Below are 121896 nucleotides of genomic sequence, written 5' to 3'. Positions count from 1 at the left end.
CAAAGTTTGATTTGCCTCATATGTGGGATATTTATACCCCTTCTCTAAGACCCTTCTCCTAAACTTTCCCTTTTTAATTTTCCTAATCCCATCCCCAATAAAACTTTACTAAAATAACTTTCCTAAATTAAACCCAACTTAATTAAAATAATTAATTAAATAAACTTTCCTTTTATAAAATATTTTCAACATATTAAAATAAATAACTAAAATACTTTAAATAAGACATTTTAATTCAATTAAATACTTCTCAAAATAATTATTTTAAATAAAAATACGTATAAAAATACGAGGTATTACAAAAATGATCATATAAGATATTTTTATTCTACAATTTATATATATATATATATATATATATATATATATATATATATATATATATATATATATAAACATAGGTATAAACATCTTTTTATAGTTTAGTAAGTAAAATGTTAATTATGAATAGTTATAAAATATATATATATATATATATATATATATATATATATTTATATATATATATATATATAAAATCTTCTTGATCATTTTAGGAAGAATCTAAATTTTTTTTATGAATTAGAAAATGAATACGATAAAACAATCTATATATATATATATATATATATATATATATATAATATTCAACTTTATTTTCCAATTTAGTATAGAGTAAAAGACTAGGTCAAGATGTTAACTAATTATATCTTAGAATGGTTATTTAGTTGATGTCTACACTATGATTCAGGCTGATAGTGTAACACCCCGTAATTTTGAGCTAAGATTTTATGCGCACATTTCACTAATGCTTTGATTTCTGTTCAAATTTCGAATTTCTAATTAGTTATTATAAATATTTTGATATTGTTGTTAATAATATTATTATTAATAAGGTTATTATATATATATACATTATTAACTGCTTCATATTTCGTCTTTTCTTCCTGATTTCTATTATATTATAAAATTTATATGTTATTTTGCATCATGATTAAATTATTATTATTGATTATTATTGTTCTTATTATAATTATTTTTGTTATTGTTGATGATAATATCAATTATTATTATTATTATTATTATTATTATTATTATTATTATTATTATTATTAATAGTGTTATTATATGTGTATATTATTTACTTCTTATTTCATTTCTTCTCCTCGATTTTCAAGCCAACTAGGGTTAGCTCGGGATAGAATTTGGACTAGTATTTAACCGTCTAATTAAGCTTGTCTAACCTTGTTTATTTGCTCTCCTTAAGCCCATGATAGTTCTTAGTTAATCCTCCTAAACCAGTCCAATTAACATCCTTAATTTTAGTTGTTGTTACCTACACCCCCCTTTTGGCATCATTGCCTACAACCCCCTCCCCCTCCCCTCCCCCTAAATTACCATACTAGCTTCAAGGCTACAACCCCTTCTCCTTTAGTTTCCTACATTTTCTCTCTCCTCTTATAAATCCCTTTTCTTCATAATTTTACTAACAATTAAAATTTTCCCCTCCTCATAATTTTACCACTTTCTCTCTCCTCATAATTTTACCACTTTCTCTCTTCTAAATTACCAAAATCTTCTAAATATTTCTTGAAAAAAATCAAAACGCTCTTCGATATCTACTTGTAAAAGAAAAAATCAAGAAATCGAAGAAAATTTCTACAAAAGAATGACCATCAATCAAATTGTAAGTTGATGATTTTGTTTATTTTTCGAAAAAAATTCAAACCCTAACTTTTTATTTGTCTTATTCTTCAATAATATGAAATTTCAATAGTAGTATTTCATGATTTCTTATAATTTTACTTGATAATAATGATTTCTTAAGATTATAGTAGAATGATGTTTTATATACTCTATTTTAAGTTGATTTAACTTATTGTGTGTGTTATTAGCTTATACAATTACTGGACAAAAAATTAAAATATAGTTCAATTGCCCTAATATATATAACGAATAATTTGATTTATTTCGTAGAATTACAGAGATGCAAATTTACTTCGTAATGGATTTTTTTATTTTATTTATAAATGTTCATTTTTATTTTGATGTTCATTTATATACTAGTATATGGTCATTTACTTATTAATAAATAATCATTAGAATTCTTCACATATTTAATAAGAATTTCAATTAGAGTTTGTAGTTTTTAATGGAAGTGATTCTTATTACAATAATTGAATTGTGTTATAAGAATTTTCCATAATTATATTATAATTAAATTAAAATTGTTATTTGGTGAATTTTGGCTAGTACATTTATTCTATCGTAAATGTTCATTTTAGATGGACTTTATGTTCATTTGTATAAGGATTATTTTCAAATTATAATTGCAAAAAAAAAATAAAAAAAAAATAAAAAAATCATATTATAAATTTATAATAACTAAAATTAAAGACAAATTATCAATTTGATTTATGAAATTGAAGCATCAATTATTATTTAACATTACTTATTATGTCACTAAAAAGTGTTATTTGACGAATTTTGGCTAGTATCTTCATAAATGTTCCTTTTAGATGGAAAAAAAAAAATCATTTTAAACAAAATCCATATTCATTGAGAATCATTTTCATTTTAATACATGTTCATTTAAATTTGATACATGTTCATTCTCTTTGCATTACATGTTCGTTCTCGTATGAAAAGAAATTCAGTTGCATAATACAATATTTATTTTTATATCTAAGCATATTCATTAGTTTTATACTTTTTCATTCTCATATTAAAAGATATTTGTTTCAATTTTTAATACTTGTTTGTTATTATATATTAAAAAATGCTTACTTAAATTTTTTGTTTGTTCATTCTCGTATTGAAGATTCTCATTTGACTTTTGATGTATATTCATTTATATGCTGAAAGATGTTCATTTAGATATTAATATATGTTCATTTTCTAGCAATGTGTTGAAATTTGTTTTTGTGAATGATTTAATTGTCATATTTTGTTTAATGGAAGTGATTTAAATGTTCATTTAGAATACAATACATGTTCATTTAGATTTTATACATTTTTTCATTCTCATATATTGAAAGATTTTTACATCTTTATAGTGTGTTCATTTATGAATTCTAATTGTTATTCATGCGTAAATGTTCAATTTTGAATCCTTAGATTTCACATACTTTTGTTTGAAATGGTTATTATTATTATTATTATTATTATTATTATTATTATTATTTTTTGAAAAACTTGATCGATCTCTCATTGTATAGGATAACCAAGTATGGAAGTTGAAGGCAACATATATATTGTGCTGAGATTATATATTTCATTGAAAACACACAAGTATATGATTAGAGTTGCAACAAGGAGGATTATATACACACTTTATTATATCAAATACAACAAATAATGTTCATTTAGCAAGACACATATGTACATTATTTGGTTCAATTTCGTGTTTATGGAACAATTACATGTAATAGTATAGCTGTATAGAAATGCGTTATCATTGTAATTAAATTAAATTTATTTTATATTGGAAATTATTTGTTAACAACGTTTTATTTAAATGAATAGAATTCTAAGACGTATGTATTTGCATAATATCTTACTATGAAACTTACACATAACTCTTGAAATGAACATTTAATGATACAAAAATGAACATCTATTGAAACACGAATAAACAAAAATTAACATTGGATGATGCAATACTTTTTAAAATAAAAATGATTTGAACGTAGTAATCCTTATAAATAAATTTTCTCTCTTTTTATTTATAGAAAATTCTTAAAATTCAATTCAAAATATATACTAATTTGAACAAAAAAACTCCTTGTTATAAAAATGAACATCTTATGATATACAAATGAACATTTACCAATACATAAGTGAATATTTTATAAAAATTTACAGTAAATTCGTAACTGAAAAGGGGCGAGGGTAGAACACGCGCGGAGGGTTGGGGGGTGCAGGCAGTGTTCCCTGCCGTGGGGTGTAGGTAAAAATTTGTACCTTAATTTAGGGCTTTGCTTTGTAATCACAAGTGTTGCTTAAGGCCCATCTTCTCCTCTTTCTCACTGTTATACAAGGGCTTGTTGCTGCTTAGTTTTCCACCCTAGTAACCCCCCAATTACACCCTCAATTAATCTCATTCAATTACCAATTAATTGCTGTCCAAAACACTTGATATTCCCTAGCTAACTTTTATTTACCCAAAGCAAGGCTTATTGAACGTATTTTTGCTGCACTTTCACAACACTTTTCCCTCTTAGATTCCCTCAAAATTTCATGTATCATCAAGGGTTTTCGTGGTATATTGCTGCTGTTTTTCCCTCAAGTTCGACCACCCAATTGTCCTTAAGAACACCGAGAAAAAAAACAGGGTAAATAGAGCTTCGTTTGAGCGTTTTGGTGGGCAATCGTTGCTGCACTTTAAATCTGACTTTATGGCCTTCATTCAAGAGGTAACTTGCACTATTCCAAGCTTTAGAAATCATGGCTAGGATAGGTTAAGGCTAGGTGCAAATTAGAGTTGGTTAGATTAGAAGTTCATTGTAATTCAAGGTGCTAGAATTTCATGTTTGTTTGCTGTTCTGTGCGTGAGAAATGAGGGCTTCTTATTTATTTTTATTGCTGGTTTTTATGCTTAGATTATCATGCCTAGAAGTAGTATATATATTAAGGTTTGGTTCCATAAATTATTGTGTGTTTTAATGGTTTTGAAGCATGTTATACACCCTAATGCTCATCGAAATTGCTGCTGTAATTGTTGTCGTGCTGCTGTGGGTTTACATCTCTATTTTTCCTATTTTTAGGTTGCTTTTGTACCTAAGTTGGTGTAGCATCATGTTAGGTATGTTCCTAAATGGTTTACTCATGTTTTAATGGAAGATATGTCTTGAATTTAAGCACTAGAATCCTCAAATTGCTGCTGCTATAATCAATGAGGTTGCCATGTACTTCTACAGCCCTTAAGCATGTTATTTGCTGGTTTTATAGGCCTTTATTGTTGATTTATAATTGGGCATCATGTTAGGAATATCCCCAAGTTAAGTTATCATGTTTTGGGTATGTTTTGATGTGATTATATGCCTAAAACTAAGTAAGGTGCTGCTGCCAGGTTAGTTTGTGAGGTGCGTGAATTGAGTGGTTTTAAGTGATGTATCGCATAATATTTATGCCTAATCTTGTGTCTATTTTGATCTATGATGTTTTTAGAGTGTGTATGATAATGGGCTAAGGTTAATTGTGAGTTTAAGGTTGGTTTTGGGTGAATTTGTTTTGCAATGTGCTTCTGTAATTCTAATTAGGGGCTGCTACTTTGTCATGTTTTTACCTTGTTAAAGTCATGAATTTAAGCCTATATTGTATGTATATATTGCCTAATATGTGGATTAATATTTCATGGTTTTATTTTATCATTTTGGTATGTTTTGGGTGTGTTTATGAAGCGTTTAATATGTCGTGTAGAGTCTACCATTTTTGGGTGTTAAGTGAATTGTCGACGTTGTTGTGCTTTAAAGTAGAATAACACTGTTTTTAGCACCGCTTCACTAAGGGTTGTGTACGGAGTGTATTGTGATATTTTGTTATAATTAGCTTCGTACCTAAATCCAGACAATAAGAGTGACACCTTGTTATGATATATATATGATTTTGTATACTTTAAAGAATTTTAAGTTAAACTCTTTTGAAGGAATTTTGATGAATTTTGGTCTTAGAAGTAAAGGCCTGCAGTATTCTAAATTGGGGTTGATGATCCCTAAATGTGTTTGGATAATTTTGAAGAACTATTTTTAATGTTTTATACGATTCGTGAGTGTAAGACAACCATTGGGCTGCGGAATTCAATGGTTGGAACATTTGGGCTGCGGAATTCGAGATGTAATTTCCTAGATTAATTGTTGTCGTCCAGAACTACTCGGGCTGCGGAATTCAAGTCGGAAAACTGGGAGTTTGGCCATTCTCAGACGCAGACGACTGCAGAATTGTTTGTAGGTTTGCCCTGACAAACTTTTGGTGGTGGGCTGCGGGATTCACCGACGTTCATATCTTATATGCTTGCCTCACTATGGATCAGTTTTCGATAAGTTAAATTTCCCTATTTGTAAAATTAGTATTACTTTGAGAAGGTCTTCTTAAGTCTAGACATGAATTTTTCTTAATCTTTTAAAGAATCTTTTAAAAGGGTTAATTATTGTTTATTTGAGTTTATCGTTTTGTTTTAGATGCTATTATTGTTCTTACGCTAAAATTATCTGGTAATATATTTACATTATTCAATATACTTTGTATTATAATCATGTTGCATGTTTTGAACTGTATTCCTATCCATGTATCTCATCATGTTTATCTTGTCTACATTATTAAGTTGTTGCTTGACATGTATATATGTGGTATTATTAAATTGTCTGCTTTACTCTATGCTTAGCTTTGTGTTTCTAAAAGTTTTGGGAGAACTACTAGTTACTCCCCATTGATTGTGGAACATAAATGTTATTTGCAGGTGAAGAATAGTTCCTATTGAGTCGGGGCTGAGAGCAGAGTGTTAGTTTGTTCTTGGAAGTTTTATAGTCTTTCTTTTATTATCTTTTAAACTTCTCCTTTCTTGGGATAGTCGGTTTGAGGTTGTTTTGCCTCGTTCAAAGTTTTCTTTGATCAATTTATTTTATTTATTTCTGTTATTTATTTATTCCTTTAGTTTTTATTAACCTTTAGAGTGACATTTCCGTCTCGATGTTATTTCCGCTAACGTCTCGCCTTCTGTTTTAGACGGGGTGTTACAGAACTATATTCGAACACATCAAAAATAATTGAGGTTAGAATTGTATAAGAATATTGTTGATGTAGTTTTGAGAGGATACATATATAGTCCATCATTTACGGGATTACAAATTGTTTTACCTTCGTTATTAACTGGTAGAGCTAGATATATGATGCAAAATTTTCATTTTTTCAAGATGTCTGGCTATATGCAGGTGGTATGGATATCCAGATTTGTTTAACACATTTACATGCAATCCAAAGTGGTAAGAGATCACTAGATGTTCAAAATAGAGGACTCATTAGAGAATAAGCTACACATCCTATGTAGGGTTTTTGTAAATGAAACTTGACCGCTTAAAAAGTAATCTTAAGAATCAAAAGATATTTCCCTTCACAATCAAAATTGATAGTTTAGGAAGTTAACTTTATATCTTATACTTCGTATAAAAGTGAAAGTCATAATTTAAATACAAACCTTATTATTTATATAACAATGATTTTTTTTTTTTAAGAAAGTTATTTTAGAGGCAAAATGCTTAATAATACAGTGCCAAGTGTCCTCTTAGTTTTGCTTTTAGGAGTATGTAATAAATAGATATATATATATATATATATATATATATATATATATATATATATATATATATATATATATATATATATATATATATATTAAACGCTGATTATCACTCAGATACACTAATAAAAACATGGTCAAATTAAGAATTTATGGGGAAAACAAACCTAATCATCATTTTTCTAAGGTCATATAAGTAAGGGTTTGTTCTCTTCAGCTTAATTTCAGTTCAGTTCAATTCAACTCTAAATATCCAATCAGTTCAGTTTAGTCCAATTCCTAACTTCCTTGAGTCATAAACAATTCATTTCAGCTTAGTTCAGTTCAGTTAAGTTTAGTTCAGTTTAGTTTAATTCAGTAAATCAAAACATGCCCTAAAGAGCTTACATTCTTAGAATAAAAAAAAAAAAAAAAATTATGTGAGGCCACTATGTTCATTTCACTTTATTTTTGTGGTACAAAATTTGGTTACTAAATTAAAATTATTTTAACTGAATATTGTTTATTTTTGGACGGGTAAGGTAAATATTTTAGATGTGTATGGTGCAATAGATGTGGTGATGAGGTGGGTATCACGTAATAAAAAGTAGGGGTGTTCAAATCCGGGTACCCGGGATTTCGGGTACCCGAAAATGCGGGTACCCGGTTTCTCGGGTAGTTAAAAAGTCGGCCCATGTCCCGACCCGAATAACTCGGGTACCCGGTTGTCGGGTACCCGTTTTCTCGGGTCGGGTCTTAGGGTACCCGAATTTAAAACCTGAAAAAAAATAAATCAAAAAACTTCACTGAGTTATTTTTTTTATATTAACCTATTTCCCAAACATCGATTGAAGCTATACCAAGTCCAAATACATAGAGTAATTTTCCACAACATAAACAATTTAAATACAGAAGCAATTATAATTTCCATTAGTATAAAATACTTGAGCAATAGAAGTTTAGAACAAAAGATGCTTGAAAGCATTTGACAAGTATAATATAAATGGTATACAAAAGAAAGATGATGACTTAGAGTTTGCAAATCAGCTTAGCAGCAACCTTGGGAGCTCCGTCTACGAGTAATAATGATTGTAAATCGATGGATATGGCCTGCTTGGATGAGTCTTTTTGCTTATCAAGAAGGTTACTCCATTTATTTTGTTTCAAATTTTGTCTCATAGTCATAGAATAAGCATGAGACAAGGAGGAAAGAGAAAATTATTAGGATGAAGATGGATTTAAGATATTTCAAAACAAGAAAAAAGAAAATAAAAAGTGTCTGAAGTGAGAGTGGCTGCGGCAAGCATGAAGGAGTATTTAAATGAAGAGCTAAAATTGAAACCCTAACATTTAGGGCCTAAACTATGGAATAGTTGTACAGAAGCCCATAATATTTCAGAATTTTTTTAAAGTTTCAGGTACTAGCGGGTAGTCGGGTACCCGTTTGAGTTAACAAGCGGCCCATGTCCCGACCCGTGACCCGAGAATTTTAGCGGGTCGGGTACCCGGCCCAGAAAATTGGATAAAAAAACTCTAATTACCCGTCGGGTATTTTGCGGGTCGTCGGGTCATCGGGACGGGACAAGCGGGTCGGGTTTTTTTGAACACCCCTAATAAAAAGTAATGAGTAATGGGGCAGGATATCGAAATTTATATCCTACAGTCGTACACAGGTAAATGAAAACACATGAGCAATATATAACATAAAATAGTTTGAGATAAACCTATTATATATTCTATACGGGGAAATTAAAAATAATCATTTTCAAAAGCAAAATGTTAAGTTTCAAGTGTTTTTGATGGTCGTAGAGGGAAAAAGGTTGTGTTGTATTATTTTTTTTTTAAAATAAAATATTTACAAGAAGAAGAAATACATTGTTTTCAAGTACGTAAAATATCATTTTGAGTGGTTAATTTAATATTATAAGTATATGATTAGTCTTGTATATTCAATTTTAAATTTTTATGAAATGAATACAACTTTTAAGATTTATAAACCGTGCATTGCACGAGTGCTACACTAGTTGAATATATTAAATATGGGTAAAATAGGGGGGAAAATTAAGTTAAGAATGGAATATATACCATATAGGTAGATTTTTTTTTAAACGCCTAAAATATGATATTGGACTAACAAATGAAAACAGAGGGAGTATCAATTATATGTAAGATTTCTTTGGGAATTTTTTATGAAAAAGGCATTGTGAAGACTCAAACAACTGCATTTTCATCGTCCAAGCAAACCTCAATTCGACTTGTTTTTCTTTTATGATCTATTACAATGTATAATAGATGTTTTTAAAATCTTAGGGATTGTTTGGTTGCCAAAGAAAAACATGCGAAGTTGGAAATCCTAAAAATTGAAATTCTTTGAAGTTGTTTGGTTAACAAATTCATGGGAAGTAGAAATTCCCATGAATTTTCATTTCCTATAAAATGGGGGAAGTTAATTACCTAGGGGGACCTAGGTAAGTGGAACTTCCCATGGGAATTTCCATTTCTCTTAGTTAACCAAACACTTTTTACAATTTCCTAGGAAGTTCAATTTCATGGGAAATCAATTTTCCAAGGAATTTGTAATTTCTACATTCAATCAAACGAGTCCTTAGATTTTTTTTAGATGATATAGAAAATTGATGACCCTTGATCTAGGGGTATTAAACCATATTTCTATTTGAAGGTATTTGGACATGACTTAAAACTACCGGACTTGGTGGCCCAATTGAGAATAAAGACCCAAAATAGAAAGCTATTTTGGACGATTATACCCTTAAAAATGTTTATTTATGTATTTACCTCTTTTAAAAGTATGGTCATACTTTTATGAATAATGTTAGACAATTATGTCCTTAAAATGTTTATTTATATATTTGCCCTCATTAATGTCAAATTTTTTTTTTTGGAAACTCTTAAAGTAATAGTGTGTGGACATTTATACCCCTAAAAATATTTGTTTACATATTTTCCCTTATTAAGGCTACTGACAAGTAAAATTTAACATAACGCCAATGCAAACTAAAAAAAACTTCCCAGATATGACTAGTTATGACAAGTGCATCTCAATTATTCGAGAAAATGCTAATACAGATAATGCATCTTTTCAAGACGGGAAAGTAGTTTGGAGACTCCCTGTACCCCAGAGGATTCAGTTGTTCCTATGGTTAGCAATACAAGAGACTTATGTCGAATAAGAACATATTCATCAGAAATTTGAATGACGATCCTCAATGCTTGGCCTGTGGAGCTATAGAAGAGACGGTTGCACATATCCTACGATTCCCTGCTTCGTTTTGTGCTTGGCAAAAATTGGGAGTGCATTATGACCCCAATTTCTTGAATTCTTCCTTGCAAGACTAGTTTTGGAGTACCATTACAGGTGGTGATGCAATAAGAGAGGAAGGAGGAAATACTAGTTGATCAGCCAGATTTACATCCAACGCACATCAGGGGGTATTTTGGTAACTACCCTTAATAAGTGAAGGGTAAGTATGTAACATCACTGAAACCTTTGGGTTAACTTATAATATTTGACTAACGCCTTCCTCATTCAACGAAGTAACATGCCGTTACCTCCGTTTTTTTCACTTTCCCAATTTCAATTACCCTTGTTTGTTTTTTCAATTGGAGAAAATCCTTTCCGACGAAAAGTTCGATTGTTGTAGTACATTCTGATGTCGTATATTGCAATTGGGATATTCTCCGCTTCAAATTAGTCAATAATTCCTGGCGATTTCAATTGAAGACGATTTCAATTGAAGACACACCTTTCACATGTTCGAACAATTCATACTTTGTCGAATTTTGAATTGAAATGATACCAGCTGTCGCTCGTAGTTCATTGGCTTAGTGGAGTCTCTGTAAGTAAATTTCATGTATTATTAATGCGTTTATGTATAATTATAAATTCAAATTCATCAATTGATAATGATACTGTCGCCCTCAAGGTGCCAGAACTGGATTGAAAATAAGGAAGCCCAAACATGATTACATGAGTACTAAGTAAAATTCACAATCATTTAATTTTGGTTTGAACAAATCTGATCAAACAAGATGCCCAACGACATCTCTAACCAGTACTAATCTGTACATTAAAACCGAAATGTAAATAAAGAATTGAAATATCTGGAATTATGCGTAAGCAGGTAATAGGAGTTGCTCGATACACCTTCACCTATGTCATCTTCAGAGCCCTCAAGGATGGGAAAACAGATCTGAATGAAGATGTCAATGGAGTTCCAAAATGCACGGTCGAATTTTTTAAGTTATTCTCAATTTCAATTGGGTTTGTTCTTAACGACGTTAATGGTGCCGTTATATGGCCCACAGTAACGGTAGCAATCCGTCCTTAACGACGAAAAGTACAAAAGATTATAAAAATAATATGCAGTACGCTGTGGGGCCCACATAAGCTCAGGCTGATTGCCTGGGTTTTCCTCGAGAGGAAGGGTCATGAAATGTTGGTGGCTATGGAGATGGCGCAACAAAAGTGTTTTTCATATGGAGCCTAATGTTCCGGTGGACCAAATTAGTTTTATTTTTGGGAGAGTTGAGTTGATCAAACAAGCTATATGGAGAGAGATGTGTAACACCCTCAAATTAATCAAGAATAACAACAATAATAATAATAGTGTGTAGTAGTAGTATAGGAGTAGTACGTATAGTAGTGGTATGTAGATGAAGTGAAAACATCAACAATAATAATAATAATTGTTTATGCTAAATTTCGTCAAATAGGATTTGATGCGGAATACGGGCTACGGATCAACTAAATTAAAATAAGGACGTTGGATATAACTATGTAAGAAGTAAATGATAGAAAAATAAAGAGAGAGGGGAGACACGATATGATGACGCGGAAAACCCTAATGAAGGTGAGTAAAAACCGCGGGTGGCAATGAGTCCACCAGTCCACTATAGTATGGACATAAAGCCTATGTTTACAAGTACAATGTGTATCTGATGCTTGATAATAGCAATACACAAGTATAAAGAATACAATAGGATCGGAAAGGAATGAGATCGGAACATATACGATGCTTTTGACGAAGATCGGAGGAACAAATGGCGGCTTTATTGTTTTGGTATTATCTATATTGCATATCAGAGGAGTCTTTGTGTACACAAGCATGTGTATAACTTTGGATAAATTATAGTAGGTTGGTTAGTGGATTATACAAGTGGAAACTGGAATCATAAGAACAAGATGGTATTGTTCAGGGTATTTATAAGGCTGAGTGGTGGATGATTTAACTTATATTTTCGTGGTGGAATGTCTATATGGATCAAGGAGTAGTATATACTTAGGGAGAGGTTATGTACGTAGAAATGAAGTGTCCTTTGTGGGAGAAGGCTCCTCTATTTATAAGGCACTTGGTTAGTGGTTTGGAGAATGATAAGGGCGGTTGTTGCATGATTTCCTCAACCGTCTTCTTGGATAGTGGGAGTAATGGTTATCCCATTTACTTGTTCCTTCGACGTACTTGAACTTTATTAGGGTGTACATATGTTGAAACAATCTTGGAGACTTATTCTTGTTGATCCATAACCTTTCCTTGAATTTAGTGAGCACTAACAACTTTGACTTATCACAGTTGGTCTTGTGACATCGGTCGTTGACTATTCTTATCTGTCAACTATTGTACAAAATTACCCCAAAACAATAATAATAATAACTTAACAGTAGTAGATTAGTTGTACTATATGCATAGTATAGTAGTGTATAGTACTAGTATTATTATAACTCAAAAATTAAAGAAGAACTACATTAGTAGTATCAAAATGTAAGAAGGTATGATAATTAAGCAAAGGACAAAGGGTGGTGGCGCTACTTATATATATGGGTGACAACGGCGGCAACAGTAGGAGGGCAACAACAAGGTGATTGGAGTGGTGGTGGTCGTGGTGGTGCGCGATGCTTGCGGCTAAAGAGAAAGGAAGGGGAAATGAGGAGAAGGGGGAAGGAAGATGAAGAAAGTAGCTTGGGGAGGATGATTTTGAGCAATGTGACTGATTTTCATGGCTACTTATAGCCTCAATTGGATAGTATTTCAACTTTATCAATCAATTCAAGAGCAAGTGGGAGGTTCTACTGTTCTAGTCCCATTTTTGCGGACATGGTGGACTTCAAGGAGCAAGAAAATGGTGTTCTGTCCGGCAACCATAACTTTTAAATCTGTGGCATCAAACGACAATTACATCGTTGAAATTGAAGCTCTTGAAACTATCAAAAGTTAAGCCAAATCGAATCACGGATGGACCTTGATCGGAAGTAATTTCCGAGACTGTTCAAGTTTGAGTCGATTTTAGACTTGAATGGTGTATAAGGGAGCTACGTGGAGCATTATTTATGAAATAAATAGTTAATTTAAGGTTAACATAGTCCCTCTCATCCGCCAAAAAAAAAAAAAAATTAATCCAACACGAATGTCTCCTAGTAGTAATTTCCTTATCTTTTCAAAAAAAAAAAAAATTGAAAAATTAACATCCCTATAAGGTACTTAATCGTCTAATTGCAAATGTTGTAAACCTAAAAGCCAAAATGTGTGCGATTTGAAGTAAACGAGGAGTAATATAACGGTTTATTCCGAAAAGTCCGTAGTCCGTAATATGTTTGGCTATAAACTCGTATTACGGGTAGCAGCATAAATCCTCTCCTTCCTTTGTTTTATCCTTGTACTACTCCATAGATACAGTTTCTCTGTCATATCAGTAACACAAAAAGGCTTTAATGGAGGATTAAGATTAGGGTTTTCAAACTGAATCAGTCAACCAATTTAACTACCACCATGTCTTCTTCACTCATACTAAAGCCTACCTCACTCTACACTCATTCTTCTCGCTCTTCGCTATTTGCTTTATCAATCAACTCAACAGTTTCCATTTCTTCAGTCAGTTTTCCGAGGAATTTCACCACTCGACGCCGATTATCTCTCAGAATTCGTGCTTTGGACAATTCATCTTCTGATAGTAATACCAACGACACTGACATTGGCAATTCCCAGGTCTCTTTCTTTTTCGCTATCATTTTCTCTATTTTTTGTTTGATTTTGTGTTAAATTATGTTATTTTTATGCTCCAATTGATCATTATATTCCTTGTTATCGATTGTTTTTGCTTTTTGAATGATTTTAGAATTGCTTGTTGATAGAATTCTTACTTGCTTAATTGCAATTTCAGTTTTCAATGGAGAGGTTTTATGTCGAATTGCTTGTTTTCGAGATTGAACTTTAATGCCCTGGAATCTGAAATGTGCAGTTGTGAATTGTTATCTCAACTCTTCTGGGTGATGATGATAAAACTTTAGTAAAATTATCGACATGGTCTAGCTTGTAGTCGCTTTGAGAGCTGCACATGAGCATAATGTTAGGCCCGGAATCCAGTTATTACTATCGCGACACGAAATTAGGTCTAGGTATAGTGTCAGTGCCATAAAGTTGTAGATTAAATAATACAAAGAATGGAGGAAGTAGGTTGCCTTGCCTTTTCCATTTATAGACTTACAGGAATCCAAGTTTGAAGTTGCTCATTCTAGTTTTATTAGCATTGAGCTTTCGATTTGATCAAGAATGTTTACGAGAGAAAAGGGAAAACATTGCTACTAATTTGGGTAATACATACTGCAATTTATAAGAATTCCTTAAAAATGAGAAAAATGATTTCTGGGTTTACAGGTCTAGTATTAGTTCTGCACAGGAAATTATTAGTTCTGTTTTCATGAGTAATCTAGTATTAGAAACTTTACAGGTCTTTTTTTGTTATCTTTCTTCTGACTGACACAACTCAGATGCGTGCTTTAGCAGAAGGAGATACTGTACAATTTGTTTCTTCTTTTTTTTTATTTCTTGCAAGCGGTTTTCTGTGATAAAAGACCAATTTGTTTTGTGGTGGGTTGAAGAATGAGCATTTGGATGTTCAATGATTAAACTTGATTAATCTATTGAATAAGATTGTGAAATTTAATAATTGACTGTTCTAGTAAGCTACATTTAGATTTTGTGGTGCAAAGATATCTAGATTCTAGATATCCTTTTCAAATCTGTCCAAACTATACATTGAGCATTACTAGAAGGGTTTCTTTATTTTGATTATTTATGATATTATTTATTTAGTTTGTGTTGGGGTTGGGAGGATGATTACAGGTTTCACATTAAAGAGTAAATTAGAATTCTTACCTAGTCACCTCAACCATGTATTTAGAAGAAATTATCGACTTCTGATGACACTTTGCATGCTTTATTTCTTGGTTTCTAGCTTTTATTGCTTGTTATAGTCATAGTTATACTTAGAAATCCTCATCAATCTCTTTTTTGTAGAAAACAATTATCTTCACAATGTCTGATTCCTACTTACAAAGAGATTACTGTAGGTCTAGTGGAGTAGTTATACTTGTGCCTTCTCACAATGATATCTTACTTTTTCAAATTACCAGCCAAAAAACAGGAAGGATATTCTGCTGGAATATGTGAAAAATGTGCAACCAGAAATTATGGAATTGTTTGTTAAAAGGGCGTCTCCACAGGTTTGTGTTTTCAACATCATAATCTTCTTTTTATTGTGAATTCATCGTTCATTTTATAACAATTCTTTCCCCCCCTGAAATTTATGTATGAAATCCAAATGTAAATGTACTCCTTGTCACTCCTTAGGTGGTGGAGGCAATGCGTCAAACTGTTACTAACATGATTGGCAGTTTACCTCCACAATTTTTTTCCGTAACTGTAACTACTGTAAGTCCTGTTCCCTAACCATGTTGTATCTATGCCTTGATGTCCATGTGTCTTAGCATTTCACATTTGCATATGAATAAAAGTTGTAGCATTTTGTTGATCAGGATTTCTACCACTTGTTTCAGGTGGCTGAAAATCTTGCTCAACTTATGTATAGTGTAATGATGACTGGCTATATGTTTAGGAATGCACAGTTCCGAATGGAACTCCAACAAAGTTTAGAGCAGGTTGCTCTTCCTGAACCTCAAGAAAATAAGGTAACACCTTTCTGTGTAATGTTTTAATTCTTCTGACTTAAATTGTTTCTTTTGGGTTTCTTCTGGTCCTATGCCAGACTTTGTAACTCAAAATCAGGCCAATATTGCAGGATGCTCCAGATTATGCTCCAGGTACGCAGAAAAAAGTGTCGGGTGAAGTTATTCGGTGGAATAATGTCTCGGGACCTGAGAGAATAGATGCTGAGAAGTACATTGAGCTGCTTGAAGCTGAACTAGAAGAATTGAATCGTCAAGTTGCCAGAAAATCTACAAATGGTCAAAATGAGTTGTTAGAATATATGAAGTCTCTTGAACCCCAGAATTTGAAGGTGAGGAAGACCAAAATCTTGTTTTTAATCAGAATGGTTATGTAATAATTGAAAGCACACACAAAATGTAGTCAGAATCTTCTCCTGCTGCTCGTGTTTGTATGACATAATTGTGCCACTGAATTTTATCGCTTTTAAAAATAATGCCACGAAATTATTTTATTACGTAGTATATTTAATTGTTACAACTATCTAAAATATAGTCACCTTGTAAGCTTTGTTTATCGCTTTAACATGTTTTTTTTACCATTTTTTAATTTTTACTTTATTATCGCTTTTAACATATGCCTATGGATGTATGCACACCAGGATTAGGTGAAATTTTTTTATTGTGTTAGAAGGCTAAGCCAATTTTTATTTATAATTCATACTTTTATTGAATTGAGGGTATATGGGGGTTCAAACCTTTTATAGTGTAAAATGCAAGAGTTTCCGAACTGAGGCACGCTCACGCATTGTACTCTTTTTTTGGGAAATTGGTTCTACATTTGTTTGTTTGTTTGTTTTGGTGGCCAAAATGCATTCACTTTTTGTGAGAGATTATTTTTATAATTTAAGCAGCAGCACCAAAAAAAAAAACGTGAGAGAAGTAGAGAATAAAGTGGGGGAAAATGGGGGAATGCAAGGCAATCGTGCAAGCTTGAGGCAATGGTGCTGGCACCATTTCGCATCTTAAACTTGGGAGGCATTTTATAGGACCCATCTGAGCTTTTAAAGTTTCAAGAACTGCTAGCCATCATCCATACTAAAAAATGACATCCATATCCAAGTCTAAGCATCATAATTGTTAATAACAAGGACTACTTTAATAAATGACACAACTTGCATAATTCTTGTATGCATTTGGCCTAATTCTTATTCTCCAGTATACTGAGGTTTTACTTGATTATTCCAGTAGGGATCTAACTCATTTGGATAATTGTTCTTTGTGTAGGAGCTAACAAGTACTGCCGGAGAAGATGTCATTTTGGCAATGAACACATTCATAAAGCGCCTGTTGGCTGTTTCAGATCCTGCTCAAATGAAGGTGTAGAGCTGTTCAGATTTTTTTTTTTTTTTTTTAAAACGTTATTTGTACTTCCATTATCACCCAGCACCACATTAACTGCATAGCATATGTACCTTTTTAGTAGAGAGAGGTTTGGTATTCTCATGGTAGTTGACTGTCTAAGGAAGGGAATTGGTTTGCATTGAAACTCCCTTTTAGTAGTAATTTGATACTTTATTAAACATGTCCAGTATTCAGTGGGGATCTGATATGGCTTTATTTGGGGACAGTAAACATGCATTTGAGTTTTCCACTTTGGCTGTCTTTTATGAAGCTGCTGGGCTCTGAGAATGCTTTCTGTTTTTGTCCAACTAAAACGGCCTTAAATGACCTCTTCTCTGAGTCAGCTACTAACTAAACAGCAAACAATTGGAGAACCACTCACTCATACCAGCCAAAAAGTAAAAAAGAGTTTAGTTTTTTTTTTTTTTCCCCGCCCATTGAAATACCATAAATGTGGACGTAGGAATTCTCAATTTTTGTTTAATGATTTTAAAGGACGACTTTGACTGCCTGGTTGCTAATATAGTGGAGTTTGCTGATTTCCTTGCTATTTACTGCAGACTACTGTTTCAGAGACTAGTGCAACTGAACTTGGCAAGCTATTATATTGGCTAATGGTGGTGGGCTATGGTATCCGCAATATTGAAGTCCGTTTTGATATGGAAAAAGCACTCGGAAGTCCACCTAAGCTTGCTGAGCTACCTCCAGGGGAAATCATTTAGGCTCTGCGGAGGAATTGTCTATTTATGTTCTCCATTATTATGAATTCATCATTTTATAGCTGCTTGTGACGTGATTTATTTATGTCCAGCTCTAGCTTAATAGTGGTTTATATTCCATAGAGAATAGGTTATAAGATGAGATTTTCAATGAGAAATGGATGTTCAGCACACCCTCTTTTCTTTTCAATACAAGTTCATAAGCCTATCATGTTTATACAAGGACATAACAGAAGTTTTGCTGGGGCAACATTTTCAGAATCACACCTTAAAGTGTTTGCCCCATTTTACAATTTGGGGAATTATCGCACTATAACATGAATATTGAATATCATCATGGTTATTTGGAGTTGAGTGTAGGCATGGCTGTGGCCTCTGGGCTACATGCCTGCGGCAGTTGTGCTGTACTTGCCATGCCAAAGGATATAGGCCCCAACAACTTCAGGTCCGTCCAGGTTTTATTCTGCACTGCCAAGACACAGGCCCCCAAGAGTCACGGTAAAGTTTTTTCCAATTCTTTTGACAAGCCTGATTGTGTAGGCTGGTGGGTGACCCCTCCCGTTTGTGTTGTACTGTCACTGAAAAAACCGCAGCCTAGGCAGTAGGCGTGGCACTGTGTCCCTAAGGGGCTCGTGTTTGCATATGCGTTGGACTATGCCAACGCGGCCCACTTTTAAAGGGTGTGGTTATGAGTCTATAACATGAGTAACAGTATTCTTACAATTGTGTTTTGGTGCCCCTAAAAGTCACAAATATACTGTCAATGCATTTTTCATTGGGGAGGAGATGGCGTTTAACATAAGGAATTTCTGATATTGCTGCAGCTGGCAAAGGAAGTTGCTTGAGTTTGTCGGAAGTATTATTAACGGTTCTCAATTATGCTCAGAATAATGATAGCATTGCTCTGCTTAATTATGAATCACGAGCAATGGAATATGTAGTATCATTATTTCGAATGAGACAAGTGGATTTTTTCATCTTTAAAGTGAAAAAATTGAAGTTTTTATCTTTTCATTTAAATAAGGAGGGTAATAATGAATGGAAGCAGGCAAGCAGCAATCCCAACAAAATTGATAATTAGATTGGTTTCGGTTCAGATTATATTTCAAGCAACGACTCTGATGTCTCGTTTAGTATAACATTGATTTACCATGGTATGATGGGATGGTTTGAGCCTATTGTTGTCACAATGATTTCCGTTTTGTATGTGTTGAATTGGGTAATACATTTTAATTTTTTTCATCTAGACGAGATACTCTATAAATTTGGTACACATTATTCAATTTGGGTATAGCTCGGATTTAGATCGGATAATCAAGGATGAATGTGTTTTGCAGAATGAATTATGTACTTGTATAATTCTTCACTTCACATACCGAAAAAGAAGGATATCCACCATTTATGCATCCTTTTCTGACACCTCTTCCTCACGTCCGTGCACAAAGAAGATTTGTTTTGGTACAAAGCACTAAAAGTATGGCCACTTTTACTCCTAGTATAGTACTCGTAGTATAATATTGTAGTGATTGAATGCTTATCATCTAAGTTATTGTTTTCTAGATGTTTTTATGTATGATTTTTAGATTGCAAATGACTTCAAAATAGAAGAATAACTCTGTTTTACAAGTCCATCAATTACATTAACAATATACATTTAGAGCCTTGCTGGACCTAATCTTCTATTTTTCTTATTTTGACTACATAGACTGCACTTGACTTCTGTTTATCTTTCATATTAACAATATGCACCTTGTTGATGTAATTTGATCAATAGTTGATGCCAACATGATTTAAACTTATATAGGGGGTACCAGATCAAAATGTCCAAGTACATTTACCTATTTTCCATTGTAAAGATTAAAAACCGAAATTTATGTTTTCGACCCGTCAACCAATTCTCTTTGGTTATACTTATAAAGCATTTGCTTTTATTGTGCTAGAATATATGAGTATGCCATCTATCAAGCATTCAAAGTCAACAAATATGCCAAGCATTTGAAGGGAGGAGGGAGATTAAAGCAGATTTATAAATCTTATAATCCTCATAATTTTACTTTTATTATACTATCGTATTCAATTTGGATATAATTCGGAATTAGATCGATCGGATAATGAGGAATTCTTAGTCTCTAATAATTAGAGTCATGAATAACTCTAATAACACACGTTGATATTTCACATGATACCAACAACAAACTATATCAATACCAACAAAATATTTTTGCAATTGGTTGGTATCACTGAATAAGATTGTTGGTATCATGATGATACCATTTAAAGTATTATAAAATACCAACGCGTATTATGACATTTTTTTTCCAAGTGCGATAAAAATGAATGGACGGTCATTTACTTGGATAATCAAGAATGAATGTGTTTTGCAGAATGAATTATGTACTCGAATAATTCTTCACTTCACTAATTCACTTACCGAGAAAAAAGGGTATCTACTACTCCCTCCGTCCCCTTTTGATAGTCCCTTATGGGCATTTTTCACGGGAATTAATAAACACAAATAAGAATAGTTAAAGTACATTGAAAAAGTAAGTTGACATTGGATATGCAAAAATGTAGATAGAGAAAATAATAATAGTACATGGAAAAATAAAATTTACATGGGAAAGTTAAATTTGCACAAATATTGTTGCAAATTGGAGGGAATTTTGGTAAAAAAATTAATATTAATAGTTGTTGGGAAAAACAAATGGGGTGAACATTTTGGAACTAAAATTTGCCCACAAAAAACTATTATTTGGGGACGGATGGAGTATTTAAGCATCCTATTCTGACACCTCTTCCTCACGTCCGTGCACAAAGACGATTTGTTTTGGTACAAGCAAAGCACTAAAAGTATGGCCACTTTTACTCCTAGTATAGTACTTGTAGTTAGGCCTGTACAAAACTATCCGAGAATCTGAAAATCCGATCCGCAACCGATCCGAATTTTAGGATATCCGATCCGAGTTTTCATTTCGGATCGGATATCCGATCCGAAAAATCGGATATCGGATACTGGTTTTCAAATTTTCGGATATCCGATATCCGAAAATTTTCGGGTATCGGATATTGGATATCGGATATCCGAACTAATATCCGAAATTAAAACTTAGGTGGTCTTTTGATAATTTAATTTGCAAAAAAAGACTACAATGCTCATATATATTGTACAGGAACGTCAGGAAGGCTTAATGTTACAAAATTGATATAATTAATGAGATTTATTAGATAAACATAATCAACTTTTTAATATTATCGGATAATGGATATCCGAAATATCCGATCCGAATAATTTCGGATATCGGATATCCGAAATTTTCGGATCGGATTCGGATATCAATTTTAGATATCCGAAGCTTCGGATATCCGATCCGTGAACAGGCCTACTTGTAGTATAATATTATGTACTGCCTATTGTAGTAATTGAATGCTTATAATCTAAGTTATTGTTTCCCAAATGTTTATAGTATAATATTTAGACTGAAAATGACTTCAAAATAGAAGAATAACTCTTATACAAGTCCATCAATTGCATTAACAAAATGCAGTTAGGGCCTTGTTGCACCTATTTAGAGCCTTGTTTATCTTTAAAATAATCAAGTACTCCCTCCGTTTTTAAATATTAGTTTCATTTCTTTATGTGCGGACTTTTAGGAAAAATTGGAGAAAGTAATAAAATATGGAGGTAGTCGGGTAGGGGAATGAATAAAAAATTATAAAAAGCAATAGTAGTTGAGAGAATTGGACGAGAGAGAATATAAAATTAATAAAACATAATTTATGTTGGGTCCACTAGGTGAGAGAAATGAATTAAATATTGTAAAAGATTTCCAAATAAAGAAATGGAGCAAGTATTTAAAAATGGCGAAAGAAAAGTGGAGCAAGTATTTAAAAATGGAGGGAGTATTTTTCTTATGTTGACTCCATAGACTACACTTGACTTTTGCTTATCTTTCATATTAACAATATGCACCTTGTTGATGTAATTTGCATCAATCATGGTTTGAAAATGCGGTTTCGGTTGCGATCGCCGAAACGGTTGCGGTAATTCGGTAACGGAATTGATGTGTTGATCGCGGAACGCGTCGCGGTTGTCACTTTAATTTATTTTATGTTAGTTTTTATAAGTTTTATAATAAAGTTTCTCATAATTTTTGAAAAATATCCCCTTTTTATATTTTGTACAATACTACAATAGTGCGGTATACAAGTATACAATATACGTAGTAAAATACTTCATATAAGTGTAATAAAAAAAAAGGTATAAAAGAGTACAGTAGTACGGAGTAATTAGAAAAGGAAGTCACGTGGGGGAGAAGGAAGAATAAAAGAGGGAAGAGGAAGAGTGACGGCTGGTGGAGTCACGTCAGAAGTCAAAAAAATAAAAAGAGGTAACATACAGCTGTCACTATTTCAGTCCGCTACCCAATCAATATACCTATACTAAAGGCGAAACCAGAAATGACACTTGTCATAACCTGTTTAAAAAATTTTCCTCCAAAAGGGATTTTATTTTATTTTATTTTATTTTTTCCAAAGCTTCTTAGAGAAGTATTTAATTTAATACTTACTTTACAATAATATTTCTTTTCAATTTGGCAAATATATTCATTTTTACACATTCAAAAAAGATTTATATATTTATTTATTTTATGACGGGAACAAAGTCATATTATACAATAATGTAATATTATCTATAACTTTGTAATGTAATCCATGGTTATTTTTATTAGTCGTGCATGCATTTCTTCCTCTGTTTTCTTTAAAGATTCAAAAAAATTAAATTACAGAACTTTCATCCTATTTTGCAATTTGATATAATTTTTTATAGTAAAATAATTGTATTAAACTAATGATAAATATTGAAATTACCGTGCATGGCACGGGATCTAACCTAGTTTTTATTTAAAAGACAAAAAAGATGTGATATTTTTCATCGACTTTCATGGAGAAACGGAACCCTCGCCGGATAACTTATACTTTGGGTTCTTTTTCCTTGGATTCTCCGTCGGGAATGCTTGATGCGGTCGATTTCAATTCATAACGGCCGTAACGGCTGAAATTGTAGAGCTTTGAAATGCAGTGTGCTAAACTGGAAAAATTCGGTTCGGTAAAATTCAAATCCGTTACAAAACGGCCGATACGTAACGATGCGGCCGCATTTTAAAACCCTGGCTCAATAGTTGATGCCAACATGATTTAAACTTATATAGGGGGTACCGGATCAAAATATCCAAGTATAATTACCTAATTTTCAATCTAAAGATAGGAAATCGAAATTTATGTTTTCGACCTGTCAATCGGTTTTCTTTGGTCATACTTATACATCATTTTCTTCTATTGTGCTATAATATATGAGTATGCCATTTATCAGGCATTCAAGGTCAACAAATATGCCAAGCATTTAAAGGTAGCAGGGAGATTTAAACAGAGTTATAATCCTTAAAATTTTACTTTTATTATACTAACTTTATTTCTAAAAGTTCTTAATACATTCACTTTATTTTATTTTTGGCAAAATTATATTTCTACCTTATCTCTTTTGTGTTACTTTATCAACTATTATTTTACTTTATCCACCTTTTTTTATACTCATCACATTAACACTCTGTATTTTTTTTTTTTTTTTTTTTTTTTTTTTTTTTTTTTTTTTTGTGCAAACGAGGGGCTAGGCCCCGAGAAAACAAACATAAAAATAAAAACTAGGGTGGAACAAAGTGGGATATAGCTACTCCGACCACATCATTATGTAAAAGACGACCTAATGCCAAAGGCGGGACTTGAACAAACTCAAATTTGTTGTTCTGTGTGTCTCCTTGATTAGCTAGCCAATTTGCAGCGTTATTAGCTTCACGATATACATGTTTTACTTCCACTTCCCATTCCGTCCTTGCAAGTAAATTCTTACAGTGGAGAATATCATGGACACCCTCTCCATTGTAGTCAGATGAGTTGTTGAAAATTTGGGTAAGTGCCTAGTTATCTAGTTGGACTTGTAGCTTTGTTACTCCCATTTTCTTGGCTAATTCGAGTCCATATTCCACTGCTAGGACTCTCGCTTTGAATGCTACACAGTTACCAAGTTTCAATTAATAAGCATAGGCTAGCTTCCCTGTATGATCACGGAGCAGACCCCCACTCCCTGCTGGTCCTGGAGAGCCCTTTACAACCCCATCAGAATTTAGAGCAACCCATCTAGTAGGTGGTGCATTCCATTTAATATAGGCCTCTCTTCTTGTTAAAGTTAGGGTTGGGTTGCTTATTCCATCATCCCCCAAGACCCTCCAAACTTCTTCAAATCTGTCAAGCAAGAACTTCTTAACATCAATCGGAATCTCGTGAGCTTTTCCAAACACAACAACGTTTCTCCACCTCCATGTCCACCATATGACTATAGCAAAATAGGTCGGCCATATTTCGGGGGACATATAATTATGATTCCGTATCTTGATATTTCGGATGACCCATTGCTGAAGGTTTCCTGTACGAAAATTTGGAGAATTTGCAGGCCCCCTCACCTGGCGCCATATCTCTCTTGCTGCCTTGCAGTCCCTAAGTATGTGCAAGGTATTTTCTTCGATATTAGGACAGAGTTTGCAGCAGGGGTCCTCTGTTAAGGATCTCTTATATCTATTAGCATTGCTCATCACTCTATCATGTAAGATGAGCCAAAGCAGCACCTTGATCCTTTGTTGAACTCGTAATCTCCAGACCAAATTCCAAGACCCATCCTCATACTCATCATAATCATGCCTAATTATTTGTAAGGTTGACTTTATGGTGAACTTCCCTTTTGAACCCCCATTTCAGTAGATTAAATCGCCTTTGACGGGGTTTTTAATCAAAGCATGAGCTTTGATTTCACCCAGGGTATTTTGAGGCAAGAGGTCTGCAAATAGGGACCACTTCCATCCTTCCTCTTCATCCCACATCTCAGCCACAGTTGCACCTTCTATGTCCATAGGAATGCTTGTGATGGCTAACTCCCGGAGAGTCTTTGCACATACCCATTGATGATCTCAAAAGAGGGTTGAAGAGCCATCACTGACTGCCGTTCTAGCTCCTTTTGCAATGATACTGACATTTTCTGTAATACCTTTCCATACATTAGACATATTAGACTTAGCCTCAAACATGTCCACATCACATCGGCCCTTACAATATTTGCTTCTTAGGACCCTCGGCCATAGTGTGTTTGGTTCGGTTAACACTCGCCAGCCAAGCTTTGCTAAAAAAGCTGAGTTGACTTGTCTTGAAGACCTAATGCCCAAGGCCCCTTTGTCCATTGGTTTTTGGAGATTTTCCCACGAGATTAGATGTATTCTGCACTTCTCTTTATCACCTCCCCAAATAAAGCGACGAGTTCTTTTGTCAATGTCGTCATAGATAGTTCTCGGGATCCTAGCAGTTTGCATTGCATAAGAAGCCATGGTAGTGATAGTCGACTTAGAAAGAGTTATTCTCCCTGCTAATGACAAGTATTTGGATTTCCAACCAGATAATTGACGATCTATTTTCTCACAGAGATACCCAAACGTCTGTCTTGTCACGGCTAGTAAGAGTGGGCATGCCGAAATATGTACCAAAGTCGCCAGTCTCTTCGATATTTAAGAACTCAACCACTTATTTTCTTTGCGCTGCTGGTGTATTTCCAGAGAAATAAATGCGGGCTTTGGGGTGGCTGATTTTCTGCCCTGACGCTGTATAAAAACGGTCCAAACAGGCTTTATCACGGTGGATGTGAAGAAGTAGACCATTATCATAATTAGCCTCAACAAACAAAATTATATCATCAGCGAAGGCCAAATTAGTTAGCCTAGGTCCATCCTTTCTTGCCCTTATCGGTTTCCATCTATTCAAGATCACCGATTCCTCAATAATTTGATTTAACCGTTCCATACATAATACAAAAATGTACGGTGACAAGGGATCACCTTGACGAATTCCACGTTTAGGACTAAAAGCTTGAGTAGTCTTGCCATTCCATAAAACTCTCATAGAGGACGATGTTATGCACTCCATTATGACATTAACTAGAAGAATAGGAACTGGATTTCCATTAGAGTGTCCCGAATGAAGTCCCATCTAAGCCGGTCATACGCCTTTTCAAAGTCGATTTTTATGGCCACAAAACCTGATTTTCCCCTCTTATTTCTCATGGTATGAATGATTTCTTGAACGATAACTATATTATCAGTTATCTGTCTTCCAGGGACAAAGCTCGTTTGGGTATAAGAAGTGAGATGGGGCATCATGGGCTTGATACGATTCACTATAGCTTTTGTGATTATTTTATAGACCACGTTACACAAGCTAATCGGACGAAATTGGGACGCTAACTCCGGATTATCCACTTTGGGAATTAAAACCTAGGAATGTATCATTCAATTTCGGTGGCAGACCTTTTCCAGCCAAGACATTTAGCACAAGCTCATACACATTACTCGACACCATACTCCAATTTTTTTGAAAAAATAATGCTTGGAAACCATCTGGCCACGAGGCCTTAAGAGCACCCATGTCATGAACAACTTTATCTATTTCACACTTGAGAAAAGGTCTCGTCAAATTGTTCCAGTCTCGAGTTGTAAACTCCGGGAAAATATCACAAGGTAAATCATCCAAAGGCAATTCTTCATCACTATTAAAGAGATTTTGGAAGTAATTCACTATATAGCCTTGAACCGCTTCCTTCTCAACCAACCAGTCATCATCATTGCTTTCTCTAATAGCTGAAATTTTGTTGCGCCATCTCCGAGCTATTGTACTCAAGTGGAAATAGGTGGTGTTGCAATCACCATCTCTAATCCAATCTACCCTTGACTTTTGATACCATAGTAGCTCTTCTTGAGCAAGTACCTTATCAAGTTCCCCCATTAATCTCGACTCGAGTTTAATTAAATCCCTTGCTTTTTGAAGAATTAGGGCTCGATGCACCCCTGCAATACGGGCTAAAAGAGCTCCATTTTTTTTAATATGTTATGGAAAATAGTTTCGTTTTAGTTTTGTAACTCTTCGGAAATATATACTGGAGGTGAGGGATTAAAGAATCATCTTTATTCCACTTTGATTTCACGAAATCCTTAAAATTCTCATGCGTCATCCAAGCAGCTTGGAATCTAAAAGGCTTATTAGCTTCAGAGATGGTGCAAAGCCATTCGGAGCAATAAGAATAGGGTAGTGGTCCAATTGATTGGCAGGTAAGTGCTCAACCGAAGCATTGGGGAACCTCAAACTCCAATCTCCATTGCAAAGAGCATGGTCCAATCTTGCACTTTTCTAAGTTTGTACATTAGTTCCTCTAGCCTAGGTATGTGAAGCTCCACTGAATTCAATTTCTAGAAGCCCCAAGTCTTCCACCAACTCATTAAAATGCGTCGTTCTACGAGATGTCTCACTATAGCTTGAGCTCCCCTCCCATTGGAACCGAGTTTCATTGAAATCCCCTGCTGCCATCCATGGGTGATTATTTAAGGCTGCAAAGTCTTTCAATTCTCTCCATAATTCTTGCCTTTTAGACGGATCCGGACTAGCATAGACCGCCGTAAAATACCAAGGGATACCATCAACTCTTTTTATCTCCATAGTGATATATTGATTGTGTTTATAGATATGTTCTCCCTTTACAATCTTCCTCTTCCAAAAAATCCATATGCCTCCACTGAACCCCTGTGCGGCTGTGCATCGACCCTGGTGTGGCCATTGTACCCAATTTCAATAGCTATTCAATCTACCTGTTCACCCCCCATGTGAGTCTCGAACAAGGTTATAACATTAGGCTTATTAGTTCGGGCATACAAAAATTCTTTACTTCCTGCTCCTTGTACGTTCCAACACATACATGAAATAGGCAATTGGTTCGAAGCTAAATTTGTGAGGTCTGCATTCATCTTAACAAAAGAGGAATTAGGATTACTCAAGTAAGCTTCTTCAATCAACCGAATTATTCGATTAATTTCCACTAGAATCATCAGGTTCACCACCAGTTTCGGTGGCTCTGGCATTAGTTCTATCCAAGTCTCCATTCGGACCTCCATGATATGCGTCATCAGATAGGGGGTCTCCATTGGTTGTCCTACGAAAATTGTTTTCACCGGAGGTATCCGGAGTGATATCACATCTTGCGGGAAAATCTCCATGGCTACACAACTCAATAATATCCTTTGTTTCCTCTGTTTCTGTGTGGTTAATATCTTGTGGTATGGCTTTTTCTGTTGCGACTATGGAGTGATTAATTGCTGAAAAAATAATGTTCTCCTTACCTGGGTGTTGACTTTGATTTTGAGTCAAAATAAGTAATTGATTTAGAGTTACATTTTCAATAGGCTTTATAAGGTTGATTTTTTGGGTACTAGATTTTTTCTCATTATTATTGCCATTCGAATTTCCTTTTTTATTCCTTGCTTGGGAATTAGTCCTTTGATTTTTGGCTTCTACATGAAAATAAAATCTTTTTGGAAGTACTTGTGATTGCTCCCCTAAATTCGCCGTCAATTCCTTGATACTATCTTCCACCAAAGATTGAGAAGATATATTTGCCATATCTTTTGATCCCATCTCATCTAGTCCCATATCTTTTTGTTGCCCTTCATGCATATCATTTTCCAAATTTAGCGCCTCAAATCTCGACCCAAATCCCTTAGCTTTATTCTGTTTTGAATTTTGAAATTGCCCCCCATTTTCCTCATAATTTTTGGGATTTTGAATTCCTTCTCGTCCAGCCCCCGGAGGTGCCTTGTCTTGCCGGATAATACATTTCCTCACCGGTTTTTTTTACCAACATCCAAGACCCAAAATCAGCCTTCTCCTCTGTTCGTGGCCGTTTTTCTGGATTCTTGTTTTCATGCACAGCATGTTGATACAGCATTATGTTATTAACTTGATCAACCATCATTTCATCATTCGAATGTGTTGATGCACACTGATCCTCTACATGACCAAACATTCCACATTTTTAACTTATTAATTTTATTCCTTCATATTGTATTCTCCAGATTTTTCCTTTAAGCCAAAATTTTGATAGTAACGGCTTAGATAAATCAATTTCGACACTTAGTCTAGTAAACTGTCCACGCTCTACATAGGCAGTAAACTTATTTACTCTAATAACTTTGCCAATTTTTGCACCAATTTTCTTAAGAAAATCTTTATCAAAATATTCAACAGACAGGTTCGGAATTTCTACCCATGCTGTTAAAACCTTGATAGAAGCCTCCTCCGAGATAAAATTTACCGCCCACTTTCTGATGGTAAGGTACTTATCATCAATTAGCCAAGGACCCTAGGTAAGCACAAAGTTGTAATCATCTTGGTTGCTAAACCGTGCTATGAAATACTTGCACCCTATGTCTATGAGTGACATTTCTCCCTTTAATTGCCATTTCTTTTTTAGTTGTTTCATTAGACCCATATAGCCTAGGCTGCCATGAAATTTCCTGATAATCAGAGTGTTCCTCCATGGCCTCCTAATTGCTTTCTTTTCTTCTTTGGTCAAGAGTATGACTGGAAACTTCACACTGTCCTCAATATCATCTAGTGGAATATCATCATCCGAGACGTCATCCTCATCCTCGAAAACTTGGATTGAAGTTGCAGCCGAGGCTTGAAGTTAAGTATCTTGTATCAGATCACGAAATGACTTTTGGGCGTGCGCAACAATAGGTTCACCATTTTGCAAATTCTGTTGGGACCCTAGCATCTCAGCATTGCTCTGCAGAGTCCTTGAATCAACTTCCATATTAGGTTGATTTTCGTCCTCTAATTTGTCAAAAATCAGATGTGTAATTTTTCGTTTTGGCCTGGTCACTGACCTTTGATGGGATTGGGGGTGGCTGAGAAGGGTGTTAGGAGGGTTGCGTTAAGAGAAGCATTGAGAGAAAATTTTACTAGTTTATGGCTAATATCTCTCTTGATCATGAAGTTGTCACCAAGGCTTTCTCAGGTTTTTCTCTCTCCTATCTCTTTCATCTTTATGTTTTTTATTTCCATTAACACTCTGTATCTAATTACCTAATTTATTTGCAAATTGTAAATGTTAAGAACTTTTGAAAAGGAAGGTAGACATGTAAACTATCTTATTTATTGGCCCTAGATTAAACTTACTTTATTTGAACCTATTAACTTTTATCTTATCTAAACTTAGTAGGAAAAATTGATAAAAATAATCTCAACTTTCACCAGTTCACTCAAAATAATCTCAACTTTGGATTATTTTTAAATAATCCGAACTTTAGGGGTCATTTGCTCAAAATAGTCCCAACCAGTCACCTAACTTGTTATAACAGGTTTAGGTAACACGTGTCACCATGTGATTGGTTGTAAAAAAAAATTATTAAAAAACTAAAAAATAAATAAATAATAAAAAAATCAGCTCCAATCCCAGCCACCCAACCTACCACTACCTACGGCCCTGTCTTCATCCCGCCACCTCTGCTGCACCCTAATCCCCCTCCCCACGCCGGCAACTCCCTTTCCCCTAAACCATCAAACCACCACCGCTAAACACCCTGAAATCTAAAAATAAACCGCTTCCCCCACCGTATGAACCCCCAATCGTCTTCTCTGACCCAAATCAGCCCACTATTTATCGCCCCTACTCACTTCCCCTGCTCCCCAAACTCACCAACAACAGCCCCACATTAACCTACAATCGCTAAAAACCACCGGCAGCCAGCAACACAACAATTGCGCCCAAGTCACCACCACAAGAAGCGCTAACCATCCAAATTACTCCAATCCACCATCAATTATATCAAAAATAACACCAATCTGCCACCAAATTACTCCAATCCACCATCAATTATATCAATTTGACAATTAAATACAACAATTCCAGCCTCCAATCAAAGCAACAACTTCGAATTGTGCTCCAGCCAATTTGAATACCCAAACAGTGCGCCGTGCTCTCGAGACCCGTAGAAACCACAACAAGTACAATTTTGCTAATATTGTCGGCGTCGGATTTGGGGGGGGGGGAGTGTTCTGGCGCGCCGATGGGGGTAGTGGCGGGGGTACCTGGGTTGCGCTCTAGGGAGGGGAGCTGCCGGAATGATAGTGGTAGCTGGTGATGTTGCGTGGGAATTGAATGTGGTATTTTGTTTTCTATTGTTTGTTTTTTTAAAAAAAATATTTTTTAACCTTTTATGTGCTGACACATGTTACTTAATCAAAAGAAAAAAAAACCACTTTAACATGTTACCGGCCACTTGGGACCGATAAAAGCGAATGACTCCTACGGCGCGTTTGGTTGGAGGGATAGGAATAAGAGGGATAAGGAGGGAGGATATAGATAGGGAGTTGATAGGTGGGACAAGGATAAATAATTCTTCTCCCATGTTGGTAAGTATGGGAAATAAATTAGAGATAAGTAATAAAATTATAAAAATACCCTTACTAACTTTTACCCTTTCCTTTATCCTTTCAATTTCATTAAGGATAATTTGGTATTTTTATCCATTCCTTATCCCTTCTCTTTATACCAACCCTCTAAGTTATAGAAATGGAGGGATAAGGGGGTGTTTTTATCCCTATCCTCAACCCCCTTTGAATCCTCATCCTCTAAACAAACACTACCTTTCTTCTATCCTCATCTTCATCTTTATCCTTATCCCTCCTTTTTATTCTCCTAAACAAACATCCTTCTAAAGCTCGGATTATTTAAAAATAATCCAAAGTTGGGATTATTTTGAGCGAACTGACGAAATTTGGGATTATTTTTATCAATTTTTCCAACTTATTAATTCTTTTCTTATTTAATCTTACTTAAACTTAAGACCTGATATAGATGAAAATAAGGTAAGATTATCTTATGGAAAATTATTGTGTAGAACGGACTCACGTGAGTCCGGTCATACAAATAGAAAAAAAAAATCTTAATTGTCAAAAATTAGATAATAATGGTCAGATACTAAGTTATAAATACCAGATATTAGATTAAAAGTGTCAGAAATTAGATAATAATGGTCAGATATTATATTATAATTATTAGATATTATATTATAAGTGTCAAAAATTAGATTATAAATATCAGATATTAGATTAAAAGTGTCAGAAATTAGATTATTATAGTCGTATATTGATTTATATTGATCAAATCACTACTAGAGAATAGCCCATTTTCGACGAAAAAATTCCGTCAAAAACATCCTGAAATCTGTCGGAAAAGGGGTTTTCGACGGAAATACTGTCGGAACTGGTTGTCAGAAAAGGTTTGGTAGGAAAAACGGTCTCTTCCGACGGAAATTTCGTCGAAAGAGATTTTTAGGCACCGGAAAAGTCTGTCGGAAGCTGTGTCAACCAAAATAAAAAAAATACACCGCACCACCACCGGCACGGTGTATCACCACCTCCAACCCTTAACTTACTTTAACCCAAACAGACCACCACCTCCACTACCCCCCATCAGACCACCAACCCCACCACCACCATCTCCCACCACCAAACCACCGCACCGCAACAAGAAAAACATCAAAAAAATCCCCACACCCAATTTAAACCCCACCCACCCATCCAAAACCCAGATCTACCCACCACCACCTCCCTCCCTTCAGCCCCTATTTAAACCCCACACACCCAAAATCCAAATCTACCCACCATGATACCGCAACCCAAAAAGAACATAAAAAAAATCCGACCCCACAACATCGACAACCGAACCCCCAGAATCGAAACTCCAACAACCACCACCATCATAAATTTCAAAAAAAATCAATTTCAAAAAAAATCCCAAAAAACAATTAACAAAATAAAATCAAAATTAAGAAAAAAATGAGATACATACCTTAATTTGACCAAACAAAACCTCGAATTTGGGTTTATATGGCCAAATTCGACCATGAAAACTCTTGATGTTCGAATTTGACCAAAAAAAACCTCGAATTTGGGTTTATAATTGCGCCGTTAATGACATGATGATGTCTTTGTTGTTGTTCATGCGGTGTTATGTTGGTGTTGTCGTTTATGATTGTGGGTGTTGGCGGTGGTAGATAGAAAGAGGGGGAAAGGAGAAGACAGGGAAAAAAAAAAGACGAGAAAGAGAAGAGGAAGAGGAAGGAGAACGTTGAGGAAAGAGAACGAGAAGGAGAACGTTGAGTAGAGAGAAGGAGAACAAAGAGCAGAATGAAGAGGAGAGAGAAGAATGGGAAAGATAAGGAGAAGGGGGAAAGAAAAGAAGAGGGGAATAAGAGAAGTAACTTAGCCTCTTAGGGTTTTCTAAAAAAAATTTAAAAAAAAAATATTCCGACAGAAATTCCGTCGGAAAGTTTCGACGGATTCTTATTCCGTCGGAAAATGTACTTTCCCAGGGAAAAATCCGTCGGAATGTACGTAATTTCCGGCGGATTTCTGATTCTGTCAAAAATATACGACGGAATAAAAATCCGTCGGAAATTATGTACTTTCCGACGTATTTTTGTATCTGTCGAAACCATTCCGTTGGAAATAGGTTGTTTTCTAGTAGTGGATATTAGACAATATTGATAAGATATTAGACAATATTTCAATAAAATTACATCAGCACCTTCTGAGGCCATGTGAGATTCTTGCTTCCTTTGAGCGCAACAGTGTAAGCTCCGTCTTCTTTAATTTCTTCAGCGAATTATGGTTGATGTTTTTTCAGATTTCGGTGTTGAATCGATGGTGATATACGACCTGATTATACTGTCATCTTTGGTTCTTCAGACCCTAGTATTCTTCGCCCGAGAGCTACCAGTCCATGGACCATGACTGTTAACATCATTAGAATTGTAGAATCCCTGTTCGAAACCCACTTTAGATGAGACAGGAAAGACTGAGATTTCAAGTGAAGGTGTGAAATTTTCAATACCCAGAGACTTATCTCATTTAGGGCTGTGCAAAAATCGGTCCAGACCGTATTTTGGACCTGGACCGGACTGGACCTGGATCAGCCCGGAACGGACCTGTTGATTCCGGTTCGGTCTTCGGTCCAAGAAAATAATGGATTCCGGGTTTCAGGTCCGGTTCGGTCTAAACCCGGAAAAATCAGGTCTGGACCTGAAACCCAGATTTTAATAATAATTAAAAAATATTAATATAAATTTTGAGAATTTTCTGCTTTGTATTACTCACTGACTTACCCATTACCTTACCCTAACATTTTCAAACTAAAAAAAACTTCTCTCCTAGTCTCCACTCTCCAGCGCAGTCACATCTCACAATCACCCGAACACATACTCCATTTTTTCCGGCGAGTTTGAGCACCATCGATTCAGCGTGTGCCGCTGCATCTTCTTCATTGGAACTCTCAAAGTCGAGTTATAGCTATGTCTCGAATCGCTGCTTTTTGAACCTCATTGTTCGACTTGTACTATGTTCAATTACTTAATACATTTCGATTTTGCAAGATAAATATACAAAGTACCTTTCAAATTGCTCATTAATGGTGAATTCAAAGAAAAAATTAATGGATAATTTCATTATTAAGGTTAGAGTTATATTTGCTTGCTGTCAAGACTTCAGTTGGTAAAGTAAATAAAACAAAGTACCTAATACGTAGTATAGTTATCATCTTTGCATTTAACATAGTAGATATAGGAATAAAAGTATATAATAAGCTTGTTTTTTTCGACAAAATGCATAAAGATAAGCAGCAGGCCAAAGCCTTCTTATTGGCTTTTATGTAACTATATATTTTCAAAGGTAAAAACAACAAAATTGTTGAAACAGGTCTAACAGGTCTACAACCGGACCGGACCTGAATTTTCAGGTCCGGACAGGTCCAGACCTGATTTTTTCAGGTCCGGCCCTCGGTCCCCAAAATTTCCAAATTCCGGTCTTCAGGTCCAAGGGGTCCCGGTCCGGTCCGGTCCGGTTCTGGACCTGTGCACAGCCCTAATCTCATTGGATTGTTACTGTGTGCGGTGGGTGTAGTTGCGACTAAGAGTTGTTTGATTTGGTGCGTGCTGTGTGCGATGGATGGAGCAGCGAGTAGGGGTTTTGGCTAGGCGAGTAGTGGACGGTACTATGGGTAAGGAGTTGGGGATGGGAGGGGGATGGTGGTCGCCGGCCGCCGACAAGTGGCTAGGTAGTGGTAGTGGCAATGGGTGAAGGATGGGTGTGTGCATTATAAATCAAACTCACGTGAAACGATCTTACGCAAAACTTTCTCTTATCTTATATGAATTTATCTAGAGTTAATAAACCTAAAATATGTGAAGACAAGGTGAGGACTGAGGAGGGGAGTAGTTAATAATGAAATATAGATGTCTAAAACATTGTAGTAGATCAGAAAAAATTATTACTTTATAAACTTGAGGAGTTATTTTTTGTATTATCTATAAATTTTGTGATAGAACCTCATTTACTAGGATCTTTATTAAGGCTCGTCAAAGCCTACCCTTATAAAATTTTAAATTTATTTTAAACATTCAGGTTGAAACTAGAACATACTATTTTCTTAATTATTATGAATATTAAAAGTTGTTTTCACAAAACCTATGTTATTTATGTAATTATACTTTTAACTAGAGGTTGAAGGTTTAAACCTTAGCCTTCTACACTTTTTAGTCCAAGATCCGCCACTATGAAGTATATTTAGGTCTGTAAAGTTGTAAAACGACTAGATTTTCCTCCCCTTATTAGAATGAAAAAGAGGTTGGCACTTGATCATTTGTCAAGGGAGTAAAAAAAAAAAAAACCTATACTACGGAGTATATATTAAAAGTCGTTCCTAAAGAAGTTTAGGTGCCACATCAATCAATCGAGACTTTCATTCACGTACTTAAAAATATGACTTGTACAACATTTGAACCCACGACCTTAAGTTTTAAAAATATAGTGTTAGGCAGTAAGTTATTACCATATTATTTATCATTCTATGAAAATTAAATATAAATAGAAATTTCAATAATCGTCTTTAAAAAAAATACAGTAACTCGAGACATTTCGGGCCTAAAAACTACGGAGTAGTTTGTTGTTACTCCATATGAAATACAACTAGCATAGTGCCCGTGCGATGCAGGGTTTATAAATCATATTATGAATCTCACAGGAAAAAAACAAAAATAATTCAATTATTAATAAAGGGCTCATTTTCACTAACAATTTAATTATTAAAATTTTATTTAGTCGCAGTAATGGTCGATACAGAAATTACGGAATGGGTTTTGAATAATATTTTATGTCATTGGCATTTGTTTTAATATTTTATTCCCTTTCTTTTTTTTATAATGTTGTTTAATTAATTAAAAAATATAAATGAATAATGCTCCGCATAACTATATAAGAGAAATAGACAAAGCATCAAAAAACATATAAGAGAAATAGACAAATTCATTCCCTATCCCTGGTCAGGAATGAAAAACTAAATTTTTTCTTGTCATATCGTCCACTTCAATAACAATATAATCTAATATTTGTTTTACTCGTCGCAGTCAACAAATCTATAGACACAATAATAATTAACCTTATATCTTACACACTATAGATAAATTTTTGGCATATTTTTGGCTAGGAACATATTGATCAACTTTTTATAATAAATTATTTGGAATAAATCAAAGTCAATAAAATATATTTTGATTTTAATATAATTTATATAACAGAAACTAACCAAAAATATGCAACAAAATATACCAAGTCTTTGTTATCTCATTACATATATAAGATAAACGAATCAGTGATTGATTGATTTGTTTGTCTTATAGTATAATGTATTAATGATTGATTTAAATTAGAATATTCTAATTAACAACATTAGAATATATAGAACAACATAAAATTATTGCCAATAATGGTTATATATTTGATCAGAAAAAGGCCGAGTAGCTACCGGTACTTCCTGGGTCAGGAGTCGGTCCCACATATGGCCGATCATCGGTCCCCTCCTTTAGTATCGCACCCATGCAATGCACAATTTTATTTTGAATCAAAATAATATTTTTTTTTTCTCAAAATTCTTAAAAGTAAAGGCATTGTCAATATACGAATATTACAATTTTAAACACGAGTAGTTGTTGTAAAACATTTTACTCCTATATATATTTTCCTATCAAATGTCTAATTTAACTTGTATTCTTCTCGTTTACACTGATTTTTGCTTCAATTTTTCTTATGTAACAAAAAAAAAAAAAAAAAAGGAAAATGGCATTGTACGAGACATTGTACAGAAATTGAAAGGACAATTAAAGTTAAATTTATATTCAAGTTTCTAATTTTTTTTTTAAGTAACATTTCAACTTAATATTCAATATTTGTCTAGGAGTACAACAACCGATAAAATTAATTATAGCACTATTTTGTATTATGCCTTTATTGACTCCATAATTGATCTCAAACTAAAGTCTACCAATAATTTTGTTTAATTTTCAGTAGAAAAATAATATTAGGCTTTCAATATACGAAATATTTTGTTTTCTTATACTACTTAATTTATATTTATTCAAATTATTTATTCTGTAACTTGATGACATTTGTAATCATAGATGAAATGTTGGAAAGATAATATGAGTTATTTGTAGTATTAGAATAAGTAAATCTTCATAGTTACACTATAAAAATTACGGGTAACATTTAAGAATTACAATACAGAGAGTATATTTATTTTATTGCTAAAAATAAAATACAAAATTTTGTTAGAAAATCATGTACATCTTATGCATGTATAGAACTTGCTTTTTAGTGATAGATTTAAGTTTGAAGTTTAACAAAAATAATTATGCTTGAATATGTAAATAATAATTATTAGAAATGTTTATATAATAAGACAAGCAAATGAGGGAGCGATATTTATCAGTCTCACATTGAGGCACTTGTCTTTTAGTAAAGTATATAGATAGATAGATTTGTCATTAGTTACTAGTACGAAGTACAATGATAATTAAATAAAAGAGAAAAACATTTTACTCGTAAAATATAAAGCAAAATTATTTCTATATGTAGGTCTCCTTCATCTAAAATATCCAAGCTTATCTGTCTTGTAAAACATTAAAACACCAAAAAAGCAAGAAGAATGGGTTGTACTTACAAAGTGCACCAGAATTAGAAAATTTGCAAATTGGCAAACACAACACCACCCAAAAAAAAAAAAAAAAAAAAAAGGAAGAAGAAGAGAGTAGAGTGCAGTGTGTTTATGTGTGCAGTGATTGGCATTTTGGTAAGAACGAATCAAATTGTCGTCATCGAAGCTGCCATTTCCATTCCCACCAAATAAAGCATCGCATCGCAACCCCCCTCTTTCTCTCTCCTTTTCACCTTCCTCCATTTTCTCCCATTCCTCTTTCTCTCTCCTTTTCATCTTCTTCTTTTTCCTCCTCCTTTTCTAGAGAGAGAAACACTGAGAGTGGAGAGAGAAAGTAGTGTTGTTGAAGCTTTTTTTGTTGGCGCCAATGGCGAATCAACGGCGGCGCCACCACCATCTCCACCATAGCAACACCAGCATCAGCCGCCTTTCTCGCCGATTTCTTCCCGCTGTTACCGCCATCGTTGGTGTCTTCTTCCTCTGCTTCTTCGCTCTCTCTCTTCTCGCTCCTCGTCCTTCTCGCCTCCTTCACCACGGCCGCACTCGCAGCTCATCTTCGTCTTCTTCGGTAATCTCTCGCTTTCGCTTCAAACTGCAGTTTCAGCATTTTATTTTTGGATTAATTTGTGTTTTTTTGTGCTTTGCTAAGGATGATGATGCTTCCGTCGGAGTTTCGATCTCTTCTGTTCCGGTTAGGGCTTTTGATTGTCTTTCGATTATTTTTGGATCATTTGAATTCGATTTTGTGATTTTTGAGTGTTGCTTGGATCTGGTTTTTTTTTTTTTTTTTTTTTTTTTTTTTTTTTTTTTTTTTTTTTGTTGTTGTTTTATGAAATGTAGGATGTTGGAGGAAGATCTAAACATGATATTTGGAGGTCTAGAGATTCTGAATTTTTCTATGGTTGTAGCAATGCCAGCAGTAAATTTATGAGTATGTGTTCTTTTTCCTAGCTTGTTATTTCGATTATTTATATTTGCTTTGCAGTATGAAGTATTTTGTATTAGTATAATAATATGTTGCAATGTCTATTGAATTTTTCCCTTTCATTAATCAGCAATAAGTTAATTGATGATATATCTTTGCTACTGGCGTATCTTTGATTGTTAGACGTCTTCTTCATATTATAGGTATATGTTGAACTGTATCTTTGAATGAATTAGTTGAAATAGCTGTAGAATTATGTGTGATAGTTAATGTGTGACTAGTTTTGGTAATAATATCTACAAGGATGTTTGAACATGTTTGAACCTTAGATGTACTCGTCGTTGTAGTCTTGGGAGGTTAGGGGAGTAACTAAATATGCTGTTTGTATACTGTACTTAACTTATATAGTAACAGTCTTGATACTATTTGCATATGGATTCATTGTCATTTTTTTGAACCTGTGGTTTCATTCTCATTCTCAGAAGCAGATACTATCACACGTCAAAGTCGTTATTTGATGATTGCTACAAGTGGAGGCTTGAACCAACAAAGAACCGGGGTATATATTGCATTACTTTGTTATGTATGCATTGAGTGGTCTGTATATGGTTTTCTGTTTATATGTTATCTTATTTGCTTTGGTTCAATTGTGTGCTAATTTGTGAGTCTGTCCATCAAAATCGTTTACTGGTCTCTGATGTTTGGCCTGTTACTTGTAACACGGATATCTTTGCTCTTTTCTGAAGTGTTTCTCTGCTTGATTAAATTTAAGCTTTAAGAAATGATAGGATTTTATTGACTATATGATTACTGATTTACTGTGCTGTTCATTTACTACATAAGCATAGGTTTTTTTTTTGGGAACCTGTTTTCTTGACCAGTTTGTGAAACATAAATCGGAGTTAGATTATTCCTGCTCAATCAAAAAGCATGTATATAGTAGAATGGATGATGCATTTCAAAGACTTTGTCTTTTCATCTGTTGTATATCTTAATAGGTGTTTAGGAAATTTCCAAATACCAGACCTATTGACTTTAGAAACTTAAGAACTACAATCTGTGCTGTTGTTGGGTACTTCAATTCTGTGACATTGTCAATGCATTGCGGACGGATCACTGCTATGCATGGATTCTCAATCACCTTTTGATGTCAGTAACTCAGTATCAGTGATTTTCTGCTCTTAATCCGTACATAAAATTTCGGCTTTTCTGTGTTTGCAAGTGGGTTTGGTTATATATCTGTTTTGAGTATATCACTCTTCATCTTCCATAATTTTTTTTTATAGAAACTATGATCCCCCTTCGTCATTATACTGCTAGCTGTTAGGATTAGTGCTCTGTGTTTGGGAGAACACTGCAAGTGCTGACTTTGGGTTACTGGTAATTAATACATGCAACTTTTGCCAGATAATTGATGCAGTTGCTGCAGCTCGTATCTTAAATGTTACTCTCGTTGTGCCAAAGTTGGACCAGAGATCTTATTGGAAGGATGCTAGGTCTGTTTTTGTAGTGATTTCTATAAGTCCTTTTTAAACAAACTTCTGGCATTTCTATTTTTTCATGTCTAAACAAATTAAATGCTGAAGTGCTGGATATTGCTGTATGCTTGCAGTAATTTTGAGGACATCTTTGATATTGATTGGTTCATATCCTTCCTATCAAATGATGTGAAAATCGTAAAAGAACTCCCAAGCGGACCAAAAGTCACAACCATGCGAGTTCCTAGGAAGTGCAATGAAAGATGCTATGAAAAGCGAGTTTTACCTGTTATATTGAAAAGGCATGTAAGTCTTCAATATATTTCTTTTATTTATTATCTTGCATTTGTTAGTTTATCAGAAGCTTGTTATTTATTCATCTTTTTGCTTCTGATTATCACAGTAAATTGACTTCCAGCTTATAACTAAGTATACTTTCTGAACTTATGACCATCAGAATAGTGAAACATTTGCTATGTGGTTGCTGAAATTCAATTTTCTTCATGTCAACATGACTTGAGGAGTTATCTCATTGACATTAATTCTTGTCCATCTTCCTTAATGACACAGGCTGTTCGGCTTACCAAATATGATTATAGGCTTGCAAATCGGTTGGAGACAGATCTTCAAAAGCTAAGATGCAGGGTTAATTACCATGCTTTGAAGTTCACTAGTCCCATACTAGAAATGGGCAAATTATTGGTACAGAGGATGAGAGCGATGAGCAAGCATTTTATTGCTCTCCATTTAAGGTAGAGCACATATATCTTTGGAATTATATTATATTGATTTATTTATAGCATTGCTATGTTTGTTAATCACAATTGCTATAACTCCAGCTCTCATGCGCTCATATAATAGCAATAATACATATATAATGAGTGACCTTTGTGGTTGAGCATATTTGGGCCTGCTTTTAGAAATGGTTGGAACTCTAGTTTTGATCACACAATATGAGCTTTGTGATCGTAGTTTTAAAAAGCGCATCTTAGGTGCGCCTAGCCACAAGTTATGGCGAGGTGTATGATTGACTCAAGCAACCTTAGGCACGACGAGAACAATGTGGCTCACCTGAGGTGTAGTTTGTCGAAGGCGCTTGAGGTGCAACTACAAGCTGCATGTGTGGTTAAAGAGTATTTGTGAGGCCATGACACACCCCTCCCCCCACCCCCCCTTTCCCTCTTCACACTTTCTGTTTGCTCAGTTCTCTGTCCCCTTTATTTGTTCAGCATTTCCATGAACAAAGTTGAGCTCTTTTTGCTGAAAATAGAGTTGACTTTCTTGACAATGCTGTTTATAAAGATGTCTGCCTCTTGTGCACTTAAGGTTGCCTTATTCTGCTTCAATGCAGCATTCCATGTATTTTTTCTCCCAGTTGGTATATGATTTTCCCTTGCTGCCTAGATTTTTGGAGATGTCACCTAGAATTCCTCTAGTTGAAAATCATTTTATCATAAATCTAGACATGATATATCAAAACGAAGTAGGGGGGTGGGGTATTCCTTGAAGATTTACCTCTCCCTCAAAGGTTGTGTTTTAGAGTTTGATTATTTGTAAATTAGGCTTGGACATGGCATCTGAGAGGAAGGGCAAAAGCTTAGGGATTTTCCTACCCTTCCTAATTGTTTTGCATGCAACAGAATTTTCAACTAGGCAAATCTTATGTGGTACCTTTATCTCTGCGTTAGTTCTACTTACTCGGATAGTTTCTACTTTATCTGTCTCTCATACAATGAAGATCCATGTCAACTTTGGCATTAATCTTAAGAGTAATAGTTGAATGGAATTCAATGAAGTGGAAGAAAAGGTTGATATGATGGCTAGAGATATGTAGTAAAATAAATTTGAACTATTGACTTTTTTTATTTTATGATGTCCAATAAAGTGGTAGTGGTATTGTGGGGCACATATTAGGTTTCCATTCTACATTATTTCTAAAATCGTGAGGATGAGGCCTAGTACTCTTCAAATTGCGAAGCCTTCACCTTAGACATGCAGATCGGAACAAGAAAGCAAAACAATAACACATTGGATATGTTCCTGTTACTCACACAGGGTTCAGACAAAAACATCACTGATATCCTTCATTAAACAAAAGAATCTGTTATATTAAAAGGTAAAGAGTTGTTTGAATTATCAAGACAAAATTTCATTTGTTATAATTTCACCACTAAACACGGAGGTCTATGGATTTTCTAATTGCACTCGTCAATCTTAGTGGTATTGCGGGTAGGAGAGAGTAAATGGATTTTAGGTGGTAATTAAACGACCTTTCTTACCTCTTGCTGTCTTACCCACAAATTATGTGGTGGTATACTGGTATAGGAGAATCAATAACCCTGTCGTACCTTTCTAAAGAGAATGGAAAGCAGTTTAGTGTTGTCAAAAAGAAATTGATATATACGCATGTCAATCATTTTTTGCATCCTGAATACTGTATGTCTCTTGAGGAGGTGAGGCCCATGCGACAAAGACCAAACATGGGATACTTGTTGGCTCTGTCAGGCAATCTGCTTCTTATATAAATGTTTTGACTTTTGAGAGACAATCTTTAATAGTCATTCAGGCCGTTAAACTCGTTGTTTACTAATTATTATATCTGATGCACTTGATCAGATAATAACTTGTTGAATGTCTCCTGGTAACATTATTTTTTTATAAATTTGAATGATGACAGTGCTTATGAGACAGTTGGATGATTTCATATGTGAAAATTTGGTTTATAATTTGATCCATCCTATTTGTTACTGCAGGTTTGAACCTGATATGCTTGCATTCTCAGGATGCTATTATGGTGGAGGGGATAAGGAAAAAAAAGAACTGGGTGCTATAAGAAAGAGGTGGAAAACTCTGCATGTAAGAATTTTGGCCTTTTCATGGCTTGAATGTTGACAACATTGATTTTTTTAGCCAACAAAGTATGTTTGATTTTTTACGAAATTGATTGTCAGAAGATAGTACCCAACTTGCTTTGGTTTTCAACCTTTATTATGAATTCCCCTTGATATGTTTATAGCTCTTTAGCTACCTATTGCTTGGCATAGTTCAAATGTAAAGTATACAAACAAAAGTACTGTAAGAGCTGACTGCCCATTGCTATGCAGGGAAGCAATCCAGACAAGGCAAGGAGGCAGGGAAGATGCCCGCTTACTCCAGAAGAAGTGGGGTTGATGCTGAGGGCTTTAGGTTATAGCAAAGATGTTCATATTTATGTGGCATCTGGTGACGTGTATAGGGGAGAAGAAACCTTAGCTCCACTAAAGTTGCTCTTCCCCAATTTCCATTCCAAAGAAACAATAGCCAGCAAAGAGGAGCTAGAATCATTTTCCAGGTTTTCTTCTCGCATGGCAGCACTTGACTTTATTGTTTGTGATGAAAGTGATGTCTTTGTCACTAACAACAATGGAAATATGGCAAAGATTCTGGCAGGACGAAGGTGATTCCCTATATTTTGGTGTCAATTGTGGCAATAAATTCAGATATTGAATATAGGTGCTAACTAAATTTGCTATCACTTTTTTTTTAGGAGGTATTTTGGTCATAAGCCCACTATCCGCCCCAATGCTAAAAAGCTATCTAAGCTTTTCCTGAACAAAGGTAACATGACTTGGGAAGAGTTTTCTATCAAGGCTCGTTCTTATCAGAGAGGATTCATGGGTTTGCCACATGAGGTAAGACCTGGCAGAGGTGAGTTCCATGAGAATCCAGCTTCATGCATCTGTGAAGATTCTGATGCTAAGGCTATGAGAGATGCAAATCTACGGAAATTTGGGTCAGGTAGGGATCCCACCAAGAAAGAAGAAGAGACCGAGGATCATGAAGCTGATGATGAGTCAGAACCAACAGACCCAGACACTGATGGAGAGTTGCTGCTTCAAGAGAGACAGCCAGCAAATGAGACCATGCTAGATTATGAAGGATTTTTGACAGATGAACCTGAATTAGAAGATATGTTATCAGATTAGACAATTTTGCCCTTAAGAGAGAGATTTTGTCTTTTTCTCTGGGATAACACGGATTCTGGAGTAAGCTGGGAGCTGAAATTGTGAGGTCCTGCCTACATATGAGAATCTGTACAAAGTTAAGCAGACATAATGAGGCTCACGACTTCTAAGCGTTCATTGAAAGATTATGCAACTTTGAATCTGTGTACATTGCTACTATTGGTTGGATGCAGAGATCTTTATACCAACTTGGAGAAGTGCTACTGGTACGATTTCAGACTACCCTTTCTGTTGGGGTACAAATGACATGCTCAATACAGTTTGCCGCTTTTACAGATTAGATAGTTTCTTTTGTAGTTACATATATTCCAACTTATTCATCTCTTTCTGATAATATTGCCATATATATAGTAGATTTAGCTTTTAATTAGTGTATCAAATTAATTGGTAGTAATTGCTGATCACATTTGATGTCTCCTGCAATCATTTTTCTGCATCTGATATTATTCCCAATGCTCGACTCAGAATATTACCTCCACAAATCTTGGCAGGGGAAGGAAAACTGCTACCTTTGAAAGATGCAATTTTAGATATCTGTAACAAACAATTGGGTCTCACAGACATGTGGAGTTCTTTACCTGAATATAAGTAGTCATTCCATAACTTCCATTATTATTAACCAAGTAAAATACGCAGACACAAAAATAAATCAATCATGGAAGAATAACATGCGATTCTGTTACACCTTCAATTTCTACCATGACAAATGAATTTCACGAATCAGACTAACTAGAATGAAATCAAACTAACTAGGAAAATTGTTTTCCTTCGTCATGAGGGAGGTGACAAATCTGTATCATCGTCAATAGGTGGTGGCGGTGCAGGACTTGGATAGACACCTGGAGGTATATCTCGTGGTTGGATTGAAAGCAGCTGCGTTGAATCACCAACAACATCCGCCCATCCATAATGCGGTTCAGCCCTTTTATACACAAATCATCAAACAACGGATTTTAGAATATATTCCCCAAACTTAGAAATAAAAGAGATCAAAACTATTACGTTTGAAAGGAATTTTCAACTGAAAATGTGAAAATAAAGGCTTTGTCTTACTCGTAATATGTTCCTTCATCCACCACTATATCCCAACTTTCTCCGGTTGTGCTTTTGCCATACTTGTGTACTTTGCTGACAAAAGGAAATGAATAATCAATATTTTATGTCCTACTTTGTAAAATCTAAGGTTATAAATTATAATTGCCTCCCAAAAGTTTTAAGCAAACAAAAATAACTGCATACCCATTTCCAAAATGCTCTTCTCCCCATGTCCTAGACCACCCTGCACATAAAATCAAATCAACATTTCAGTTTCACAAGAACATCGTTAAAACATATAAGCAAGTTTCATCGGACAAATAAGATTCCTATATTAGATTTTGTACAGGATGAAAAATTGATGAACAAGAATCAATCATTATTAACAACATAGTCAGCAACTCAGCATTGAGCCAACAGATAAATCAGTTCAGTCAGATTGTTAACTGCTAGTAATGGTTCCTTAAATCATTAGTATCATAGGTGAAATAAGAAAACTAAGAATGTCATTATCTTTGCTCTATAATATCATAGTATGTGTCAATAGAAATCTAGTAGTGCAGGCCCAGGAAAAAGGCTTGCATATGTGGGCTAGTAGATAGGAGCTATGTAGCACGGAAGTGACTCAGATTTTGGAAACAGAACCTCAAGTCCCATGCCATTTCTGCCTTTTTGGGCTTTGTTAGCACAAACACGAGGCAATCTCAAGCTCCAGAAGTTTCATGCTTCCTAGGATAGCACATATGCAGAGAGCCTTAAATCATCACTGGTACTCTAAATCTCTGATGTGTAATCTCTAGGCATTTGTTAACAACTAAGAAGTCATTCGAGTACCAGGAAGGCGGGAATACTAAACATTTTAATCACATCCCAGCTATCCCTCAGTATTTATGTTTCTTCTCTTGTTGGAGTAACAAAGTGAAAAAGGCAGGAAATTGTCAAAGTGTAATGACTTAAGGTAGTCAATATGTATACAGGCAATCTGCAGTCTGAAAAACTGAAATCATGAATGTCAGAGAAAAATAGCATCACATACGTTCATCACTGGGAGATACATGCCAAGTTTCTCCTTGGCGTGAACCAATGCCGGAGAAAAACTTCTCCTCCCACTTGTCTCCCCATTTAGTTCCAAGTTCAGTCTCGGCCCACTTATCTGTCCTGGAAAAGAAAAAAAAACATTAATTAATCCACACTTCATACCTGAGGGAAGTATTAAAGCAGATACGTTACACATGGAACTTGCAATTTTTGACAAAAGATCTCATAATATATTGTTCTATAGTCTAGGAAATAGTAGAAGTGCATCAATGATGTAATCATCAGTTTTCCTGCAAGAATAAAATTACAGCATAGCAATAGTAGAAGCAAAGTTTATCACTTCCAATGACCAAGTAGTGAGAATCAAATCAGAAATGGCATATTAAGCAAATCTTTGTTCTTAACACACTGTTCTAGGGTTGTGCAACACCTACCTAACAAATCCCATTAGCAAATTCTTTAATATAACAACACGCAAACATAATAGCTTAAACACTTAAAGGTTAGTTGACTATCATGGAAAGAGTGCAACAGATTTTCTCCAAAAGAACAGAATTTGATAATATTGTATCTTTTGTTTTATTTCATGAGAAATAGTTTATCCTTTAGCCACGAAAAAAGCACAAACACAAACACAATTTTAGCAAAGATTGGCTGTAACCATTTTAAGACGGATCCTCTTCCATCATAATGCTCTCCCCACTTTTCCCACCATGACTGTTCATTCAGCCTGCCATACTTGTGTGCCCCCTTTTCTGTCCAACCTTTAGCATCATATTTCTCCCACCTGAAGGCAATTAATAAATAAGAAGCATGTTTGTCATAACCATGAATAATCAAAGATTATATAGTTCTTGGATACTTACCATTTTTCATACCATCCAGCATTTTCAGAGCCAGATTTAGCTTGTTTCTGGGCACTTCTCTCTATCCTAGCTATATTACTGCCAAAAGAAGGGTAGCATTATTCTCTATTAACTCCAGAATGACATTGGAAATGGTCAAATTAAGATGTGCTAGGAGCAAGCTTCAATTCAAGGCATAAGAGCAGAAATTTCCTACCTCCACTCATCTTGGTGCAGCATTTCTTGCCATGTTTCCCACCATGAATCTCCCTCAGCATTTCTTCCAGATTTCTCAACACCTGTTATATTTGCCAAGATGAGAAGCCCAGATAAAAGGTTTAACCATCAAAGACTAAGACACTAGTCAAAAAGACCTATATACTATAAACACAACCTTCTTCCACACATAAATTTTTACACATTATTTTAACGGTGAAACCACACACAAAAAGGGAGCTGGGATAGGCTAATGGCTAAAGACCAATTTACTATCTCAATCTAATGGAGGTGAAACTAATCATAAGCATAACATACACGATTAGACTTTTTCTGCAAATTAATAAATCTTCTATATGCTTTCATATGGAAACAAAAGAAGAAAAGAAGTCATATTATAGGGGGGATGGCTAGCCATGCTTCAGGATAAAATTAGAAATTTTTAACGGTTTACCCACAGTAAACATGACTTGGGTTGAAAGTCATTTTTTCTAAGAGGGGGGAACCAAAATAGGACTAGTAAAGGTGAACATGTTTCAACCAACATGGAGCCAACCAACATCAGAACTTACTCGCAGTCTTCATTAGGTTTTGGACTTTTGGTACATGGTACTAGTACTTTTATATTGTAGGCAATAGTTACACACTCAATGCTTAGCTTACGTTACATTGAGTATTGTCAAAATGTCACCTGCTTCCAAAGAATTATAAGTGATTTCAATAATATATGAACCCTGCCACATATAAATATTGACAATGTCACAAAATTTTACTATGAAGGCAAAGCTACATTTATTCAGCTCTCTGAGATGGGAACTATATAACATATAATTATCTGACTACATAAAAACTTGAATAATGAAATGAACTCGTACAAAAAGATGTTTGTTCTTCACCAACCCCCTTAATCTAGTTAAGATGCATACAGCATATATTCACTCTATTACAGGTAAGTTGACCTACAGGTACACAACTAACAGCCACAGAATTTGTTATGAAAAAAGGGTAAAAAATATGTGTACCTAACTCTTTGTATCCAGTCCAGTCACTTTTCTCCCACCACTGTCAATAAAATCAACAAATCCATTAAATCATCCATGTAGGAGACAATGAAAGAAAAATAGCAATAATCTTATTGGCATCAAAGCGATGAACCATCAAGTTAACTTGGAAAGTAATATGCCTCCTGGATAAGATAAAAAGCACACATTTTTTCCAAGGGGGGAAAAAGTATTATACCGTTTCTTTCCATTCAGAGGAAGCATCTTGGGACTGACCACCCATTCTTGTCCATCGGCATCTGTACCCATTTTCCCCAAGCTCTTCCCCACTTTCACGATACCAGGTACTGCCATCTTCATTGATACCGGTTTCATTCACATTTTCATTTACCAAGTTTATGCCCCAATCTTTCTCATTTGCAATGCCAGTGTCTATGATGAAGAAAAACAACAAAAATATGTTGAGAACAATGATGGATTTTGCATGCACAATTATACAATCCACAACTATTAGCCCCCTTCCCATTCTACATAAAATAGTTTTAAACCATAAATAAACAAATCCAGATACCTCTCTTGGGCGGCGTGTCACGTGATTGTGGACCAGAGTTACGTGGACTACAACGAGGTTTAGAATGAAAGCGGACTCTGCAATAAAAGACAAGCCTATTAGGAGCTGAGTGGGACAATTGTATAAGTTTGTTACATTCTATAGGTTATAATTTATTATTTCTACTCCATCATTAACTGAATCTTTGTACAATCATTTATCTTCTCCTTCTTCCTTTGTCACAATAAACACAATAATGCTCTCAGTAATTGGAAATATATTATCAACATTCCTGGTTATCCTGAACCTTAAACAATTTATACAATAGATCTATTCATATAGCACAACTGTCACATATATTGACTAATGAGTAGTGCTGATACTATACAATAAATTTCAGGTCAACAACTCATTTCCCTCAAATTAAAAAGATTCAGAATTCTATTGCAAATATATGAACACAATTTTATGAGATTTATGACACATTTTAAATAAACAATATATAGCACACAAACTTAACAGAATCCGATTGCGGAACTGATGAGACTTACACACCTGCACATGCACCAAAAACACAACAATCATACAGAAGAGTGTCCCTCATATGCAACAGGCAAAATGATGACTCCCTTTCATTGTTGGACCTAACAAATGATTGCCAATTATCAACATTTTATTTTTAATTATCATGACCTAAAACTCTAAAATGTGCTCTTGTATCTTGACTTTCTTCTTCAAAAAGACTTTAGTGATATATTGTAAAATGGACATCTAATGACTTCTAATCTGCAATCTGCACCTCTGCAGTCCTTACCATAGGCAAGAGCCTCATGATACACACTAAACGCTGACCTTAGTATATTTTTGTCCAAACAATCCATTCTTCTCAAAGTCACTGATTTCAACACTCACAAACCATAAATTCTCATTCTGATTTGAGCCATAAGACCACAACTAACCATTCTATCCTCACACATTTTCTTTTTATTCATTTTTTATGAATCGTATACTGCTCAATTCCAAAAGATTATGAGACAGTAGAAGCAGCTTTAAGTTAGATTTTTAAGACACCATCAACTCTCATCAATCAACAAAATATGAAAATCTCAAGCTGTAACTACCAATTACCAGTATGCTGAATACTCAATACTCAACAAATGAAAGTGACCGTCACCTTTCCTATAAAATTCACAATTACAATCCTATTTGATTATGTATTCCCAAACTAATCTCATTCCAATTCACAAAAGACTACAGTCACTAATCCATCCTCAAATTATTGACAATTTTTTTTACATGCTACTCAACTCGCTTCAAAATGAGTGGAGCCAAGTCTTCTATTTAATTTTGCTATACAACGGCTTTTAACTTCGCCAATCAATTATTGAAATTTCTCCAGCGTTTTAGTTACCAACTACCACTCTTTAGAGCACTCATTTACTCAATAATTTAAAACTGACAGTCTCCTCGACTGTTGAATTAACAACTTCAAACAGCTGAACAACTACTTGACTGTAGAAATGCAGAATTAACAAACTTCAGACAGATAACCTTCGATAGTAAGACAAAGACGTCCTCGAAACTCTAAACACCAGCATTATCCTATTTGATTCGCATATTCCATGAGCAAGCAATAACAGTTTAATAGATCATCAATTCAAGCAAAAATAAACTCATTTCTCATGCTCAAATTACATTGAAATACACAGCAGGATAATAATAAACCAATTCGCAGCAATTCAGCCAAAATAATTCATAAATCTGAATCAAAATCAAACAGTTAACCAGAAATATATATATATATATATATATATATATATATATATATATATATATATATATATATATATATATATATATATATATATTCCGCTACTGTATCTATGAATTCACAATTCGGCGAAAACGAAGGAAAATCCAACAGACCAAAAGTCACCATCAAACGATACAACAGAAAACAATAAAAGGATAAAGTACATTCCATACTTTAAAATTCCAGCAAAACACAAAAGAATTAAAAAATGCATATATTAATTATAAAAAATTAAATAATAATAACAACAATTAAAAGAAAAATAAAATGCGAGGAGAAAAAATTAAGGAGACGTACGGAGGAGAAGCGAAAGGCAACGAAGGCAAAGCTTGACTACGAACCCTACGATTCGTAGCACTCTTCTTCGGATCAAAGCGACGCCATTCTTCGCGTTTTTCACCATGTCTTTTCTTCGAAACTACTGCGTCTGAAGAGCAACAACAGTCAATTCGTCGAATTCTCTCTCCTCCTCTTATGTCTACATCTCCGCTGTCGCCGACACCGGAGAAAAATCTCCGGCGATGCTTGATTCCGGCGGAAGTAGCGGAGGCGGAGATGTCGAAGCTTTGACAATGGAGTCGGAGGAATGAAACAGCGTCGCTGTGGAGATTACGGAGCTTAATGCTTAAAAATGGCGCCGTAAATCCGCCGGCGGAACTTGCCGCCATTAATGTCGATTTTTTCTCTCTTTGATTAATATCACTCTTTTCTGAATTACTGGAATGTCATTTCTACCAATCAATCAATCAATAAATTAATAGCAAATTAATTCGCAATTAAATTACGAAAACATGAATAATCGGTGAAATTGTGTATGAACAATGTCAATCTGCAGAAATGAAACCCTAAATTTGAAAATGGAGGAAGAAAATGGCGAAAGTATCTTGAGAGTTGAAGAAGAAAATGGAGGTTGAAGAGAGAGAAAAAGGAAGGAGGAGAAAGAAAGAGAGAGTATTTTGAGTGAGTGAAGGTGTGTTTAAATAGAAACGACGCGAGCGAAAAGGAGGAGAAAAAACAGAAAGAATTGTTATTAATGAAATAAATAAATAAATAAATAAATAAATAAATAAAAAGGGAGAACATTGTTTGAGGATCGAGACAAATGTTTATTTTTATCGAGTCACACTTGACGCCGATGCTTCCAATTATGGTTATTTGCTTTGTCATTTTTTTTTTAATATTTTTTTTTAACTGTATTTGACTATTTTCTTAAAGTCTTAACACAAACTTTTAAAAAAAATCGGGTGTACAATAATAAAAATTGCCTAAAGTGATTTAAAGTTACCATTGAAATAACACTTCGTTTTTAAATACTTGCTTCATTTCTTCGTGTGCGGAGTTTTATGAGAAATTGGAGAAAATAATAAAATATGTAGAAATTGTTTTATACATTCGGGTGTACCGTACACCCATGACTATTTGCTCTCATTTTGATGTTTGTTTTTCATTCTATCATCAAATGAAGAGTAAAAACTAATCATGGGGTTAGTTGGGTGTACGGCACATCCCTAGTGTATATAACAATCTCTCAAATATGGAGGTTGTGGGATCGGTGGAAGAATAAAAAAGATGTAAAAAGTAAAAGGAGTTGAGAGAATATAAAATTAATAAAATATGATCTATATTGGGTGCATTAGTTGAGAGAAATAAATTAAATATTGTAAAAACTTTCCAAATAAGGAAATGGAGCAAGTATTTAAAAACGGATGGAGTTAAGTTACTCTAATATGCATAAAAGTAACCCAATAAAAATGAAAATTATCTATGTTTTATTAGTAAAGAATCACATTTTAAATGACTAAAAATCAATTATTAGTGATTGAATGTAATTAAATCACCTTTATAAAAATTTTCTTGTTGTCTATTTATATAAAAATTCTATTATATTTAAAGTTACCCAAAAAAAGGCAAAAAGTAACTCTAAAATTAGCTAAAAGTTACCCTTATACTGCTCGATGTGCACTAATATTAGTGTAAATCGGGTGTATACAAAAGTTTTTCAAGTGTTAATTAGGAGCTAATGTGCGTAATGTAATAGTTAATTTCTTTTTTTTTTAAAACACATAGTTAACCATTTCTAAATACTACTACTCCACTTATTTATCAATTACTTCCTCCGTTTTTTAATACTTGTAACACTTCCCTAAAATAGAATTGTTACAATACTTGCAACACACCACAAATGGAAAGTTATTTTGGGAAAAAGCTATATTATTTCCTTTATTTAAAACACATGGCCCACTAAATTACACTCCTAACAACCACTCACCCCATTTTAAAGTATACTATATCATGTGAATCCCACATACTTTAAATACCGTAAAAAAGTATGTGTTGCAACTATTAAAAAACGGAGGAAGTATATAATTAAGGATAATCAAAGATTTTAAAAAGTTTTAGGAAAATTGGATTAAAATAATCCCAACTATTAGCGGTGGGTGCAAAATAATATGATCTCAATTAATTACTTTCAATGGTACCACCTTTTGTAATATATGTGCAAAATGCTACGCCAGCTATCGGAGAAGGTATCTCGAGGAATCTTTCGTCCGTATTTATTATATTATTTTATACTATTAATTATTAATTATTTTTTTTCAAAATACATAATTTTTGCATTTTTATTTACAATAACACACTATTTTCACATGACACACATTTTAAGAGAGATATTAGTCATGATAACGGACAAATTAATCAAAAAATTTTTACCACCAATAATAAGAAGAAAGTGTCATGTTTAACAAATGAAAAAGAAAGTGTTAAGTTGCTACGATTAAAACTTGTAGCATAATTTGTACGCTTACATAGTCTAATCATTTTTTCAAATAGCTTAGCATGTCAAAAAGTGTGTTGTAAGTATAAAAACCAAAGGAAATATTATATTAATTTGGTTTTTAATACATTTTTTGAAACTAATTATATCATAATATGCATTTAATTACCTTATTTACTTTTGTTTGATAGATACAAAAATTTCTTTAATTTGGAGAAATAATTTCCTAGCCTAACAAAGGGTGGAGTATTATTAATTGGGGTTGGATGAAATTATTAACATAAAATGTATTTTGAAAACAAATAGTTTAATATTAAAAAATAATAATAAAAATAATAATAATATTGAATATGAACGGAATATTCCTTAAAATGTCTTCTTTGGTGGCTGACGTACCATTTTGCACATATAGTACAAAAGGTTGTACTGTTGATAGCAAATAGTTGAGGTTGTTGCACACACCATTAATAGTTGGTATTATTTTAAGCCAATTTTTCAAAGTTTTATCTTAGTGGTTAGCTTTATGGGGTATATTTATCTATTAATTATCATCATTATGGATATTTATTAAAAAATCACAATGTAAATATTATTATATTGACATTGATGGATAAATGTACGTCTTGAAAACCTTACATAATGAAATACACTAAAATTTGGATGAAGGGAATAATATTTTTTATAGCACACGTATATAGAGATTGACGATTGAACGTTCGTGTTACAGATTAGGCAAATTTATTTATTTTTTTTTTTTATTATTATTATTATTATTATTATTATTTTGGTGTTTACAGAGTAGGAAAATATTTAAACGGGACAGTTAAAAAGAAGCATACATAAAATACATCTTAAGGTATTAATGGCCACCCGTTTTTGAAAAAAAAAAGATATTAATGCTCAAATATACATTAAAAATGTTTCAAAAAAAATGTACATTAAAAATTGCACAAACACAAATGAGAAGGTATTGTGTCAGTCCGGACTGACGAAATATTTTGTCAGTCCGGATTGACAAAATGTGGATTTTTGATATCCTCAATTGGCGGGATGATATTCTTTATTGGCTGGATGATATCCTCTACTAACTAGGTAATATCCTTTATTAACTATATGATATTTTTTTATAGGCTGGATGATATTTCTATAGGCTGGATGATTCCTTTATTGACTAGATGATATCCTCTATTGTCTGGATGATATCATTTATTATCTAGCTATATGATATTCTTTATTGGCTGGATGATATTTCTACTAGCTGGATGATATCCTCTATTAGCTATAAGGTATCATGGCTGGATGATATCATCCAGCCAATAAAGAATATCATAGACACAATCATAAATGATAGCATATAGCCAATAGAGGATATCATCCAACCATAATATCATATATCCAATAGAGAATATCATCAAGCCAATAGAGGATATGTATAACTTGTTTGATGATATGTATAACAATGGCAGAACCTCCATTTAAGATCTTGTACTCAAGGTCATGAGTATAACATAACTTGCTAATTTCTCAACCAAAATACATGCATTTGTTATCAAAACGCTCACAATTCAACATACAATCATATGGGACAATCAATTTCAACAATTATACATCACATAAGAAAGCCCCAATTCAATTTTTTGGGCATTTTTCGAAAAATCCGAGAATCTCAAGCAATTAAACTTTCTCTCGCTTTCGCCATGGATGACCTCGCTCCTCTCCTTCACCGTAACCACCACCAACTTCTCATCGGGTGGAAACTTGTTTTTTATCGTCGCAAGAGAGATGACGATGATACTTCTCTACTGACGAAACATTGGGTGTGGCTTGCCGCACCCAATACTTTGTGAACACAAATAAAAGGTTGAAAACGAAAGAAGAAGCTATCTCGCTCTTAACAACACATAGACGTACCATAGCTAAATGCGTATTCCCTCCATCCCTTAATTAGATGCCTACTTCTCTTTATCATATGAGTAATAAATACTAGAAATAGACATTTAATAAAAAGAACGGAGGAAGTATGATAGTCTAAGATAGATCACAACATTACGACTAATATTGCTACAACAACACCAAATTCTACCCTTTGAGCACGAAATGAACGCAAGACCAACACATTAACATAACATGATTACCTAACCCTTTCTCTCTCTAACCCCATCCTTATCCTCCTCCGCCTCCACCGCCCCCCTTTTCTCAGCCCCTGCTCGCCGACGACTGGGGCGCTCCGCCTAACCGTTGTCGCCAGCGAGCCTAGCCCTGCTATCCATTTCTTTTTTTAGCTTTTAGTTTTCGTTTTCGTTTTTTGGTCAGTTGGTGTAGTTTTCAGGGGTTCCTCTTCGATTGTGGTTTTGTTTACTTGGGATCATCCTCGAGTGTTTGCGGCTTGCTTCAACGAATCAAGAACCAAAGGCTAGTCTTAATGCCGCCGTCAAAAGGAATTTCGTTAATTAATTCCCGACGGTAAAGGTGAAATTAAGGTTAGAGTTTCCTCATGTGCCCAAAGTTAGGTTCAGTGAGGGGTTCTTTACGTTGTCGTTGACGATTGTTCTTGATGGTGGCTTGGGCTGCTTGGTAGTGGCTTGGGTTGTTGCCATTGAGGTTGTCGTTCCTCTATTAAGTAGTTTGCTTGCTTTCTTTAATTGTTGTTTTTGTTTTTACTTTAGTTTAATTATGTTGTGTTGGTTTAAGTTGTATGATTTGTTACTTAGGTTGTTCTTTTTAAATAATTCTCTTTCTCTGCTTGGTCATGAGTTAGAGTTTCATAGAATACTTTTAGTTTTGGAAGTTATCGAAGTGTTGTCGTGGTTTTTGGAGCCTTGTTGGGTTTTGTAGGTTGTAAGATTAAGCAATCCCTTTTTTTGTTAGGTGGGTGGTCCTACTAGTAGCCTTGTCGGGGTGTAGATGTGTTCCCCTGATAGTTAATACAGTTCTCCAGGGGGGAAGTTATTTGCGCAGGTAGATATTTTTCCCTGCATGTGGAGTTTGCGGGAGGAGTGTGGTTTTGGAGGAAGAGTGTGGTTTGCGGGTCTTGTTGCTAGGTTGTACGATGATAAGGGCATTCAGGTAATTGCTATCATCCCGTTGTTCGCTTGGGTGATGACAAGGTCAGTCATCGCTGTTAATCAATATCTAGAAGGAGGCTACCCATCTTTAATGTTTGGGTTAAGAGAAGTCCTCCATTTTCTTGCATTCTCTGCAAGTAGAGTTGCAAGAGGAGAACCTGCATTTGGATGCACAGTTTCTCATAGAGTCGTTAAAGTAAATGACTCTATAGGTTTTGTTCCCAGACTCCTAGGATGTAGTTATACTTTACGACCCCTAGGAGTGGAATGGTGTCATAGGTCCGTTCTTCAGCAACATGAGGCATATTTCGGGTTCTTCCGTCTACCAACAATTTCCATCACGAGTTCCCTTCGCTTTCAATGCCAGCTCGGGTTCTCTTCAAGGTTTGTGGTCTGCGCTCTTGGTCCATCTCGGCTGTTTCAGTTCGTACGGCTTCTTTTGGTCCACAGTTTGGATGAGGTTTGGTTTTCTGGGTTGCCTGGGCTCCGCAGCTACTGGTTTGCTGCAAGACCTTTTCCGTATTTTGTTCTCTTTGATCTTCCTACAGTGGTACTTAGCGTGTGTAGGTTTATGTGTTCTTGTTTTAGTTTGTTTAGGTTGTAATTCTGTTTTTATTTCATAGTATCTTTTGTAAAAAAAAAAAAAAAAAAAAAAAAAAAAAAAAAAAAAAAAAAAAAAAAAAAAAACAAACATGATTACCTAAATTGCTAGCTCTATATACATTAACTAATTATCTTGTTATACTTATTATAAGCAGCTCATAAATGTATAACACTACGTAACATTTCATAAATAATACGATTAAGAAAAGGGACAATTATGTGGATGCGAGGGTCAAAAGTTTTAGGTGGTTTTGATTGATTTTTTATTTTTTATTTTTTATTTTATTTTATTTTTTTTTCAAGAAGAAAACTAAGATCGTAAGATAAAAACTAAATTAATTGGTCAAATGTATACATTACAAACCACACAATAGACAAATGCATGGTAAGATGTTTAAAGACAGAACAAACAAAATAATCACTAAGGACAAATTGAGAGTTAAGATAACAAATAGGGTCAAAACTTTTTGATAAATATAATATTGTATTTAGGGTCCAATATTTTTTAACTTTATTTTTGGGGTCTAGATTAGAAATTCCGGTGAGTTAACCTTATTTTAACTCACCATTAACCTTAAATAAAAAAAATTAGACTCTTTTAAAAAAGTTAGACCCCTATCTAATAAATTTATACCCCTAATACATTTAATTATAGAAATAGCTAATAAATTTTGTACAAAGATCCCAAATTAATAATAAAAGCTAATACAATGTCGAATATATATACCACTTTTTCAAATTAATCTAATTCTCTAAATTACTATGGATAATTTAAACGCTTTTAAAAAAAAAAATGCTTTTTTTAATTTAACAAAAACACTTTTTTTTAATGGGTGAAAAAAAACACTTTTGTTAAACTAAAATCATACAAAATGATCTGATTTTATTTTAAACAATAAAACATTTTAGTAATACTTCGTAAGATTTAGTAATTTAGGAAAATAAATATTTTTCATTAAAAAATTTAATATCATAATTATTTAAATAATTCGCACCAAAAAAAAATAATTATTTAAATAATAATTTTTAATTTTTTTCTGTATCTAAATTCTCTAAAATAAGGATGCGATAAAATCTCCAATTTTATTTTTACAATAACACGATATGTCAGTTATGCATATTTTTTTTTATTACTATTAAAATCTAAGTTTATTTAATAAGATTCATATTTTATAAAATTATTTCAAATCTTAGTTATATTAAAATATTTTACTGCTAATTTAATTCTTAGTATTATTATCAATGTTACACTTTTAATTAGTGAAAATTTGTCTAAAAAAATTGTGAAATATATTTATTGATTTTCTTCTAATTACATATTTATTGAAATGAAGCATGAATTATTATAGAATACTAACTAAATAGCTAATTATGTATTTTAAAAGTGTGCTTACACTACCCCCGCCCCCCCCCCCAAAAAAAAAATTAAAAAAAACTAAGTTAAATTATAATTAATAATAAAAAGTATCATATAGGAAATGATATCTAAAAAAATTTTTTAAAAAAAAAACTAGAAGGGTCCAAGTTTTTCAATTTTTCTAATTAGTTGTTTTACTTTTTTGAAAAAAAAGAAAGAATTTTTTTATTGGTTAACTAGAAGGCTCCAATTTTTTAACTAAGGGTCTAACTTTTTTGCACATAATTAATTAACTCTCACCGGAAAAACTATTCTACATATAAAAAAATTAGACCCTAAACACTATTTTTCCAAAAAGTTGGACCCCAACTATGATCTTAGCTCGACAAACAAACGTAATAAAACTTCAGATTCAAAGTGTTGCAACTACCATAACTAGATATGATAGTCATCTCAAACTCTAATAGAACACGACACTATGACCAAAGTTGACACTACACTAACACGAAAACCAATCCCATGAGCACGAAATTAACACAAGAAAAATACATGAACACAACTTGTTTACCCGAATCGCTAGCTCTATAAGCATTAACTATTTAATTTTTCCGTACTTATTATAAGTACGTAACTCTTAAATAATATATGTATTGTCAAAGTCGCACCTTCATCTACATAACATTTCATAAATAAATATGATAATGAAAAGGGACAATTATGTGGGTGCGAGAGTCAAAAGTTTTAGGTTGTTTTAATTTTTTAAAATTTTTTAAAAATTTTTTAATGAAGAAAACTGAGATAGTAAGATAAAAACTTAATTAATTAGCCAAATGTGTATATTACAAACCACACAAAACACAGATGGTAAGATATTTAAAGACGGAAGAAATAAAATAATCACTAACGACAAACAAATTTAATAAAACTGTTTCCAGATTCAAAGCGTTGCAACTACCATAACTAGATATGACAGTCATCTCAGACTTTAATAGAACACGACACTATGACCAAATTTGTCACTATAACACGAAATCCAACCCTATGAGCACAAAATGAACACGAACAAAACATGAAGACAACTTGTTTACCCAAATTGCTAGGTCTATATGCATTAACTAATTAATTTTTTCATACTTATTATAAGTAACTCTTAAATAATATATGCATGTATTGTCAAAGTGGCACCTTCATAACATTTCATAAAGACAATGAAAAAGGATAATTATGTTGATGTGAGAATTTTAGGTGGTTTAAATTATTTTTGTAGCCATACTTCATTTCTTTTTGTTTACCTCATTTTGCATTTTGCACACTTATAGATGCACACATTTGAGCACAATCATATTAAAGTCTAAATAAAAAAAGTTTATATTATTAAATTACATATTAAAATATATTTAATAAAATCTCCCATACGTATGATTTTCTTATACGTAGTATAAATTGAGGAATACTCGCCCATCAAAAAAAAAAAAAAAAGAGGTAATTGTTTTTTTTTTTTTTTTGGAAACAGAGCTAATTGGTTTTCTAGGAATCAAGTTACAATCCATGCCCAAAGCATGTGTTATCCACTTCGAATGAATAAATTCATTGTGATATATTTTTTTTTTTTTTAATTTTTTATTTTGCAAAATGTAGTAGATTGCCATTGTAAAGAAGGTAGCTTATTAAATAATGTAATTTGGAAAATAATTAGGCAACTCAAAGCTACAAGGAATATAACTATAGCTATTTGTTGTGGATACTCTAATTTTGCTATTAAAATGGAGTCATTGCAACTTTGCAAGGAGGAAGTAACATTATTAATACTTATCTTTTTCCAAAAAATTAAATTATTTATACTAATCATTTTACATTTTGAAAGAATTTACACTTATCATTTATTCTGTAATTAATGATAAAGTCATTATTATTGGTTTGACACTTTGACTTAGTAAAAGAAGTAGGCCAACACAAAACACATTAAAATACAGAATTACCGAAAGTATGCTACGAGTACATAATTAAGAAAGTGGAGAGAATTAGTAATAAACTCAATTTATTAGCTAAAATTGGGTCCATTTCCCTCTAGCTGGATCCAGATAAAATAACACGCAACTATATAAAATGAAAATCAAATTAGGAACTTAATAATAATAATTTTTGAAAAAGGATTTACCAATACGAAGTATAATACAAGTATTAACAAAAGTACAAAACAGTGCATACTTTTTTCTATAAGAATATAAGATGAACATCAAATTAGGCGCTTAATAATAATCAAAGCCTCATAGAGTCATATAGGTACATATGCATTTTATTTTTTTATTTTTTTTTTTTGGTAAAATGAAGGGTCCTATTGGGTCGGAACTTCTCACGGGTCAACTTAGAACAAGTTAGCGGGTTAGACATTTGGGAGATTGGGGGGAAGGTAAGGGAAACCCACTCCCCAAATTGTTAATAGTGGGAATTAAATCTCCAACCTCATAGTTGGAAGGTGCTCTCCTTTCCTCTAAATCAAACTTAGCTTGGTGTATGCATTCAAGTAATTAGGTCTCCTAAAAAAAGTCCCTCATCTAGGGTTTGTTCTTGTCCCTCGTCTAGGGTTGTTCCCGTTCTAGTTAGTTTTCCGGTGGTGTCTTAGGCTTTTCCGACCAATTCTCTATCGATTTTTCCCTTTCTCGCCCTAGCTTGAACAATGGAACCGAATTTACTGGAGGATTTGGAGAAATTGCGATTGACAGAGGATGAAAATAAGATCATTGGTGAAGGTGTTGCGGAAGGTGTCGATGACGACACAAAGAATCAAATTTCGCTGACCTTAGCTGGCAAATTACTAACAGGGAGACCCTTTAATGTTGAGGCAATGAAGCGTACTCTCTTATATGTTTGGAAAATCAGAAATAATGTGGCAATAAGGATGGTGGAGACAAATTTATTTGTCTTTCAATTCTTCAGTGAGGATGACAAGAGAAGGGTAATGGATGGCTGCCCTTGGTTTTTAGTTAAAAAAATTGCTACTCTTGACTGAGATTGTTGGTGATGAGCAGCCATCGGAAGTTCGTTTCAAGAACTCGCCTTTTTGGACTCGAATTAGAGATGTCCCTTTCAACAAACGATCGGCGGACTTTGCGTATGAGATAGGTGAACACTTAGGAGGTTTCTTGGAGTTCGATGACTCGGACCCTCTTGGATGGAATGAGTATTTGAGGGTGAAGGTACTTGTTGACATTAGTAAGCCTCTGCGAAAGGGAGTTAAAATTGCTAATGGCTTACAATCCTCAAATTGGTGCAGCATCCAATATGAAAGACTTGCTGACTTTTGCTATTATTGTGGGAGAATGGATCACACTGACATAGAGTGCAAATTTGTTGATGAAGAAGAGGTGAAAAATGGAGTAATGTATGAGTACGGTCCTTGGCTAGGTGCATCACCCAAGAAACCGGCTCGCCTCTCAATTTTGATCAAGAAAAAGAGAAAGTGTGGCTGTCGAATCTCAAGAGTAACCAAGGTACAAAGTTCCCAGGGTATTATGATCCTCGAGTAATACGGAAGGTCCCCCAAAGTGTGGCACGGAAACTGTTCAACTCCCCCCCTTTACAGACTGAATCCAGTAAAGAGGGGAGCCTGACACTTCATCATGATGCCACACCACAAGAGAAGGCTTTAGACACAGCAAACAAGGACAAGGCAGCAAGTTCAGGACCCTTAATAGACTCTCCTATTCTCGAACAGCAGCTGCAACAATCTGTCGAGCTTGAGGTCGTTGGTGGCACGTTACCTCAGCCAGTTAGAACTCACCCTCTTGCAAGTTCTACTCACTTTATGCCCGCTCAAGAAACTGATAACATTTGAAAGGTGTGCAAGTCAGGGGGGAACTCAAACAAGTCCTGGAAACGCATTGAGAGAGACATTGATTCTACAATGGAAGAGCATCCGCCTCTTGTTGGGAAGAGGAAACATCTTGAGCAAATTTCTAAAGTAGTTTTTGATGAGACACAATTTGGGAAGCAACTGAAATCACACCCTGAGGTGACTCACTTTTCTGCTAGTCCGGCGGAGGTTGACATGGATCAACCCCGCCCTCCCCAATGAGTCTCTTATGCTGGAACTGCCGGGGTCTAGCTAGTCCCTGTGCAGTTAGAGCACCACGTAAGTGGTGCACATCTTTAGTTCCTGATGTTTTATTTTTGTCTGAAACAAAAGTTAATAAAGCTATTGCTAAAAATAATTAAAATAAGTTTGGTTTTTCGTATGCTTTTGGTGTTAGTAGTGTTGGAAAGGCTGGTGGCTTGTGTTTGTATTGGAAAGACAATGTTGATTTTTCTTTGTTTTTTTTTTTCTCAAAATCATGTGTATGGTGACATAAAAACTGGTACTGGTTTAATTTGGCATTTTGTTGGTATTTATGGTTGTCCTGAGTCTGAAAATAAACACAAAACTTGAAGCCTTTTAAGAAGTCTCTGTGATAATTTTGAGGGTCCTATTTTGATTGGTGGGGACTTTAATGAGATCCTATCATATGATGAGAAGGAGGGGGGAGTTGACAATGAGAGAAAGGAAATGGCGGGTTTTCGTGATGCTCTTATAGACTGTGATCTTCATGATTTAAGCTACTTGGGTCAGTGGTTCACATGGAAAAGGGGCTTGACTGTTCAAACTCATATTAGAGAGAGACTTGACCGTTACGTAGCTAATGGTAAATGGCTCGACATCTTCATGCACCCAACGCTGGAGAACCTTGATTGAGGTAAATCTGACCACTCTCCAATTTTTCTCAGATTTGGGTCTCATAGGCGGAAAAAAAAGAAAAAAAAGAAAAAAAGGTTTCGGTTTGAAACATACTGGTTGCTCGATGGTGAATGTGAGGAAATAGTCAGAGGGGCTTGGCGTGACACTTTTGGCAAGGTGGAGGATCGGGTTAAGTGTGTGGCCGATGACCCGCAGACTTGGAGTAGGGGAAAATTTCAAAAATTAGAGCAGCAAATGATACAATTGAAGAAAAGTTGAAAAAGGCGAGAAGGGAAAAAGTGACTAATGACTCTCTTACAAGATGTGCCGACCTCAATAGCGACTAGATGATCTTCATGATAAGCAGGAAGCCTATTGGTATCTGCGCTTCAGAGCCTCAAAGATTAAAGATGGAGATCGTAACACAGCATATTTTCATCATAAAGCTTCACAGAGAAAATCGAGGAACGAAATTAAGGGCCTTTTTTATGATGATGGTAATTGGCAAGAGGAGGAGGAATACATAGAGAAGATTGTCCAGAGCTTCTACCAGAATTTATTCTCAGCAGGCACACTATCGGAAGAAGCTTGTGTGACAGTCTTAGAGTCAATTGAAGAGCTCATAACACCAGAGATCAACTCTAAACTTCTGCGCCCTTTTTCTAAGGAGGAAATTTTTGCCGCTCTCCCAGATGCACCCTTGCAAGGCTCCAGGACCTGACGGTATACATGTTATATTTTTCAGAAATTTTGGCATATTGTTAGTGATGATGTTTCCAGGCTTGTTAGTAACATTTTGCAGGGCAGGGAGTCTTTTGGCACTGTTAATAATACTAACATTGTTCTCATCCCGAAAGTAAAGTCTCCTACTCTGGTGTTGAAATTTAGGCCCATTGCACTCTATAATGTGATTTATAAAATCGCCTCGAAGGCTATTGTTATGAGATTAAAGTCCATTCTTCCTGGAATCATTTCTGAAATCAAAGTGCTTTTGTTCCGGGTAGGCTTATTACAGACAATGCTCTTATTGCGCTAGAATTGTTCCATACGATGAAAAAGAGATGCAGTGGCAGGAAAGGAATAGGATCTATGAAGCTCGATATGAACAAAGCCTATGACAGAGTAGAATGGAATTTTCTTGAAAAATTACTTTTGAAGATGGGTTTTGCCGACAGATGGGTGAGGACCATTATGGATTGTGTGACTACGGTCAGATACTCTTTCATTGTCAATGGGAATGTGTGTGGCTCCGTTACTCCTACTAGAGATCTCCGTCAAGGTGACCCCCTATCCCTGTATCTTTTTATCCTTGTTGCAGATGCTTTTTCTGGTTTAATGCGAAGAGCTCTAATTGATGGCTCTATTCATGGGGCCAGAGCTACTCGTAAAGGGTCGGAAATCTCTCATCTTCTATTTGCAGATGATAGTCTTCACTTTGCAAGAGCCAACCGAAGGGAGTGTTCAAAGATTGTTGAAATTCTCAACATATACGAGCAAGTTTCCGGATAGAAAATTAACTATGAAAAATCGGAGGTTTCTTTCAGCAAAGGTGTTAGTGTCCCAATGCAAGAGGAGTTATTGAGTGTTTTAGCAATGCGGCAAGTTGAAAAGCACGAAAAGTACCTTGGAGTTCCAACCATCATCGGAAGGTAAAAAAAGGTGATCTTTTCGGGACTCAAGGATAGGATATGGAAAAAGCTGTCAGGGTGGAAAGAAATTTTTTTATCGAGAGCAGGGAAGGAAATTCTTCTCAAATATGTTATCCAGGCCATCCCCACTTACATCATAGGCATGTATAAAATTCCGGCAGGGGTAATTGATGATATTCATGCCATGATGGCACGTTTCTGGTGGGGTCAGGAACAAGACAAGAAGCGAGTGCATTGGTAAAGCTGGAAAGACCTTTGTACTCCTAAGTGCCTTGGAGGTATGGATTTTAGAGATTTGAAGGTGTTCAACGATGCCCTCCTTGGTCGGAAAGCTTGGCGGCTCACGTGTAACCCGGATTCTTTATTGATAAGGTTCTCGGTGCTAAGTACTATGAGGGAAAGAGGTTCGTTAATGCTTACTTAGGTGTCGGAGGTAGTTATTCCTGGCGTAGTATCTGGACTTCGAAGGCTTTGTTTAAAGAGGGACTGATTTGGAGAATAGGGAATGGATCATCTGTGGACATTTGGAGCGAGCCTTGGGTTGACAACGGGGACATCCGTTTTATTAGCACTCCGATTACAAACGAAGTCCGAGTAGTGAGTGAGTTAATCGATCACAACTCTTGTGAGTGGGATGTGCAGCGTATCGAAAGTATTTTCAATGATAGAGATGTTCGTAGCATCCTAGCAATTCACTTGAGTTCTAAAGCTGGTCCGGATCTTCTCACTTGGGCGTTTTCCTTTGATGGATGCTACTCGGTAAGTCGTGTAGTCTTGATCTTTTCCACAAGTCTTGGCTGGACATATGAAGCTTAGATGTTACCCAGAAAGTACGACATTTTCTATGGCGATTATGCACAGGTACTCTCCCTGTAAGGGATTACCTGAAATACCGACACATGGCTGAACACTCTGACTGCCCCTGGTGTCGTGGCATCCCTGAAACTGTGCAGCATGTGTTCTTCGACTGTCTTACAGTCCGTTAGCTGTGGGTGGATTGCGAGTGTATAGAAATGTCCCTTTGGCCTAACGATATGTCCTTTCTTGACTTACTTGAGTCTTGGAGTAAACTTGATGCAAAAAAGGTATGTAGGGGAGTCATCTTAATGTGGAATTTGTGGAATAGACGAAACGAAATGGTTTTCAATGGAAAGGAAGTCTACCACCCCTTAATTGCTGAACGAGTTTTTCGTCTAGCTTCTGAGTGCAACTCCTATGCTAAGAGAATTTATGGGGCAATTAAGAAAACCACCTGTCGTAGCCCGAAATCCTGGAAAGCTCCACCTGAAGGTACAGTTAAGCTCAATTTCAACGCTTCGCTTAGTGTTGAAGGGTGGGTGGGACTAGGAGTCATTGCTAGAGATTGGAGAGGAGAGGTTCTTTTCGTTGCTACTCGTCGGGTGAGAGCTCACTGGCCACCGATCATTGCCAAAGGAAAAGCTGCTGCCATGGCTATTAAATTGGCTAAAAGCCATGGTCTAGTTGACATTATTATTGAAGGTGAGAGTCAGGTGCTTATCAACCGCCTATCCAAGGCTTCAACTTTCTTCACTGACCTTGATAATATCCTTGATGATATTTTAGCTTCTTGTTCTTCTTTTAATTCCGTTTCTTGGTGTCATGTTAAGCGGGATGGAAATGTTGTTACTCACAATTTAGTCCGTTTAACACCATTTGACATAGAATAAATTTGGGAGAATCATAGCCCTTGTGAGGTTTCTCCGTATGTAATGATGGACAAATTATCAATATAATGACACCTTAACGGGTTTTCAAAAAAAAAAAAAAGGTAATTAGGTCTCCAATATTTACACGAATCGGATACTTCATAATTTTTTGATCTTTTGAACAAACTTATGAATGAACATGCTATGTTAATGGGTGTAGACACTAAAATTTATTATTGTGTTAAATTAAGTGAATTAATTGAAAAAGCTATCAAAGTAAGGGATCTCCCTCCTTTAAAATACCCCATTTCTCCTTTGTTTGAGAAATTTATGCCTCAACAAACATTTAACATAAGTGATTGAATACTAACCTTGGCTATGGACAACTATGGCGTATGAAAAATGACAATAGTGAAAAAGGTGCAAAATCTACAAGTTATCCAAATCTAAAATTTACTACGACTAAGTTTTTAATAGTACCTATGAGAATGAATTACGTGTCAGTTTGTTGGTGCTTAAGATGACATGGCAAGTGGATAGGCTATGTTTGAAAAGAGGACAGTCTGACGTGTTAGCCAAAAACATGAGGACGTAAATATTGGTGAAATGTGTTGCCACGTGTCAAGAGTAGAATAAAAAGATTCAAGAACATGGACATCTGTTGCTAAACTAGGAAACCAAATTGTTGATTCTGGTTACTTCACTTTTTTTGTTTTGGATAAGCTTTAACAACTCAGCTGTCTATTTATTTTCTCGTCATCATAATTTTTTTCTTTGATCGCAAGTAGAGGTGTCAAAACCGAACCGATTTGAAAAAAGCTATCCGTTTCGAACTGTAACCGATCCGATTTGATCTGAGAAATTCAAGACCCAAACCCGATCTGTAACCGAACTGAACTCAACCTGAATCCGAATTTAACCCGATCTGAACTTAACCCGGCACCGATTTGATCCGACTTGAACTCAACCCGAATCCGGTTTGACCCGACCTGAACTCTAACTGAACCGATTTGATCCGACCCGAGCTCAACCTGATCCGAAATTGACCCGGCAAATAACCGATCTAATCCGATCTGTTTTGACCCGAAGTGATATTAACCCGACCCGATTTTAACTCGATTTGATTTTTACCCGATCCGAATTTAACCAGGCCATAATTAATTTTTGACCTTTTTATTCAAGTTCTTATACTGCTCTGTTATTATTAATAAGTTTCCGTTTTTTACTACAAAGAAATAATCCGAAGTAACAAGTTTATTTCATGTATATACCAATTACATAAAAATTTTTCTAAGCTTTATATTCATCTCATCTAAAATTTGCTACAAATAGTTTGTAATACTTGAACATCAAAACCTCTTCTTTTAACTCGATAAAATATACTCCGTATGATATATGAATGACTTGATATTGACCCAATAATAAGGTAAAAACTCAATAATAACTCTAGTTTATAAATAACCTTATTTAAATATGAATTGGGTCAACTCGATTAAAATCCAGCCAAACACAAAAAGGAATTGAATTGAAATTGACCAATTTAATGAATCAACGGATCAACCTTATGACCGAACCGAAATCAACCCGACCCAAATTCATCCGACTCGAAATTAACCCGGTTAAACCCGTTTTGAACCCGATCCGAATTTATCCAAACCGAACTTGAACCGATCTGGAGTTGATCCGACCTATATCCGACCCGGACTCGATAGACCATGACCCGAATTTGATGCGACCCGAATTTGACCCGACCCGATCCGATCCGATCCGAATTATAAGAATAATTTTGACCCGAACATATCCGACCCGAACAGACCCGACCCGAATAGACCCGACCCAAACTTCATCCGGTTATCTGAATTGACACCTCTAATCGCAAGTCGTAACTTGTACCTAGTAATGTGATTTGTCTATTACTCCGTATCACTTATGAACATATGTACCTTTTTAAAAATATTATGTACATTGATGTATGTCTGCCTCATATTAATTTGAAGATAAACTAGTAAGCGACATATATTGACAAACAAACAAATTAATGTACTACGTACTTTTATTGACATATTTTCATTTAAATTTAAACATAACAGTTGATATGGGTGGTGTTATAATAAATACATTATTTTTTTAAAATGAGAACACTGATTTTGTATGATTTGCTAAGGGCGTATTCTATTCACCTAATTTTTACTTATCTAATCTTATTTGAACTTATTTTAGTTATAAATTAAATTTGGTAGCCTTGATTAACCCTTATCATAACTTATCTGAATTTACTTATCTTGAACTTATTAATCCTTATGTGAACTATTAACCTTGAAATAAGTAAAAATAAGATGAAAAGAACAAGGCCTAAATTGCTAACGATGAAAGGCTAAGTTCATACAGAATTGAAAATCGCCAAAATAGAAAATTAAATAGGCCTATAAGCATAAAACTATAACCCAGATTCTTGTGAGTCATTCAAAAAAAGCTAAGTGGTTCAAGTCATATTCCAACAAAACAAGTGAAAAGTTATACTTACACTTTTATTAAAATTAAACGTAGATGTGATATCACAATATATGTGTATATATATATATATATATGAATTACAAACATAAACTAAGGTAAATAAACCACTTTTTGTAAATTTTAAAAGTTTATTTGGTACATTCTAGATAAAAAAAAAAAGAAAAAAAAGAAAAAAAAATTGCATTCCAAAAAAGAAAAAAAAGAAAAAAAAATTGCATTCCATATATATATTTAGAGTTAATAACAATATATGAAGTAATACTCTTTTTGTTATTATTTTAAAAATAATTTATAAGACCAAAAAGTCGAAGTCTTCCTAAACAAATTCCAGATCAATTTTGATAATATATCATAGAATATAAATATCAAATTATGAAGCTTTAACCATCCACTTAAATGAACTCTTCCTAGATAACCAATTAACCATACATAGGCTTATTTGAAAGCAACTTGTATGGAATTAGTATTCTTAGTATGTGGACTCCACAGCAAGAGACCCTACAAATCTTTATTGACAAGTAAAGAAAAATTTGTAATAGCTTGAAATTGAAGTATATCTCCTTTTGCCAACACAGAATCCACGTAGGAGAATGCCAAATGTGATTCACGAGCAGTGTGGTGTGCGTGTGATTGTGTGGCTGGGATTGCGGCTTTTTGCTTCACTTGGTCGAGATTATTCAGGTGGAAACACAAGCTTGCCAAATTCACTTCAAACACTAGAATCCCACTACATCCTCTAAAAGCTTGACTCATTTATTTCTAATTTGGGTCATTATCCGTTTAATATTTCGTTTTCAATATATATTAGGTACTTTAATTTAGACTTAGGGCGTGTTCTTTTCAGTTTAATTTCAGTTCAATTCAGTTTAGTTCAGCTTCAATAAATTAAATTCAATTCAACTCAGTTCAGTTTAGTTTTTAATTTCCTTCTCTAATAAATAGTTCAGTACAGTTTCAATCAGTTCAGTTAAGTTGTTTTCAATAAATCAGAACAAGCACTTAGTCTTATCATTTGTGAAAAAAAAAATTAGTTAAATTAGTCTTCTACTTACCAAATAAATGTGTTATTGTATGAGAATTAAGATTGAGTACTTTTCTTTCAAGTGTCATTTTGATGGATATGTAAGTGTGTTCATTGTCCAAGACATACCTTTGACTATATGTAGAAAATTAACTTATGTTCTTTGATACTCCCTCCGTTTCATAATGTTAGTCCTATGTGTTATTTTGGACGTTTCAAAATGGTCTATCCATATTGAATCTATTCCTTTTTTATTTTATTTTATTTTTCTAATTCGATCTTATAATTACTAATCCTATTAGTGGATTGATGACATGGCTGTAATTAAATATTCTGATTAGTCAGCAATCCCATTAGTGGATTAATGACATGGCATTTGATTGATATTCCTCACGTTAAACAAGCATTGTAATTGATGCTTTTCAAAGAAAAAAAAATCGGAACATTTAACAAGATAGTACTAATTAAGCAGTTTTTGTACTAAAATGTAAGATTCCAAATATTATTCATTCTCTTATTTTTTGTGATTGATTCTATATGGGACTAACAAAGTGAAATGGAGGGAGTATCTTGAAAACAAATTACACACTACCTAGTAAGTAATAATTTCGGCCAATAAAGATTAATTAAATATATTATTTTTGTAAAATAGTTATCTTGCCTTAATTTCTATATTTTCGTAATTTTTCATGGGGTTTCTTCAGCAATGGTGAGAGTGGCCTCCTACTCAAATCAACATTATATTTGATCACATATATTTTGATATTAAATCTCATATACTTATTTTCCAAGCCAGTCATTATTTTCTTAAACTATTTTCATGAACATCATACTATTTAACACTTTCCATAATCTATTTTCTACTTATTTTTCAATCAAGAACTTGCCTTAATTTTATTTGTAATCCATCTAATTACCTTAAATCTACACTTTTCATATTTCTTGAATTCCTTCACAAGCTTACCATAATTCTTGTAATCCTACAACTATAAATACCTCCTTCATACCTCTCATATTCTTCACACCAAAACCCAATTCTCTTCTTCTCTCTTATTTTTCTAATCTCTAAACCTTTTCTTACTTTTCTTCTCTACTTTTCATACAAATATTATCCCGTGTACATTTGAAGCCAATTTTGGAGCAATTCTAGTCGTTTTTTTTTTGGGGTTTTGATGTTTCACAAAAGACTGTTCTTCTAAAAAATAAGCCTTAAGGTTAGGCTCAGGATTCACCCAATTTGGAGTTATATTGAAGGAGTTATGGCCTCTGCAAGTTCTGCCTATTCTTTCCTATGCGAATGCAATTCTCTTTTATTCAATTCTTTTATTTTCTTCATGGTTAGTTTTCTAAAATATAAATACTTATTTCAAAGTTATAAATTTATATTACAATATTATTTTTGAAGATTTTTGTAGTCCATGCACGTATAAATTTGGGTTTTTGTCAAAAAAAATATACGTGGATAATATGGTTATATTAACTACAAGGAGACTGCAAGCCATGCTATTTTTTTACTACGCGAGAGTTCTTGAGTTGTGGGAGGAGAGTGACTCTGATGAGCTCATTCAAGTCCTTATTGACAGCTTTTGTGATATTATTGTAAGGTGGGAAATTGTAGACACCTGATTGTGTCTCCCCAAAAACCAAACCCAGTGATGAGTACCTTTCACGTATTTGATTATCGAGTAAGGTGAAAAGTTAAAGAGTCTTGTGAATTTCCCTTTAGCGTTGACTATTTCTAACCTTTCCCTAAATGTGTTAAATCCAAAATCATTTATTTCATATCCTCTAAAGTCATTCTTTTTGTGTCCTTTTTATAAAATTGTCCAAACTAGTTTATTTTGGTCCATAATATGCGGTCCAATAAATGTGTAGTTGGATGGGTTTGAAAAGAGTTTTCCACGATATATTATAAGCCCAAATCTGAGTTATAACAAAAAAGTTATGACCAAAATACTAAACTGGGCCCAAACCGGGCCTTACCCGCGGCCCAATGATCATGTGAAGGGTCCATTAACCTTAACCTTATTCCTAAACCAATTAGGATTTATTACAAGTTTCTAAAATTCTGTAGAAGGTTGTTTTGAGTCCTAAATTCATTATGATTTATTATTAGCTTCTGGAATCTTCTAGAAGGTTCTAATTTATCTTGTTTTTGAAAAGATAATGACTAAGAATTTTATATCGGATGAAACACTTGTTTTTTAATAATTTTAATTCTGATAAAATTGGAATACATACAGAAATACGGCTAACCCAATTTGATGGAAAGTCTAATAAGCGTGTCGCATACCTAACAAAAATAACCCAACTAACTCTACTATTTATTTGAGCAAGTAGGGGGTCAAATCCCAAGAGACTAACCAATTCAAACTAATCAAATTGACTTGAATTAAAGCTAAGCAAGTAACTAACAAATATATGAAATTATACTAAACTAAATTGTGGCCACGAAACAATCAAGAATAATAAACCAAAAACTAAAGACATCTAGGAATAAGTATCCCCACTAATACGAATCAATGCACCTAAACAATCCCTCTTCCCTCAATTAAATTAATAAACATTCTACGGGATGGATGCTCCCTATAACAATACCAAGTGTTTCTTTTGATCAACAAGTAGATTCCCTAATAAGCAATCATACCTATTCTCATGGAATCATACATATTAGAGACATTGAGAACGACATCCTATACGTCCTAGCAAGAACAATTAGCTATTCTCATGCATAAAGGCTCTTTCTTTTAATTAGGGTTCTAAAATCAATTAAGAATCAACTCACGTTGCAAACCTAATCACATTCAATAACACTATTCCTAGTAGTTTATTGATAATAAAACCAATCCTAATAAAGAAGAATTATAAATTAATTAAATTGAGAATTGGAAATCAATTAACACATCAATCCATATTAGGGTTCAATCTAACCCTAGATTATAAAAATACTCAAACATGATAATTAAATAAATAAAATAAACAATAAGAGAAAACATAATAACAATAATAATAAGAGAATAAAGGAGAGAATACTTGAATTGAATTAATGCATGGAAGCTTGAAAGTAAATCTTCAATGAACAAAACTTGGAAGAACAAAAGGGAGAATAAAAATAACGTACAAAAAAAATAACGTAATATGAAAAAGCTCCCTTTTCTATCTTCCTATTAACCTATTTATATCCTAGTACAAAACTAGGAAATTCTATCTTATTAGGACTCTAAACGCTTAGCTAAAAGAATGACTACAAAGGGGTTATGGTGGGGAATAATTTGCCACAGGTAGGTTGTGGAGTAGGCTGCCACACGTCCTATTGCGCACTTCCTCTAACAAATCTAACCACGATCAAGGCTAACATCTAGCAAATCGAGCCCTTTTCCTACAAAAACAAAAGAAAACATACCAAGGAAAGCAATATCAAAACATAAAGAATAATAGCTCTAAAAGAGTAAGAGAATGGCTAAAATATGATCAAATATAACATATTAATTGTGTATAATATCGTGTTATTAAGTACGGATTCTGTACGGATTCTATCTTCTAAAAAAGTATCGCTGGGCGATGGAAATATCGCACTGTGATGCTAATATCGCGCCGCGATATAACCATCGTTTTGCGATGCAATTTATTTTATTCCGAGTCGGATTCTGGCTCTTTATATGATATTTTCCCCATTTTTTCCTTATAAATAGAGGACGTTTTCCTCCGTTTTCATTCACCAACAATCATCATCTTAATCTCTCTCTAATTTAAAGCTTATTCTCTCTCTAACCTCTTTCTCTCTCTCTCTCTCTCTCTCTCTCTCTCTTTAGCCTAGCCTTAGCCTAAACACATCCCGACGCATTCAAGAACACTCACCTTTTTTAATACTTTTCCCAAACAAACACCATACCTCATTCACGAGATTCGAATACTCAAAGCCCTTCTCGAAGTTGCCTTCGACCTCGACGGAAAAGGTTGATAGTTATGAGGGTTTGGTCCCAAATCTATATTTCAATTCTTATTATTTATTTGTTTGGTTTAATCTTTCTTGAAGTTTATTAACGTTTGTATTGTTTTGATAGAAAGAGATACGAGGCATCAAAGTGAGTAATTCGATTACTTAATTATTCTTTTGATATAGAAGTCATGCTTTGAATATTATTTTAATTCCTAGTATCATGTTAGGATGCTTTTATCATTAATCATGTTTAGACTAAAGTTTTGATCTTTATTATTTAGTGACATGCTAGGGTTTGTTATTTATTTGTTTAGTATCATGCATATGATCTTGCTAATAATATTTTAATGATTACTATGATGATGATAGTAGTGTCAATTATACATTACTTGATCATTTGTGATTTATTGTTATTGCTTGATCACGCCCTTTCTTGTAGGTTTAAATGGAATTTATACTTGAAGTCACGCTTAATAAAATAATTAATAATTTGATTTTAGGCTAATATGAGTTTAATTCAAGTGATCACCAATAATAGATCTATTTGTGTATTAATAATCAACCAACGTAGATTAAATATGCTTAGGATTAATTTGATGTATGTATGTTGATTGGAAAGCGCACATGAATATCATAAGAATTAAGTAGAGACCGATTTAGGGTGAGGTCAATCTCTTTTAGGTTGGATTCGCACCATCATCCCCGAATATCCAGTCATGGTTCCAGACCACTATGGATTTAGCGATCTCCGTGATCGTGAATGGAGTGTAACCTTCACACCCGTAAACGGTTTACAAGTTCCTAAAACTTGTTGACGACTCTTTTATCTTTAGCTTCCTTCCCTTTGGACGTCACACCATACCTAAAAGCATGATCACAGTGGGGCTCAAAGTTGATGTTTGAAATATTCCCTATAGAAACCAAGGACGTGAAGAAGATACAAGCTGCAGCTTTAATTTCTTAGCGTAGGTTATTTGGACTGAACGTAACAATCATGTCTTTGAGGGAAAAACCACTCCTAACACAATTCTGCTAGAACGCGTGAAGAGAATGGTTGAAGTGAAGAGTTTGGGCCATATTCAAAGAAGATATATGGTACTGCAAGGCCTGTTCCTAAGCGGAGTCCTTCTAGATGGTTGCCACCAGCAGGATCGATTATTAAAATTTATGCTGATGCAAGCTTGGTAACAGAAGGGTGGGTGGTAATGGGAGTGGTTGCTCGCAATTATAAAGGCGAAGTCTTGTTTCCAACGACCAGGAGAATACGTGAATGGTAGCCACCAGAGATTGTAGAGGAAAAAGCTCTTCTAATGGCAGTTCAACTAGCCAAGATGTATGGTTATGAGGATGTTATGCTGGAATCTGATCGTGAAGTTCTTATTAGGCGTCTTTCGAAAGCAGCAGTGCTCTTCTCTGATTGGGATGGTGTGATTGAGGATATTTTGTCTTTGATTTAGTTGTAATTTTAATTCATTTTCTTGGCCTCATGTCAAAAAGCGAAGGGGCCAATTGGGCAGCTCATCATCTTACTTGGGTGATTCCTTTTGGGGTAGAACAAGCTAGTGTGGATTAATCATTGTCCTATGGACGTCTCTCCCTATGTAATCTCAGAAAAATTATCTCTTGATTAATTCTATTTGCTTGATGCGTCCCCCCCCCCAAAAAAATATTAATTGCAAGGTGTATTCGTGATTGAACTTTGAAAGTGCGAAGCGTTGATTTGAGATTCAGAATCTAGGTACGGTTAGGTGGCTAGATACTTTATTAAAGTGTTTTGAATTGATTATTATGTTTATGTGAAATTATGTTTGAATGGATTTAAAAATATTATTTTTGATAAATAAAATATGTTTGAGGAATTAATTTTGATATCATATTTTGAATGAATTAAATTATTTATCATGTTTAAAGGAATTGATTTGAAAAGCATTTTGAATTGAATAAAAGGAATTTTGACTTGGAATAATCATTACTACCTCCGTCCAAGAATACATAAGATGTTGGACTTTTTTCACTATTCATGTATTAGCTTTGACTATAATTTTTTACTAACATAATAAATACATATTTTATCATAAAATATGTTGTTAGATATGTACTAATATAAAGTTTCATAATACAATTTTAAAAATATTTTTCATTAATATTTATATATATAAAAGTAAAGTCAAACTAAATAAAGTTAAACTAGTGCATTGACATGGTGCAATATTGACCGTGTCATGTATTCTAGGACAGAGAGTATTATTTATTGGAAAGGTTGATTTTTATTGATTTAACTAAAAGATGATTTATCAAGAGGAATTATTATTTAAAGCTTTACAAGCATGTTTATATAATATCACTGTGTAGATTTGGTTGATAAGAGTATGGACTTTGTATGATCTTGTCTTTCCTCAATGATAGTCTTTCTACATAAAAATACTAACTTGGGTAGTGTGCACAGTTAGGAGAGAAAATTGGATTAAATTGGTTTTCAAATATTTGAAATCTCTAATTAAAGTTATTTGAATTTTGAGTATTTGAGTTTTTAAGATTTGAATTTGATTGAGTTTATTAAAAGAGTTATTTAAAGGTTTTATTGATAGAATTAATGTTGTCATGTATTTCATAACTTGAGTTTTGAAGACATGTTTATGAATAAAATGAATTTACTTATCTTGCACTTATTTTGTTTTGGTTTGCCCTATTTACCTTATTAGTAAGTAGGTGTGTATTTTCAGGTGGAGTCAACATGTGTATTGGGATCTCGAGAAGTTGTTTTGATTCTTAATAAATTAAGAGTTGTTTATGCAGCAAGTCTTTGATGAGTTAAAGTTTTCGGTTTTTTTACCAAATACCCTTGGCCTTTCGAAAAATTCACCAAATACCCTCAAGTTTTTCAAAATTCACCAAATACCACTGACGTTTGTTATTATTCACACCATGACCTCAAAATACCCCTGACGTTAAAGATCCGTTAGCAATAAAATTTAATTCACCAAATGCCCTAACTTTGTTAAATAATTACACAAAATACCTCTATTTTTTTAGGTACAACGACTAGTTTGAAATTTAGAAAACTAACTGAGTTTTGATTTTCACCTTTTTTTACATAAATACTCAACACATAGCAGTCTTCTTATTTGCTTAACCATACAATTTAACACCATGAGTTATATGTCTAAATCATCCTCCTCAAAGTATGAGTGCATAAGAGTTGCAAAACAACCTCTATTCATAAAAAGAAGTGTTGGAGACCTCGCAAACAAAGAAAAAAAGGGGATAAATGAAGTAGAGATGATTATTTACGGGCTTGGGCGGGAAACGAACTGGGCTTATAGTTCATATATTTTCCAACGGCCTTAATATAGCAAAGACAAGCCCCATTTATGTGCGCTTGACAATTTGTCTGTGCCCGCCCTAGTAAACAGTCCAAGCTTGTCCGAGGGCTAACGGACTTTGAGCTTCTAGCTGTAAATTTTCTCCTACAACTGCAATATTTGTTTGCAACTCTTACATAAGAGTATTCATACATTGAGGAGCATGATTTAGACATATAACTATGATGCTAAATTTGTGGTTAAGCAAATAAGAGGACTGCTATGTGTTGAGTATTTATGCAAAAAGGGTGAGAATCAAAACTAATGACTAGTTTCCTAAATTTCAAACTAGCCGTGTTACCTCCAAAAATAGAGGTATTTTGTATGATTATTTAACAAAGTAAGGGCATTTGGGAAATTAAATTTTATTACTAACAGACCTTTCATGTCAGGGGTATTTTGAGGTCACGGTGTGAATAATAACAAACGTCAGTGGTATTTGGTGAATTTTGCAAAATTTGAGGGTATTTGGTGAATTTTTCAAAAGGTCAAGGGCATTTGGTGAAAAAACTGTAAACTTTTAAATAACCTTATGTAATCATGCAGAGGTATTATGTAACACCCCCAAATATCCCTCTACGGAAATACTTGTATAATATATATAATTATACCGTAGAGATAGACTTAGGCGTATTACTGCCGCGTGATTACGCAAGGCTACTCAAATACTTAACTCAATAACATAACTTGCAACGGAAAACTCAACTTTCTTTTATTAATACTTATAAAAATAGTAACATTGTTATGAGTACTCAAAATAAAGACGAGACCAATGTTCCTAAACTAGGTGAAGCAAATCTCGAGACTCCCATATGCTCATTCATGACTCCACCTGAAAATAGTCAACACTGCTTACCATTACGGTAAATAGGGCGAACCAAAAACAAATAGGAAATACGGATTAGCAAAATATGCTAAGTACGATAAGTGCAAGATAATGTAAACTCAATTTATTTGCAAATATGCTTTTAAAACCAGTTCAAATAATTCCAAAACTCATGATTCAAAACCAAATCTCAATATTCTCAAAACAATGCCAACAATGCCAACAATTCAATAATTCAATAAATATGATTTATAAAACCAATTCCTCACCCAAGTGTGCACACTCCTCAAGTTAGTGTCCTTATATAGAAGGCTATCCTTGAGGAAAGACTAGGTCATACAAAGTCCATAGTCTTATCAACCAAATCTGTATAGTGGGATTAATATAATCATGCTTGTAAAGCTTTGATAAATAATTCAATGATTCTCATGAAATTCCTCTTTGAATAAAATCAAACTTCATAATAGAATAACTCAAAACTCCTTTATATTCAATTCAACATTCTAAAATCAACCCTTTTAATAAATACTTGAGAATTAAATCTCATATTATTAACTTTTTAAAATCAATAACTCTACCTTTGAAAAACCTTTTATTTAATTCAACAAACTTTTCAATTCAACTCCTTTATTTAAACATGATAAGTAATACAAAACATGATGTAGACATCTACTTTTGGCCTCCTGTCCCGACAGAAAGTGCAATGACGATAAATAAAACCATCTTCGTGTTGGATTAATGTGAAGAACACTAATAGATAATTGATTGAATCACAAGAACATAAAAATAAACTAGACTAACCCAAAAACAAATGCATTAAGGTCCAAATAACTAAGCCCGATCATAATTAAGCTTAAGCCCGAGCTTAAAACCTAAAAATTACGGATTTAGAGGCACCTAAGTTAAAAATCAATGCTGCCGCAGAGAAATCCGCGCACATCTCACCGAGTCGCGCTGGTCTGGCGCGCGCAACTTACAAGGTTGCGCGCAACACCCAGCACAACTGCTAGTGATGCGCTTGCGGAAGATTCAAAATTTCATAAAAATATGAAATTGAATCTTACCATAATACCGCGCGTAAGAAAATCATTTGCGCTGCCTATAGCAGTGCAACCTAATTACTTGCACTGGGATGCCGCGCGCTACTTATTTAGATGCGCGCGACACCTGCTGCGGCAGAATGTTCAATACCCTAATCGTACCCATTCCCTATAAATAGGGGCTTAATACAAGGCTCAAGGGGATAGAAAATTAAGCTAAAACACTGGCAGAACTTTTGTGAACTTGTGTGCTACCAAACCCTCTTGTCCTAAACACTCACCCCCTTTTAATACTTGTTACTACAGTGGAGGTTCCTGAACAAGAAGGAGTCCATAAGTGTTCTAAACGAAGATCTAGCAAAGAGAAGTGGTAAATTCCCGAGCACTTAGATCAATCACCTTTGTTTTGTTTTTTAAAACAACTTTAATTAATTAATTAGTGTTGTTTGATCACTTTAAACGGACTTTTAATTAATTAATTTCACAAAGTATCTTGCGTTAAATAAGAATAGAATTGAATAATTAATTGTTGACCGATCACCTAAGCTAAGGCGAATCTTGTTTATTGTGTTTAATTCACGAATATTGATTAAATAAGAATAACGACTTTTGCAATGTAATTCCTATGTGATTAATGCATGTAAATAAAATCAACTAACTTAGTTTTAGGTATCACATTGCATATATTGTTTGGTGATGAAATTGTGAAAAAGGAAGAGCTAGTAAAGGCCGTAACTAGGGCTAGAATAACGATTCCTCCCTAAAAGGAACATTATTTTAGTACCCTCGCTCCCGAACTCATTTCTGGTACATGTAGACCAATTTGGGCATGGGTAAACTTATGATTCGTGCTAATTATCCCTTGAACTCTACTTGGGAGAAAGGAATGAACGAGGTCTATGAGTTTTCCCAAAACTCATTGGCGACTCCTACTTGTTTCTTACAAAAAAGCGTAATGAGCGGATCATTTCTAATTCAAGGTCCCCCAAACAGTCAAGAATTCAAATCCTAATACACCCTAACAAGTGCAAAGTACTAGGCTTTTAAAGGGCCATGGGCATCTATGGAGAAGGATCCCCTACGATGGAAACACCCTCCTTACAGTAGCGACTCCGCTGGGGACTTAGAGGTTACAAGATTAATTCTTAGTTATGGTCCAAGGTTTCCAACACTAGGTTGCCTATGGGTTGTAACGAGAATTAAATTGGATAATCTCTAGTTAGAGAGCGACTTGAACGCATAATATCTTCCTTTTTCACAAAAGTAAAAACCAAACAAGCGACATTGCATCATGCATAATCATAGCACACTTTAACCTTTGGGGATTGGCTCATTGACTAGGGGTTGCCAACACTAGGCTTTTATCCCGAAATCAATAACAATCATCCCACCCATATCACCAAAAAAATGTTGGGAGGGCTATGTCATGAGTCAACACGTTGAGTGATTGATTTGTGCATCGTTCCTTAAGATATGGTACCTTTGGACACCCAAGCTTATGACCTTAGAATGGCATTGTGTGAACTTTGACTTATTGTATGCTTATATGATTACATGACTATGTGCGACGTGTTAGGATAGTTTTTTTTTCTTTTTATTTTTAGTTTAGGTTCCCAATTACGAAGTTGTCTCTTCGTAATTTTGAGTCATATTCGAAGGGTAAAATAAAAAAAAATCAAAAAAAATGAGATAAATAAAAAAAATAATAAAATAAAAAAAACGCTCGAATTAAAAAAAATTGTACGAGCAGGTGGCGCGCGCAATGCATTGAGTTGCGCGACCATGACAAGTGCAAGAGCTTAGGATGCGCGCGCAGCCTAGTTACTTGCGCGCGCCTATTGTTACGAGCCTTTTTGATTTTTCGAAAAATAAATTGGCTCGTTCAAACAATATCTTCATTGAAGAATTGTTTAAAGGTGCTGTTATCCGTTCGAATATATTTTGCGTTCTTTCCGCTTCTTTTGTCTCCTTAACAAGCGTATCGATTTACTTATCCTTTCGTATTTCTTTTAGGGCCGGTTTTCAAGCTTAGGAACAAAGTCTCCCGGGCGCTCGCATTCTACGTTTACCATCAAACAATCCACTCCTTTCAAACCACCTTCCCTCGACAACTAGTTCTAGTCCAACAACAATATCAACCATAGAGCAACTTCAAGAAGAGATTGCTCGTTTGAGAGATGAAAAGGCTCAAGAGGCCGAAGAGAGAAGAATTAAGAAACTTGAAAAGGCTGAAAAGAAAAATGCCGAAACTTTAGCCTTGCAACAAAAGATGGAACAACTATCCATCAAAGAAAAGTCGTTGGAGAAGCTTGTTCTTCGTTCTACAATGGGGAACAAGTACTTCGACGAAGAAAAATTTGCTCCTCCTACAGGACTTGCTTTACCAGAAAAGTTCGTAGCTACGGACTTGCCAATATTCAAGGTGACCAATAATCCACAAAACCATTTAATGTGTTTTACTGGCACTATGGCATTAAAGGGAGTTGATCCTAAGCTTTATGAGTGGTACTATGGGCTAGATCCAAAATTAAAAACAACATGGGAAGATGTAGTCTCGGCTTTCATTACCCAATATGAGAGTAACGTAGAGTTCAAATCAGCTCTACGTGAACTTGAAATGCTTAAGCAAGGCGACGATGAAGGTTTCTTTGCTTTCTATGGTAGATGGCGAGAAAAGGCGGCTCACCTTGCCCAAAGGCCACCTGAACTCGAGTTAGTATAAAAGTTCATTGACAATTTTCATGAAAAGTACAACAAACATCTGTGCTACCTTGGTCTAGACACTTTTCAAAAGGTCTATTATGTGGCTACTAGGATTGAAGATGATCTTGTTAAAGAAAAAGCAAATAAACCTCACCATCATCAACCTAAGAATAACTACAAAAAGGGGAATGATAATACTTCATCCTCTATTGATGTATTTGCGACTTCTATGCAATATAATAGCACAACTCAATATCACAGTAATGATCCTCGAAGAAGATGGACAAAAGAAAGAAAATTTACACAATTTCCTGTGAGTTACAAAGAATTGCTAGAAAATTAAGCGAAAAAGTTTTACTTGCACCAATAGGGTCAACACCACCCACTCCACTAGAAAAAAGATACGCCCAATGGGATGGAAATGCTTATTGTACTTATCATAGAGGCGTTGAGCATGATATTGAACGTTGCTATGTCCTAAAACACAAGGTGCAAGATCTAGTAGACGATGGGAGAATTCCCACGCCTAAGCCCAACAATAATGTATCCCCATTAGGGGCATTTCACATTGATGAGGAACATATGGGAAGTGATACGTTCAATCCTTTGGACTATATCACACCTATAGGGAAGCCTCTAACCATAACACTCGTAGGGGAAACTAATGAAGTGTGTGGATTATGGGATGACGACTTTCAAGACTTATATATCTCTAAGTACGCCGCCGTCCCACCTCCACCTTGTCTACTAAACGAGACAAGTGGAGCGCTTGATTGGGATCATTTCTTGGGAAAATCACAAGATTTATCAAATCTCTCCTTGGATGAACAATGGCAACAAGCACAACTCATGGAGCATCTTGAAATGGAGGCACACTCAAAGCCTCTAGAAGAGAATTGGTTCACGAGTCCTACAACTAACCCAAATGAGATAGATCATCTAACTCGTTCTGAGCGAGTTTATCAAGCACCACCAAATGGATCTTCGACCACTCAAACTCAAGGTTAAGTTCAAAATTCAATACCACCTCCACTTGAGGTGGAAGATCCATTGGTCAAACAACTTCGCCAATCCAAGGCGAATGTTAGCATTTGGGAACTCCTAAGTACTTTTAAAGAACATAGGAATTCTCTTATGAATGCTCTAACGGCTTTGTCTGTAAGTACAGACACAACCCCCCAAGATCTCGTTAGCTTGCTTACTAGCAAGAAATCCGACAAATCAATCATTTTTACTAGTGATGATTTGCCTTCGAAAGACACTACCCACAACAATGCATTATAATTAAATGTGGGGTGCAAGGGATACAACATCCCTCTTACTTTGGTGGACAATGGGTCAGCTGTAAATGTATGCCCATTGCGAACTGCAAAATATCTAGGCCTTAATTCAGAAAAAGACTTCTAATCAACAACACAAAGCATTTGGGCCTATGACAACTCGAGGAGATCGGTGTGTAGAACTTTTAAGCTACCAATTACCACAGGCCCAATTCAAAAGATGGTTGAATTTCATGTCATGGACATTAAACCTACATTCAATCTTTTTCTTGGATGTCCTTGGATACATGAACTCGGTGCAATACCATCCTCACTTCATCAAATGATTAGGTTGAACTATCAAGGTCTTCCTATGACTATACATGCTTCTCCTCTCAAAATAGCAATAAACGATCAATCACTTCTAGAAATAAACCATGATAATGATGAAGAGGACATGTGGGGATTCGCCGCGGAGGCAATTTGCACACTAGAAATGGAGGAAAGCCTTGAAGAACCATTCAAGCTTGATCCATACTCTACCCCAATAGTAAACAACATCTTATTTAAGAGTAGTTACTTTCCAGGGATGCCTTTGGGAATAGGATTGAAGAATCTCTTTTACTTCCTATCCCAAAGAAAAGCAAAGCACGTAGAGACAACAATAAGAAAAGGATAATCACTTTACTCCCATCCTACAATCAAACCCTTAATGGACAATTCATTAGGGAGGGAGAAGATTACCCATACTATGACTTTCCAGAACCACTAGTTCCAGGAGGTATCAAGAAGCCTGGATTCGAGATATTCCACGATTGCTAATTCTTGAACAACGATTTCAAAATCGTTCAATCAAAACACCCAACTCTAGGGTGCTATGATAGGCAAGAATTCAACTTGCTATTTGGACTAGAGCAAAACCATGTTGCTACAATGACTAATCAGAACGCCATCCAAGAAGAAGCTTTTGACCCAACCTCGTTGATCACCCCTTCTAATGAAACCTTTAAGCATGGATGGAGGAAGTCTTTCAAATGGACCAATCATAAAGGTGATAAATTGGAAATCATCACTGGCGAAGGGAAGATGTTTGAAAATCTGACAATGAGTCCACTTTAGATTTTAAGGAAGCTGAAAATTTAGGCCTTGTGGCCATTACTAAGTCTTTATTTTCTAGTTCTAGGGACAAAGATCCTAAAAAAGGATTCTTCTCTTGATGTACTTTCTTTTGAATTCAATAATATGAGCTCTATTTCCGAGTATATGCCTTCTTTTGAATCTTTTGAATGCTATAACAATCAATCTAATGAAGATGATAATATTAACAAATTGGTTGAATTAATGAATGAACGAGAACAAAAGAGCCCTATAATTGAAGAAATAGAAACAATTAATATAGGAACTAATGAGAACAAAAGGGAAGTCAAAATTGGCTTAACTTTAAATCCGGAAGAGCGATTGATCCTCATATCGACACTCAAATAATTCGAAGACGTGTTCGCTTGGTCATATAAGGACATGCCTGGAATAGATAGGGATATTGCGGAACATACCATTCCCTTGAACCCTACTTCTAAACCAGTAAAACAAAAACTTCGACGAATGAAACCTGATGTCGCTCTGAAAATAAAAGAAGAAGTACAAAAGCAATTAGACGCAGGTTTCATTTGCGTATGTAATTACCCAGAATGGGTAGCGAACATCGTCCCAGTCCCTTAAAAGGATGGACGAGTTCGCATGTGTGTCGACTTTAGGGACCTCAACAAGGCTAGCCCTAAAGACGATTTTCCTCTACCTCATATTGACATATTGGTAGATAACACGGATGAACATGCGATGTTATCCTTTATGGATGGATACGCAGATTACAACCAAATTCTAATGGCAAAAGAAGACGAAGAAAAGACATGCTTTATCACCCCTTGGGATACATATTGCTATACAGTCATGCCATTTGGTCTAATAAATGCAGGAGCTACGTACTAAAGAATGACTACAACTCTCTTGCATGATATGATGCATAAAGAAGTAGAAGTGTATGTGGATGATATGATTGTAAAGTCCAAAGATAGAATGGGACACATAAAAGCTTTACGCAAATTCTTCACTCGCATAAAAGAATATAAAATGCGATTGAATCCACAAAAATGCGCCTTCGGAGTAACTTCTGGCAAGTTACTCGGATACGTAGTAAGCACACGTGGATTGAGATTGATCCCTCTAAAATAAAGGCAATTGTTGATATGCCTCCCCCTCAAACAGAAAAAGAAATTAGGGTGTTCCTTAGTAAATTACAGTACATAAGTCGATTTATCAACAAATTGAGTATGACTTGTGAACCAATATTTTAAAAATTGAAAAAAGAGGAAAAGCATGAATGGGACGATCAATGCCAAAAGGCCTCTGAGAAAATCAAAGATTATCTCAAAAGTCCACCAGTTTTAGCACTACCAGTACCCAAACTACCTCTTAGGCTATACATCACAGTCACAGACACGGCCACAGAGGCCATGTTAGCACAAGAGGTAGAAAAATTCGAGCGTGCAATATATTACATAAGTACAAAATTCATTCAATATGAAATAAAATGTAGCACCTTGGAAAAAACAAGTTTAACATTAGTGTGGGCAACTAAAAAATTACGACATTATATGTTACCACACACTACTCATGTGATTTCACAACAAAATCCGATAAAGTATTTGTTTGAACAACCACCCATACAAGGAAGAATATCCAAGTGGTTGGTAATGTTGGCCGAATTCGAACTAAAATATATCCCTGAAAAATCAATAAAGGGAAAAGTCATATCTGATTTTCTAGCTCAACATCCTATTCAAACAAGACATGCAGAAACTACTCATCTTCCGGATGAAGAGATTCTCATGAAACAAGATGACAAATGGGTAATGTACTTCGATGGTGCATCCAATCAAAAAGGATGTGGTGGGGGAGTGTTACTCGTAAGTCCAGAGGGAGCACACACTCCAATCTCTGTTAAACTAGACTTTGAGGTTACTAATAAAGCCGCCAAATGTGAAGCGTGCATTATTGGACTAGAATTAGCAACTAGCATAGGTGTGCAAAAGTTAGAGGTATATGGAGATTCTAGTTTGATAATAATTCATATACTTAAAAAATGGAAAATAAAGAACTCCACAATGATATTATACCAAGCACACCTAGAGCAACTCATCGAGCATTTTGATCATATTGACTTCAAATATCTCCCAAGGGATGAGAATCAATTTGCCGATGCGCTAGCAAAATTAGCCTCAATGATCAACATCCCAGATCACCTAAATATGATGCCATTATGCGTTGATAGAAGAGAAGAACCAGCGTATTGCAACGCAATAGAGGAAATAAATGACATCGAAGGAGACAATCCTTGGTATGATCATATCCTCTAATATATTACTCATGGCACATATCCTGAAAATACCTCATCGAAAGACAAATGAGCCTTGAGAACACTCGCAGCCTAATATGGTCTATTAAATGGTCAATTATGCAAAAAGGGGCCTAATGGTCAAAGCTTATTGTGTATAGACCAACCAGAATCCACACGCCTTATGGAAGACACTCACAAAGGTGTTTGTGGACCTCACATGAACGAAAAAATGCTTGCTAAAATAATCTCACGACAAGGGTACTATTGATCCACTATGGAACATTATTGCATACAATATGTCAAGAAATGTCCAAGAGTGCCAAATGTTCGCTAACTTACAACATCTCCCACCATCGGAACTGTACAACCTTACTTTCCCTTGGCCTTTCTCAACTTGGGGAATTGACATAATTGGTAAAATTTCTCCAACAGGAACAGGAGGACACGAGTACGTACCAGTAGTCATTGATTACTTTACTAAGTGGATCGAGGCTGCTTCTTACGTAAATATCACTTCTAAACATGTCGCAAAGTTTCTCGAACGAAACATATTTTGTAGATATTGAGTTCCACATGAACTAATTAGTGATCAGGGATCTCAATTCAAGGCAGAAGTTGAGATCCTCTTGGCTCGTTATAAAGTAAAACATCATCATCTCCATACAGACCTCAAATGAACGGAGCTGTAGAATCGGCAAATAAAAACATAACAGTCATCATTAAGAAAATGGCAGAAAATTATAAAGACTGGTCGAATAAACTACACTTCGCTCTATGGGGTTATAGAACATCCATACGAACATCAATAGGAGTAACTCCATACTCCTTAGTTTTCGGAATGCACGCAGTTCAACCAGTTGAACTGGAAATACCATCCCTACGCATCGTACTCAAAAGTAAGCTACCGGAAGCTGAATGGGTAAGAGCAAGGTATGAAGAGCTTTTATTTCTCGACGAACGACGATTAAGAGCTTTGCATCATGTACAAGTCTACCAACGACGCATTGTGCGACATTTTAACAAAAGGGTACGACCTCGAAATATTAAAGAAGGTGACTTTGTACTAAAAGAGGTTAGGGGTCCACCAACCGATCCAAGAGGGAAATTCAAACCTAATCAGATAGGACCTTACCGTGTAATTGAAATGGATATTGGGGGTGATGAAATTCGCCAATAATAAACATTGATCGACTTAAAAAATATTACATATGAAATCCGGATAAACTCGTTCATTCATTAAACAATCATTTTTTTAGCATTCAAATAAAGATTCTAAGTGTTATGCACTTTACCGAATAACACGGTAAAGTTCATAACACTTGGGGGGTAATTGAAAAAAAAACATATACCATTCAAAGTGTTCAGATTTTTTCGAACATCACGAAAAACTCTTCACACTTGGGGGGGGGGGGGGTAATAATACACAAAAAAAATTAACACTCGTAGCACAGGTGTCGCGTGCAACTAAAATAGTTGCGCGCGGATGTTACGCGCAACTATATCAGTTACACGCGGATGTCACGCACAACTATATCAGTTGCGCGCGACAGGCACGCGCAACCTTGGATGTTGCGCGCGCCACCTGCTGACGAACTACGAACCCAGAATTTTACGCTTGAATAAAATTCCGATTTTTACTAGTGATAAAAAAGGGCATTTCTCGAAAATCACATATACTCGGAAAACAAAAATTAAACTTTGATTTAAGTTTTTAAAACAAAGTTAAATTAATTTTTCATTTAATTTCTACATGAGAAATTGAAGAAAAATATAAAAAAATAATAATAATAATAATAGTAATAATAATAATAATAATAATAATAATAATAATAATAATAATAATAATAATAATAATAATAATAATAATAAGTAAATATTGCAAAGAACTACGCAAAGACCTGATTTCGTAATACGAATACGTAGGAAATTTTTATGATTCAGTCATAGAAAAATAAAATCTCATTTTTATTCCATTCAAAATTCAAAAACAAAAAGCATTATTGAACTAGATAATAATTAAAAAAAACATAGTAGTGATTACACTTTATTCGAATTTAAACTATTGATAGTTGTGTAACACTCTAAGGTTTTACTATATCCTCAATTGTCACAGTAGACGGAGGAGTAGTTTCCATTGCAGTGTTTTCAGCAACCTTAGAGCTTTCCCATTCGCTCATCTTCTTGACCCAAACGTTCTTCTTCAACCTTGGAATAGGAGCTTTTTCAATTCTTTTCCCTTTCCCTTTATCATTCGTTGGAGCCTTTTTGCAAGGATTTGGTGAAGGTTCTTTAATCTTCACACCCTTTTGCGCGGGTTTAGGAGGAGCCTTTCTTTTGGTTCCCTTGAACGAGCCTTAGGTGATGATGAGAAGTCTAACTTTCTTCTCACTCCTTTGTTTTGGCCATTAAAAGGAGTAGTGGTGGCCGAATGCATCAAAGGCTTAGGTTGATTGTGGGACAAAGCAGCTTGATTTTGTGATCGAGCCTTATTTAGCTCTCCCTTGGCCGCTGCATTCATCCAAGCTTTGTAAAAAGAAGATAGTACAATGCTCGCTGTGGGATTTTTCCCTACCCACCTAGGATGACTTGACCAATATTCCATCCAACGGGGAATTCGTTTGGGTTTAAAGATCACATCCTTAGGGGCATCACAATCTTGTGGAGGAATAATCTGTTTCATCCCATATTGTCTCATCACCCTGCAAGAAAAGATGTAAGTAGTACTAGAAAGGCCCATACGCCTAATGTAGGGACAATTGAAACTATTCCCAATCATACTACTTATGTTCCACCAAGGAATCACAAAGCGTATGTTAGGAACCCCATGATAGAAAAACGACGTCCATTCCTCTTCATTCTTATGTTTGTAGAGAATTCGACGTCCGGGGAATGTTCTCACTTCGTTAGCCTCAAGATTTAGTAGCTGATCAACGATTCGCAAACGCTCCATGAGCCAAATCTGAAAAAAAAGAAAAAAAATTATTGCGACGTTACATAAGCAGGTGGCGCGCGCAGCACATCCAGTTGCGCGTGCGCTCACGCGCATCCCAGAAGATTGCGCTGGTATGACCAGCGCAACTTTATTACTTACGCTGAAGAACGACGAAAAAAAAACATACGTGTAATAGAAGTGGACTTCCTGTGAAACCATTCTCGTTAGGGTCTCCTCTAAGGCGATTCAAGCAAAGAATAGTCTTCGCCAGAGCTAAAGGGACCGGTGAGGGACACCCCTCTATTTGCTCCACTATGGACACCATGGAATAATCTCCATACTCTTTACTAAGCAAACAATTGACAACAAGACAAAAACATAAAGCATGAATTTTAAAACGTTGTTTAGTCAAGTTGTCACGAGGGGCGACAAAGTGTTCAATAAATTGAACTAAATTCACGCCTTCTTCAGTTCCCATATTGGCTATATCATTGTCATTCAAACCGAAAAATCTTTGAAATATAGGTTTGGAATTTGATAAGTTAGGGGCATATGTCACGGGGAGAGTATTTGCAGGGAAACCTAGTAGAGCCTCAAACTCGCCAGGTAATGGGACAATTTCATCCCTTTAAAGAGGAAAAGATGGTGATTCGAATCCCAATGATTAACAGCAGCATGAAGAAAATCAAAATTTATAACTAATTGCATATAATTCAATAGAGGGTCAAGGTGGTATATTTTGAAAGCTAACTTATCCTCAATCGAAAGGGAAGTGACCCATTATTTCAAACGTTGCTTAAAGGTTTTCACCATTGTTAAAAAAAAAAGAGACAATAGAGAGATTAACTCTTTTATAATACTAATAACGAATGAATGCGAGATGATCAAAAGCCTACACGAAACCACGTTTAAATAGACCCAAAAGGGGCAAAATTTCGACAATTTTTGCTCAAAGGAAAGTTTACCCGCAGGCGGCGCGTGCATCTCATGAGTTGCGCGCGCTAGCCGCGCACATCTGATTCACATGTGCACGACAGCCGCGCGCAACCCATCCAGTTGCGCGCGCTTTAACTGTTGCGAGATGTTGTTAGGATTATTTTCGTATTTTGAACTGCAAAATAACGGAATATTAACGAAATCTTATGACTAATCATACGCTTGACTTTGTTAACACTTGTTTCCTTTTCTTTTCTCCCTTTCTTTGTGTCTTTTTTATTTTATTTTCTTTCTAACTTCTTTTTTTTATTCCATTTTATTTTTCTTTATTTCCTTCTTTCACCTTTCTTTTTTTCTTTTTCCTCTTTCTTTTTTCTTTCTCTTTCTTTTTTCCTTTCCTTTCTTTTTTGTTTTTTTTTTTAATTTTTTTCGAGGGGGGTAAGTCGGAAACCCTTTCCTTCCCTCGGAAATTTTTTCTTTTTTAAAAAAAAATCATGGAAACAAAAGAAATATACGATATATACACAAGATATGTGTGTCATATGTACATTTGTTTCCCGTAATATAAAATACAAAAGGAAGTCAGGGTGCTCGGCGACTCCCGGAAGGCTGCTGTACATCCTGCAAAATCTAAGACAAAGATTAATACACAAAATGTGTAATAACTTTGACAAATAAAAAAAAGGAAAGAAAAATAAATAAACTTACCGCGACTATCCGATGATCACGGCATGACAAAGCCACGAGGGCTCTCTGACAAGCGGCTCGGAAAGCACGTATAGTCCTCACCATGTCGTTCACGGTCTCTCGCGGAACCTGTTCCAAAAAAACAAGGACAGTTATCAAACAAATGTATATGAAAGAAAAAATAATAAATACATATACAAAATAAACATACCGACTCAACCGTCTCAGGAACAAACGGTATGTCCTCATCCTCCGCTGATGGGAGAATCTCACGAATTAGCGACCCAAAAGCATCGGTATACGTGATCTCCGCCGTAGGAGGCACCCTACCGCCTAGATCGACTCGCTAAAAATACAATAAAAGAGTTAAAGTTCCGAAAATAAAAGAAAAAATAAAAGACGATAAAAATACTAACCAGAACAAAAGCTGGAAAAGGAGTCTGCCTGGATGCAACAAATGTCGGGTAGGATGCACCCGGCGGCACCGGCTGCTCCGCTGAATAACCAAGGATCGCCTGAGCTCGATCCTCGATAGACAGCAGGTCCGGACGCAACATCCGGATCGAAGGATCCGCAGGAACCAAAGGCTCCTCGGACGAAGACTGCTAGAGAACACGCTCGCCTAAAAACCAAGCGTCTGTCCTCTGGAGCACCGGAAGTCCCTGATAAAGGGCCTGGAAACGGCAACGAACCATGCCAGACCGGACAGCTTCAGGGACTCCGGCGATCAAACTCCAAGGACGGAGATCGATCTACAAAACACAACCACATGAAAAATCATCAAAAAATAATAATAATAATAACAATAAATATACATGTGTTGTTAAAATACTCACCGACGCATGAGTCGCCGAAAGAATCCTTTGGCGAAAGTCGTCGGCTGAAGTTGCTCGCTTCTTCTTAATCGTGACCAGACGATGGCCGATAGGAAAGAGAGCCGCCCCAAGCATCCTAGGGGCTAAAAAAGGCAGGTGCGAGTATCCCCAAGCCTAAAAGAAAGAAAAAAGTGAGATCGAAAGGCGAAAATGGTGATTAAAAAAGATAACAAAGTTAAAAATGAACACGCACCTCGAGGATACGACCATGCCATGGAGATCCGAGGCACCTCAGTAGTTGCCGCGGAATCCATCACCCAGGTCACCTTGCCCATAGCTGAAAGCATACGGGCATACGACACCTCCGCCTAACTCAAGTTACCCACTTGCCCAAAATCACTGAGGCAAATAGGTAACCCAATGGCGAAACGCTCACCCCGATCACTCAAGATGGTGACGGAAAGAACGTGAGCAATGTATATCCGAGCCAGCTGCTCAGGTATACACTGCCGATCAACCTCATCAGCCGACAACTCGTCGGTAAGAACCGAGTACGGATAAGACTGTGCATACAAGTGGAGGGCTGCTGCAAGGCGGTCCCCCACAAGGTCACACAGTCTCTCGTCTGACCCCTTAACGACTTCCATAGCTACAGGCTCACCTCCGAAGGGAAGCTCGTAATCATAGAGAAATCGTAAGGGGTAACCGTCATCTCTCCCCATGGGAAGTGGAAAGTGTTGGTGGAATCCCAACAAAACTCCAGCAACCCACGAAGAAAAGCTGACGATGCAGGCTGACTCGATAAATCCCGAAGAGCCGCCAGCTGGGGGCTGATTCCCGAAAGCTCCACTACCTCCTTTACCCCGTCGGGTAAACTCTCAAAACGACCCCTCAAGTCACCCGAGCCGTACAAACACATGCTAGGCTCACTAAAAAAAAACATATGAAAAATAATACGGTTACATTTGTTTTAAGAAAGAGAGAGATAAACAAAAAAAACGGAGACGCAAAAGAACTCACTATGCCGCGCCAACTCCTGATCGAAACATGATGGTCTGGGTCCCACTTAAGAACCCGAGGGTCCTAGTTGGGAGGAGGCTCCCAGACCACATCCTCCTGGCGACGTCGATCAACTCCGACGCGTCGTTCCTGAACCTCCTCACGAGGACGTGTCACCCTCTTTTGAGGGCGAACTACCTCGTCAGGTACGGGACCTCCCAGATCCTCCTCGGCATCAACAAATGGAGGGGTATCCATGCTATAAACGGACAGGGTTCCCTATTAGTTTGTTTTTCTAAGGATAAAACTAAGCTAATATACATGTTCTAGACCCATTTCGGCAGCGTAACGACTACCGAAAGGACATAACACAAAAATCGAATGCACCCATGCTTGGGGGCTACGATACCTGCAATTAAACTCAGTAAACGGGGGCTTTTAACACCCATAAAAGCCATCCTATACCAATTTCAACTAAAGCATTCAAGAGATTATATTCCTATATCTCAAAGAATCAACTACTTTTAGATGAATAGTGACAACATAAACATAATTATCTTCTACCAAACATTCTTGAAATTCAAACATGGCAAATTAAGCTAAGAATATACTTCGTGCCAATTTTTTCGGATTCAAAATTTTCAAAACATGACTTATGAAGATAAAATTAGTTCCGATACTATAATTTACTTCATATTCAACAAGTATACCAAAATGAGCAAGCAAAAACAACAAAATCGAACTAAAATCGAAGGAAAATTGCAAGAATGCACTTAAACGAATAAATGCTCATGCAAGGTTCGATACTTAACCATTTTTCATGAAATTTGTTGCAAAACACTCCTTAAACATAGTATAATAACATGGAACAAATAATTTCAAGAAAAATGGACCGAATAAAAAACCCCCAAATTCGAAACTTGGGGTTTTGCGATTCGAAAATCGTCCGAATTAAGCCAAAAACAAACAATTTTTAGAAAAGAACTTACATTGGATCATGGTAGATGTGAATAGAGGACGGGGTTTACTTCCTTTAGCTTCGAAAAAAAGAAAATCCAAGCTTTTTGGAGAGAAAAAGAGTCGGAAATGGAGAAGGAAGGAGAGAGAAAGATCGGTGTTTGAATTTCGATCCGTTTGATTAACTTTTAATGGTTTTTTCTCGTTGTTAGACGTAATGGCACGCAAATTATCGAGATTTCTTTTAATTGCTTTGCATTTTGTAGTTTGTTTTCTTCTTTGACAGTTTTTTGCATCATCCTGCATGCACACCGTACTTTGTGCCTTCCCTAAGCATACGTTTTGGACGTTTTTCGTAAGTGTGTCTTAAGACGTTCCGTAGTGGTGCTTTACGTAAAAGCTCCCATAGACAGGTTTGTCATTTTACTATAATGACTTCAGAAATGTCATGTTCTTTTCTTTCGTTTTGGCGTCCATAGCAAAAAGGACGACGTTCATGCGGCGTAAAAATGTATGGCGTAAGTGTTGCGTAAAATTTCACCTCTTCTCAGCTTAACCTGATCTACCTCTCGTAACTAAAAGGTAAAATTTCTTTACTTTACTGTAGGCGTTAGCTAACGAGTCGACAGGCGCGCCAAACCATTTGAGAACAAACACTTCTCGATTGGAAGCAAATACGGTAGTTAGTGAGCTTACTGGCTTACCGAACAGTTAGGGTGTCGCCCACCCCCTGTATAAACAAAGCAAATACGGTAAATAGTGAGCTTACTAACTTGCCGGACAGTTAGGGTGTCGTCCACCCCCTGTATAAAGAGCGATGTGCGATGTCGCATCTATGTAGGCACATGCCCCCAGACCTGAGACACGTGTTATCATCTTGTGGACAAAACTGCTGAGAGAGTTGCCGATTTTCTTCTCTCTCACTGGATTTGGATATATGCCTCCAGTCCTGAGACATGTGTTTCTATCTTGTGGACACCGAGCACTGCGTTTTGACAAGCGAATTGTTAAGAACATTATTCACATGTTAGGCTGCGAAAGCCGAAACACCCTTTTTATCATCTTTACAACTTGTTAAAATCAGGCTAAAGTTTCAATGACATATCGAGGGACTTTAGACCAACGATGACATGATTGAGAGGACATCATCCCCTCTATTCCTTTTTAAACCGATTTCTTCTCATGACGTGACATCACCCAGAACACCTTTACTTGTAAAAGTGTTCTACAATTGCAAAGGATCAATCTAGATTCTTTAGCACGTTAAGACTAGAAAAAACTTTTTTCTAACCTTAATAGCTATTTGTCTCAAGCACTTAGCGAATCAAGGACCGTTTCGACATCCTTAAACATTTCTAAAAGATTCTATGTTCTTTGAGAACTTCGCAGAATAAGTCTCGGATCTATTTCCTTGACTACTTTGATCTTCGTCTATTCTAGACTCGATCAAAGGGGGGGCTAACTGTAGACATCTACTTTTGGCCTCCTGTCCCGACAGGAAGTGCAATGATGATAAATAAAATCATCTTTGTGTTGGATTAATGTGAAGAACACTTATGGATAACTGATAGAATCACAAGAACATAAAAATAAACTAGCCTAACCCAAAAACAAATGCATTAAGGTCCAAACAACTAAGCCCGATCATAATTGGGCTTAAGCCCGAGCTTAAAACCTAAAAATGATGGATTTAGAGGCGCCTAAGTTAAAAATCAATGTTGCCGCAAAGAAATCCACGCGCATCTCACTGAGTCGCGCTGGTTTGGCGCGCGCAACACCCAGCGCAACTGCTAGTGATGCGCTTGCAGAAGATTTAGAATTTCATAAAAATATGAAATCAAATCTTACCATAATACCGCGCGCAAGAAAATCTATTGCGCTGCCTATAGCAGCACAACCTAATTACTTGCGCTGGGATGCTGCGCGCTACTCATTCAGATGCGCGCGACACCTGCTGCTGCAGAAAGTTCAAAACCCTAATCATACCCATTCCCTATAAATAGGGGCTTAATACGAGGCTCAAGGGGACAAAAAATTAACCTAAAACACTGGCAGAAACTTTGTGAACTTGTGTGCTACCAAACCCTCTTGTGCTAAACACTCACCCCCCTTTAATACTTGTTACTACAGTGGAGGTTCCCGAACAAGAAGGAGTCCATTAGTGTTCTAAACAAACATCTAGCAAATAGAAGTGGTAAATTCCCGAGCACTTAGATCAATTATCTTTGTTTGTTGTTTAAAACAACTTTAATTAATTAATTAGTGTTGTTTGATCACTTGAAACAGACTTTTAATTAATTAATTTCACATAGTATCTTGCGTTAAATAAGAATAGAATTGAATAATTAATTGTTGATTGATCACCTAAGCCAAGGCGAATCTTGTTTATTGTGTTTAATTCACGAATATTGATTTAATAAGAATAACAACTTTTGCAATGTAATTCCTACGTGATTAATGCGTATAACTAAACAACTAACTTAGTTTTAGGTATCATGTTGCATATATTGTTTGGTGATGAAGTTGTGAAAAAGAAAGAGCTAGTAGAGGCCGTAACTAGGGCTAGAATAGCGATTCCTCCCTAAAAGGAACGTTATTTTAGTATCCTCGCTCCCGAACTCATTTCTGGTACACCTAGAACAATTTGGGCATGGGTAAACTTATGATTCGTGCTAATTATCCCTTGAACTCTACTTGGGAGAAAGGCACGAACGAGGTTTATGAGTTTTCCTAAAACTCGTTGGCGACTCCTACTTGTTTCTTACAAAAAAGCGTGATGAGAGGATCATTTCTAATTCAAGTCAGGAATTCAAATCCTAATACACCCGAACAAGTGTAAAGTCCTAGGTTTTTAAAGGGCCATGGGCATTTAAGGAGAAGGATCCCCTACGATGGGAATACCCTCCTTACACATGATATGAAAATCAATCCTTCAAAAATACATTTATTAAAACAAATATTAAAATTAATACCTCCAAACATAATTTATTTCATAAAACGTAATTCAAATCAATTTAATTCAATCACCAATAAAATCATATAAAACATGTTATTCAAACCAATCACTTTCAAAGGTATCTAGCCACCTAAATGTACCTTGATTCCGACTATCAATCAACACTTCGCACTTTAAAAGTTCAATCACGAATACACCTTGCAAATAAACATGGGCACGGGCCGTGCCCGTGCCGCCGCGGGCCGTGCTTGGCCGTGCCGGGGTGGCGGCCGTGCCGTGCCGTGCCGTGCCGTGCCTGAAATTGGCACACCCCAGCCCACGGCACGGCACGGCCCACGTGCCTAGCGGGCCGTGCCGTGCCGGGCCGCGGGCCAAACCGTGCCGACCTTAATTTATTTTTTTATTTTTTTATTTTTTTTTTTTTTTTTAAAAAAAAAAAAATAAATGTTAAAAAAAAACGAATTAAAAACAAAAATGCATATAATAAAAAAAAAATACTAGTGCGATAATCCGAAAACACAAAAAATTGAAGAATAACTTATTTTATTATATGACGGTAGCCGGTACGACCGTACGAATGTACGATAATTCAATAATACAAAATTACAAAATAAGTAATGATAATTAAAAATCGTACAACAGTGTATGAATATTGAATAACTTCATTTATTATACGGAATACGAAGTTCGATAATACAAAAAGAATACAATAGTGTATAATGTAAATATGTAATCATGTAATTATTATTGGTTGTCTTCGTCTTCGCCTTCGTCTTCATCTTCGTCTTCGTCTCCTAGAGGTTCAAGTTCATCCGCCAATTGAGTGGATTGAGAACTAAAAGAAGTCGACGTTCCTTCATCGTCGTCGTTTTGTGCATAAGTACGATCTTGAGAACGAGTTTCGGCATCCAACCAATCCTTGAAGCAAACACACATTTCAAGTGTTTCGGGTTTTAGTCTTGTTCTTCTATCGTCTAGAACTCTTCCCGACGCACTAAAAGCTCTTTCGGAAGCAACGGAGGAGACTTGGATAGCAAAAATATCACGAGCCATTGCCGACAAAATTGGATGTTTCACGGCTTGTGATTTCCACCAATCGAGGATGTCGAGGCCAAACTTCTCTTCATCGTCCATGCCTTTCATGAAGTCGTAACTTAAGTACATTTGCAACTCCGAAACATCGCTTTGAGTTCTCCTAGATGATGATGATTCTGTACCTGAATACTTAGACATCAAGTTAGCAGCTTGTGCAAATAAACCTTTGGCCCGTTTACTTACATTTTTGGATGTTTGAGAAGGGGCAAATCGAGACACGGTTCCATATTTACTTTCATAAACATTATATAAATTAAAAAACTCATCCGTCACCTTATTCTTAAAAGTTTCAACATCATCTTCAAAATTCATGTTACTATAATAAATATCAATTAATAAAAAGGTGCCATCATATTTTTGTCTAGGATCTAAAATGGAAGCAAAAATATAAATCTTAGGAATATCGGTGTAATATTTACGCCATTTATCCTCCATGGATGGAAGATATCCACGATAAACATGTTCTGATCGGTGTTCCGCAAAAAGTTGTGCAAGTAAACATGCATTGCTAAGAAAAGAATGAGCACAAGGATTATATACAGAAGAAAAACAATGTGTCATACCATATAGTAATTGTAAAAACTGCATATATTTTTCACAATTAGCCCAATCATCTTCAAGTAAAGCATTTTGTGGATATTTCATATTATAAAAAAGTGTTAAATGAACCTTGTACTCGATTGCCCGACTCAACATTTCATAGGTGGAGTTCCACCTAGTTGGACAATCCGGTGCTATTTTTATGGTTTTAATCCGTTGTTGCCTGCAAAAACCTTTCCATTCTTGATATCTCATGTTAGAGCTATTAATAGTGCAAATAGCACTCCGTATTTTGTGATAAAATGGACCAATTGCTTGTGTTCCATCCTTCACACACAAGTTAAGAACATGACAAATGCATCTAACATGAAGTGCTTCTCCATCTAATACTAAATCGGTTAATTGGGGTTTAACCAAATTCGCACTATATGTCATAGAAGTTGCGTTATCGAAAGTCATAGACATGATTTTATCCCTAAGACTATATGCATCAATAGCTTCCATTAAATGATGTGAAATGTTAAGACCGGTATGAGGGTATTCAAGCATTTTGAAATGAATGATGCGTTTTTGTAACATCCACTCATTATCTAACCAATGACAAGTAACACATAAATAGTGAAGTCCGTACCCACCATCCCACGGTTAAAGAAACTCTACAAGGAAGATTAGCTAATTCATTTACTAATTTCAATTTGTACTCTAGATAAGTCTTCATGGCAGCAGATCGAACGGTTTTTCGGGACATTTTTTTGTGTTTTGGTTGTAGTGCTCGGTTAATATAGTTGTTGAAGGCATCATTTTCGGCGAAAAGAAAAGGTTGTTCTGCATGTACAAGCATTCTCCCAAGTTCATCCCTATCTCTCTCGTAATTGTAAATGAAACCTTGTGGATGGAATTGAGAAATTTTAGGTTGGGTTGGATCACTAGATGGTCCACCACATTTTTTTGTATGCCTAGTAAGGTGTCCCGTCCCTCCCTTGGTATCGGCCGAGAAAATTTTACCACAAGTCCGACACTTGCATTTTTTTCCATCTTTACTTAATTGATAATGTACCCAACATCCACTCTTTCTTTTGGTTTGAGCAAAATCCTCTTCGGTACACCACTCTAATATGTTAGGATTATGGGTGGATGGTTCACTCGACCCGCAAGCTTGTGTTTGGCTACCTTGGGAAGGAGGAGGAGGAGGAAAAGGAAATTCATATTGTTGAAATTGGGTTTGTTGAAATTGGGTCCAAGGAGCCATATCATCCATTTGTTCTTGCCCTCCCGTGTTTTGGGGATGAAAGAAAGGGGTGGAAGTGTTTGGAAAGGGCATGTTAGGAGAGGGAAAGGGCATGTTAGGGGGGGCATAGACATTGAAGTGTTTGGGTTTGGTGATTCCCTACGTGTTGACTTGGCTTTTCTAGAGGAGGAGGAAACGTTCGGGTTTGATGCCATGATTAATTAATAATAATAACACAACTAACAATAACAAAGTAACAATTAACAACAATGAGATCAATGAGAATTAATTAGTAAGTAGTTTTTATATAAATTAAATTTTCAAAAATAATTATAATAATAGTAGATTACTTGGATCAATGAGATCCCAGGTAGGAGAGGTTAGGAGCGACGTTGTCCAGAGCCCAAATCCCGCCTTAGACAGATTTCAACAATCCAAATAACCCACAATTAAAATAGAAACTAGTTTTTATATAATTAAGTAGTTCCAATAATAATAATAATAATAATAATAATAATAATAATAATAATAATAATAATAATAATAATAATAATAATAATAATAGTAATAATGATAATAAATTAATAATAGTAACAATAACAATAACAATAACAAATTAAAATAAAGTTGAGTTAGATCTTACAATGACGCTTCAATGCTTTCCCAAATTTATAATTTCCCGAATTTTTAATTTCCCGAATGTAAATATAACAATTTTTTTTTTTTTTTTTTTTTTGGTAGTAGACTAGTACAAGTAATAATAGTAAAAATGTAAAATTTATAAGAGAGTAGGAATTTTTTTTTTCTTTTCACAAAAGAGAGGAAGATTGTATGTTTTTTAGGAATTTGAGAATTGAGAATTTGGGAGTAAGAAAATTAGAGAATAAGAGAGAAGAGATGAGTTGATGAATTGTGAAAATTTTGGAGGAAAATATGAGGTATTTATAGGGGATTTGGGTGGGAAATGGGGTGGAAAATATGGTCGTTTATAGCTGTTGGAAAACGGCCATAAACGGCCATATTCCAACGGCTAGTGGCACGGGCCGGGCCGTGCCGTGCCGTGCCGGGCCTTGCCGTGCCGGGCCGTGCCGGGCCACGTGCCGTGCCGGCGGGTTGTGCCGGCGTGCCGGCCCACGTGCCGGCCACCGTGCCGCCCGCCGTGCCACGGGCCGTGCCCGTGCCGGTCCCAAAAAATTTGTTCACGGCACGGCCCACGGCACGCCGGCGTGCCGCCGTGCCGTGCCGTGCCGGCCACCGTGCCCGTGCCGGAGTCGTGCCGGGCCCGTGCCGCCCGCGTGCCGGCACGGCCCGTGCCCATCTTTACTTGCAAATAACATAACCATTAGGTTATCACAACATACATAAACTCAAATCTAATGTGCATGGACTATAAAACTCTTTTAAAATAATACTTTAATATAAAATTGTAGCTTTGAAGTAGGTATTTGTATTTTAGAAAACTAACCATGAAGAAGGTAAAAGAATAAGATTAAAGAGAATTGAATTTTTGTTGGAAAGAATAGGCAGAACTTGCAAAGGCCATAACTCCTTCAATATAATTCCGAATTGGGTGATTCTTGAGCCTACCCTCAAGGATTTTTCGATAGGAACAATTTTCCGAGAAACATCAAAAACCCCAAAATCCGACCAAAAGTGCCTAAAAATTGGCTTCTAATGTGTAAGGGTTGATTATGTATGAAAAGAGTAGAAAGAAAAGTATGAAAAGGTTTAGGGAAAAGAAGAATAAGATAGAAGAAGAGAATTGGGTTTTGATGTGAAGAATATGAGAGGTATGAGGGGGTATTTATAGGCTCATGAATGAAAGTAATTATGGTAGGAGAATATAGGAAGAATTATGGTAAAAAGAATTAAGGAATTACTTGGAGAAGAGAATAAAGAAATATGGAAAGTTTTGATATTAAAGTGATTAAGAAAAATAGAATTAAGGAAAGTGTGTTGTCATGAAAAATAATATGGCAAAAGAGATTACTTGGAGAATAATTAATGAAGATATAAGGTACGAAAATAAGATGATCAAATATTTAGGGTATGGAGAAATAAAATTAAGGAAAATAATAGATTTAAAGGAGATAATTAAAATACAAAAATTACCAAAATAATTTTGCTCAAAATATAATATGGTGGCCGAAAATTTGTGCTTTCTTAAGCTCATATTTTCGGACCTCCCTTTAGATATTTAGGAAAATATTTTGCAAGTTTTTAAGGATAAAAATGAATTGTGTAAATAATATATTTTGTAGAAAATAATTAATTACAAAATTCCAAATTAAACTAGCTTAATTAACCAAGAAAAATAAGATTTTCTTCATTTAGAAAATCCAAAATTACTAGATAATTAAATAGGATTTTCGGCCCTAAAATATAATACTTTATATTTGCTTAATTAAAATATCTGAAATATATATAAATAATCTAGTTTTTAAAATAAAATAAATGAATAATAAGGCTTATCCAAAATCCAATAAAGATTACTAATTAATTAGAAAATACTTTTCAAAAATATGGAGTATTACATATTACATCTAAGTCTATCTACAATATAATTATACGTATTATACTACTATTTCTGTAGATAAAGAGTTGGGGTGTTACAAAAGCCCTATAAAAATTTAAATTTAAATGTAAACGTAAAAGTATATTTATGGTATAAATTAACAAATTATATGAAACTATTTATGAAATAACAAATTATATAAAATTATTTAAAAATCATAATATCATAATGATTTCACTATTGCTTGATATTTGGAGGAATATAGAGAAAAATTTAAGTATGAAAAACAATCCATTATGTTGTTTTTTTTAATTCCATTAAAAAATCTTTAGGAATGATGGTATATAATTATTGTGTCTAAAAAAGACATTGATTCTATCAATTACAGTAAGATCATATCTATATGACCTACTGATCAACCTCCTCAATTTATTTTAGTGGTTGAGAATATGATAATACTTAATGTATTATGTTGTTCACGTTTTCATTGGCATATGCCTTGTGTGATAATCACTGGAGGTTGTGAATTGAGTATATAATATATGTAGATTATTAAATTTGTAAAAATGATTCATGAGAGTGTTCTTAAACTTGTATCCGTCCTTGTTGATTGTAATCTTTTTGGAGTTTTTACAAAACATTCTAATATGGTTCAAATGTAATGACTTTCATGAGTCATCTTGTAGTTTCATTCAGCATTATGATTGGTATGTTTCATTCCTATTAAATTCAACCTAACATTTCATGATAATATTGAATAAATTCGATAAGAAAAAGGTGGATGACTGAAACCACAAGATTGCATATCGGTCGAGCCTACCATATATAACCATATACAAAAGACGAATTAGGAATGACACGTGTTATCTCCTGATTAAATTTTTTCTAGCCTTTTTTTTTCTTTCTTTTTTTGATTTTTCTTTTAGTCAAACCCCAATAACAATAATTTTCTTTTCCATATTTATTAAGATATTATATAACTAGAATAGTATTTTACGTCAAAAACTATGCATAATCAATTTTTTTTATTATTATTTTTGGCAATAAAGTCTATTTCAAATTTTCTATTAGTAAGAGAAGAAGAATTTTAATAACATATATAAATGTATATTCTTTAATTTTCTACTCTTCATATTAATAATATCATAATATGTCAAAAATTATGTGCAAAAATATTTTCAACTAAGAAAATTATAATAATACAATACGTACACTGTCTTAACTAATCAATAAAAAATTAATTAAACAAATGTTATTATATAAATAAAATTTATATATACTATTCATATACTATGTAAAAATCCCTAAAAACTCAATAACTCTGAATAAAAGAATGATATTAATTATCACAAAGTAAAATAAAATCAAATAAATTTGCGTAAAACATTGTGTCAAACAAAGTATGTTAACAAATTAGGAACGAAGGATATATCCATGTATGTGTCTATTACATGGGCACTAATCTAAAATTTACATTTTTTATAAGGGGTAGTGTAAGTTTCATAGTTCATAAATTTCTTTCATTTTATTTGATTTATTAAGTCTTTTGCATCAATAATCATGATGTCTTTGGCATGAGCATAAATTGAAATTCTAACTATTTTGTTTCCTTTAAAAATATAATTCATAATATTTTTTTGGTACATAATTGTTGCAATATATTCACTGTAAAATTTAACAAAACTGTGCATGGCACGAGACTTATACTAGTTTAATAGATGAATATCAACTAAAATAACGGTTTCCCATTTTAAAGTCATAACAAAAAAAAGGCTAATACTATTATATTATTAGCTACCTATTTTAGTCGTCAACATACAATAATATAATCTTTTAATTCTCCTTGCCTAAGATGTGCACAAAATTGCACTATTATTACTTCGGTGCATAAATCACAATAAAAACTCCTCATTGACTCACATAATAGAGTATTAAAAATAATACTTCTTTGACTTAACCCATTAATCACATGATTGAGTATTAAAAATAATGAGTTATGATAAAAATATTCATAACACTTCTCCTTGTCAAATAGTACCTCTGTTTCATATTATTTACAACGACTTAACATAAAGTAGAGAACAAAATATCTAATCGTTGTAAATAATATGAAACGGAGGTAGTACATAATTAATGCTTTTAATTCATGTTTTCTCCATATTCAAATGTAATCACGTGATTCAATATACTGATAACATGTATTAAACAACAATAAATAATCACATGACTCAATACACTTACTAATTTGGGCTGCCATCTGTTCCAAATCACGACGCGATGAGTAACTAGCTGAGGGTCATCCACCTTGTCAAAGGGCTCATTATGAGCAGCAGGTATGGTTTTTGTAAGTACATGTATGTTCATGACGGGAGGAGAGGACAGGAGCTACACACTCTCGTTTCTTCTTGCTGACAAGGATGCCTAGTGTTCACCATAGCTTTTTGTCAAATTTCCCCACAAATGGCGCCACCTGTTTCTGAAACAGAATTCCTTCAAAATAGTGTAAAGGGTATGTTGGGGAAAACTTGTAATCAACGTCTTAACGTACTTGAAGGATAGCCTTATCAGGGTGTTTGAAAGCCTGCAAAAGAAAAAGAATAAGCTGCCTCGGGGGTTGATCTTGGGAACACCCTTTTCGACACTCAAGTGAGAAATGTACTTTCTAGAGTGAGAAAATAGAGAAATAAAAAGGGAGATTAAAAAAAGTTACCCATACTAATCACAGGTTTGGTATTTATAGTTGTACATTCATGTGACAAGATAGTGCGTTCTAGACAGATTAAGGGTAAATTTGTGTAGGCGTTAAATTGAAGCGCGCCTACTTGAGCATTTGGTGAATATGTTTGGCAGTCACACAAAGTGAGATTTGACATGATATGATTAGGGACAAAAAAAGTAAGGAGCCGCCAACAAGTTTTTAATGGAACTTGTAAACCGTTCATGTATCATTAAAGGCTACCACGAAAAGGGACAAACCAAAAGGCAACAACGATTTGTTATGTGAAGGTTACATCCTATTCATAATCATGAGATTACTAACTCCATTTGGTTACAAACCACGAATTAAGGATCAAGGATGATGGTACGAAGTTGAGTAATAGAAGTCAACTTCGCCCGTATTGACCTATATACGATTCTTAGGTGAAAAGTGTTTCTTGCGATTCCAAAAACATACAAATGATATCCAATTTGATCTAAACTAATATTACTAATTTGGTTGAATATTAATGCATGTAAAATTCTAGATATAGTGATCACTTATTTAAGTCCTCAAGATCGATGTAACACCCTAATAATTCTCTCTTTAAACCTGTAAATACCCTGAACAAAATCCAAGAGAATTACTGGCGTGCTTCTTTGTAACACCCCAATAATTCTCTCTTTAAACCTGTAAATACCCTGAACAAAACCCAAGAGAATTACTGGCGTGCTACCGCCACGTGTTCAAACGTTATATCAGAAAGTAGCAGCGGAAAAACTAAGTCAGTTCTAAATAAGTTTCAAAACCAACAAACAAAACCAAATTAAGTCTTACAACCTGGAACCATTAAGGCCCTTATTCAAAACTCAAACCAGTAGAAGTAGTATAAAAATGAAATCGAGTTTAAATAACTTCAAAAGTAAGTAGCAAAATAAATTATGAAAAGCAACCAACACTCCACTCCAAATCCCACCACTTAGATGTGAATGCTGCATGTGTAAGAACCTGTGGTTAATCTGCTCCCCAATATTATAAGTGTAAAAATTGGATCGTCACAGGGTCATTGAAAGGCAAAGGCCATGACCAAAGAAAAACACACAAAGCACGCAATCAGTAAAGCTGAGTACATATAAGTTGCGAAATATAAAAGAAATCCCTATCACGCTACCAATAATCAATCATCACGCATCATTAAATTATAGACTCAACACACGACTCAATTGTCAGTTTTTCTAAGACTTCACTAGTTAATAGTAGTTAAATCATTTCATTTTATTCTTTGGATTAAGCAATAGACAAGGTTGTCCATCCCATGCTCCATTTGGAACATCAATAAAAGAAAACCCCATGTCTCCTTTCGAAAACATCAATAAAACATCCAACGACCACGGGCGCGACTCCATGACCGTAGCTAGTATGAGATCTCATCTAACTCCAAGTTTTTGGAAAGTATTTAAAATAAGAGACTCGTAGATCAGACGACCTCTAGAAGAGTGCACGTCTAATACCCCGTGTACCCCAACCCCTGATTGTCATTACTCCAAATGTGCACAAATCTAGAGTTTTATTGCTTATCCATCTTGCACTTTACGTGATTTACAAGTTTAGACTTGGTGATGACTCGTATACAAAACGATATAATCAATCCAATATCAATTCAATCAAGTAAAACAAGTTTCCAATTTCAATTCTTGATTTATTAGTGACAAGCAATATTTATTATTGATTCCTTTAACTACCTCAAATATGGAATATTTATTATTGCTCAAATACACCCCAAGGTTAGTTTTTAAAACCTTGAGTGCATAAAGCACCCCACAATCTTAGCCTCGTCTTACAAGTCTTAAATTCTTCCTTTACTCATTCCATTTCAATAATCATGAACGAGTAATAAATAAATCATTTTACCAAATCACATACCTTTGCCTCTAAGCGTATCTTGCAAAATTAATGCATAAATAATACTTGCAATGTAGAGTAGTGCACAACATACGGAAATCACAATGTATAACCAAACAATTTAGCCCAGTCTTCTCTATACATGATACTAGGTTCTCGATACACCCCTACACATGTATCTAAAGGCAAGGTTTTATAACTCGTACGTACCTTGATTAAACGAGTTGGTATGCCACTTTACTAACTAGAAACCACCTTCTATAAAGTCATCTCCTAAATTAAACAACAATAATTCAATCAATACCCAAGCAATTAAATTTACAGCAATACTAACTTACTTTAAAACCTTCAAAATCCAATCAAACAACACTTTAAAACCTTCCCTTTAATTAAAATCAAAAGCTTATATATAGTTCTTCAAATTTCCTTCATAAAACTTTAAAACACACCCTTATACATGAAATTATAGCAAATTTAAAGTTTTATAAAATTCTGAAAATTTATTCTATACGTGAAATCTTAAAATTATAAAAATCTTTGAAACTATCAAGATTATATATTTAGTTAGTAGGCTTTAAACCCAAAAATTCACCAATTCAATGTAATTAGAGGCTTCAAAATAATAAACAAAAATCTGAAAATTTAATCTTAAAACTAATCTTTAAAATTCAATGTTTCAAACTTACAAAATAACCCCAACAATTATTTGTAGAAATTAGAATCATGAATTGATGAAATTACCTCAAATAAAACCCAAAATTAACACTTTATTAAATCTGAAAATTATTTTTAATCATCATAAATATAAATTTAACATAAATTGAACATAGTGTAATCAAATAACTTAAGCAACACGTTTTTGAACCCTAAATCCATAAAAATCAAGTTTTTAAACCCTTATTTTCTTAATTACACCAATCTGAAATTTTATTCAATAATTTATACCCCGCATTTTTGAAACGTATTTTCTAATTAGTATTCTCTTAAAAAGGGTATTTTAGTAATTTATTTTACTATTTGGATTTTGGAGCCAAAATGATAATTGAATTTTGGCGCCAAAAGTATTTTAAAACTCAATTATTATTTTTGGATTTTGGATAAGATTTATCATCCATTTATTTTATTTTAAAAACCGGATTATTTATATATATTTCGGATATTTTAATTAAACAAAATTATATGTTATTTTTTATTTAAAAGGGCCGAAAATACCTAAATTATTAACTATGATTTTCGGATTTTCTATGTGTAGAAAATCTAATTTTCTTAGTTATTTTATTTAGTGAATAATTGGTATTTTCCTACTTAATTATTTTATACAAAATATATTATTTACGCAATAATTTTTAATTCCTTAAAACTAGCAAATTAATTCCCTAAATATCTAAAGCCTCCATGATGGATTTTTGGGTGACTTATTTTGGTATATTATATTTTTAATTATCTTCTTAAAATCTCATATTTTCCTTAATTCTATTTCTCCATCTTTTTAATATCTAATCATCATATTTTCTTGCCATTCATTCTTCTTAATTATTCCCCAAGTAATTCCAATGTCCTTATTATTTTTCATGACATACATACATTTCATATTCAATTATACACAATCACCTTAATATTCAAACTTTCCTTAATTCTTTTACTCACTTCTCCAAGTAATCCCTTAAATCCTACTTACCATAATTCTTCCCACATTCTCTTGCCATAATTCTTGCATAAGCTAGCCTATAAATACCCCTTCATACCTCTCATATTCTTCACACCAAAACTCAATTCTCTTCTTCTCTCTTATTCTTCTTTTCCCTAAACCTTTTCATACTTTTCTTCTCCTCTTTACATACAAATATTATCCCGTATACCTTTGAAACCAGTTTTCGGGCACTTCTAGTCAGTTTTTGAGGTATTAATGTTTTCACAGAAGATTGTTCTTCTCAAAAAATCCTTGAGGTTAGGCTCAAGAATCACCCGATTCGGAGTTATATTGAAGGAGTTATGACCTCTGCAAGTTCTGCCTATTCTTTCCAACGAAAATTCAATTCTCTTTAATCCTATTCTTTATCTTCTTCATGGTTAGTTTTTTAAAATACAAATACCTATTTCAAAGCTATAATTTTATATTAAAGTATTATTTTAAAAGAGTTTTATAGTCCATGCACATTAGATTTGAGTTTATGTTTTGATAACCTTATGGTTATGTTATTTGCAATGTGTATTCGTGGTTGAACTTTGAAAGTACGAAGTATTAATTGATATTTGGAATCAAGGTTCTTGAGGTTCTTTTTGTGTGGTTTTTCTAGCAAGGATCAAGGTACGTTTAGGTGGCTAGATACCTTTGAAAGTGATTGGTTTGAATAACATGTTTTACATGATTTGATTGGTGATTGAATTAAATTGATTGGAATTATGATTTTGAAATAAATTATGTTTGAAGGTATTGATTTTAATAAAAGTATTTTGAATGATTGATTTTTAAATCATGTTTTGAATGGTTTGAATTACTTATCATATTTAAATAAAAGATTTGATTTTAAAAGGTTTGTTGAATTAAATAAAAGGTTTTTCAAGGAATAGTTATTGATTTTGAAAAGTATTAATATGAGATTTTATTCTCAATTATCTATTTAAAAGGTTTTGATTTTGAAAGTATGTGGAATTATTAAAAAGGAGTTTGAATTATTTTGGAATTTATTGGATATTAAAAGGATTTATTGAACCATTAAATTATTATTATTAATGCTTTATAAGCATGTTGGTAATCCCACAATGCGGATTTGGTTTATTGATAAGGCCTTGGAATTTGCATGATCGGGTCTTTCCTCAAAAATAGCCTTATAATATAAGGAGACTAGCTTGGGGGGTGTGCGCACTTGGGTGAGGAATTAGATTAAAATAAATTGGTTCTTAATAAAGGAATTGTTTTATTAACTATTATTTTGAATATTGAATCATTGGAATCGGTTTTGGAATAATGAGTTTGAAATTGTTGGATTAATTATTGGAATTGTTTTTTAAAAGCATGTTTGCAAATAAATTGAGTTTACATTACCTTGCACTTATCGTACTTAGCATATTTTGCTAATCCGTATTTCTTAGTTGTTTTGGTTCGCCCTGTTTACCGTAATGGTCAGCAGTGTTGACTATTTTCAGGTGGAGTCAATAATTGAGCATATGGAGTCTCGGGAATGGTTTCACCTGGATTAGAAAGTGTTGGTCTTGTGTCTTTATTTTGAGTACTCATAACAATGTTACTATTTTTATAAGTATTAATAAAAGAAAGTTGAGATTCCGCTGTAAGTTTTGTTATTGAGTTAAGTATTTTGATTAGCCTTGCGTAATCACGAGGCGGTAACACTCCTAAGTCTATCTCTACGGTATAATTATACGTATTATACTAGTATTTCCGTAGAGGGAGATTTGGGGGTGTTACATTTAAACATAATAAAAATCATAAATTTGTAATCTTTTGTATCAAATAAACACCATCAACTCATAATAATAACAAATCAAATCCATAAATATAGAAATTAGGACTTTAGAATAGCATTAATAAAAGAAGAAGGGAGAAGAGAGAAGGGGCGAACTAGTGGGCTGCGGGTGGAGTAGAGACGGTCGGCAACTGGAACGCCGGTGGTGGTTTGCGGTGGCTGGCAGCGGCAGCAGTCCAATTTTTATTTTATTTTTATTTTTTTTATTGAGAGATCGTGAAATGGGGGGGGGGGGGGTGAGGAAAGCAGTAGCAAGGTTTTACGTGAGATTTAGGTGTGAAAAGGAGGAAATTTTTAGGTGGGTTTAAATAATAAGAAATGGGATTTTGGGTTTCCTAATTCAAATTAAATTAGGGAGACTTGTTTATGCCCAAATACATACCAAGGTAGGAATAACATGTAAAGTTGGGCTTAAATGGGTGTTTAAGCTTTCTTTATTCAAAATTGGGCTACCAACATTATAGACAAAATAAGTTGGTACATGAGAAGAGAAATTTAAATTAGATAAGCGCCTATTAATTAAATAAAGTTCAAATAAAGTTTTGCATAAAATAATTTATTTAATGAAAACAAAATAAAATATTTATTTAAATAATAAAGAAATATATAATTATTTTTTAAAAAAATATGGGGGATTACAATCTACCCCTCTTAAAAGAAGTTTCGTCCCCGAAACTTTACCCAAAATCCATAATATCTCAAAAAAAATTCAAATCTTATTGTATTTCTGTAAATTGCTTGCTTTTCAACATGTATATACACTCAACGAACTAGACTTATACCTCGGTAAATTCGTACTTGGCTAAAAGTTTACATACAATAATAGCATGCAAACACAATAACATTGCAACAACGAGAAAAATCATGTAAAATTAAGCAATAAATAGCAAAGTAAGATATAAAGCGCGAAATTACATCACATTCTACCTCTCTTAAAGAAAAGAGTTATGCCCCCGTAACTCACCTCAATAACATCAGTATACACTTCTTTCTCATTAAAGAATAAAAGTACAACTGAATCAAATACAATGTATATAGAGAGAAATCAACTATCTTATGTGCCCATCCTAAACTACCCAAAACTCACTGATAAAATATAATAAATACTCAAGTTTAAAGAATAAAATAAATACCCAAATTCATTTTATTTCAATAAAAAAAATTAATAACACAATCATTTAAAAAATCAATATTTTTATTTTAAAATGCTAAATTAATTTATTTAAATAAAGTAATTTTCAAAAATAAAGTTTAACTTTAAATCAAGTAATTAAATCTAGAATCACAAGTCTTAAAACGTTAAGTGCCTAAAAACTTTAAATTATATTTATTGTTAATTAAAATATACCTAAACTCTGAGATACCACTTTATAACACCCCAGAAATTCTCTCTTTAAACCTGTAAATACCTTGAACAAAATCCAAGAGAATTCTGGTGTTCTGCCGCCACGTGTTCAAACGTTATATTAGAAAGTAGCAGCAGAAAAACTAAATCAGTTATAAATAAGTTTCAAAACCAAAAAATAAAACCAAATTAAGTCTTACAACTTGGAACCATTAAGGCCCTTATTCATAACTCAAACAAGTAAAAGTAGTATAAAAATGAAATTGAGTTTAAATAACTTCAAAAGTAAGTAGCAAAATAAATTGTGAAAAGCAACCAACACTCCACTCAAAATCCCACCACTTAGATGCGAATGTTGCATGTGTAAGAACTTGTGGTTAATCTGCTCCCCAATATTACAAGTATAAAAATTGGATCGTCACAGGGTCATTGAAAGGCGAAGGCCATGACCAAAGAAAGACACACAAAGCACGCAATCAACAAAGCTGAGTACATACAAGCTACGAAATATAGTAAGAAATCCCTATCACGCTACCAATAATCAATCATCACACATCATTTAATTATAGACTCAACACACGACTCAACTGTTAGTTTTTCTAAGACTTCACTAGTTAATAGTAGTTAAATCATTTTATTTTATTCATTGGATTAAGCGATAAACAAGATTGTCCATCCCATGCTCCATTTGGTATATCAATAAAAGAAAAACCCCATGCCTCCTTTCGGAAACATCAATAAAACATCCAACGACCACGGGCGCGACTCCGTGACCGTAGCTAGTATGAGATCTCATCTAAATCCTAGTTTTTGAAAAGTATTTGAAATAAGAGACTTGTAGATCAGACGGCCTTTAGAAAAGTGTATGGCTAATACCCCGTGTACCCCAACCCCTGATTGTCATTACTCCAAATGTGCACAAATCTAGAGTTTTATTGCTTATCCATCTTGCACTTTACGTGATTTACAAGTTTAGACTTTGTAGGGAATATTTCAAGCATTCCACACTTGAGCCCCACTGTGATCATATACTTAAGTATGGTGGCGTCCAAAGGGAAGGAAGTTAGAGAAAAAGAGTCGTTAACAAGTTTTAGGAACTTGTAAACCGTTCACAGGGTGAACGTTACACCCCTTCACGACCCATGAGATCGCTAACTCCGTAGTGGTCTGGAACCATGACTGAATATTAGGGGATGAAGGTACAAATAAAACCTAAAAGAGATTGAACCTGCCCTAAAAATAGGCCTCTACTTTATTCTTCCCATATTCATGTGCGCTTTTTGACTAACATACATTCAATATATTAACCCTAAACCTGTTTAATCTATGTTGGTTGAATATTAATGCACAAACAAAACTCTTATTGGCAATCACTTGAATTAAAATCACATTAGCCTAAAATCAAATTATTAATTATCTTATTAAGCGTGATTACAAGTACAAATTCCCTTTAAACCTGCCAGAGAGGGCGTGATCAAGCAATAACATAATAAAATATCAAGCAACATAATAATAACAATCATCATCATAATAATAATATTCTCATCAAAGCATAATAATATTATTAGCAAGATCCTAGGCATGATACTAACAAGATTAATAACAAATCCTAGCATGTCACTAAACAATAAAGATCAAATCTTTATCCCTAACATGATAGAAGAAAATGGGCAGCAACCTAAGCATGATACTAGAAAGCAATAAATAACATCCTAACATGATACTAGGAATTAAAATAATATAAGCATGCTTTCTAAAGAAATAGAGCAATAAAACAACTTACTTGGTAGCCTCGTATCTCTTTCTTTCACGTCTAGGGTGAAGGCAATTTCGAGCTTGGCTAGGTATGTTTAGAACTCGTGAATGCTGTATTTTTATTTGAAAAGGGAAGGCTTAGAAAGAGGGAGAAAGAATAAGCTATTAGCTTGAGAGAGAAAAGAGAATAGAATTAGATGATTGTTGATGATTGATGAATAAAAAACGGGGAAATATGACCCTATTTATAAGAAAAATAATTCGGAAACGATTAGAAAAAGACTGAATCCAATCTAAAATAAAACTACTTCTGTCGTGGCGCGACAACTTCGTCGTTTCGCGATGGTTCACGCGTTTTCTAAAATCTGTACGGAATCCTTAATCTAATTAAATTCGATTAATTAAAGTCCGTACTTATCTTTTAAAATCAGATTTAATCTTTTTAAAACACTTGTTTTAATCCAAATAGAATCCTTTATTTTCAAAAAATATAATTACTAATCCTAATTCCACTAGAACTCAAAATAACCTTCTAGATTATTCTAGAAGATTAAAGTCAATCCTAATGACTTTAGAAATATTAATTAATGGGCCCTCCACTTAATCATTGGGCCATATAAAACCATTTCAGGCCTAATTTAGGATTTTGGCCATAACTTCCACATTATTCATCGGAATTGGGATTATAATATATCGTTGGAAAATTCTTTTCGAACCCAATCCAACTACACTATTATTGGACCTTTATCATGGACCAAACTAAATTGGACTGGATATTTTCATAAATAGAGTTCATTTTCGAAAACAGAAAGAAAGTATTTTTTTATTAAAACAACCGCATCACAAGACTTTTCACACTTTCACTTTGTTCGATAATCAATGACGTGAAAGGTATTCATAACCGGGTTTGGTTTTTGGGGAGACACAATTAGGTGTCTACAGAAGCCCCCACTTTAACTGAGTTTGGAGGAACGCATGTTTCGAAAACAAAAGTCAAAGTAGCGATAGGGACGGAGAATGATTCAGAACGTTATGCGATGCTAAATCATTCTTGTAATGCCGATACCTGCAAACTAGCGTTAGTTAAACAGATAAAAGAGTTAAGAAATGCGTATCATGCACTGTCGAGCACACGTCTTTGGAGTAATCGATTTTATTGTTGCATTTTTGTTGCGACGACCTCCACAACCTAGGGAACACCATCTGTAGACACCCAAATGTGTCTCCCCAAAACCAAACCCAGTGATGAATACCTTTCATGTCATTTTATTATCGAACAAAGTGAAAGTGTGAAAAGTCTAGTGATGAGGATGTTTTTATTAAAATATCTCTTCTTTTTGTTTTTGAAAATATTTCTTTTCTCACCTTATTTTATGAAAACGTGCAGTCCAGTTTAGTTTAGTCCGTGATATGGGTCCAATAATAGTGTAGTTGGATGGGGCTTGAAAAGACCTTTCCAACGATATATTATAAGCCCAATTCCGATGAATAATGAGGAAGTTATGACCAAAATACTAAACTGGGCTCAAACCGGATTTTACCTACGGCCCAATGATCATGTGGAGGGTCCAAAGGTTTAATCCTATTCCGAAACTAATTAGGATTAATTAGAAGCTTCCATAAGTTTCTAAAAGATCTTAATTATCCTTTTTTGAAAAGATAAAATCAAGGAGTTTTAAATTGAATAAAAAACTTTCATTTTTTAAGAACTAATTCTATTCGAATTTAAAGATGTTCAAAGACAGTCAGATATTACTTTCGTGCCTCATAATTTTTACCCAAATCTTATATGGTTGGATAGATCTTGAAATTATCTTTCCAATGATATATTATAATATTAATTCTGAACTATAACAAAAAAGATATGAATGGAATACGAAACTCTATCCAAAACTGATATCGTTCCACTATTTTGGCCATATCTTTTTATCTACAAAAGATTTTAATCTGATTCTAATTGGGTTGGAAAGTAGACTTCAAGAGATTTCCAACGACATATTATACGACTTATTTGGACTTCTGGATCAAAAGTTATGATAAAAACAAAATCTGCAAAAACTGCTAACCGACGAGTTTTATTTCGATTCGAATTCGGATTCTTTTCTTATTCTTCGACTCTCTTTTTTCCTATAAATAGAGGTCATATCTCCCCTTTTTTCAATCATCTAAAATCAACTCTCATCAAGAATTTCTTGATTCTCTTTCTCTTTCTAAACCAACCCTTTTCACAAACACAATTCCTCATACATTAGCACTAGACACACCTAGCCAAGTTCGAAGTTGCCTTCGCCCTAGACGTGAAATGTTATAATTTCTGAGGGTTTGGTCCCTAGTCTCTATTTCAATTATTTAATTTAATTGTTTGATTTTATTATTTTCCTTGAAGTTACTAACGCGTGTATTTTGCTATTAGAAAGAGGTACAAGGCATCAAAGTATGTAATTTTATTGCTCTATTCTTGTAGAAAGCATGTTTAAATTCGTTTAATTCCTAGTACCATGTTAGGATGTTATTATTTCTTTCTAGTATCATTTTTAGGGTGCCTTTTACTCTTTTCTAATATCATGTTAGTATTATGTTAGAGCTAAAGCTTTGATCTTTATTGTTTAGTGACATGCTAGGGTTTGTTATTAATCTTGTTAGTATCATGCCTAGGATCTTGCTATTTATATTATGCTTTAACATGATTATGATAATTATGATTATTATGATTGTTATCATGATTGTGATTATTATTTTTATGATTATTATGTTGCTTGATATATTTATATTGTTATTGCTTGATCACGCCTTTTATGCATATTTAAAGGGAATTTGTACTTGTAATCACGCTTAATAAGATAATTAATAATCTTGTTTAGGCTAATATGATTATAATTCAAGTGATCACCAATAATAGTTTTATTTGTGCATTAAGTTCAACCAACATAGATAAACAGGTTTAGGGTTAATCTGTTGTTTGCATGTTAGTCAGAAAGCGCACATGAATACGAGAAGAATGAAGTAGAGGCCTATTATTAGGGCAGGTTCAATCTCTTTTAGGTTGGATTTGTACCCTCATCCCCGAACCCTATTTGGTTCAAGACCTTTTGGAGTTGACGATCTGCTAGATCGTTAAGGGGTGTAATCTTCACCTTGTGAACGCTTTACAAGTTCCTAAAACTTGTTGGCGACTCTTTTGCTCTAGCTTCCTTCCCTTTGGACGCCACCATGCTTAAGTGTATGATCACAGTGGGGTTCAAGTTTGGGGTAATGCTTGAAATATTCCCTACACCATCTCCCTGTTGTTGATGTTCACTCGTCTCTGAACAAAAGAGCTTCTTTTTGAGGAATGTTCACTCGTCTTTGAAAATTGGAGCTTTTTTGGAAGAATGTTCACTCGTCTCTGAACAATGGAGCTTTTTTGGAGGAATGTTCACTCGTCTCTGAACAAAGAGCTTGATAGGATGCCCACTCGTGATCGATGGGTAGAGTAGGTCGTTGGAACTACTAACCCAAACCAAATTAGAAATTTATAATACCAAAACTCTTTACTAAACTAGTTAGTGGCAAGTAAAGGGTCGAACCACGAGGACTAAGTGTATCAATTTATGCTAATTAGACAACTAGGATGGTCGAGATATAGAGAGAGGTACAACTAAACACTACTTAGTGCAAACAACTAAAACTAGGGAAAGTGGAATCCAATTATATTAATGCATTCAACAACAACATTGCAATTAGATGAAGATGACCTTAATTAGGAACAATCAACACACTCAACTCACTCTCGCACAATTAAGCATGCTAATTATCCTACTAAGCTAATTCACTCTCGTGCAACTAACCTAGCATAGGTATGGAGGAATTTAGACTCTCAAACAACTCACTTTCGCACAATTGATTGAAAGCACAATTAAGAACATAGAATCAGTTAGCTAGAAAGATTCTAATCCATATAACCATCATCCATACACAATAATCAAGAATCAATTGCATACAAATCACAATAAATCATTCAATTCATCAACATAATCTTCATCCAATTCCCTAGAATAAAATCTAAATTAACATGATAAAGAAGAACATGAAAAGCAAGATAAAACTAGAATTAAAGCTAAAATTAAACTATTAAACTAATTAACAACTCTAATCAACAAACAATAAACAAAAACAAGAAATAAAGGAAAGCAATAAAGATGAGAGAAAGTTGGAAATGCTCATTGAATAGATGAGAAGAGATCCACATAGTTGCTTCTTCAATCTCTCATAAACTCCATGAAAAATCCAAACTTTCTCTCTCTAAAAATACTCATAAACTAGAGAGAGAGACTCCTAATCTAACCCTAAGAGAGAGAAAATAAAGTAGACTAAAACTAACCTAAGGTAAGGAGAATAATTGTTAAGAGAGTATTAAAACCCCAAAGGGTATTTATATTATAAGCTTAAAAATAAAGAAAATAAAAAGAAATAAAACTAAAAAAATTAAATAATAAACAAAGCTAAAGAAAAGAAAATTAAAGGAAATGAAAGTAAAAAGGAAAACAAAAATAAAAACCCACGAAATCCCCAAAATAAACCATCAGACCCCCTTAATTCCACTTCTTTGAATTAGGCCCCGTTCTTTAGAGCTGCTCTGCTCTGCTCTGCTTGAATCAAATCTACTCTGCTCTGCTCAAAAGAAATCTGCTCTGCTCTGCACTGCTCTGCTCTGCTCAAAAGAAATATGCTCTGCTCTACTCGATTTTCAAATAATAATTAATAATAACAATAATGATAATTAATATTCAATAATAATAATAATAATTAATATTGTATTGATGATAATAATTTATTATTTTGAATAAGTATAATAATTATTAATAAAATAATTATAATAATTATTAATATTAATGATAATTAATATTTATTAATCATAATAATAATTAATAATAATAGTTATCATTATTAATATTTAATAATTCAAACTATTAAGAATTAATATTTAATAATATTATTAATTAATAAATTCTAATAATTATAACAATTCTTTCAAAAAAAATAAATAATAATAATAACAATTAATAACAATTTCTTTTATAAACATTTGATATTATAATCACAATGTGTAGAAACATTATATGTATGTGGGTATTGATTGTTAGTTCATTGAGTTGAATTATTTTTCAAATCTTTCCATACAATTTAAGAATTAAAAAAAAGAGGTTGTTTTCAAGTAGTACTTTATATATCATTATTACATTTAGGGTATAAAATATATGATTAAGACAAATTTATAAGTAAAATCATTATTACTCATTAAATTATTTTATTTTAAAATTTTTGTGAAATAAATATAAGTAAACCGTTGTCTTTTATCTTTCTACTATTAACATATGTTAAATATGGTATACGTATATTTATGTTTTCACTGACCTAAATCAATGGTATATGCACTTAGTAATAGTAATAGTAATAGTAATAGCAATAGTAATAGTAATAATAATAACAACAACATTAATAATAATAACATTAATAATAGTATGACTTTATTTTAGATAGAGGAGTGGGGGCCCAAATTGTATCTCGGCTTCCCACTAATTTATTGTAGATTGTATGACTTTTGTTTTTGAGATAATAATAATAATAGTATAAATAACAATAGTAATAATAATAATAATAATAACAACATTAATAATAATAACATTAATAATAATATTAATAATAATAATAGTATTAATAATAATAATAATAATACTAATAATAATACTAATAATAATAATAATAATAATACTAATAATAATACTAATACTAATAATAATAATAATATTAATAATAATAATAATAATAACATTAATATTAATATTAATAATAATGTTGAAATCTGCTCTGCTCTGCTCGGCTTGGCTCGGCTCGGCTCTGCTATCCTGAAATCTGCTCTGCTCTGCTCTGCTCTACTGACCTTTGCTCTGCCCATAAGCTCAAAAGAACAGGGCCTTAGTTGGCTGCTCTAATTTCTGATCTTCACCATTCACGCATCATCACCACCGTTCATCAATTTCAATTAGCATTATCATCATCAAGCATCATCATATCGCAGCCGTTAGATTAGTTGAAGCAATCACGACCGTTGAACCTCATTAATTCCATACAAAAACTACCAGAAAATTGGAGCGGTTGCGGCTAGGCATCTCTTGGGCATCTACCGAAATTTGGGCAAGGCTAGAAAACAGAGCCCCGTGCCCGCGGCGGAAGAGGCCGCGCCTGCGGTTATATGGGTTGCTGCAATTGGCGAGGCTGTCGCTGCTTTGTTGTTGCCTATTTGTTGCGATTGGTGCGGTATAGTTGCGGTGGTGAATGGAGATGAATTGGAGCGAATTGATGCTGCTGTAGTGGTTGTTGCGGTGGTGATTGCTGGTGATGATTGAAGGTGGTTTGGGAGGTTATGCGAAGTGAGGGAGGTGCGAATTTGGGGGTGTGAGATGCGGGTTGGTGGGGACTAGGAGCAGTGGTGGCTGTGGGTTTGCGTGGTGTGAAATGGTGGCTGCGTTGGGCTGGTAATTGATGGTGGCTGACGGTGCTGCGTGGTGATTTGGTGCAGCTGCTATTATATGTTGCGGGGTGTGGTGGTTGAAATTGGTGAATGCGTGAGTTGGGGAAGCAGGGGAATTAAGAGTGGAGATGGTGAGCAAGTGGGTGTGGTGGAGGATAGGTGATTGTGGTGATGGATATGAGCAAAGGGGCAGCAGCTTGATTTTTTACATATGATTCAAAATTGAGAATCCGAAATTGATTTCAACTTGAAAATCGAGCATCGACCCGAACACGCCTACAACCAAGAACAAACATGAGGGTAGGATATAAAATAATAAAATAAAATAAAGTAAAATAAAAGGTTAAACTAAAATAAAATAAGGATAAAATTAAAGTAAAATAAAATATTAAAACTAAAAGAAATAATAAAGTCAAATGAAATTAAATAAAATAAAGAAAACAAACGTGAAAATAAAATAAAATAAAAGGAGGAAAACGAGAAGAAAAATATTAACAAGAACCTAGACTAAGAACATTATAAATTAAGAATTATAAAATAAATTACGAAAATAAACTAAAAACTATTAAAAACTACTAAAATATACAAAATAAAGATCAAATAAGGAAAATAAGAAAAAGAGAGAAATAAAGTGTAAAACTAGGGAAATTATTTAGAAACTAAACCGAAAAATAAGCATAAAAATACCCTAAAAGTAACATAAAAGTCACTTATCAACGCGTCTCTGAGCAAAAGATCTTGAAAGGAATGTCCACGCCTCTCTGAACAAAGAGCTTTAAAGGAATGTCCACGCATTTCTGAACAAAGAGCTTTGAATGATATGCCCACGCGTCTCTGAGCAAAAGAGCTTTGAAAGAAATGTCCACGCGTCTCTGAACAAAAGAGCTTTGATTGCTTGAATGTTTGTTGAGATTATTCGGTTGGCTGCGAACAGGAGCTTTGCTGAATGGTTGTATCTTGCAAAATCAAAAGATTACCAAAGGACTTTGCTGGTGTTTTTCTTAGGGTTGACCTAAGGCTTGACTAATTGCTTTGACTTGAGGTTGACTCAAGGTGCTTTGACCGACTTGAGGTTGACTCAATGTGTTTTGTTACGTGTGTGTAAACTCAACTCGATGTAATGTGATATGACATGACTTAGAGTACATGACTCGTGTGTGCATTGTAATGTGATTGTGCGACTCGAAAATACAAAAAAGCAAAAAAATTTCCGTCATTTTTGTGGAGGGTACCGACTTTCTCCAGAAAAAGAAAGACGCGAAAAGGAAGACGTGAAGTGTTTGTGGTGCATGTTAAATGAGCTTAATCAAGTGTATGCATTGATCGTTGTATCTCATGGTGCAAGGATTGTAGCATCTTAGGCTATCTCAATTGTTGACTCGATGATGAAAGTATTTGGGTAACTTAGGCGCAGAGGCTAAGTATTTCATACTTTATGATGC

At 34.4% G+C, this 121896-nt stretch overlaps 6 protein-coding genes across 6 annotated transcripts; 4 read left to right on the top strand and 2 right to left on the bottom strand.

Moving 5' to 3' along the window:
- Positions 1 to 13870: 13870 nt before the first annotated feature.
- On the top strand, positions 13871 to 18542 carry LOC145590999 (uncharacterized). The gene is made up of 7 exons (XM_081647387.1): positions 13871 to 14253; positions 15681 to 15770; positions 15898 to 15978; positions 16104 to 16235; positions 16346 to 16564; positions 17499 to 17591; positions 18176 to 18542. The coding sequence occupies exons 1-7, from the start codon at positions 14038 to 14040 to the stop codon at positions 18335 to 18337; spliced, it is 993 nt and encodes a 330-aa protein (XP_081503513.1). The 5' UTR covers positions 13871 to 14037; the 3' UTR covers positions 18338 to 18542.
- An 8135-nt stretch (positions 18543 to 26677) lies between these two features.
- LOC145592277 (uncharacterized) lies at positions 26678 to 27208 on the bottom strand. Its single transcript, XM_081648728.1, has one exon. It carries the CDS (start codon positions 27206 to 27208, stop codon positions 26678 to 26680), a length of 531 nt encoding a protein of 176 aa, XP_081504854.1.
- Positions 27209 to 38429: 11221 nt separating this feature from the next.
- LOC145590998 (O-fucosyltransferase 6-like) lies at positions 38430 to 45159 on the top strand. Its single transcript, XM_081647386.1, has 10 exons — positions 38430 to 38874; positions 38956 to 38997; positions 39147 to 39237; positions 39714 to 39790; positions 40639 to 40727; positions 40844 to 41015; positions 41280 to 41461; positions 43463 to 43565; positions 43814 to 44145; positions 44236 to 45159. The coding sequence occupies exons 1-10, from the start codon at positions 38674 to 38676 to the stop codon at positions 44672 to 44674; spliced, it is 1728 nt and encodes a 575-aa protein (XP_081503512.1). The 5' UTR covers positions 38430 to 38673; the 3' UTR covers positions 44675 to 45159.
- A 149-nt stretch (positions 45160 to 45308) lies between these two features.
- On the bottom strand, positions 45309 to 52171 carry LOC145590997 (protein EARLY STARVATION 1, chloroplastic-like). Its single transcript, XM_081647384.1, has 11 exons — positions 51509 to 52171; positions 49420 to 49496; positions 49087 to 49280; positions 48870 to 48909; positions 47849 to 47930; positions 47653 to 47730; positions 47448 to 47573; positions 46785 to 46906; positions 45953 to 45992; positions 45767 to 45841; positions 45309 to 45635 (listed from the first exon to the last, which is right to left on the bottom strand). The coding sequence occupies exons 1-11, from the start codon at positions 51877 to 51879 to the stop codon at positions 45485 to 45487; spliced, it is 1356 nt and encodes a 451-aa protein (XP_081503510.1). The 5' UTR covers positions 51880 to 52171; the 3' UTR covers positions 45309 to 45484.
- Positions 52172 to 64773: 12602 nt separating this feature from the next.
- LOC145592276 (secreted RxLR effector protein 78-like) lies at positions 64774 to 65232 on the top strand. The gene has a single exon (XM_081648727.1). The coding sequence runs from the start codon at positions 64774 to 64776 to the stop codon at positions 65230 to 65232; it is 459 nt and encodes a 152-aa protein (XP_081504853.1).
- A 1153-nt stretch (positions 65233 to 66385) lies between these two features.
- LOC145592275 (uncharacterized) lies at positions 66386 to 67060 on the top strand. Its single transcript, XM_081648725.1, has one exon. It carries the CDS (start codon positions 66386 to 66388, stop codon positions 67058 to 67060), a length of 675 nt encoding a protein of 224 aa, XP_081504851.1.
- The last annotated feature ends 54836 nt before the right edge of the window (positions 67061 to 121896 follow it).

Source organism: Chenopodium album, chromosome 18 (assembly GCF_948465745.1).
Source record: "Chenopodium album chromosome 18, dcCheAlbu1.1, whole genome shotgun sequence".
Lineage (NCBI taxonomy): Eukaryota > Viridiplantae > Streptophyta > Magnoliopsida > Caryophyllales > Amaranthaceae > Chenopodium > Chenopodium album.
Note: the sequence above shows the minus strand (reverse complement) of the source record. Positions and strands in the feature narration are given on the sequence as shown.

Coding starts and splice junctions, on each gene's coding strand:
- LOC145590997 (XM_081647384.1), bottom strand. CDS start 51,879: ATGGCGGCAAGTTCCGCCGGCGGATTTACGGCGCCATTTTTAAGCATT. Junction 49,281..49,419: donor TGACACGCCGCCCAAGAGAG/GTATCTGGATTT, acceptor TCTTCATCATAG/ACACTGGCATTGCAAATGAG. Junction 45,842..45,952: donor GAAGAGCATTTTGGAAATGG/GTATGCAGTTAT, acceptor TCCTTTTGTCAG/CAAAGTACACAAGTATGGCA.
- LOC145592277 (XM_081648728.1), bottom strand. CDS start 27,208: ATGGGGGAACTTGATAAGGTACTTGCTCAAGAAGAGCTACTATGGTAT.
- LOC145592275 (XM_081648725.1), top strand. CDS start 66,386: ATGTCCCTTTGGCCTAACGATATGTCCTTTCTTGACTTACTTGAGTCT.
- LOC145592276 (XM_081648727.1), top strand. CDS start 64,774: ATGAAAAAGAGATGCAGTGGCAGGAAAGGAATAGGATCTATGAAGCTC.
- LOC145590999 (XM_081647387.1), top strand. CDS start 14,038: ATGTCTTCTTCACTCATACTAAAGCCTACCTCACTCTACACTCATTCT. Junction 15,771..15,897: donor TTAAAAGGGCGTCTCCACAG/GTTTGTGTTTTC, acceptor GTCACTCCTTAG/GTGGTGGAGGCAATGCGTCA. Junction 17,592..18,175: donor CAGATCCTGCTCAAATGAAG/GTGTAGAGCTGT, acceptor TATTTACTGCAG/ACTACTGTTTCAGAGACTAG.
- LOC145590998 (XM_081647386.1), top strand. CDS start 38,674: ATGGCGAATCAACGGCGGCGCCACCACCATCTCCACCATAGCAACACC. Junction 41,462..43,462: donor TTTATTGCTCTCCATTTAAG/GTAGAGCACATA, acceptor TTGTTACTGCAG/GTTTGAACCTGATATGCTTG. Junction 44,146..44,235: donor AAGATTCTGGCAGGACGAAG/GTGATTCCCTAT, acceptor CTTTTTTTTTAG/GAGGTATTTTGGTCATAAGC.